This window comes from Sapajus apella, unplaced genomic scaffold (genome assembly GCF_009761245.1).
Source record: "Sapajus apella isolate SASKATOON/1434 unplaced genomic scaffold, GSC_monkey_1.0 scaffold36, whole genome shotgun sequence".
In the NCBI taxonomy this organism is placed as follows: domain Eukaryota; kingdom Metazoa; phylum Chordata; class Mammalia; order Primates; family Cebidae; genus Sapajus; species Sapajus apella.
In genome coordinates, this window is record NW_022436976.1 from 33,695,699 (window position 1) to 33,823,813 (window position 128,115).

Here is a 128,115-nt window from a genome sequence, read left to right on the forward strand (position 1 = left end):
CAAAAAAAAAAAAAAAAAAAAAAAAGATATAAATGTTCTCAAGCTCATTTTTATAAAAGGAAAAAGTCACACTTTCACAGTCATTTTTTAGTTATCTAGAGAAAAAACCTGTGATTTCTTTTATTTCTTGGTTATATTTTGCAAAAATTGCCAGGTACAGTGGTGTGCACCTGTGTCCCCATATAGCCCCATTACTTGGGAGGTGGAGCCCAGCAGTTCTGGGCTATAATGTGCTATGATAGCACCTGTGAATAGCCACTGCACTCCAGCCTGGGCAGCATAGTGATATCTGTCTCTAAAAAAAATAAGGAGAGGGCCGGGCGCGGTGGCTCAAGCCTGTAATCCCAGCACTTTGGGAGGCCGAGGCGGGTGGATCACGAGGTCAAGAGATCGAGACCATCCTGGTCAACATGGTGAAACCCCGTCTCTACTAAAAATACAAAACATTAGCTGGGCATGGTGGCGCATGCCTGTAATCCCAGCTACTCAGGAGGCTGAGGCAGGAGAATTGCCTGAACCCAGGAGGCGGAGGTTGCGGTGAGCCAAGATCGTGCCATTGCACTCCAGCCTGGGTAACAGGAGTAAAACTCCGTCTCAAAAACAAAAAAAAAATAAGGAGAGGAGGAGGGAGAAGGGAGAAAGGGAAGAGGAAGGAGAAGGAGAAGGGGAAGGGAAGGAGGAAGAAGAAGACATATTAAATCTAATATAAGGTATTCAGTCTGGAGAAATAGAAGCCTGACATCTAGAGACCAACGTTCCTCCCCCCGTCTGCCACCACCATATCCCACAGTGACATAACCTCATTATATATTATTGAATGAATGTCATGGCAAAAAGATAGGGTCTTACTCTGACACCCAGGCTACAGTGCAGTGGTGTGATCTTAGTCACTGAAACCACTGCCTCTAGGGTTCAGGTGATCCTTCCACCTCAGGAGGCAGAGGTTGTAGTGAGCTGAGACACTGTGTCACTGCACTCCAGCCTGGGCAACAGAGTGAGACTCTGTCTCAAAAAAAAAAAAAAAAAAGATATAAATGTTCTCTGGGCCGGGCGAGGTAGCCTCCTGAGTAGCTGGGACTACAGGTATGTGCCACCAAGTGTGGTTAATTTTTGTATTTTTTTTAATAGTAGAGACAGAGTCTGAAACTCCTGGCCTCAAGTGATCCGCCCACCTTGGCCTCCCAAAGTGCTGGGATTATAGGCATAAGCCACCGTGCCTGGCATAAGCCCATTTCTTTCTTTCTTTCTTTCTTTTTTTTTTTTTTTTCTGAGACGGAGTTTCGCTGTTGTTACCCAGACTGGAGTGCAATGGCACGATCTCGGCTCACCGCAACCTCTGCCTCCTGGGTTCAAGCAATTCTCCTGCCTCAGCCTCCCGAGTAGCTGGGACTACAGGCACGCACCACCACGCCCAGCTAATTTTTGTATTTTTAGTAGAGACGGGGTTTCACCTTGTTGACCAGGATGGTCTTGATCTCTTGACCTTGTGATCCACTCGCCTTGGCCTCCCAAAGTGCTGGGATTATAGGTGTTAGCCACCGCGCCCAGCCAGTCCATTTCTTTTTTACTTGGCCTTGATGTTATCATAAGTATTCCTTCCCGATCCCATGAAAATTACTCTCTGAGAGGAATAAATGCTAGCAAGTAAAATAGAAAGTTCTCATTTTTGTGCAAAGTTGAAGCACAGGTCCTCCATAAGTCTTAAATAACAATGGTGATAATCTATTAGTGGCATTTTACTTAGAATTTATAAAATCATACAGAATCCAAGGGGGTGGAAAACACCATTAAAATCATGAAGTCCAGGGATTTTCCATCATGTTTAGATAGTAAAGCTCCTAGAAGTCACAGTGCTCCTTTCAAAAAATCACAGATTACTGACACTGAATATCATTATATGAACTAGCAATGATTTCACCAGCAAACCCAGCATGATGTAATGGGAAAAGATCAGGCATTGAATTCTCACAGACATTGCTTTTCCATTCACTAACTTGCCTCCTTGAGTAAGTTAGTTAACTTTTTATACCTCTGATCCTTCATCTGAAAAATGGGGAAAGCAAATCCCTCTTGTAGTGTTGATTTACTTTTGATATATGTATACTTATATATATGTAATATTTGCATCTTAAAAAATGGTAGCAACAGGTCTATAATTCCATATCCAAACTTTTTGGAGCCAGCTTTGTTTCAAAATTAAGAATCTTTTTTACTTAAAAAATGTAATATCGGACATATGTCATCCACTAGCTGAGTTTGTGGCAGTACCCCATAATCTAACACTTTACATTTCTGTACAGTTTGCACCAAATTTATGAAAAATCTTCTTTGTTTTTTTTTTTTTTTTTTTTGGGACGGAGTTTCGCTCTTGTTACCCAGGCTGGAGTGCAATGGCGCGATCTCGGCTCACCGCAACCTCCGCCTCCTGTGCTCAGGCAATTCTCCTGCCTCAGCCTCCTGAGTAGCTGGGACCACAGGCACGCGCCACCATGCCCAGCTAATTTTTTGTAGTTTTAGTAGAGACGGGGTTTCACCATGTTGACCAGGATGGTCTCGATCTCTTGACCTCGTGATCCACCCGCCTCGGCCTCCCAAAGTGCTGGGATTACAGGCTTGAGCCACCGCGCCCGGCCTTGTTTTAAAGTTATTATGAATTTACTTGGTATTTTGGATTTGTGGACAAGGGATTCTAAATGTGTTATTATTTGAAGACAATATAACTGCTATGTTTCAGGTCTACACAGCTTAAGAAAATACAAGCCAAGCGCAGTGGCTCACACCTATAATCTTAGCACATTGGGCAGGAGAACCACTTGAGGCCAGGAGTTTGAGAACAGCCTGGGCAGCACAGCAAGACTCCCAACTCCACAAAAAAATATTTGTAATTGGCTGGGTGTAGTTATACTTCTGTAGTCCCAGCTACTTGAGAGGATAGCTTGAGCCCAAAAGATCAAGGCTGCAGTGAGCTATTATCACACCACTACACTCCAGCCTGAGCAACACAGCACGGGTCTGTCTCAGCTGATACAACTCACAGCTGTCCCCTTCTTGGAGACTTGCGCTCAACCAAACAGGAGCTTTCTCTCTTGGTGGGGAGGGGACCAGGGAGAACACTTGTCAGTTACTGTCTGACACAGTCCCTTGTTTCAGGGGACTAATTTTGGGGTACAGTTCTAGTTTCAGTTTCCCTGTGGGATTAGACCGGAGCGGGAATCGACACTCTTCCTTACCTTTACTCCATTGCTTCAATAAGTTACTTCAGTAAGTACTTGAACCAGAATCCTTATCTTAGGCTTTGCTTCTAGGGAACATAAGGTAAAACATTTGGTACCACAAATGGTCCTAAAAGGCAGACCTAAGGATGCAGTTCTGGAGTTGGATCACAAATGGACTGGATGGTAATGTGGTAGATGGAATGAGAATTCTCTGGCATGCCATATATGTAACTGTAAGACTTTCACCTGTAGTGAATTGGGGCGGAATATAGGGGGAAGGAAGGGAATATTCAGTCTAGCTGGTGCAATGTCTCAGGCATTTGAGAAATATATGGGAAATACCAACTATAAGGATTGTGGAAGTGGGAATCTATTGCCAAATGCCATTGATCAGCTGATGAAAGAAAATGAGCCAGATGTGGTGGCTCACGTGTATAATCCCAGCACTTGGGAGGCTGAGGCAGGAGGATCACTTGAGCTCAGGAGTTCAAGACCAGCCTGGGAAACATAGTGGGACCCTGTCTCTACAAAAAAAAATTCTTTTTAATTAGCTGGCTGTGTTGACTTATGCCTGTAGTCCCAGCTACTGAGGAGGCCAAGGTGGGAAGATTCCTTGAGCCCAGGAGTTCAAGGCTTCAGTGAGCCATGATCATGCCACTGCCCTCCGACCTGGGCAGCAGAGCAAGACTCTGTTTCTAAAGGAAAAAAAAAAAAGAAGAACAGAAAAGAAAGAAAGAAAATGACAGGGTTAGATATATTAATCAACAATTTAAAGCAAAAGAACGCACAGGTAGCATTTAAAGAGACTTTCATCCCTTGCAGCCAGTAAGAGATGTTTATCAGGCAGAATTGTGAGAGAAAGATTTGATTAAAGGCTGAATTCTCAGCATAGGCAAATCTCCTCACAAAAGCTGGGCCTTAATAGGGAAGAAGTAGGACCTGAGATTTGAAATGAGGCTATGTAGGTAGATGCATTTGAGAAGCTTGAATCTCAAGATTCCTTTGAAAACCATGGGCCTATTGAAGTGACCCACTGTCTCAAGTAGGAAGATAAAGCCCTGTTCCCTACTTCCTTTGTAGGTAACTTACAAGACAATGCAAGCCCTCCTTAGAATCTGTCCTGATCGCTCTTCCTGGCCACCAGTCCCATAAGTAGGATCAAATACCACAACTAGGTAAGTGCGGGGTATGCTAAGGGAAAAGGGAGATATATGCCAAACTGGCAATAAAATCTGGCTTACATGTGCTGGCAAGTACCAGAAGTGTATGCCTGAGGGAGGGGTAAATGGTGAAATGTAAAGCTGGATAGGAAGAGTTCATCAATATCAGGGCACTCTCCTGTGACACAGGATTTGAAATCCTACAAGGGCCCCAGGGGATGATTCTGTACACTGCTGGAATGGATCTTTGAAGTTTGAGAAAGGGACAGCCTACATTCACATTAAAGTAGAGATGCCAGAACTGCCATGGCAAACTATGGTAAAGGGAATAAAAAAACTCAGAGAGGACAGGGGCGGTGGCTCACATTTGTAATCCCAGCACTTTGGGAGGCCGAGGCAGGCGGATCACCTGAGGTCAGGAGCTCAAGACCAGTCTGCCCAACATGGTGAAATCCCATCTCTACTAAAAATTTTAGCCGAGCGTGGCAATAGATGCCTGTAATCCCAGCTACTCAGGAGGCTGAGGCAGGAGAATCACTTGAACCCAGGACGTGGAAGTTGCAGTGAGCTGAGACCACCCCATTGTACTCCAGCCTGGGCGACGACAGTAGACTCTGTTTCAAAAAGAAAAATAAAGACTCAGAGAAGGGGACCTGGTGGAATGGGTCTAAATAATACTGGAAAATCCACTAGTTTATCATGCTCCTTGGAAGGGCCTTGAGGACACGCCATTTTCCAAGGAAACAAGGAATGCACTAGTTTGGGGAGGTACCAGCATCACAAAGATTATGGCAACTGTCCTCTAAGTCAGATCTAATGATAGGAGTTGGGCTCCCAAGTAGCAATGGGAATAGATATCAGAATAGCAGAGGTCAAGTAGCAGCACTTAACCATTGGAAAAAGGGTGGACTTAAGGTTAGAATGGGTAGCCAGGAAGGTGTGGCCAGTAGAGATTTTGGAGGTGATTCAAAGAACGTGATGTTCTCAGGGACAAGATAGATGGATGCCCATTGTATTAAGTACAAGATTTCAAGAATGGATGAGAAGAAAAAAAGACAAATACTGTATTATTCCACTTATCTGAGATATAAAGTGGTCAAATTCGTAGAAACAAAATAGAATGGTGGTTTCCAGGGCCTGCGGGAGGGGAAAATGGTGAGTTTTTTAATAGATATAGAGTTTCAGTTTTACAAAATGAAAAAGTTCTGGGGATTTGTTGCCCAGCACCGTGAGTATACTTAACACCACAAACTATATTCTTAAAGATGGTTGAGATTTGTAAATTTTATATCGTATGTTTATCACAATTAAATTTTTTTTTTTTGAGACAGTTTCAGTCATCGCCAGGCGCCAGCCTGGAGTGTAGTGTTGTGATCTCAGCTCACTGCAACCTCCGCCCCCTGGGTTCAAGCAATTCTCCTGCCTCAGCCTCCCGAGTAGCTGGGACTACAGGCGCACGCCACCGCGCCCAGCTAATTTTTGTATTTTTAGTAGAGACGGGGTTTCACCATGTTGGCCAGGATAGTGTCGATCTCATGACCTCATGATCCGCCTGCCTCGGCTTCCCAAAGTGCTGGGTTACAGGTGTGAGCCACTACACCCAGCCACAATTAAATTTAAAAAAATTTTTAACTATTGTAAGGGGCAGGCATGGTGGCTCACTCTTATAATCCAGCATTTTGGGAAGGTGGGAGGATTGCTTGAGCACAGGAGTTTAGACCAGCTTGGGCAACAAAGTCAGACTCTGTCTCTACAAAAAATAAAAAACTTAGCCAGGTTTGGTGGCACATGCCTGTGATCTCAGCTACATAGGAGGCTGAGGCAGGAAGATCACTTGAGCCCAGGAAGTTGAGGCTACAGTGAGCCATGTTCATGCATTGTACTCCAGCCTGGTCAACAGAGTGAAACCTGCCTCAAAAAAAAAAAATTTGTGGGTATATAATAGATGTATACATTTGTGGGGTACATTTATCCTTTCTTTGTGTTACAAACAATCCAATTATGCTCTTTTAGTTTTTTATTTTTGGGATTTTTATATTTTTATTTTTGTTTTTTGAGACAGAGGCTCACTCCGTTGCCTAGGCTGGAGTACAGTGGCATGATCTTGGCTCATTGCAGCCTCCACCTCTTAGTTTCAAGTGATTCTCCTACCTCAGCCTCCCGAGTAGCTAGGACTACAGGCGCACACCACCACGCCTGGCTAATTTTTTTTTTTTTTTTTTGTATTTTAGTGGTGATGGAGTTTTGCCATGTTGGCCAGGCTGGTCTTGAGCTCCTGACTTCAGGTGATCCACCCACCTCAGCCTCCCAAAGTGCTGGGATTACAGGTGTGAGCCACTAGGCCCATCACTCTTTTAGATATTTTATTTTATTTTTTTTTATTTTATTTATTTATTTTTTTTGAGACGGAGTCTTACTCTGTCGCCAAGGCTGGAGTGCAGTGGCGCCATCTCAGCTCACAGCAACCTCTCCTCCTGGGTTCCAGGGATTCTCCTGCCTCAGCCTCCTGAGTAGCTGGGACTACAGGTGTGTGCCACCACGCCTGGCTTTTTTGTATTTTTAGTAGAGACAGGGTTTCACTGTGTTAGCCAGGATGGTTTTGATCTCCTGATCTGCCTGCCTAGGCCTCCCAAACTGCTGGGATTACAGGTGTGAGACATCGCACCCGGCCTCTTTTAGTAATTTTTAAATGTACAATAGGCTGTGTGCGATGGTTCATGCCTGTAATCCCAGCACTTTGGAAGGCTGAGGCAGGCAGATCACGAAGTCAGGTGTTCGAGATCGGCCTGGCCAATATGGAGAAACTCCATCTCTACTAAAAATACAAAAAGTAGCCAGGTGTGGTGGCGCATGCCTGTAATCCCAGCTACTTGGGAGGTTGAGGCAGGAGAATTGCTTGAATCTGGTAGGCGGAGGTTGCAGTGAGCCAAGATCCCACTATTGCACTCCAGCCTGGGCAATAAGAGCGAAGCTCTGTCTCAAAAAAAAAAGTACAATAAATTATTGTTGACTGTAGCCACTCTATTGTGCTATCAAATACTAGATCTTTTTTTTTTTTTTTTTGAGATGGAGTTTTGCTCTTGTTACCCAGGCTGGAGTGCAATGGCGCGATCTCGGCTCACCGCAACCTCTGCCTCCTGGGTTCAGGTAATTCTCCTGCCTCAGCCTCCTGAGTAGCTGGGATTACAGGCACGCGCCACCATGCCCAGCTGATATTTTGTATTTTTAGTAGAGATGGGGTTTCACCATGTTGACCAGGATGGTCTCGATTTCTTGACCTCGTGATCCACCCACCTCGGCCTCCCAAAGTGCTGGGATTACAGGCGTGAGCCACCGCGCCCGGCCAAATACTAGATCTTATTCATCCTACTATATTTTTGTACTGATTAACCATCCTCACTTCCCCCTACCCTTCCCAGCATCTGGTAACCATGATTCTACTCTCTATCTCCATGAGTTTAATTTTTAGTTCCCACGAATAAGTCAGAACATGTGGTTTGTCTTTCAGTGCCTGGCTTATTTCATTTAACATAATGACTTCCAGTTCCATCCATGTCATTGCAAATGGCTAAATGACTTCCAGTTCCATCCATGTCATTTTTCATGGCTAAATAGTGCTCCATTGAGTGTATGTGCCATATTTTCTTCATCTGTTGATCTGTTGATGGACACAGGTTGCTTCCAAATCTTCGCCCTTGTAGATAGTGCTGCAATAAACATGGGAGTACAGATATCTTTCAACATAGTGATACAATTTTAGACATTTTAAATTATGTTTTTATAAAAAGACTGAGGAGATGGCTGAGAGCAGCTGCACCAGAAAGTCATAAATCTTTGCCTGTTTTCAGACCTAGAAGCCATCAACTGAAGGAGAGACCAGGCCTCCATAAGGAAGGAGCCTACTAAGCCACAGCAAGTATATATAGTAGTGATTCCTCCAGTTCTTCTCCAAAGGGACCTATGGTCATTTATTCAGATAACCCGACACTAGAGTTAGGAAAATATCCAGATCTTTCAAGGGTTGCTGTATACTGGATCCAAGTTAACACTGATATCTGGGGACCTAAAGCATCAGCATGGTCCCCCTATTGCAGTAAGAGTATATATGGGTCAGGAAATAAATAGAGTCAGGCAGGAGAATTGCTTGAATCTGGGAGGCAGAGGTTGCAGTGAGCTGAGATCGTGCCATTGTACTCCAGCCTGGGCAACAAGAGCAAAACTCTGCCTCAAAAAAAAAAAAAAAAAAAAGAAAGAAAGAAATTGCAGAACCCTCACTGTAGATGAAGAACTACTGTAATAGTAAGAAAGGCCAAGTGGAAGCCCCTGAAACTGCTCCCTAATAATGGCTAATATAATAAATCAAAAACCTGTGACATTTTAGTGAAATGACCGAGTTTAGAGCCTCCCTCAAAACTTTGAAGAATGCAAGAATGGGCCAGGTGCGGTGACTCACACCTGTAATTCTCGCACTTTGGGAGGCTGAGGTGGGCAGATTGCCTGAACTCAGGAGTTTGAGACCAGCCTGGGCAACACAGTGAAACCCCATCTCTACTAAAAAATACAAAAAATTGACCAGGACGGCAGCATGTGCCTGTAATCCCAGCTATTTGGGAGGCTGAGTCAGGAGAATGGCCTGAACCCAGGAGGTAGAAGTTGCAGTGAGTCAAGATCACGCCAGCCTGGGAAACAGGGCAAGACTCCATCTCCAGAAAAACAAAAAACAAAAACAAAAAAGAATGATGATCCCTGTGATATTTCCATTTAACAGATTTAATAATTTTATTTTTTTCCTTAATTTTTCTTTTCTTTTTCTTCTTCTTCTCTTTTTTTTTTTTTTTTTTTTTTTTGAGACAGAGTCTAACTCTGTCTCCCAGGCTGGAGTGCAGTGGCATGATCTCAGCTCACTGCAACCTCCGTCTCCCAGGTTCAAGCGATTCTCCTGCCACCTCCTGAGTAGCTGGGATTACAGGCATGTACCACCACGCCCAGCTAATTTTTGTATTTTTAGTAGAGATGAGGTTTCACCATGTTGGCCAGGCTGATCTTGAACTCCTGACCTCAGGTGATCTGCCTACCTTGGCCTCCCAAAGTGCTGGGATTACAGGTGTGAGCCACTGCACCTGGCCTTTTTTCCTTAATTTTCTTAACCTCTGCCTCCTGGGTTCAAGTGATTCTTGTGCCTCAGCTTCCAGAGTAGCTGGGATTACAGGCGCACACCACCACACCTGGCTAATTTCTGTATTTTTAGTAGAGACGGGGTTTCACCATGTTGACCAGACTGGTCTCCAACTCCTGCCATCAAATAATCTGCCCACCTCGGCCTCCCAAAGTGCTGGGATTACAGGCATGAGCCATCACACTCGGCTTCAAATGTCCTTGCTCTAAGATCATTTGGTGGCAAGGAACAGTCTCTCAAGCTGGCTTAAACGCAGTGAGGGTGACAGAGGGAGATTTTTTTTTTTTTTTTGAGACGGAGTTTCACTCTTGTTACCCAGGCTGGGGTGGCAATGGTGCGATCTCAGCTCACCGCAACCTCCGTCTCCTGGGTTCAGGCAATTCTCCTGCCTCAGCCTCCTGAGTAGCTGGGATTACAGGCATGCGCCACCATGCTCAGCTAATTTTTTGTATTTTTAATAGAGATGGAGTTTCACCATATTGACCAGGATGGTCTCGATCTCTTGACCTCATGATTCACCCGCCTCGGCCTCCCAAAGTGCTGGGATTACAGGCATGAGCCACCGCACCCGGCTGGGAGATGTTTTTAAGAACACAAAAATCTCACTGACAAGTTAGCAACCTAGGGACAGAACAAGGACAGCTAGCCATCATGAGGACAGAATGTGTGAAATTATTTTCTGAGGCTGTTCTCTCTCTAGGGTCGTCTATTATTTCGGCTTCATTCTTACAGCTTCCACTGCTTATATCTGGCTCAACATGAGTGTTCTAGCTCCATCCTACAGGATCATTTAGTTCAAGGGTCCATTAGCATCTGATTGAGTCTTAGTACAAAATCCTTAGAAATAAATGGATTAGTTCTTGGGTCAGTGTTTTGCACTCGGTCTGATCATCTATTACTGGTGTGGGGTTACGCTCTGTAAACACGGCTATCTAGGCTTCTTGAGAAGGATATGTGGATGCAAAGTGATTCTAGAATCGTTGTTGGGCTAAATACACTGTGATAACAACCTTGGCCTAGCAAACATAAAGATGGGATGAGCATCCTTTTCTTCTGTGACACTTAGAGTCTGGGTAGCACTGACCTGGTCCTTGGTATGACCTTTTATTTTTTGATTGTATGCTCTTTTCTAACAACTGTAATACCGTGGAGGTAGGGATTATTTTCTCTGCTCAGAGCACCAACTCAAGGTTTCTCAAGACTGTGGGCCTGAGAATGACTTATTGCTGAGGTAAACTGCATTCATAATGTTTTTGATGGGCTATACTTACCTACAGTTGGCTGATCTTTTCTACATGGTGTTCCCAGAGGCATGTGACAGGTTTTTTTCTTTTTGTTACAGTAAAATATACATGAAGTTGACTCAGCACAGTGGCTCCTGCCTGTAATGCCAACACTTTGGGTGGCCAAGGCAGGCAGATTGCTTGAGCCCATGAGTTCAAGACCAACCTGGGCAACATGGCAAAACCCTGTATCTACCAAAAAAAAAAGTACAAAAATTAGCTATGCATGGTGGTACACACCTGTAGTCCTAGCTACTTGGAAAGCTGTGGCAGGAGGATCACTTGAGCTCAGGAGGCAGAGGCTGCAGCAAGCCAAGATCAAACCACTGTACTCCAGCCTCGGTGACAGAGCAAGACCCTGTCTAAAAAACAAAAACAAAACACACACACACACACACACACACACACACACACACACACAAATTATATATATAGTTTATCATTTTAACCAATTTTGAGTGTACAATTTAGTAGCATTAAATACATTCATATTGTGCAAACATCATGACTATCCATCTCCAGAACTTTTTCATCCATTCCAAACTCAAACTCTGTACTCATTAAACAATAACTCTCCATTCTGCACTCCCTTTCTAACCCCTAATAATTCTTTCTGTCTCTATAAATTTAATCATTCTAAGGCAGGGGTCCCCAACCCCCAGGCCATGACCCTTACTGATCCGTGGCCTGTGAGGAACCAGGCTGCACAGCAGGAGGTGAACAGAGGGTGAGTGAGCAAAGCTTCATCTGTATTTACAGCTTCTCCCCATTGCTCGCATTACTGCCTGAGCTCTGCCTCCTGTCAGATCAGTAGCACCATTAGATTCTCACAGAAGCATGGACCATATTGTGAACTGCACATGTGAGGGATCTAGGTTGTGTGTTCCTTATGAGAATCTAATGCCTGATAATCTGTCACTGTTTCATATCACCCCCAGAAGGGACAGTTTACTTGCAGGAAAACAACCTCAGGGCTCCTGATTCTACATTATGGTGGTTGTATAATTATTTCATTATATATTGCAATGTAATAATGACAAAGTGCACAATAAGTGTAATGCACTTGAACCATCCCCCAGCATGCCCCCACTGGTCTGTGGAAAAACTGTCTCCCATGAAACCAGTTCCTGGTGCCAAAAAAGTTGGGGACCACTATTCTAAGGTACCTCATACAAGTGGAATCATATAACCTTTGTTCTTTTATGTCTCATTTATTTCACTTAGCATAATGTTTTCAAGCTTCATCCATGTTGTAGGATGTGTCAAAATTTCCTTCCTTTTAAAGGCTGAAAAATATTCTGTTGCATGTACATACCATATTTTGTTTATCCATCCATTCATCCATGAATGGGCACTTGAGTTGCTGTTGTAAATAATGCTGCTATGAACATTGGTATACAAGTGTGTTTGAGTCCCTGCTGCTTTCTTTTTTCTTTTTTTTACAGCAAGTCTTTTTTTTTTTTTTCTTTTACTCGTTTTTTTGGAGACGGAGTTTTGCTCGTTACCCAGGCTGGAGTGCAATGGCGTGATCTTAGCTCACTGCAACCTCCACCTCCTGGGTTCAAGCAATTCTCCTGCCTCAGCCTCCCGAGTAGCTGGGACTACAGACATGCACCACCATGCCCAGCTAATTTTTGTATTTTTAGTAGAGATGGGGTTTCACCATGTTGACCAGGATGGTCTCGATCTCTTGACCTTGTGATCCACCCGCCTCAGCCTCCCAAAGTGCTGGGCTTATAGGCGTGAGCCACCGCACCCAGCCAAGTCTTTTCATTTTTATTATTCAAAAAAGTTTCATTTTTTATTTAGCTTTCTGACTCTGTGCTTGTGCCTTCAACACTTTCACAACAATTTTCTGCCCCTCGATAAGGAAGCATGCTTGATCCTGTCACGAACATATTTAGCACACATGGAACCACCATAGGCCCTGCTGACCTGTTTCTTTGTTTTGGACAATCTCATAAGAACTTTAGGTCTTACAGCACGAACCCCTTGAAGCCTGCCTGGGCACATGCCACATGCTGATTTTGGTGCTTTCCCAACCTTCTTGGTATAAAGGTAAACAATTCTATTACCAGGGGTCCGGGACAGCCTAGTTTTGTTAGAGGTTGTATTGCAGGAAAGCCTACATCAGTATGTAAAACACTGGACCATTTTGAGTGCCCATATGCCATCTCAAAAGACTGCTCCTGAGAGCTCTACGCTTCCTCAGCTCCTTGGATGGCAGCCAATTGTGGGCGAGTCCCTGCTTTCAATTCCTTTGGATATATACCTAGAGAGAATTGTTGGATCATATGGTAATTCTATATTTAATTTTTTTTTTTTTAATGGAGACAGGGTTTCACCATGTTGGTCGGGCTGCTCTTGAACTCTTGACTTCAGGTGATCTGTCCGCCTCGGCCTCCCAAAGTGCTGGAATTACAGGCGTGAGCCACCGCACCTGGCCTATATTTAATTTTTTGAGGACCCTCCACACTGTCTTCCAAAGTGGTTGTACCATTTTACATTCCCACCAGCAATGTACAAGGGTCCCAATTTCTCTACATCCTGACACTTATTTTTCATAATAACCTTTCTTATAAGTGTGAAGTGCTAGCTCATTGTGGTTTTCATTTGCATTTTCCTAATGATTAGTGATGCTGAGTATCTTTTCATGTGCCTGCTGGCTATCTGTATATCTTTGGAGAAATGTCTATTTAAGTCCTTTGCCAACCTGTTTTTTTTAACTTATTTTTGGAGACAGGGTTTACACTGTTGCCTAGGCTGGAGTACAGTGGTCTGATCATGGCTCACTGCAACCTTTGCCTCCTGGGATCAAGCAATCCTCCCATCTCAACCTCCCAAGTAGCTAGGACCACAGGTATGTACCACCACACCTAGCTAATTTTTAATTTTTTTGTAGGGATGAGGTTTCATTATATTGCCCAGGCTGGTCTCAAACTCCTCAGCTCAAGTGATCCTCCTACCTCAGCCTCCCAAAGTGCTGGGATTATAGGCATGAGCCACAATGTCCTGCCTTTGTGAACACTTTTTAATTGGGCTTTTATATTGAGTCATAGATGTTCTTTTTTTTTTTTTGAGACAGAGTTTTGCTCTTGTTGCTCAGCCAGGAGTGCAATGGTGCAATCTCAGCTCATTGCAACCTCTGCCTCCTGGGTTCAAGTGATTCTCCTGCCTCAGCCTCCCAAGTAGCTGGGACTACAGGCATGTGCCACCATGCCCAGCTAATTTTGTATTTTTAGTAGAGGTGGGGTTTCTCCATGTTTGTCAGGCTGGCCTTGAACTCCCCACTTCAGGTGATCTGCCTGCCTCAGCCTTCCAAAGTGCTGGGATTATAGGCTTGAGCCACCATGCCTGGCCTAGACATTCTTTATGTATTCTGAATATTAATTCCTCATCAGATACTTGATTTGCAAATATTTTCTCCCTTCCTATGGGTTGCTTTTCTAATTTGTTTTTAGAGAGAGGGTGTTACTCTGCCACCCAGGCTGGAGTGCAGTGATCACAGATCATCGTAGCCTCAAATTCCTTGGATTAAGAGATCTCCCCACCTCAGCCTTTGGAATAGCTGGGACCACAGGTACATATCACCATGTCTGCCTTTCTTTTTGTTTTACTTTTTTGTAGAGACAGGGTCTCACTATGTTGCCCAGGTTGGTCTCCAACTCTTGGCTTCCTGCCTCAGCTTTCCAAAGTGCTGGGGTGATTACAAGTATGAACCACTATGCCCAGCTGCTTTTCTCTTTCTAGTGTCCTTTGTACATTTTGAAGTAATACAATTTATCTACTTTTTCTTTCATTGCCTGTGCCTTTTGGTGTCATATTGAAGCAATCATTGCCAAACTTAGTTTCATGAAACTTCTCTAAGTTTTTTGTTTTTGTTTTGAGATGGAGTTTCACTGTTGTTGCCCAGGATGGAGTCTAATGGCATGACCTTGGCTCATTGTAACCTCCATCTCCCAGGTTCAAGAGATTCTCCTACCTCACCCTCCCAAGTAGCTGGGATTGCAGGCGTGCATCACCACGCCTGGGTAATTTTTTTGTATTTTCAGTAGAGACGGGGTTTCACCATGTTGGCCAGGCTGGTGTCGAACTCCAGACTTCAGGTGATCCGCCCACCTCGGCCTCCCAAAGTGCTGGGATTACAGGCGTGAGCCACTGCATCCAGGTTTTTTTTGTTTGAGACGGAGGTCTCACTCTGTGGCCCAGACTTGAGTGTAGAGGCACAATCACAGCTCACTGCAGCCTTGACCTCCCCAGGCTTAGGCGATCCTCCCACTTAAGCCTCCTGAGTAGCTGGGACTCTGAGACTACAGGCAGGCACCACCATGCTCAGCTAACTTTATTTTTTGTAAAGATGAGGTTTTGCCATGTTGCCCAGGATAGTCTTGAACTCCTCAGCTCAAGGGATCTTCCTTCCTCAGCCTCCCCAAGTACACAGATTACAAGCATGAGCCACCTTCCCCGGCCCTCTTTTAAGTTTTATATCTTAGATTTTGGTCTTTGATCATTTTGAGCTTCATTTTTTTCAGACGGAGGATTGTTCTGTTTCCCAGGCTGGAGTGCAGTGGTGCAATCTTGGCTCACTGCAACTTCTGACTCCTGGGTTCAAGCGATTCTCCTGCATCAGCCTCTGAAGTAGGTGGGATTACAGGTGCCTACCACCACGCCTGGCCAATTTTTGTATTTTTAGTAGAGACAGGGTTTCACCATGTTGGCCAGGCTGGTCTCCAACTCGTGATCTCAAGTGATCCGCCCGCATCAGCCTCCTTCCAAAGTGCTGGGATTATAGGTATGAGCCACCGCACCCAGCCTCATTTCAAGTTAACTTTTGTATATGGTGTAAAGTATCTGTCATTCTTTTGCATGTGCATACCCAGTTTTCCCAGTCCCATTTGTTGAAGACTGTTTTCCACGGAATGGTCTTGGCACCCTTCTTGAAAATCATTTGGCCCTACATGCGAGGGCTCATTTCTGGCCTCTATTTTTTTCCATTGGTCTATGTGTGTCTTTATGCCCAGTACCACATTGTTTTGATTGCTGTAGCTTTCAAGTAAATAAGCTTTCAAATCAGGAAGTGTAAGTCCTCCAACTTTGTTGTTCTTTTTCAAGTCTTTTGGCTATTTTGGGTCTCAAGATTCCATATGAATTCCTGGATGGGTTTTTCTATTTCTTCAAGAAACACCATTGGGATTTTGACAGGGATTGCATTGACTTTGCAGATCACCTTGAGTAGTGTTGACAGCCTAAGTCTTCCAATGTATGAACACAAGATGTCTAATTATTTGTCTTAATTTCTTTCAGTGATGTTTTGTAGTTTTCAGTGTACATATTGTCGCCGTACATCACTGGTTAAGTTTATTTCTAAGTATTTTATTCATATTGATGTTATTGTAAATGGAATTGTTTCCTTATTTCCTTTATGGATTATTCCTTGTAAGTGTATAGAAATGCAATTGAGGCTGGATGCGGTGGCTCACACTTACAATCCCAGCACTTTGGGAGGCGTAGGTGGGTGGATCATGAGGTCAAGAGATCAAGACCAGCCTGGCCAACATGGCAAAACCATGTTCCTACTGAAAATACAAAAAAGTTAGCCAGGTGTGGTGGCACATGCCTGTAATCCCAGTTTCTCAGGAGGCTAAGGCAGGAGAATTGCTTGAACCCGGGAGGCAGAGGTTGCAGTGAGCTGAGATTGCATCACTGCACTCCAGCCTGGGCCACAGAGTGAGGCTCCATCTCAGGAAAAAAAAAAAAAAAAAAAAAATGCAATTGATTTTTGTGTGTTGATTTTGCATCCTGCAAACTTGGCTGAATTCAATTATTAGCTTTTTAAAATTTTCTTTTTGAGACAGAGTTTTGTTCTTGTTGCCCAGCCTGGAGTGCAATGATGCGATCTCAACTCACTGCAACCTCCGCCTCCTGGGTTCAAGCGATTCTCCTGCCTCAGTCTCCTGAATAGCTGGGATTATAGGCACCCACCACCATGGCTGGCTAATTTTTGTACTTTTAGTAGAGACGGGGTTTCACCATGTTGGCCAGGCTGGTCTCAAGCTCCTAACCACAGATGATCCATCCACCTTGGCCTCCCAAAGTTCTGGGATTACAGGAGTGAGCCACTGTGCCCGTCTATTAGTTTTTTTTTTTTTTGATACAGAGCCTCATGATTACCCAGTGCAGTGGTGTGATCTCAGCTCACTGCAACCTCTGTACCCCAGGTTCAAGTGATTCTCATGCCTCAGCCTCCCAAGTAGCTGGGACTGCAGGTATCCACCACATCTGGCTAATTTTTTGTATTTTTGGTAGAAATGAGGTCTCACCATGTTGGCCTGAAACTTCTGACCTGAAGTGATCTGCCTGCCTCTGCCTCCCAAGTGCTGGGATTACAGGTATGAGCCACCACGCCCAGCCTCCATTATTAGTTCTAACAGTTTTTCTGTTGAATAGTTTGATTTTAAACACAGAAAAAGTATGGCTGCAAGGTAAATTCACTACCTTGTTCAAGTTTATATATATATATTTTTTGAGATGGAGTCTCACTCTGTTGCCCAGGCTGGAGTGCAGTGGCACGATCTTGGCTTACTGCAACCCCTACCTCCCGGGTTCAAGTTTGAGACTCCATCTCAAAATAAAAAGGTGACAAAATTTTAAGAAACACCAGTGTCAGCTGAGCACAGTGGCTCACGCCTGTAATCCCAGCACTTTGAGAGGCCAAGGTGGGTGGATCACCTAAGGTTGGCAGTTCGAGACCAGCCTGACAAACATGGAGAAACCCTATCTCTACTAAACATACAAAATTAACCGGGTGTGGTGGCACATGCCTGTAATCTCAGCTGCTCGGGAGGCTGAGGCAGGAGAATCGCTTGAACCCAGGAGGCAGAGGTTGTGATGAGCCAAAATGGTGCCATTGCATTCCATCCTGGACAAGAAGAGCGAAACTCTGTCTCAAGAACAAAACAAAACAAAACCAAAACACCAGTGTCAAAGAGATCAACATACACAACCCAAGAATTTTTGCCCAAATGCTATGAAACATCCGGAAGTGTGCAAAATATTTCATTATTAACTTTATAAAAGTCAACTCCTGAATTCATGCAAAAATTACAAACACTACTTATTTAAAAAAGAAAATCCTAACTTAGATCCTGAACAATCCTATGACAGGTTTGACTTTCAGGTTAATACTGAGTGATATTAATTGGTGAGAATATCTGACTGGAGAGACTTTGTAAACATAATTTTCACTTCGATAAATATTTGTCGAGTGGTATGGGGTGATGAGTTTAGACTCTGGGATTTGATAGCTTTTGATTAGAATCTGGGTTTCCTCACCAATTAGTTGTTTGGCCTTTTGGCAACTTCCCTAAACTATTTTTTTGTTCTTCTCTAAGATAGGGATTATAGACCCGGCACAGTGGCTCATGCCTTTAATCCCAGCACTTTGGGATGCTGAGGTGGGCATATCACTTTGAGGTCAGGAGTTCAAGACCAGCCTGGCCAACATGGTGAAACCCCATCTCTACTAAAAATACAAACATTAGCTGGGTGTGGTGGTGGGTGCCTGTAACCCCAGCTACTTGGGAGGCTGAGGCAAGAGAATGGCTTGAACCCGGGAGGCGGAGGTTGCAGTGAGCTGAGATTGTGCCACTGTACTCCAGCCTGGGTGACAGAGACTCCATCTCAAAAACAAAAAAAAAAAACCCAAAAGATAAGGATTATAATATCTGCCCCACCAGATTGAGAATTAAGTAACTCTGTATTCAATAGTAAGTAGTCAAAAAACATTAGATATGATGATGTTGAATAGACTACACATCAGGCACTATGAGAAAGAAAAAGAAAATCAAATAATCTTAATACTCTACTATGGCAAAAGAATAGTAGGTTGGAAGTAAATGTAAGGACGTGTTCAGATATAAAATTTAGGTAGCTGGCTCCTGTGTAGTGGGCTGGAGAGAATGAATCATAAACAAAACTATTAAGAAAGCTGTAATAATCTAGGCAAACTCTATGTTTTGCAATACAGGCTGAACTGGAGTGTTGTTCTACACAGGTTGAAATGCAGTGTAGAATTGGAGCCTTTCTGTGCCTAGAACCATGAGCTTTAGAAAATTTCCTAAGCCATAGCTTAGGAGATAATACAATCATCTTTCACCTTCACCTTAACCATTTAGGTGATTCTAAGAAATCATTTGACTCTTATAGGTACCATTTTACAGATAGAACTGAGGCTCAGAGAGCAAGACCATCATTTCATTATTAATGGGGGGCACTATTAACATTGTAGTCTATGAAAATGGCACCTTCTGGAACACAACAAAAATAAGTGATGGCTCCCGAAGTTGTGCACTGCAGCAGTCCTGTCAGAAAGGTTACAACATAATGGTACACAGCAGAATTGATCTCTATCTAAAAACTTGTGCTTTTCCCACTATACCATACCATCTCTTACCATGGTATCTTATTTATGGGTATGTAGCATACCTAGGGTTAAACACTGAATTAAAACAAGAAACCAACACATCTCAGATATGGGTTTTTCGTAAGAACTTCATAGGCTTATTAGAATGAATTTAGTGGAATCCTGTAAGCACCAGCTACTTAACAAATTAAGGTGCTTGATATATTCTTAAACCATTACTTAATAGGAAAAATAAGAGTAAAATTGATAGAAGAGCCCAGCCATTTACTTTAGACTTGCCCAAAACAGATGAGAAGCTTTACAAAAAAACCTCAAAGGACTAACAAAAATTAAGATCATACATCAATTTTTCTGTAGACATTTCTTTTTTTTTTTTAAAGACAGGGTTTCACCATGTTGGTCAGGCTGGTCATGAATTCCCAACCTCAGGTGATCTGTCCGCCTTAGCCTCCAAAGTGCTTGGATTACAGGTGTGAGCCACCATGCCCGGCCCAAGAAAAAATTTTACTTAAAAAAAAAAAAATTTAAAAATCTTTATTTTAAAGATGGGGTTTCACCATGTTGGTCAGGCTGGTCTTGAACTCCCAACCTCAGGTGATCCGCCCGCCTCGGCCTCCCAGAGTGCTGAGATTACAGGCGTGAGCCACCGCTTCCGGCCGACATTTCTTGAATCATCCCAAAACATTGTCAATTTCCCCCACAAAATGCTTTTATCATTGTTATCTTAGAAGCACATATTTAACAACTAGTTCTTTAAATATATATATATATATATATATATTTAATTCATATTTATGCCAAGAACACTACAATTAACAAAAGTTTCAACCAAACTCTTTTTTTTTTTGAGATGGAGTTTCACTCTTGTTACCCAGGCTGGAGTGCAATGGCGCGATCTCGGCTCACCGCAACCTCCGCCTCCTGGGTTTAGGCAATTCTCCTGCCTCAACTTCCTGAGTAGCTGGGATTACAGGAACGCGCCACCATGCCCAGCTAATGTTTTGTATTTTTAGTAGAGACGGGGTTGCACCACGTTGACCAGGATGGTCTCGATCTCTTGACCTCGTGATCCACCCGCCTTGGCCTCCCAAAGTGCTGGGATTACAGGCTTGAGCCACCGCGCCCGGCTCACCCAAACTCTCTTACCCTGTCTACCCACACTGGAGGGAGGAACATGTCTTTGTGGAGAGGATTTCTTTGAGACTCTATGCTTTGTTCAGGAAAGGGGAAGATACAAAAATATAGAACAAAAAAGAGTATTGGCTCATTATATGCAAAAGAGGCCAGCCACTAAGAATTGTTATCAATAAGATAAAAGGGAATACTGGCCAGAGATCCTTTAGATAAGTAGCTAAAATGTGGTCAAAAGCAGAAAAGGAAGATGCAAATACACAAACATTTTATGGGTATTAATAAAGACATCTCTGAACAAATAAAATCCCTTCCTTGAAAATTTTCAAATGAGATTCACAGAACTGCAGAAGCAGAAGAAACTTCTGACTTAGAAACATCTCATTTGGGCTGGGTGCTGTGGCTAGTGCCTGTAATCCTAGCACTTTGGGAGGCTGAGGTGGATGGATCACCTGAGGTTAGGAGTTCAAGACCAGCCTGGCCAATATGGTGAAGCCCCGCCCCAACTAAAAATATAAAAATTAGCTGGGTGTGGTGGCGGGTGCCTGTAGTCCCAGCTACTCTGGAGACTGAGACAGGAGAAGTGCTTGAACCTGGGAGGCAGAGGTTGCAGTGAGCTGAGACTGCAACATTGCACTCCAGTCTGGACAACAAGAGTGAAACTCTCTCAGAAACAACAACAAAAACAAACAAAACATCTCATTTGACTGATGATAAATTTCAGAGTAGTTAGATGACCTGTCCAGGATTGCATAATTAATGCCAGAATCTTGATTCGGATACAAGTCTCCTAGCTTCCAAGTGTGTGTTTTCGTTCATGTGCCGTACCACCCATTATTTATCTGTCCCTAACCACTTGAAGCAGTCTCCCTAACTCTCTCTGCCTCTACAAGGTGTCCCCTTTGGGACAATTAGAGAAATAATTCCGGACTATGTAGACCATGTAGAGCTACTGATCCAACAATGGATGAGACATTATTTCAAACAATTACTGCACTAATATTCATTTACAGGTGGAGAGTAGAGGAATTATATAAAAGGAAATTCTGTACACAACAAGAGAAGCACAAGAGGAAATATTCTCCTCTTTTGTATCTGTTATTTTATTACTGTTATTTTATTCTGTTAAGTCCATATATTGTATAAAACATAACAGGAAAAATGAACAAATGTATAAAATAAATTGAGGTGTTTGGATGAAAAAAATACAAGAGCTTTGCCTTCATGTCTATAGATCTCTTAATATATTGTTGGTCTTGCACGTTAGATATCAAAGATATCTAGCTTGACACAAAAGTTGGTAGCTGCAAGGTGAAGCTGTATTAGTGTGATGATGGGCCAGGAAATGATGTATTTTCTAAATTTTATCCTTAAATATTGGTTATAACAAATGCTGGTATAGCAAAACACAAGCTTTTATTAGACAGCAAAGGGAAACTTGAGTGAATGAATGCAACTTACCTCCAAGTCCTCTTAAAGGAGGTAAAAAAAAAAAAATAAATACCGTGTTTTACCAGTGCTCCCCCCAAAGCATTATTCTAAGCATGCAGGAGGGTATAGTAAGCAGCTACAATAAGATCCAACCCAGAGGTAGGTTCAAGGCCAAGAGTAGGAGAGTGGCTGAGGAAATCCTCCTCGGGCCAGTACCATTTCATAGAATGCCCATTTGTGCTGGGGGATGAGTCTATGGCCTATTTTCTTCTCATTCAAAAGGACATTCCCAATTTTGACCTTGCTGAAAAAGAGGCATTGTTGTAGCTGCTATTAAGAACAGCTAGTATATAGGATAAGGCTGGGATAAAATTATTTAGCAAGCACATGCTAGCTATTCTAGTTTGAAATCTACCAAACTGTAGGCCGGGTGCGGTGGCTGACACCTGTAATCCCAGCACTTTGGGAGGCCGAGGCAGGTGGATTACCTGAGGTCAGGAGTTCAAGAACAGCCTGACCAACATGGAGAAACACTAAAAATACAAAAATTAGCCAGGTGTGGTGGCACATGCCTGTAATCACAGCTACTCAGGAGGCTGAGGCAGGAGAATTGCTTGAACCCAGGAGGTGAAGGTTGCAGTGAACTGAGATTGCGCCATTGCACTCCAGCCTGGGCAACAAGAAAAAAGAAAAGAAAAGAAATCTACCAAACTGTAAAATCAGGGAGAAATAAAATGTTAAAGATGAAGCTGTTGTTCCTCAAGATGAGGGAACAAAATTTTACAAAAGGAGCGATTAGGCATTTGCTTAACTCTATATGGAGAACATCCTTCTCAAGCTAGTTGGAAGATGAGGAAGAATATTACCAAAGGCTGAACAGGCCATTTGGAGACCAAAAGGAGAGGGAAAAAAGGCATTCAGGAAGCAAGCTAGTAAAAGAAGTTATTCTAGGCCTGACTAGGTAAGTGAATCTAAGGCAACCATACCAAAGATATGTCACCCATTACTTCAGCATGAAGCCAGTGGCAAAATACCTCAAGACATTTTAATCCCAGAGAAGTGTATGAAAAATATGATAGTTAACCAAGCAAATTAAAATCAAACCACTAATGGTAAAAATCTCTTCAGATCTGAAATCCAAGATACTCATTTTCCATTAATTCTGTGTCTTATGGGAGAAAAAGAAAAGTAACAAATGTAAAGATTTTTTTTATTTCTGCTGGGGAGGGAGTAGGATAAATAGTACTGTTTTCCAATTTGCTCTCCACTGTGTACACACATACCCACACACATACATAAACATACATACACCAAAAATACCCCAAACAAACAAACAAAAAAAACAGGAATCAAAAACCAAAACACCCTCAAACTGCACCAATACTTCATATTTTGACCAAAAAAAAAATATCCTGGGAGGAAGTGCAAAATGCAAAATCAAATGACCAAAAATTGCTGAACAAACAGCATTATTAATATACAAAATATTTATATTACTGAACTAGTAACTAGTAACAGGTGATGTTCTCCGTGTCTGTGAAACTTTGGAACAACATAGCTGATTTGTTAAATCTAGTCCATGCCAGCTTCCAAAGACCAAAATTTTAGTTAGCTTCATTCTTTGATGCCTCATCAAAATTTTCTACAAGATCTGAAAAAGAAAAAAACATATGAATCAAAGAATACAAAAAAGGAAAAAGGTAAATGGAACTCCTAACTTCTAACCCCAATAAAAATAAAATTAGTACAACTAGAATCAGCCTGAAAACATAAGGAGGCAGAAATGAACTGGTGGCATTTTACTAATGATGATCTAATTATCTGCTTAGAACAGTAATCCTAAGGAAATGTTCATCTTTTTTTTTGTCTATGCAAACTGCTGAGGTGAATAGCATTTTCATATGTCAATTATATTTCACACAGAAATGTTATAACAATAGCTATGCAAATTTATAATCACAGTGATTTCAATTTAATAAATCCAGGCAGCAGAGTTTTGTGTGACAATTTCTGATTTTAAGTTCTAAGGTGGGGGCTTTCATTCTTTTTCATTAGATCCTATCCATTTTATTGTGAATCAATTTAAATTCATGAGCTTACAATCAACACAAACCTAAAAGTCATCTATGCAGTGACTAAAAGGAGATAAACAGGATGCTTAAATCTTAAGTCTAAGGAAATGCCACTTACCTGGAACATCATCATCCTCCTCATCAATGTCTTCTGGTTTTGGTGCTTTACTGTCTAAGACTACAAAAAGTTTATTTTAATATTAGTCATTGAGAATAAAGATCTTAAAGAACACTTACAATGTTTATCCCTTTTTTCCTGTATAAATCACACACAGTTGCTCAGAAAAAGCTAAATATTGTCCATCTAAAATGCCATTCATATTTTTTTGCTTGAGTAACACTAGAAATCAAACTTTAATTTAGATATACACTGATACAGCTGGCAATTTTAATGTGTGGCGAACACAAAATTTATTTTATTTATTTATTTAAGTTTTTGAGACAGGGTCTCACTCTGTTGCCCAGGCTGGAGTGTAGTGGTGCGATCTCGGCTCATTCTAGCCTCCGCTCCCTGGTTCAAGCAATTCTCCTGCCTCAGCCTCCCAAGTAGCTGAGACTATAGGTGTGCACCACCACACCCAGCTAATTTTTGTATTTTTAGTAGAGATGGGGTTTCACCATGTCGGCCAGGCTGGTTTCAAACTCCTGACCTCAAGTGATCTTCCTGCCTCAGCCTCCTGAGTGTTTAATACTACAGGCGTGCGCCACCACACCTGGCTAATTTTTGTATTTTTAGTACAGACAGTCTCACCATGTTGTCCAGGCTGGTCTTGAGCTCCTGGCCTCAAGCAATCCTCCATTCTCAGCATCACAGAGTGCTGAGATTGCAGGAGTGACCCACTGCGACCAGCCACACAACAGTATTTTCTGATTGTCATTAATTAGCAGTGAGTATCAAATTAACTATTTAAAATTATGGGCCAGGCATGGTGGCTCATGCCTGAAATCCTAGCACTTTGGGAGGCCAGGAAAGGTGGATCACTTGAGGCCAGGAGTTCAAGACCAGCCTGGCCAACATGGCGAAACTCTGTCTCTATGAAAAATACAAAAATTAACTGGGTGCGGTGGTGTGCACCTGTAGTCCCTGCTACTTGTGAGGCTGAGGCACAAAAATTGCTTGAACCCAGGAGGTGGAGGTTGCAGCGAGCTGAGATCGCACCACTGCACTTCAGCCTATAAGATAGAGTGAGACTCTGTCTCAAAAATAAGTAAAATAAAATAAAATTATGGCCTACAGATCCTGGCACTATCCTTTTGGGTAATTACCTCTCAACTTACTATATTACTACCAAAATGTTTTTGAATATTCTATGTGTCACACTACATAATCATTGAAGATACAAACTCAAAATTTTATGAAGCACAGAAATAACTTTATAGAAAGTAAATAATTACATACAGGCAAATCCAATTTAAGATGGGACATCTTTTAAATGATTAGGTTCTTGAAGTAAGGTGGGGAGAGAAAGATTTACTAAATTGAAATACCTACCTTGCCGTGGGAACTGTTCAGCTAACTTCCTAAGGCTTGTTAAGCTGTCAGCACCAAGCTGACTTAATATTCCAGGAAGCATTTCTGTGATTGGTTTCGCTTCTGCATGACCAGTAATTGCAAAGGTGTTAGCAGAAAGGGAAGCTTGGACTTTGGGATTGTTGAAATGAATAACTGTCCCATCATCTTTAATCATATTCACCTGTATGATCACAGAAGAAAAATATACTTCACATGATAGTTACTACTAAAACAATATAGTTTTAAAAAGCAATTCAGCCAATTATGCTTTTTATTTGGTAATTATATAACCTCAAGGTAGTAATTGGCAAAGCAGTGGACATTCATGGAAAAAGATCATAGTAATAAAGTAAAATGATGGTACAAATTACTAGGATGGTCAAGAAATATTCATTTCATTACAGAATCTAGATTTTAAATTCAAAGACTTCCAAGAGAAAGCAGCACATGCCCACGTTTTTTTAAAAAAATGGAAGTATCAGACACAAACCAGCTTCTTAATGAAATTACTGATTATCTTACTCAATTTATACTGTCAAACAAAATCAGTATAATTTCCACTTGGTAAGGTAGCATCTTACTTAGGGGACTGGTTATTAAGGGGAAATAGTACATGGTATAAATAACCACTGAAAATCCATAAAGAACACTCAGAAATTTAACCAGGTGTTTCATTCCTTCAAGCACTTAGTAAATTTATAAAAATTTCAACTTGTTCTCATCATGTCATTCTTTGTAGGAGATTTTATTAGTTCCTTTAATTCTTAAGGTTAGCTCCTTAACAATCTTTAATAACCCCTGTAGGCCAGGTGTGGTGGCTCACCCCTGTAATCCCAGCACTTTGGGAGGCCAAGGCAGGTGGATCACGAGGTCAGGAGTTCAAGACCAGACTGGCCAACATGGTAAAACCCTGTCTCTATAAAAAATTTTAAAAAATAAAAAAATAAAAAATAACGTCTGTAAAGGTCAAAAAAAAACTCTCCCACCCACTTGCCTAGTGACCTGAATATGCTTTATCAACAACTAGGAAACCTTTAAAAATCATCCTCACATTCTTTCTATAACTTTCACCAGTATGAATTGTTTCAGATGTGATTTCATCCACTGTCCAGGACTTACTGAAATGGAAAGTTTAACATGTGCTATTTAGATTGTTATTTTTTTTCTCTCACTCATGTACTTTTTTTTTGTAGAGTTGAATTTGCATAAGCTAAATGTGTAAATAATGTGATTCCACTATGTAGCTGATTCCCTGGGTAAGTTATCTTGGGGGTAACATGCTTACTATATAAAAAGGTTTGGAAGAGTTAACTCTTGGCTACTTTAGAAGCATTTCATGATCCATCCAAAATCTGCCCTGTCACAATCAAGCAGAGATGCTGAGTGTTCTCCATGGTCAGTGGGAAGTGGGCTTTTCTTCCTCAGAGGTGATCACCACTACTGACAGCACCAGAAAGGAAGGGGAAGAAAGGGGCTTCTAAATTTCAGGCAAGACCTAGAACACAGAGAAAATAAAGACAAATCCCTGGAAAACTGTAACTAAGCCCCACAAATAATTTCCCCATGTTTTTCTGACAAAAATCACTATATAAACTCTATGCCCTTCCCTCTCTCACTATTATAGTTAGGGTTCTATCAATTATATAACATACAAAAAGCATTCAACCAGCTGTTCTTTTTTTTTGGTCTAAGCACTGTGAGTTAACTTATATTAACTTTAGAAAAGATAAATTATATAGTTTTGAAGATAATTACAGTTTTGGTAGAAAAGTTAAATGTTAAAAGTGGGTGAAACCTGAGCTTGAGAAGGATGACAGTGGATGTGAAATGGGATGTTGCTCTGGATTTAGCCTAGAATCACATAATTTTAGAATGGGAAAATAATAAATATAAGATACGGTAGGATTGTATTTTCCAAATCAAGACCAAATCACATGGTTTAAAAAATGATTTCATACTGGGTGCAGTGGCTCACACTTGTAATCCTAGCACTTTGGGAGGCCAAGGCAGGGGCAGATCATGAGTTTGAAATCAGCCTTGCCAAGAGGGTGAAACCCCGTCACTACTAAAAATACAAAAATTACCCAGGCCTGGTGGCGAGTCCCTGTAATCCCAGCTACTTGGAGGCTGAGGCAGGAGTGGTTTGAATCCAGGAGTTGGAGGTTACAGTGAGCCATGATCATGCCACTGCACTTCAGCCTGGCAACAGAGCAAGACTCTGTCTCAAAAAAACAACCAACCAACAACAAAAAAAATGGCTGGGCACGTTGGCTCATGCCTGTAATCCCAATACTTTGAGGGGCAGATCGCCTAAGGTTGGGAGTTTGAGACCCGCCTGGCCAGCATGATGAAACCCTGTCTTTAGTAAAAATGAAAAAAATTAGCTAGGTGTGGTGGCAGGTGCCTGTCATCCCAGCTATTCAGGAGGCTGAGGCAGGAGAATCGCTTGAACTCAGGAGGCGGAGGTTGCAGTGAGCCAAGATTGTACCATTGTACTTTAGCCTGGGCAAAAAAAAAAAAAAAAAAAAAAAAAAAAAAAAAAAAAAAGTGGGGGGGATTTCTAAAATACCTCAAAGGTGCAGAGAGTCATAAATATTGGAATGTGAGACATTTTTTATTTACAGACATTAAAGTCACAAGAAATTTGAAATCAATATTGTTCAAAAAATTCAGGCTATGCATTTGTTGAACTTAGAAGTTTTCCAGTTCAAATCCCTTACGTTAAAGAAATAAACACTGAAGACAAAGCTCTTGGTTAGTAACATACTCAAGGACAAATAGCCTGTTAAGTGCAAACTGAGGACTTTAACCTGGGTTTCCCAACTTGTTCTTTAGTTTCCTTCCTACTAAATCATTGTCATACGTAAAACACTTATTTGCCTATAAAAATTCAATTTGGCTGGGCACGGTGGCTCATGCCTGTAATCCCAGCACTTTGGGAGGCCAAGGTGGGTGGATCACGAGGTCAGAAGTTTGAGACCAGCCTAACCAACATGGTGAAATCCCATCTCTCCAAAAATACAAAAATTAGCTGGGTGTGGTGGCACACACGTGTAGTGCCAGCTACTCGGTAGGCTGAGGCAGAACTGCTTGAACCCGGGAGGCAGAGGTTGCTGTGAGCCGAGATTGCACCATTGCATTCCAGCCTGGGCAATGAAGCAAGACTCCATCTCAAAAAAAAAAAAAAAAAAAAAAAAAAAATTCAATTCCATGGCCTCACGAGAGCTTGCCACAGGAATTATTTATCTCAGGATATAGGCCAACTCAAGAACACAAAAGAAAAACAGTACAGTTATATAGATAAGATGTATCTTATTGGCTACAAAGTAAGAGGCTAACATGGAGCCAAAATCGACAAACACATGGAGTTTTTCATTCTGTTCAAGTTTTTCTTCTATAGGCTAAATGTTGTTATATTTTACACCCTGATATAGGTCTTTATAGTTTGAAATATGCTTGAGTTTAGTCTGAGAAACAAGATGAATTCCATCTCAGATTGTGAAACATAAATTTATTCATGGCTGTTTTAAATGGAGTGCTCTAAAACATGCAGCTTCAGGAACAGAAAGGTCTAGAAAGGGATGGAGAGTTTTATTAATTTTAGAATACAGAGAAGGAAATACTAAAAAGTAAAACATCTAGAATATTTTATTTCTTTTTTTGAGACACAGTCTCGCTCCATTGCCCAGGCTGGAGTGCAGTGGCGCTATCTCAGTTCACTGCAACCTCCTCCACCTGGATTCAAGCCATTCTCCTGCCTCAGCCTCCCAAGTAGCTGGGATTACAGGTGTGCGCCACCATGCCTGGCTAATTCAGAATATTTTATTTCTATCTAACGTTCCTTCTTTCTGAGAAAATAACGTGGTCATATAAGGCTTCTGGACACAAGCTATTAGAAACTATGAAATGATGAACTGTTTGGCTGAACAACATCAGTTAGACACCTCCCTGCCATTTTGGGCAAAGGAAGGGATGAGGAACTTGTTAAAGTCAAAAAGCAAATTATATGCATTTCATATCGAGACTTCTTTCTTTCAGTGATTTTATACTGTGTGGTTAAGCAAGCCATATATGTACAATATAAGAACAAGGAGCAGCCAAGTAAAAAGGACTATTAAACTAGCAACTATACCAGCACTGAGATCTCTTTTTCAACCAGACATCCCCTTTATGTCAAAATTTGTTTTTTTCTACTTGAGGATAACTGAATGTAAAGGATGCTACTTGAGCTACAGAGAAAGAGGCACTTTGAGACCCCAGCCCAAACCACAGAATGCCCTTGCTCTCATTTTTTGCTCTAATAATACTGATGTGTCTAGCAGTTAGCAGTAAACTTTGTCCTCTCATGCCTAGTGTATTTACATACGCTGTTTTAACTGTTTAGAAGAACTATTTCCTACTTCTCCATCTTGCACATTCCCATTTATCCAAGACTCCGGTCAGATGCTTCTTTCTCTGTGAAAACTTAAGGTGATTTATGCACTTACTGCTATTATATAGAATTGTCCTGTATAATTGCATTTGTAAATCTTTGACCTTACTAGAAGGTGAATTTCTTGAGATCAGAAACCATTGCCTTATTAGACATTGTATTTCCCCCAATATCTAGCACACAATAATCACTCAAATCTGCTGAATGAACGGATACCTCCTACACAATTCATTCTAAAATCATGGTCGGGCATGGTGGCTCACGTATGTAATCCCAGCACTTAGGGAAACTGAGGCAGGAGGATCACCTGAGCCCAGGAGTTCAAGATGCCTGGACAACACAGTGAGAACCCCATCACTACCCACCCCCCCACGCCAAAAAAATAGCAAGCCAGGTGTGATGGTACACGCCTGTAGTCCTAGCTACTCAGGAGGCTGAGGTGGGAGGATCTCTTGAGCCTGGGAAATAGAGACTGTGATAACACATCACTGCCTTCCAACCTGGGTGACAGAGTGAGACCCTGTCTCAAAAAAGGAAAAAAAAAGATGTTGTCAGACTGCAGCTCCCCAAATGTTAGATGATGGGTCACATTAAGGATTAAATGTAGCATAGGCAGTGCCTCCAATGAAGATGCCCAGAACCTCCTGGGCTGTACCTTTAGCCTGACTTTTCCCATAGTTTTGACCTTTCAGAATTAGCCCAACCTACCCTCCAGATTTAGGGGCATTTTAAGTCACTCTTGGCAACTGCGGGGTAGCACTTTTATGCGCTATCAAACACCCTAACAGCCCCTACCTTTGTTGGCCTCTGCATAGGGTATGTATGTTAGTTATAGTAGTCTCCTACCTGGTAAATTTGATGCTCACTTTGTTCCTACACAGCAGTGAATTTTTGTGGCTAGAGGTGGCTCACAAAGTTATATTTGACTCCACAGCTCTCGCTAATAACTCCCTTCTCAGTTCATGGAGGCTTGAATTCTTCTTTGTGATTTTTTTTGTATCCAACTGAGAATGATAAGTGAGAATTAGCAGTTGTCTCTTTTTCTCTTTTTGAGACGGAGTCTCGCTCTGTCACCCAGGTTGGAGTGCAGTGGTGCAATCTCAGTTCACTGCAACCTCCACTTCCCAGGTTCAAGTGATTCTGCTCATCCTCCAAAGTAGCTGGGATCACAGGCATGTGACATCACGCTCAGCTAATTTTTCTATTTTTAGTAGAGTTGTGGTTTTGCCATGTTGGCCAGACTAATCTCAAACTACTGACCTCAGATGATCCTCCTGCCTTAGCCTCCCATAGTGCTGGGATTATAGGCGGGAGCCACCGCGCCCGGCCAGCAGTTGTCTTAAAATGAAGTTTCATTGCTATTCTTTCCTATATGTAATGGCAGTTAAATATTTACCAGGAAATTCATCTTTTACTGACTTCTTCCTATATTTTTTAAGACAGGGTCTCATTCTGTCTCCCAGGCTAGAGTGCAGCGACTTAATAATAGCTCACTGCAGGGCTGGGCGTGATAGCTCACATGTGTAATCCCAGCACTTTGGGAGGCTGAGGCGGGTGGATCACCTGAAGTCAGGAGTTCAAGACAAGCATGGCCAACATGGTGAAACCCTGTCTGTACTAAAAATATAAAATTAGCCGTGTGTGGTAGCACATGCCTGTAATCCCAGCTACTCGGGAGGCTGAGGCAGGAGAACTGCTTGAACCTGGAAGGCAGAAGTTGCAGTGAGCAGAGTTTGTGCCATTGCACTCTAGCCTGGACAATAAGAGCGAAACTCTGTCTCAAAAAATAAAATAAAATAAATAATAGCTCACTGCAGCCTCAAACTCCTGGGCTCAAGGAATCCTTCTACCTCAGCCTCCTAAGTAGCTGGGACTACACATATGTGCCACCATGCCTGGCTACTTTTTTGTTTTCTTTAGAGACAGGTTCTCAGGATTTTGCCCACACTGGTCTTGAACTCCTGGCCTTAACTGATCCTCCTGCCTTGGCCTCCCGAAGTGCTGAGATTACAAGCACAAGCCACCACACCCAGCCTCTTTTATAACTTAATATGGTGAAATAACAAACAGATTTCTTAAGAGTAAGGCACATAAGTGTCTGGGGTGTTGTAAAGCTGAAGAATGTGAGACTTCGGGGATTACGGGCTTTGCACAAACTCTTATAAGTCAGTATCCTTCACATTCAATTCTAGCTCAGCACCTGCTTATTTCTAATGGTTATTATTAAGCTAAAGCTTACAACTATCATTAGTCTATAACATGCTGGGATTACTTTCTCTTTGTATCTGCTGACAAGTCTGACAAGACAGGAATTCATTCTCCCTCTCTCTTTTTTAAGACAGAGTCTCACTCTGTTGCCCAAACTAGAGTGCAGTGGTGTGTTCTCGGCTCACTGCAACTTCTGCCTCCTGGATTCAAGCGATTCTCCTGCCTCAGCCTCCCGAGTAGCTGGGATTACAGGCACATGCCTTCAGAGCAGGCTAATATTTTATATTTTTAGTAGAGATGGGGTCTCACCATGTTGGCCAGGCTGGTCTCAAACTCCTGACCTCAAGTGATCCGCCCACCTTGGGCTCCAAAAGTGCTGGGATTACAGGTGTAAACTACTATGCCCAGCCAGGAATTCTCTTTATGCTGTAGCTAGTGTGAACTCTATATTCTTTCTGAAAAGCAAGTTGACAATATGCATGAAGAGTTCTAAAAATGTTCATTGCTCTTTCTGCCAGTAACTACACTTTCAAGAATCTACTGAGGCTGGGCGCTGTGGCTCATGCCTGTAATCCCTGCACTTTGGGAGGCCAAGGCGGGTAGACCACCTGAGGTCAGAAGCTCGAGACCAGCCTGGCCAACATGATGAAACGCTATCTCTACTAAAAATACAAAAAATTAGCTTGGTGTGGTGGCACGTGACTATAATCCCAGCCACTCAGGAGGCTGAAGTGGGAGAATTGCTTAAACCTGGGAGGCGGAGGGAAGCTGCAGTGTGAGCTGAGAATGCACCACTGTACTCCAGCCTGAGCAACAAAAGCAAAACTCCATCTCAAAAAAAAAAAAAAAAAAAAAAAAAGAATCTATTGAAGGAAATCAGAGGCATGATAGATAGATAGATAGATAGACAGATACATTTTTTGAGACATAATCTTACTCTGTCACCCAGGCTGCGTGTTCAAACATGCTACCATGACAGGCTAATTTTTGTATTTTTTTGTAGAGACAAGTTTTCATCATATTGGCCAGATTGGTCTGGGACTACTGACCCCGTGATCCGCCTGCCTCGGCTTCCCAAAATGCTGGGATTACAGGTGTGAGCCACTGTGCCCAGCCCAGAGAGATATATTTACGTATAGAAAAATTCAACACGATTCTTTTGTTATCAAAACATTATAATGAATAAATAATAAAGAAGTGTTAAATTATGGTACAGTATATCCATATACTAGAATGTATGTAGATACCTACACATGATTAAAAGGAGTTTAATGACATAAAACAATTTTTATAATATGCTATTTCAAAAAATGATAATTGGATGGGTGTGGTGGTGGCTCATGCCTATAATCCTAGCACTTTGAGAGGCAGAGGTGGGAGGACTGCTTGAGGCCAAGAGTTCAAGACCAGCCTGGGCAATGTAGGGAGACCTCATTTCTACAAATAATTTTAAAAAGTAGCCAGGCATGGTGATGGAGTCACTCAACCTGGGTGACGGAGTACGACCCTGTTTCAAAATAAAAACTGAAAAATTAAAAAAATAAAAATGATTCTTTTAAAACAAAAAGAAGCCAGGTGCAGTGGCTCACGCCTTTAATCTCAGCATTTTTGGAAGCTGAGGCGAGACCAAGCCTGGCCAACATGGTGAAACCTCGTCTCTACCAAAAATACAAAAATTAGCTAAGTGTGGTGGCACGCACCTGTAATCCCAGCTACTACTTGTGAGGGTGAGACATGAGAATCGCTAGAACCCAGGAAGCGGTGGTTGCAGTGAGCCAAGATTGTGACACTGCACTCCAGCCTGGGCATAGGGTGTGACTCTTTCTCAAAAAACAAAACAAACAAAACAAGGTCTTGCTCTGTCACCCAGCCTGGAAGTGCAGTGGTGAGATCATAGCTCACTGCAGACTAGCACTCCTAGACTCAAAGGATCCTCCCACCCCAGCCCTCCTGAGTAGCTGGACCATAGGCTGCACCATCATGTCCAGTCAATTAATTTTTTTTTTTTTTTGAGACAGTGTCTCACTTTGTTGCCCAGGCTGGAGTGTTGTGGCATAATCTCAGCTCACTGCAACCTTGGCCTTCAGGGTTCAAGCAATTCTCTGCTTCAGCCTCCTGAGTAGCTGGGATTACAGGCGCCTGCCACTATGCCTGGCTAATTTTTGTATTTTTAGTAGAGATGGGGTTTCACCATCTTGGCCAGGCTGGTCTCGAACTCCTGACCTCATGATCTACCTGCCTCTACCTCTCAAAGTGCTAGGATTACAGGTGTGAGCCTCTGCGTGTGCACGTGTGCATGCATGCGCGCGCGCGCACACACACACACACAGACACAAAGTACACATAAAGATGGGAAAGATTAAATACAAGGGAAAGATTAAATACAAGACTAATAGTAGTTTTCTCTGGGTGGTAAGATTATGTTTGATTTTTCCCTACATTCCTGATTTTCTAAAATGGCAATATCTATGTTATCTATATAGATATACATTTTTTTGAGATGGAGTTTCACTCTTGTTGCTCAGGCTGGAATGCAATGGCATGATCTCGGCTCACTGCAACCTCCACATCCTGGGTTCAAGTGATTCTTTTACCTCAGCCTCCTGAGTAGCTGGGATTACAGGTGCACGCCACCATGCCTGGCTGATTTTTGTATTTTTTTTTTTTGAGACGGAGTCTTGCCCTGTCGCCAAGCTGGAGTACAGTGGCACAATCTCGGTTCACTGCAACCTCTGCCTCCTGGATTCAAGCGATTCTCCTGCCTCAGTCTGCTGAGTATCTGGGACTACAGGTGCGCACCACCACACCCAGCTAATTTTTGTATTTGTATTTTTTTAATTTTAATTTTTATTTATTTATTTATTTATTTTAGACGGAGTTTCGCTCTTGTTACCCAGGCTGGAGTGCAATGGCATGATCTCGGCTCACTGCAATCTCCGCCTCCTGAGTTCAGGCAATTCTCCTGCCTCAGCCTCCTGGGTAGCTGGGATTACAGGCACGCGCCACCATGCCCAGCTAATTTTTTTTGTATTTTTATTAGAGATGGGGTTTCACCATGTTGACCAGGATGGTCTCGATCACTTGACCTCGTGATTCATCTGCCTCGGCTTCCCAAAGTGCTGGGATTACAGGCGTGAGCCACCGCGCCCCGCCGATTTTTGCATTTTTAATAGAGACAGGGTTTCACCTGTTGGCCAGGATGATCTTGATCTCCTGACCTCGTCATCCATCCACCTCAGCCTCCAAAAGTGCTGGGATTACAGGTGTGAGCCATGCGCCAGGCCAATTTTTGTATTTTTGTAGAGACAGGGTTTCACTCTGTCGGACATGCTTGTCTTGAACTCCTGACTTCATGATCCACCCGCCTCCCAAAGTGCTGGAATTACAGGGGTGAGTCACTGCGGCCCGCCAACCAATTTTGTATTTTTCGTAGAGATGGGGTTTTACCATGCTGATCAGGCTGGTCTGGAACTCCTGACCTCAGGTGATCCACCTGCCTCAGCCTCCCAAAGTGCCGGGATTATAGGCATGAGCCACTGCACCCGGCCGGCAATATATTTTTATACTGAGAGGAAGAAAGCTCATTTAAAAACAAAAGATGCCCATAAAAAGATGAATGGATAAAATGTGATATACGCATATAATGGAATATTATTCAGCTATAAAGCAGTAAAGTCCCGATACATGCTATGACAAGGTGAACCTTGAAAACACTATGCTTAAGTGAGGTACTCCAGGCCTCCAGGTACAAAAGAACAAATACTACATGATTCTATTTATGTGAGATATCTAGAATAGGCAATCCATAGAATAGAAAGTAGATTGGTGGTTACCAGGGGCTGAGGTAGAGGGGAATACAGAGCTATTGTTTTTTTTTTTTTTTTTTTTTTTTTTGAGACGCAGTTTCGCTCTTGTTACCCAGGCTGGAGTGCAATGGCGCGATCTCGGCTCACCGCAACCTCCGCCTCCTGGGTTCAGGCAATTCTGCTGCCTCAGCCTCCTGAGTAGCTGGGACTACAGGCACGCGCCACCATGCCCAGCTACTTTTTTGTATTTTTAGTAGAGACGGGGTTTCACCATGTTGACCAGGATGGTCTCGATCTCTTGACCTCGTGATCCACCCGCCTCGGCCTCCCAAAGTGCTGGGATTACAGGCTTGAGCCACCGCGCCCGGCATAGAGCTATTGTTTAATGGATACCAAGTTTCAGTTGAGGAAAGTGAAAAAAGTTCAAGAGATGAATAGGGTTGATGGTTGGCCAACACTGTGAATTTAATGAATGCCAATGAATTGTACTGTTAAAAACGGCCAAAATGGCAAATTTTGTGATACATATAGATGTATCCACACACACACACACACACACAGAGTAAAAAACAAAACAAAAGCCAAAAGAACAGGACCCTAAGAGAGAAAGGATACTGTGGAATGATAAGGTGAATAGGACACAGTGCTTCCCTTTTACTCTCCTGTACTCAGAGCTGTCTACTATGGGCATCTGAGGCTCTAGCTGGAGGAAGAAGGAACTGCAGGAAGAGCCAACCAGTAACTTTAGGTCCTCTTTCTGTACAACTGGTTCAGAAAAAAAAAAACAAGAACCAGGAAGAGGAAAATGTACAAAGTAAAACTTATGTGTACAATTACAAAATTTATATTCCCAGCCTTAAGCTTTCTCTAAGCCCTAGCTCCCTATAGCTAACTTCTTGCAGAACAATCCCATCTGGAATATAGTCAGTACCTCTTAAATTCAATAGGCTCTAAGCAAACTCATCATAGAGAATTGGCATGCTATAGATTACAAACAATGAATAAACATGTTCCCTGCTGTCAAGACTCTTTATAAGCTACTGAATACAGACTACTGGGTTAATATGTTACCATTATATACCACGATATGAGATAGCGAAAATGGTATTATAGAAGAGCAACTTAAGCTAATAGCAGTAAAAGTACAGAGAAAGGGTTGACTATAACTGGAAAGACAGGGAAGGGTTTCAAGGAGGCTGAATTATCCCTTAAGACAGAGGCTGTCATCTGCATATAATTGTAAAACTCTATGAAGCAACTTGGAACAATTAGGGCATCTGAATGGAAAGTGCTTTTTGGTTACACTTCTTACCAAATAAACTGGATAAAATCTATTGTTTTTGAGAAATAACACAGATCCTATTGTCAATGGATTCATGCAATTAGGGGAAGAAAAGGTGATAGCAAAGTCACTACATTCAATTAGATTACCAAATAACAAGCACATTCAAGTATTTTCAAATGTTACAGAACATAAAACATTTTCAGAAATTTGGTTCTGGATGATGCTCTGTAAGTTTGACTAAGAATTCCTTTGAAAAAGGTGGTTATTGGCCAGGTGCAGTGGCTCACGCCTGTAATCCCAGCACTTTGGGAGGCCAAGGCAGGCAGATCTTCTGAGGTCAGGAGTTTGAGTCCAGCTGGCCAACATGGTGAAACCCTGTCTCTACTAAAAATACAAAAATTAGCCAGACAGGGTGGTGCGCACCTGTAATTCCAACCACTTGGGAGGTTGAGGCAGGAGAACTGCTTGAAACTAAGAGGCGGAGGTTGCAGTGGCCGAGATTGTGTCACTGCACTCTAGCCTAAGTGACAGAGTGAACCCATCTCAAAAAAAAAAAAAAAAAAAAAAAAAAAAAAAAAAAAAAAAAAAAAAAGAACTGGTTATTTACTTGACCTTTGTATGAAACTGTCTCTGAAGCCCCCCATCTCTTACTTTTTAACAGCCTTTGATTTTTCTGTGTTTGTTAACATTAAAACAAAAACTATATATAATTTATTATACCAAATCAATGAACTAATGAATACAGAAAAGATTGGAGAAGCTTGTCTTATTCCCAACAGTCTTTTAGTTTAGTGGCCGTTTTTTTTTTTTTTTTTTTGAGACAGAGTCTTGCTCTGTTAACCAGTCTGGAGTGCAGTGTCACGATCTCGGCTCACTGCAACCTCCACCTCCTGGGTTCAAGCGAATCTCCTGCCTCAGCTTTCCAAGTAGCTGGGATTACAGGCACCTACCACCATGCCCAGCTAATTTTCATATTTTTAGTAAAGATGGGGTTTCACCACGTTGGCCAGGCTGGTCCCGAACTTCTGACTGCATGATCTGCCCACCTTGATCTCCCAAAGTACTGGGATTACAGATGTAAGCCACCGTGCCTGGCCTTTTTTTTTTTTTTTTTTTTTTTTGAGACAGTCTTGCTCTGTTGCCCAGGCTAGACTGCAACGGCACAATCTCTTCTCACTGCAACCTCAGCCTCCCAGGTTCAAGTGATTCTCCTAACTCAGCCTCCCAGTAGCTAGGATTACAGGCATGCACCACCACACCCAGCTAATTTTTGTATTTTTCATAGAGACAGGGTTTCACTATGTTGGCAAGGCTGGTCTTGGACTCCTGACCCTCAGTTAATCTACCTGCCTCAGCCTCCAAAAGTGCTGGGATTATAGGCGTGAGCCACCATACCGGCCTTAGGTTTTAAAGTTTCTGAAGAGGATACCAATTAAGCTTCGGAAGGGGAAAAAAAAAAATCACAAATACTGATAGCCTGTATAGTACTGTTAGTGACATCCAGTACTTACAGTAGAAAATTAGGGATATGTAGAAAATATAAAGATTAGAACTTTATTTGGCCTAAGTGCATTCAGTGAATTTTTGAGATCCACCACTGCTCTCCCTGCTCCTCACTCCCTAAACTGAGCACTTTCTACTTGTTTCATGTTCTGAAGGTCTAAGCACAGAATACTATAATTTCGTTTCACAACAATGGCAAAAGTGTCTTCTCTTTTCAAAAGTTTGTATATGCTTTAAACTGCCCACACCGAAAAAGGCAGTATATTCCTGAGTTCACACTTTGTAACAAGTTTTAAACATCCCAAAGTAAAAGTAACAAAATTTTAATCAATGAGTTTCCTATTCTAAGACATGTATGTGTATATATATATTCATATCTGAGTGTTTCTGAAAATCATACCCATATTTTCATGCATACATTTAATGCAATAGCTTCTTTTTTCCTTCTCAAGAAGCTGTTTTTAACCCAAATCTATGAGCAAGCCAGGTTATATATAGTATACTAGATGTTCCCAAAGAGAAATACTTCAGATTTGTTAAGGGTTATGTAAAGTACAAATATCTTGGTTCTCAAAAAGTCAAATTTAGAAAGAGGGAAAGAAGAACAAAAAGTAAAACTCATTTCTATCTTAGGTTCGAATATTCAGAAATTTTATGGTTGCTACCTTGTATTATTGCTTTATGTATGCTTTCCCTGTACAACTACCTGTGAGGGTTAGAAGACAAGGAACACCAGGATGGGGGTGGGGGGCAGAGAAGCTGCTACAGTGTATACACATGCCACATATCTATTATGTGCATTAATTCTCTGTGTCATGTTTTGGAGTGTATAATTCCTCAAAAAGTTAGAATTGCAGTGGCAGGCTGGGTGCAGTGGCTCACGCCTGTAATTCCTTTGGGAGCCAAGGTGCGCAGATCATGAGGTCAGGAGTTTGAAACCAGCCTGACCAACATGGTGAAACCCCATCTCTACTAAAAACACAAAAATTAGCCAGGCATGGTGGTGTGCACTTGTAATCTCAGCTACTTGGGAGGCTGAGGCAGGAGAGTCACTTGAACCCAGGAGGCAGAGGTTGTAGTCAGCTGAGATTGTGCCACAGCACTCTAGCCTGGGCAACAGAGTGAGACTCTGTCTCAAAAAAAAAAAAAAAAAAAGAATTGCTGTGGCAATATTAACAAAAAAGAATTCACTGGCCGGGCGCGGTGGCTCAAGCCTGTAATCCCAGCACTGTGGGAGGCCGAGGCGGGTGGATCACAAGGTCAAGAGATCGAGACCATCCTGGTCAACATGGTGAAACCCCGTCTCTACTAAAACTACAAAAAAAATTAGCTGGGCATGGTGGCGCGTGCCTGTAATCCCAGCGACTCAGGAGGCTGGGGGAGGAGAATTGCCTGAACCCGGGAGGCGGAGGTTGCGGTGAGCCGAGATCGCGCCATTGCACTCCAGCCTGGGTAACAAGAGTGAAACTCTGTCTCAAAAAAAAAAAAAAAAAAAAGAATTCACAATAAGTGCCATAATAAAAAGTAGATACAGAGCATTGTGGAGGCACACAGGAAAGGCACCTAACCCTTTTCAGCACAAATGCTGTATAGGTGCTACCAGGAAGGCTTCTGGGAGGAAATAATGCCTATATTAAGACTTGGAAAAAAGGAGAAACAGCAATGTGCTTGGAAATACTGACAGGGATTTCTTTTCTACAATGGTGTAAATAAAAAATTCTGCACGGTAGGTGCTCAGTACCTATATAAGGATATTAGGGAGGTAAATCTCTTATTACTTTCCCTTTTTTTTGGTGGGGGAGGAGGGATGGGAGGAAATGAAAAGGTCAAGAATGAGTATAATCAAGTATAAATGAAAAGAGTAAATGCAGGATAAATGAATGAATAGTATAAACTCTGGTTTTGACACACCTTAGTTGAAACCTGGAATTCTAGCACTTACTAGGCTATGTGATCTTAGGTAGGCACCCAATTCTCTAATCCTCAGCTCTCTCATCTGTAACCGATGAAAACCAACTAAAAGGGATATTTGTGAAGCTGAAATGGGATATAATATATATTGATTTGTCGACTTGTCTAATTAGTATCCCCACCAGATCGTAAGCTACAAAAGACAGAGGCCATGCAAAATATCTTATACCATTGTCTAGTAAATCCTTGGCAAAATGCTTGGCACACTGTTGTCAATAAATGTTGACTATCATTAAGTACTTTGTTATGATTTCAATTACAGCAGCACCATGCCCTCAGCACAGTAGTATATGTTTGATTATATTCTGAAGAGATCAAAAATTACTAACTGGTTCCTTATTTCAATGTAAAACATTTATAAAATTAATGCTGCCCCTATACTAAAAGTTTTACTAATAATGAGAGTCATAAAGTCTTCTAAATCTGAACAAAAAGTTTAGAAAAACATGTCCTTGGAGATGTTACACAGTTAAATCTATACTGCAAGAAAGGTATAATTTTTTTTCTTCTCTAAAGAAGTGTTTCTCAACTAAGGGTGCTTTTGCCTGCAAGGTACATATGGCAATATCTAGAGATATTTTTGATTGTCACAAATAGGTGTGTAGGAGTGTTACTGGCATGTAGTGAGTGAAGGCCAGGTATGCTGCTAAATATCCTATAATGCACGGGACAGCTCTCACAGCAACGAATTTTCTAGTTCAAAATGTCAATACTGGTGAGGTTGGGGGGCAGAGGAATTGAAGGGTAGAAGGGTAGGCAAAGATATAAAACTGCATTAACATTTACAAGTAAGTTAGGTTTAATATTATCAGAACTCATGTGTATTACTGCAACTTATTCATTTTTACCAAGTTTTAGATTTTTAAAAAGAGGTTTGAAGGGATTTAGATTTTTTTCGTAATATTAATCTACAATTAAGAGAATGGTCTCTCTAAAAACATTTCAGGTCCATGAAAATATATAAAAGTTTTCAATAACTCAGAAAAAAAATGTATAATTTCAGGTCTTACAAATGAAGCTCTAATCTGTATCTCAGAGTAAGAAGGTACAGTCACATCAAGCTGAAAGGAAAAAGACGCATCTGGCTTATATTTTCTACTATTTTATCAGTACACTGATTTTCAACGCACAAAGCAGATTTAAATGATGTGTTAATTTTATTCATTCATATATGGAAGGTGGAAGGAACATGCGGCACTGTGCCATTCTACTACCTCTTCTTTGCCCATTTAACTCTGCTATTTCTTTATTAATGATCCCCACCCCTACCTCCACATTCTTTCTTTCTTTTTTTGAGACAGAGTCCCATGTGATCTCTGCTTACTGCAACCTCTGCCTCCTGGGTTCAAGCAATTCTCCTGCCTCAGCCTCCCAAATAGCTGGGATTACAGGCACGTGCCACCATGTCTGGCTAATTTTTGTAATTTTAGTAGAGATGGGGTCTCACCATGTTGGCCAGGCTGGTCTCAAACTCCTGACCCTAGAAGATCCACCTGCTTTGGCGTCTCAATGTGCTGGGATTAAAGGTGTGAGCCACTGCACCCGGCCCCTACCTCCACATTATTTCTGATACATGCTTAACAGCACATGCACACTAATTATTATTTAAAATTGTGAGGTGATACCACACACAGTAATTATATGATGAAATTTAAATTATGGCAGTGAAAATGTAAACTCTAGTTACTATCACAAATGGAATTGGCCAGGCACAGTGGCTCACACCTGTAATCTCAGCACTTTGGGAGGCCAAGGCGGGTGGATCACTTGAGGTCAGGAGTTCAAGACCAGCCTGGCCAACATGATGAAACACTGTCTCTACTAAAAATACAAAAAAAAAAATTAGCTGGGTATGATTGTGGGCACCTGTAATCCCAGCTACTCAGGAGACTGAGGCAGGAAAATCGCTTGAGCCCAGTAGACAGAGGTTGCAGTGAGCGGAGATCATGCCGCTGTACTCCAGCTTGGGCAATAGAGTGAGACTATGTCTTAAAAAACAAACAAACAAAAAAACAAATGGAATCATTAGGCAGAGGTGAATCTAGGTGGTAACATCACAAGTAGTTGGTGCTGTTATTTATCAAATATCTTTTGGAATAACATCAATCTTTGGTTTCATATTTGAGAAAAACTGTGTCATAAAAATACAATAAACCGACTTACAATTGGTTTTTTTTTTTTTTGAGACCGAGTCTCATTCGGTCACCCAGGCTGGAGTGCAATGGCGCAAACTGGCTCACTGCAACCTCTATCTCCTGGGTCCAAGTGATTCTCTTGCCTCAGCCTCCTGAGTAGTTGGGATTATAGGCATGTGCCACCATACCTGGCTAATTTTTGCATTTTTAGTAGAGATAGGGTTTCACCATGTTGGCTAGGCTGGTCTTGAACTCCTGACCTCAGGTGATCCACCCGCCTCAGCCTCCCAAAGTGCTGGGATTACAGGCATGTGCCACTGTGCCCGGCTGACTTACACATTTTACACAATAATTTTTGAAACAGTTTTAATAAGAGATCTAACCCATGGAAAGCTATTGCTACAGCCTTTTGGCTGATGTAAACATGAGGCTCTGTAGAATATAAAGGTGCATTAGAGTAAAATGTACCTCTATTGAGGCACAAGTCCAAAAACTTAAATAATAAAAAAAGTCTGTCTCATTTGAAGAAATGTTGGGGTTTATTTCCATATTATTAGAGACATATATCATATTAATATTCAAGAGCAGTTATAAAATTTTGTCATATATGCAAATATATTGAGCCTGAAAAGATGAAAGTCCTTAACTGTCTACTAAAATTATTTTTTTGACCATCATTTAATTTCATAGAAAAATCAAAGTGCCACAATCCTCCAAAGACATCAATGACAGTATCAAAGATTCTTCTGAACTAATATTTTACATCTGAAAGGTCTAGGCAACTCTTTGTGCATGTACCCACATAATTCAACAACTTGCAAAGTGATCATACCTCTTCAATACCAGCTATATTATTCACAGCCAGTTTTTTTAGAGAACTCTGAAGCTTTTTGTCATCAGCTGTAGCTGTTCTATGTACCACCTTCTTCTTTCTGCGAGCTGTACCCTGAAAAATAACCAAACAGAAGTGTTAGCATGCCTGCTATCTGGCAACTCCAATCATATCTTATCTATTACGACATTTAACTAAAACCCACATTAAAAAATGGACAAAATAATAATGATTAATATTATAAGACTGCTCAGAGGTTGTGACTGTCAGCCGAATGCAGATTTTTAAAGGTTTTGTTTTCCTTATCAGCTTTCTCAGGTTGAATTATTATTATTTTTTAAAAAATTTTTTTTAAAGGCGGGATTTTACCATGTTGGCCAGGCTGGTCTAGAACTCCTGACCTGGTGATCCACCCGCCTCAGCCTCCCAAAGTATTGGGATTACAGGTGTGAGCCACCACGCCCAGCCTGAATTATTCTTATCTAATATCCAGCCTTCATCATTTCAACACAAGATACTGTTTGCTAACAAAACATCATTGATAACTTCAAGACAATTTAAGTACATTATAACAATTTTAAAACATTATCTTTTCTTATAGTAACTACCACTCCTTGCCAATAGTCTAAAGACATTCTGAAATTTTGGGAATTATGACATAACTGAAAATTAAAAGCCTATATTACAGGAGGAAAAAAACCAATAAATACATAAACAAATTAGATAACTTCAAATGGGATTAAGTACTATTAAGAAAAAAACAAAACTAGAGCATAGAAAGAATGACTAAGTAGGAGTAAAGCACTACTCTATTAGAAGGTCCAGGAAAGCCCCCTCTGAAGAGGTGGCATATGAATTGAGACCCATAACTAGGGGAAGAATGATCTAAGCAGAATGAAGCAAGGTTGAACTTGTCCTTTCTAGAGAGAGAAAATGGGCCGTATGGCTAGAGCAGAGTGAACAATGGGAAATAAGGAATATGAAATCAGAAAGATAGGCAAGGACCAGATTATACAGCCTAGAATGCCATGGACAGGAGGTAGATTTTATTCTGATTGCAATGGGAAACCATTGAAAGGTTTTACGCATGGGAATGACTTGATCTGGTTATTTATGACCGAGGTTGCTATGTGGAAAATGGATTATAATGAGACCAGTCAGGAGGCTCCTGCAGCTGTACTGGCAAGAGATGAGGGATATGGCGGTGAAGATGGTGAGGGGTCAGATTCTCACAAGAGACCACATGACTGCTGATGGATTATATATGGGATATGAGAAAAAGAGGAAGTTTGGATGATGCTTAGAATCTTGGCCTGAGCAAATAGGTTAAAATTATACTAGTTACTGAGAAAGTTCATTTCTAAATTGATACTTTGAAACTAAATATATTTTCCCACTGAAATACTATTTAAAATAATGGATTAAATTCCTGGATCAGTTTATTAAGTCTTAAGGGTTAACTCTGTCTAAAACTGGCTTAAGAGTAAAGTGAAAGGAATAGTGGTTTCAATCTCTGGTTAGCTCCTATACTTAGTACTCAGGGAATCAGCCTTGTAGAGAGGAGGCAGGCGCTTCAGTCTCAGCAATTCTGGTGGGAGTGAAGGAGAGATCTGACAGCAGAGGATGCCTTGAAATCCAGTTGCTGAAGGACTGACTATTTACATAGGCACTCACTTGTGAAGCAGTCCTGACTTAAGGACAGCTCAATTGCTTGCTGAATACCTCAACTCAAATGATCCTCAGACACCTCAAATTCAGCATGTCTTAAAGCTTAACAGTCTGGCAATCTACTCTTTCTGTATTTCCTAACTTTTGTAGCTAGTGGTACCACCAAATACTCAGTCTCTAAAATCATGAACCTGAGGGTTATCCCAGACTCTTCTGCATGCCCTTCACCCCGCATATCCCATCAGTCACTAAATAGTGTCAATTTCAACTCCTAAATTTGTACCCATGTAAGAGGTCCCCAGCCCCTGGGCCACTGACCAGTACCAGTCTGTGGCCTGTTAGGAACACGGCAGCACAGCAGGAGGTAGGGTGGGGGGGCATGATCGAGCATTACTGCTTGAGCTCCACTACCAATCACATCATCAGATCAGCGGCAGCATTAGATTCTCATAGGAGTGAGAACCCTATTGTGAACTGCGTATGAGAGGGATCTAGGTTGTGTACTCCTTATGAGAATATAACTAATGCCTGATGATCTGAGGTGGAACAGCTTTATTGCAAAACCATCATCCCCCGAATCTGTGGAAAAACTGTCTTCCATGAAACTAGTCCCTGGTGCCAGAAAGGTTGAGGACTGCTGCCTTACACTATAGCAATAGTCTCTCAATTGTTCTCCTCTGTGCCATACTTCCATTTGGTTCCATTTTCCACAGTGCCAGCAGTTGCCTTTCTAAAATGGCAGTCATTTCCTTCTTAAAATCCTTTAATAGTTCCCCATTGCCTATAGGATAAACTCCAAGCTCCTTAGTATGGCATATGTAAGTATGATGGAATTCCAAACTACTTGGTCATTTCATTTCCTACCATTCTGTATCCATTAGGTACTCTAAAGATAGCTGTACTGGCCGGGCGCAGTGGCTCACACCGGTAATCCCAGCACTTTGGGAGGTCAAGGTGGGCGGATCATGAGATCAGGAGTCCAAGACCAGCCTGATCAACATGGTGAAATCCATCTCTAATAAAAATACAAAAATTAGGCTAGGCATGGTGGCTTGCACCTATAATCCTGGCACTTTGGGAAGCCGAGGCAGGTGGATCACTTGAGGTCAGGAGTTTGAGACTAGTCTGACCAACATAGAGAAACCCCATCTCTAAGAAAAACAAAAAAACAAAAAACAAAAAATTAGGCCAGGTGTAATAGCTCACACCTGTAATTCCAGCACTTTCGGAGGCCAAGGTAGGTGGATCAAGAGGTCAGGAGCTCGAGACCAGCCTGGCCAATATGGTAAAACCCCATCTCTACTAAAAATACAAGAAACTAGCTAGGCATGGTGGCACACACCTGTAGTCCCAGCTGCTCGGGAGACTGAGGCAGGAGAATTGCTTGAGCCCAGGAGGTGGAGGTTGCAGTGAGCTGAGATTGTGCCACCGCACTCCAGCCTCGGTGACGGAGCAAGATTCCGTTGCAAAAAAAAAAAAAATTAGCTGGATGTGGTAGCACACCCCTGTAATCCCAGCTACTCAGGGGGCTTAGGCAGGAGAGCTGCTTGAACCTGGGAGGCAGAGGTTGCAATGAGCTGAGATTGCACCACTGCCTGGGCAACAGAGCAAAGCTCCGTTGCAAAAAAAAAAAAAAAAAAAAAAAAAAAGAATAGCTGTACCAAATTAAAGCAAGCCATTCCATTAAGTACTGTGTTATCTCAGCACCATATGTGCCTTTGCAAGTGTAGAAATGACAACCTGTTTCACTCCACCTCCACGAACCCTCATCGTTTTGTTTGAGACAGTATCTTGTTCTGTCACCCAGGCTGGAGTGCAGTGGCGCGATCTCAGCTTACCGCAACCTCTGCCTCCCAGATTCAAGTGATTCTCCTGCTTCAGCCGCGCGAGTAGCTGGCACTACAGATGCATGTTACCACACCCAGCTTATTTTTGTATTTGTAGTTGAGACGCGGTTTTACCATATTGTCTAGGTTGGTCTCGAACTCCTGACCTCATGATCCACCTGCCTTGACCTCCCAAAGTGCTGGGATTATAGGCATGAGCCACTGCACTGGGCTTTTGTGTTTTGTTTTTTTGAGACAGAGTCTTGCTCTGTTGCCCAGGCTGGAGTGCAGTGGCATGATCTCGGCTCACTACAACTTCCATTTCCCAGGTTCAAGTGATTCTCCTGCCTCAGTCTCCCAAGTAGCTTGGACTACAGTTGTGGGCCACCACACCAGGCTAATTTTTGTACTTTTAGTGGAGACGGGGTTTCACCATGTTGGCTAGGCCAGTCTTCAACTCCTGACCTCAAGTGATCCACCTGCCTCAGCCTCCCAAAGTGCTGGGATTACAGGCGTGAGCCACCACACCTGGCTACTGGCTTTCTGCCTAGTGATAAATTCTTGTTTATCCTTTTTAAGTAAGATCTCAGTGATAACTTCCTTGTCTCCTAGAGGCAAGAGCAGCTTGTATTTCATTATAACACTCACTATTCTGCATTACAATTGTGAGCATGTCTCTCTTCCAAACAGAGCTGTGATCTCGTTTATCTTCTATATGCCTGGCACACAGTAGGTGCTCAATATACAATAGCTAAATTGAATGCAGCAACCACTGTTTTAAAATACGTAATGATGATGTGCTACATCAAGCTCTTCTAGGTATATTCTATGGTTCTTGACTATCCCTAGTTTTTGCATTGGTACATTGCATCACACTTGATGCTACAATGAGACTACTGTGGTTACATGGGTGTTAATCTAACTCCCGACTCATATAACTGTATCACTATGGAAGAATGAGGAAGTACTGGCTCTTCTTCCCTTCCTTCCCCTTGTGCTCATCCCCAGGAGCTATGGTTATCATCATTGTAAAAGACACAGTGGGACTTGCTACAGAAAGTAGTGTCCTACCTACCACTTCCTCAGGTCTGAGGTAAAAACTGTTCTTTCTTTCATTTTTGCAAAGATTGTATTGGGCAAGACATGGGTAGAATATTCTCTTTGAGCCTGGAGCCACACCTGAAGGGAATCAAAGCCTTTGGTGTTCACAACTAGCTCTTCCTTAAGCTTTAAAAAATACACGGAATTAGAAAGCTCATATTCATATTCACCAACATGGAAGAATAAGTAAGAATTTGTAAGGAAAACCTGGCAATGAAAAAAATATATAATCAACTTAAGTGTCTGCAGCTAAACCTCTGTACAAGTAGGTATATCCAGTTAAGAGGCAATAACCGTAATATCTGGTATGCCCTGCAGGTGAGTCTAACTATAATAATAGCTATCATCTATTAAGCATCTACTCTGTGCCAGACACCATGTTAGGTGGTTTAAAAATATTACCCTAATCTTTAAACACCTTATGTAGGATTATTTCTATTTTGCAGATAAAAAAGTGGAAGCTTAACAAGGTTGGATAACTTGTTCACATCATACAACTAGCAGATGTTAAGAGTTAGGATTCAAACAAATGTGGCTATTTCCATTGCACTTTCAGAGAGACAGTGTTCTAGTTACCTATTTTAGGTCTAGACAAGTTATTTTCAAATTGGAATGTGGTTTGATCTTGATTATCGAAAAGATTTTAGATTTTCAATGACCACAAATCTGAAATAATAACACTATCTGGTAATCATACATTCTCCTATCAATTTTTCTTATGCCACACTCACCTTGCCCCCTATCCGGACCTGAGCCTGAAGTTTGGCTAACTTTTCTTGATTCATGCTGTTGGTAAATCTAGGGGGGAAAAATAGATTTGTTAAAGTCACTCTTTTACCAAAATTAAAAAACTGTTTATGCAACAGTACCTTCTGGTTCACTCATCTTGTAGTATGCATCAACACCATGACTATATGAATACTGTCTATATTCTTAATAACTTGTTCTAGCTTCATAAACCAGATATTTTTACAAATCAAAGTTAAATTACCATGAGGGAATCAAACATACAAACAGAAAATAGAATGGGATTCAAACCCATCTATTCAAAGATCCCTCCTTAAAACATGATTCAGTCCTTTGGCATTCAGTTAAACCTAACCAATCATGAAATCTCTGTAGGGAAGCCAGTTTTTTCTTCCAAAGATTTTTTTCAGCAAAGAGCTGTTACCAAATGTTATTAGCAAAATCTTCAAGTAGATTTTTTTTCCTCTCAAATCACACTTTGTATTTCTTATAAATCATAAAGATGACAAAAAGAAAAAAAACCTGAACAAAGAAGAAATTCAACAAAAGGCTGTCTGGCTGTCAAGATATCAAGTAGTCACATCCTCTATTCAAGGTCAGATGATGTTAATAATGGGGAAAGAGAACCAAGTTTTCAGACATTTCTTCAGAGTTCATTCAATACCCTGCACTGATACAGTATGTTATACTTGTCAAGATATTCTTGCATACAGGGTAAAATGCTTCATTATACAATTTAACAAAAACATGTCTTTGCTACAGTAATAAATGTGGGGGCAGGGAGAGAGGAGACTCCTAAAATAAGCTTTTTAAAGCTAATCTTGATTTTGAAGATTCTAACATTATAGTTATGAATCTGGTCTGGTCAGTGATATTCACACTAAGGAAAAAACATTCTTAAGTTTATAATGGGTCATAACATTCCACACTACATAAACAAATAAAAGCCAAATTAAGGCCTGGCATGGTGGCTCACACCTATAATCGCAGTATTTTGGGAGGCCAAGGTGGGCAGATCACCTGAGGTTGGGAGTTCAAGACCAGCCTGACCAACATGGAGAAACCCCATCTCTACTTAAAATAGAAAATTAGCTGGGTGTGGTGGCACATCCCTGTAATCCCAGCTAGTCAGGAGACTGAGGCAGGAGAATCGCTTGAACATGGGAGGTGAAGGTTGTGGTCGGCTGAGATTGTGCCACTGCACTCCAGGCTGGGCAACAAGAGCAAAAAAACTCTGTCTCAAGGGGGAAAAAAACCTGGCCAGGCTCAGAGGCCCATGCCTGTAATCCCAGCATTTTGGGAGGCCGAAGTGGGCAGATCATGAGGTGGAGACCATCCTGGCTAACATGGTGAAACCCTGTCTTTACTACAACCACAAATAGTAGCCAGGCATGGTAGCATGTGCCTGTAGTCCCAGCTACTAGGGAGGCTGAGGCAGGAGAATTGCTTGAACCTGGGAGGCAGAGATTGCAGTGAGCCGAGATCCTGCCACTGCACTCCAGCCTGGGCAACAGAGTGAGAATTCGTCTAAAACAAACAAATGAAAACAAACAACAACAACAAAAAAACCCAAAAAATTAAGTCTTGTTTTACTCATTCTGTGGATCAACAAATCATTACTGAGATGTGAGGGAGGGAATAAAGGACTAGGCTGTTATCAAACCTTCTTTGGCCAATTCTCTAACCCTTTTATAGTCATTATTCACATGAAAAGATACTGTTTGCTTCATTTGAGAGATTAAAAAAAGGAGCATCAGATTATACAATTACTAGCTGTTCTATACTTTGACACTCTACTTAGGCACTAACCTGTATATATGTCTTCCTTAAGGCTAATGTCCAGTTCCCAAATATTTAGAATGTATGATTCTGCACTCTGCTCAGCACTGTATTACAGTGCTCAGGCAGCTAAAAACACTCTTCTATAGGAGGAATTATGTTTAGAGTCCAAAACAAGAAGTCTTAAGTGTGTGCCAATCTTAGCTCTGCCATAGACTTAAATCCCAATCCCTATACTCAAATATCCACAGAAAAGGACCAACATTCATATTTCTCAAAGGAATGTGGCTATGAGAGTGTAGTGAACTAACAAAGAGCCTAAGGAATTTATTGCAAAAAAAAAGGGAGGGGCTAAGGAAAAACATTCGGTGGAGATACAGGGTACTCTTTGGGATTCTTCTGCATTTTGAAGTAACAATTCCCAAGAGAAGAGACAGAGGTTGGGATGCCAAGACAAAGTCTTGACTTGTTTGAAACAAAAGCAAGAACAAAATGAACTCTTTAAATCAAGGCATAGATGAAAGAACCATCCCAGGTGGTCAGGACTACAGAATTGAGAAATCTTGTTTCTAAGGAGTATCTCAGAGAAAAAGGATTTTAGGGAGACTGGGAGCTCAAGGCAGTAGGGGAGGAAGAAGAGTGGTCTTTTGTTTCTTACTTAGCAAGCTGTGGAGTGTAGAATTCAAGTAGGACTGAGACTGGACTCAGTCTATGAGATATCAAGCTCAGAATCTGGGGTAGACCTCTAAGATCACCTGGTTTCTCTCTTTTCAATCAACCTTTACTTTATTGCACCCATCATTCCTGGGATGCCATCTCAACACCAGTTAGCAGTGGCAAATTACAAACAAAACAATTCTCTCCCTCCCAATTTAACAGATTAGGAAATGAGGGCCCAGAAGGGAGAAGTCCTTTCTTAGGTCCAAAAGGAAGAAGAAACTTCCTAAAGCCACATGATTAATGAGTTCTTCCTTGGGGATCCCAGGATCTCTTATCACTGTTCTCAAGGACTCAAGAAAGAGTGTAAACAGTGAGGTTTATCTATATTTATTAAGTGCCTGAGTTAGAAGCATTGTGGTAGGCACTTTCACATACACCATGTTTACACAGAGATAAAAAATAATTGCAACTTTGAGTCCTGACTTTTTATTATGCAGGGTTTCTCTAAGAGAAGTGCAGGCTTTGGAATTAGAAAGACCAAGCTTCTACCACTTGGGAAATGTATTTTACTTCTCTGAACTTGTATTTCTCCTGCATTTGGAAAGGTATATAACACCACGTACTTCACAAGGTTGTTTTGAGGGTTAAAAGATTATCAAGCACAGGGAAGGGTTCACAGAAGATACACAGTTACTGGTAACTATTGTTACCACTCCCGAAGGGGACAACAAAGGTAAACAGCAACAATGTGGGAACGGAAGTTGAAACCGCCATTCACTAGCCGTGCAACATTGAGTCTGTCGGTCAGGCAGTGGGAGGGGGTTATAAAGACGCCGACTTGTAAACAAACACTGGCATTACAAGGTGAAGAGCGCTGCAACTGAGTTCGGTTCCCTGGACTTGGGGGCGGGAAGTGGTAACCTCAGCTTCCCTATCTGTATACTGGGAATATCAAATGAAATGACAACAGAGAGCCTTTCTTTATAAAGCCCACAGCGCACAACACTGCTGTTGTGAACGAGGAGTAATGGGACAGAGGAGAGGCGTCCACCGCCTCCGGGGACTGGATCTGGGCTGCAACAGCGCGGGCCCGCTCGCTCCCACAGGGGGCGGTGGTGCTGGGGACCTTCCCTCAGGTGCCGACCCCCAGCCGCGCCGCCGGTAACCGACAGGCCAAGCCAGCCGCCTCCGCCCCCGCTCGCCGCGCCACGGCGGAAGTGGCAGCCTGAGCGGTTGGCGGGTGTCGGAAGGAGAGGGCGGGGGGAGACCGTGCGCAGCGGCCTATGGCCGTGGAGTGGCGGGACCGCCGGGGGTCTCACCTGAAGCAGGGAGGGTCCTCCAACACCAGCACGCGGCAAGAGCAAGATGGCTACCTCAGCGGAGACAGAGAAAGACGAAGGCGGCGGCGGCGGCGGCGGGAGCGGGTCCACGTGACAAAGTCGGTCCCGCCTCTCCCTCTCCGGGGCAGCCTATCCCGGGAGCGCACATCTGAACTGCAAAGCCCGGCCTGCTCTGCGAATCCCTCCACTGCTAGTGGCGGCAGGTGCAAGTGCCCGCGCGGCATCCTGGGGCTTGCAGTCTCCCGAGCGTTCCATTGTGTCCCTGCCTACAATTTTAGGGAACCTAACAGAAAGGCGGTCGGTATGTTTCTCTTTGGGTGTATACTTTAGTTAGGTTGTTTTTTGGCTATGCATTAAGTACGCACTTTAGGACTCAACTAGTACCAGGAAGAAAGACCGGACATTTTCACCTGTTATACAGCGGAGGGGAAAAATTGGGAAGAAATCCTCAAGCTACAAGAAAAATAACCAGAAGCTTTACACTTTAAATGCCTGCAGTGACTTCTGTCCTGGTGTGCTAAGTCCACCCAAGCCCCAAGTTTGGTTTTCTCGGAGCTTTTATCAGTTGGTTGCATCATCCCTGAGTAGAAGATTTGCGGTTGCAAGGAAAAATAAGGTACAGAGCTCCAGCGGGAAAGGGCATGCCTGCGCGGCACGAGCCCACGCACCGCCGGAGAGGGTTGCAAGGTCTCCTCGGAGACCTGGGCAGGACTCTAACAATGAAATCCAGTCGTCCAGTCTTTATTTGTGGAGAGGGAAGGAGAATCCGAGGCCATTGGGCAACCCGCCCACTGTTGGGAGAGACTGACCTCACCAATCAATAATTTGCGTTTGACTAGGAAGTGCAGCGGTTCTTGGGGGGAGGGGCTGGACTGGGTGGCGGACGCAAGCAGCAACCGTTCTCCTCCTGAACCTCTCACCCGCATTCTTGGCCCACATTTTCCCGCTCCGTCCCAGGACTTGGACACCCAGAATCTAGGAAAAGTAACTCGCGCTTGAGAACAGCTCTTGCACCCATCTACGTGATCTGCACCTTTAAACTCACTCTGTGCCGAACCGGACCCCGGAGGCACCACCCACATCCGTCTAACATCACTTCCTTCAGAGTTTGAAAAAAAAAAAATCTGGGAAGGCGAGGGGTTGTGCTGAGCCGCTCTCGGCTAGCGGTGTGGACCTTCTGCTGGGACTGCGGCCCTGCGTCCGCTCAGCCCCGTGGCTCCGCGCACCTACTGCCATGGAGACGCGGCCTCGTCTCGGGGCCACCTGTTTGCTGGGCTTCAGTCTCCTGCTCCTCGTCATCTCTTCTGATGGACATAATGGGCTTGGAAAGGGTCAGACCGCGTTCTTATCTTACTCTTTACTGATCCTGGGCCACAGCCCAGTATAACCTCTTCTTGCCCTAACACGTTCCCCTCACGTTCTATCTCTCAGGCCACGCCAAATTTCTTTTTATCTTCCCCAGCCACTCCTGGAGTTTGACGATTTCTTGGCTACCCCAAGAAAGAGTAGCGGGCCTGGGGAATGGAGAAGTTGTACTTGAGGCCTCGCTGAATTTTTGGGTTGGGGGAAAGAATGGCCCGTAAATTAAGAAAAGCATGTTTAAGAGCCCGGCATAGTGCCTAGCGCTTGGGAGGTCCTGAGGAACGGTCACTTCTCACCTGGGAGAAATAGAGCCGTTGGGGACCTGCGTATGCAGAGAACCCTGTCCTGGGTCTGAAGATTCTGCTCCTTACCTCTTCCGTGAAGACCTAGGTTACTGCCACTTCCTTGCCTTTGGGATATAGCACCTGCATCCCAGGTTGCCATATCTAGTGCATAAGAAGGGCCAGGTGAAGGGTAGAAGGTGCTCTTTTAAGAGTTCCCAACAATTGTCCTTGCTGTGTTTCAGCGAGTGTGTCTTAAGACATTGAGTTTTCAGTGAGTGAGCGATCAGTGGTTAGGTGTGGCTCCTACTCCATTCATTACCTACATCTCCATTCTATGTTTTAACACCTTTCACCTCATCAGCCCTTACTTAGTTGAAAGTTGGATTGACAGTCTGTGAACTCAGGGTTTATACTTTTCTAAATAGATGAATCGTAGCATGGATCCCAACCCCTCTTCCATTTTTTTTTTCACCGACCTTGTTGTATGGAATGATTCTGCTGCAGTCCTGCTGTTTTTGTTTTCTCTTATTATTTCACATCTATTGGTGGGTAGTAAGATTGGGTGGGCATTCATTTTTCCTAAATGCAGTCATTCCTTCATTCCAAAAATAATTTTGATCACCTTCTGTATTTTCTGTATTTCAGGCACTGTTCTAGGCTTTAGGGATATAGCTGTAAACAGGACAGAGAAGGTTCCTACTCTCGTGGAGCTTATTATATTCAAGTCAGAGAGACAGAGTAGACTCATGAACAAATTAATAAACAAGACAGTTTCAGCTAGGAATAAGTGCTGGGAAAACAACAAGACTGTGATGGAATAGGAAGTAGGAAGGCTGGGGAGGTTGGGGGAGCTGGTGCATCACTTGAGTTATGAAGATCAGGGAAAGCTTTTTGGAGAAGGTGATACGTGGGTTTCCATCTCAGTGATGAAACTGCATGACAAATCCTGTTAGGCCAGAATGTTTTAAATACTGACAATCCCATTTTAAAACAGACTACTGTATATTTAAAGTAAAATTGTAAGTACTGAGGGTAACAGAAGAGTATAGTGTTAGGAACATGGGTTTAGATCTGAGCTTTTTTCTTAGGCTTTGTTTGTTTGTTTTTGTCTTGAGATGGAGTCTTGCTCTGCCGCCCAGGCTGGAGTGCAGTGGTGCGATCTCGGCTCACTGCAACCGTCTCTGGGGTTCAAGTGATTCTCCTGCCTCAGCTTCCCGAGTAGCAGGGACTACAGGGGTGCAGCACTACATCCATCTAATTTTTTTTTTTTTTTTTGTATTTTTAGTTGAAATGGAATTTCACCATGTTGACCAGGCTGGTCTCGAACTCTTGACCTCAGGTGATCCTCCCTCCTTGGCCTCCCAAAGTGTTAGGATTATAGGCATGAGCCACTGTGCGTGGCCTAGATCTGAGTTTTAATTTGTTCTGCCACTCACCAGCTAAGTAGGCTTGGGCAAGTTTCTTAACTCTCAAAGCCTCAGTTCCTCATCTGCAAAGGGGCATCATAACTACCTCAGACACTCAACAAATAATTTACTCTGTTCCAGTTACTGTGTTAGGTGTAGGTAATACCTTGAAGTCAGGTATTTTGTATCTTTATTCCTTGTTAGATATTAAGCTTTGTGTGGTTGTTCTAGTTACCATTGTTGTGTAATAAATCACTCCAAAATTTAGTGGGCATGAAGAAATCGTTTTATTATGCTCACAATTCTGTGAGTAAGGAATTCAAACAAGGTACATTGGGGAAGGCTTGTCCCTAGTCTATGATGTCTGGGGCCTCAGCTAAGCTGGTAACCTCTCCATGTGATCTTTCTGCATGAGCTGCTATGGGTTTCCTCACAGTAGCCTTATGGAAGGCTCGATTCCAAGAGTGAGTGCCATAAGAGAACAACGTGGAAATGCATGGCATTTTTGTCATCTAGCCTTACAAAGCACATAGCATCACTTCCACTGTACTCTGTAGGTACAGATTTAAGGGAATGGGACATGGAGGTTGCAGCAAGCTGAGATTGTGCCACTGCACTCCAGCCTGAGCAACAGAGTGAGACTCTGTCTCAAAAAAAAAAAAAGGAAATTAGGGGGCCAGGATTTTAATCCTTGTCAGGCCATTTAGTTCTGGTCCTACCTGGTAACCAATTAATCATTGAGAGAGTTGGACTAGAAGTAGTGCTTCCTAAGATCCCTTCCAGCTGTAACATTCTATAGTGTTCCAAAATAATTACATTGTTCTCCATGGACTGAAAATTTAGACTACGTCACCTACAGGAAGTAGTGACCAATATTACTGTACATTTACTATCTTCCAGATGCTGTTTTGTGTGCACTTTTCATGTATTTACTAAACCTATAATAACCCTATGAGATGGATAATGTTTTTATCATTATCTCCACTTCACAGATGAAAAAACCTCAAATGAGGCACAGGAGTCTGGTGGACTAGCTGGAATACAAATCCCAGCGCCACTGCCCTTAACCAGCACACCACTCCATTCTCTCAGTGCAGAAACTGCTCTGAAGTTTAAAGGAGAAACTAGATAAACTAGAAAGCTATCACTGGGAGTGGTTCTTGTGCTCTTCTGCCTGAAACAAAAATGAATGACTTTGTCAAGTCTCTGGAATAAAAATTTGGCACTTACACATATGAAGTGTGTTTACCTTCCACACGATGTTTTACTCACATTCACAGCAGCCTATGGGGTACATATTTTTGTTAGCCATATTTGCATTTATTAAAACAGTCAGTGGCTGAACAAGAATTCTAATGCAGAGCTGTTTGACTGAGACATTTAGCCACTATGTTCTATGTCTCAGGTACAGTGTTCCCTTTTTGAGAGGCTTGGCTGCCAGCTCTGATGCTTGATCTTTTGTTATTTAGGTTTCATGAGCTAGGAGGGGGTGGATAATACTTTTCAGATGTACTTAGCTTACATTCATTTAAAACAATTTTTGGATGAAGGGATTGGAAATTCTGATTAAATACTGTGTTTAGAAATGGTTGCTTTTCTTTCTTTCTTTTTTTTTTTTTTAATGTTACAGGGTAAGAGCTGCTTACCCTGGGAGACTTTACATAACAGGTAACTGGCATAAATTAAGTGGCTGTACAGGTGACACTTTAGGAAATTGGACTGCCTTCAGATGTTCCATGTTGGCACGGGTGTGAGTGTGAGTAGTGCTGGGGAGTGGACAATTTTAGTAACAAGGTAAACATTGTACCTTTTAAACTTATTTTTGAGGGGTAAACAAAAAAAATCCCAATTTTTCTAGATCTGAATTTGGTGTTCTCATTTTGCTTTGGTGAAGCTGCATTCATTTGTTCATTTAATCTGTGCTAGAGAGGCAGTAAAATGTAGTGAATGGTTGTTAACTACAGACCCTGGAACTCAACCACCTAGATTCTAATCCCAGCTCTGCCGCTTACTGGCAATGTAACCTTGGGCAAGCTGTTTCAGTTCAGCTTCCTTATTTATAAAGGGGTAGTTAGAGTTTCTACCTCATAAAGTTATTGTGCGGATTAAATAATATATATAAAAGCATTTAAGTGCCTGGCACATGATAAATTACATATGTGTTAGTCATTATTAATATTGTTATTATAATTTTTTTTTTTTTTTTCGAGACAGAGTTTCCCTCTTGTTACCCAGGCTGGAGTGCAATGGCGTGATCTCGGCTCACTGCAACCTCCGCCTCCTGGGTTCAGGCAATTCTCCTGCCTCAGCCTCCTGAGTAGCTGGGATTACAGGCACGTGCCACCATGCCCAGCTAATTTTTTGTATTTTTAGTAGAGACGGGGTTTCACCATGTTGACCAGGATGGTGTCGATCTCTTGACCTCGTGATCCACCTGCCTCGGCCTCCCAAAGTGCTGGGATTACAGGCGTGAGCCACCGTGCCCGGCCCATTATAATTATTACATATAATAATCACTTAGGCTGGGTGCAGTGCCTCATTCCTATAATCCTAGCACTTTGGGAGGCCGAGGTGGGATTGCTTGAGGCCAGAAGTTCAAAACCAGCCTAGGCAACATAGCAAGATCCTATCTCTACCAAAAAAAAGTAATTGCTAATAAGTGATGGTGGTAATTATTAGTATTATAAAAAACTCCAGTGTAACTTGTAATCTGAATTCTCAAGGAAATTTTGTACATGCAGTGGACTATGTTCATATTACACCTCTAGACTTACTCTTAGGGATATTGCAGTAGAACAGCTTGGGAAGTACTGGGGTACTAGAAAAGCATGCTAATTAGGAGTCAGGAGACTTAAATTTTGATTTTGGTCTACCTTGAAACGTTGGATAGCTTCTTTTCTAGGCCTCAATAAAATGAGAGGGTTGGACGAAATTAATCTCTAGGGTTGTGACTCTTTAAATTTAAATTTATTAAAGTAAAAGTAAAATTAAAAATTGAGCTCAGCTGGATTGGCTACATTTCAATTGTTCTGTAGCCACATGTGGGTAGCGCCTACCATATTGAACAGCTCACTGCAGTAAGTTCTACTTTATAATGCTGCTGTAGGGTCTCTATTAGTAATAACCTTATATGATTGTAAGGTTTGACACCTAGCTTCTCAGTGGCCTAGGTACCAGGAGAATTTATTTATTTATTTATTTATTTGAGACAGAGTCTCACTCTGTCACTCAGGCTGGAGGGCAGTGGCGTGATTTTGGCTCACTGCAACCACTGCCTCCTGGATTTAAGTGATTCTCCTCAGCCTCCCAGGTAGCTTGGATTACAGGCGCATACCACCATACCCAGCTAATTTTTAAATTTTTAGTAGAGATGGGTTTTCACCATGTTGGCCAGGCCAGGCTTGAACTTCTCAGCTCAAGTGATCTTCCTGCCTTGGTCTCCCAAAGTACTGGGATTACAGGCATGAACCACTCCGCCCTGCTGAGAAATTCTATTTAACCTAATATTAATATAACTTCCTTAACTTTCTTTTGTTTGGCATTGGACTTCTACAGGTCCTTCTGTTTTAGGTGCGTGTGTGTTATTTTTCTTTTAAAGAAAGGAAACAGGTGTCACTTTCTGTTGCCAAAACTAGAGTGTAGTGGTACCATTATAGCTCACTGCATTCTCGGACTCTTGGCCTCAAGCAGTCCTCTGACATCAGCTTTCTGAGTAGTTGAGACTATAGTTGCATGCCACTGCAACCAGCTAATTTTTAAATTTTTTTGTAGAGATGAGATTTCACTATGTTGCCCAGGCTTGCCTCAAACTCCTGGCCTCAAGTGATCCTCCTGTCTTGGCCTTGCAAAGTGCTGGGATTATAGGTGTGAACCACCACAACTGGTTAGGTATGCTTTTATAAGCATCACGGAGGTATTTTTTTTCGTAAACCAAGACTGACAATTTTTGTCTTTTCACTTTAATTGGCAAGTTTAGTCCATTTATGTTTGTTGTGATTAATGACAGAGCTGTTCTTGTTTCTCTTATCTAGTTTCTATCTCTACTGCTTTTTTTTTTTCTGTGCTTTTTTCTCTTCTTTTCTTTTTGTCATTTCTTTGGGGATTGAATATTTATTTGCTTGTTCTTATTTTATCTCCTTTATTAGTTTGGAAATTGGCATTCTCGTTTTCTTTCAGTGTTAACTCTTGAGATTTTACTTGCATGCTTAATAAAATCCAACACTATTATACCCTCAATGGTAAGAAGGACTTTAAAATATTTAACTTCAGTCACTCCCTCTTTACTTATAAGGAGTTGTTACATATTTAGTTCTAATTAAAAATTTTTTTTCTAAACATTTATTTTTTAGAGATAGATTCTCATCCTGTTTCCCAGATTGACCTCAGACTCCTGGGCTCAAGCGATCCTCCTGCCTAACCTGCAGAGTAGCTGGGACTACAGATGCACATTGTGCTGGGTTTAGTTCTCTCTCACTTTTTTTTTTAACTCTACAAATTGGGCATTATAAATTGCTATACAGACAATATTTACAGATTTATTTACATGTTTGCTGGTTTATTTGCATCTAAGCCTTCTTCTGGGATCATTTCCCGCCTGAAATGTGTCCTTTTACTATCCTGTTGGTTCTTTCTCGTTCTCTCCTAGGGGACTATTTCATACTTATTCCTGTCTTTTCAAATCTCCAATACTTCTTCCATAGTCCTTGCTCTCAGTTAGTCACGATGGTCCCTCTTGAACAGAAGACAGAAGGAATCGAAGAGGCCTTTCAAAAATTCTCACTACTGCATTTACCCACTAGTGTCCATATATGCGCCTTCCCTGTTGTTACTTAATAAACCATTGTTATTCCTAGCAAGGGCTAATCCCTTTGCTTGCATGCTAAACCTCGTCTCCTCTCACCGACTCACTGACATTTTACCAGTGACTCTCCCTTCTCACATTGTATTACCCCTTTTTCCTATCTTTATTGTATTATTTCTATCAGCTTTCAATTGTCCCTGGTATAGCAAAATTCTTTTTTTTTTTTAGACAAAGTCTCACTCTGTCACCCAGGCTGTAGTGCAGTGGCATGATCTTGGCTTACTGCAACCTTCACCTCCCAAGTTCAAGCAATTCTCATGCCTCAGCCTCCTGAGTAGCTGGAATTACTGGTTCGTGCCGCCATATCCAGCTAATTGTTGTATTTTTAGTAGAGATGATAGGGTTTTACCATGTTAGGTTAGACCAGGCTGGTCTCAAACTCCTGACCTCAAGTGATCTGCCTGCTTTGGGCTCCCAAAGTGCTGGGATTACAGGTGTGAGCCACCACACTCAGTCAAAAATTTTTTGAAAGAGTTATATGTACTCGATCTAATTTTTCTCCTTGGACTGTCTTGGTCATGCTCTAATCATGCTTTCATTCTCACTGTAAATGGCAGCTTCATCCTTCTACATGCCCAGGCCAAAAACCTTAGAGTGATTCTTGACTTCTCTTTTTGCTCTCATACCCCATATCCATAGCAAAACCTGCTAACTTTGCCTTTGAAATAAATCCGGAACTCATTGGTATCTTATTCCCTCCACCACCACAGCTGGTCCAATCCACTGTCATCTCTTTATTAGTCTCCTTGCTTTTGTCTTGCTCACCTGTATTAGTTTGCTAAGGCTACAGTAACAAAGTACCACAAACTGTCTTTCTTCCCGCCCCTCCCATCCTCTCCCCTTCTCTTTCTCTCCCCCTTTCTTTCCCTCCCTCCTTCCTTTCTTTTCCTTCCTTCCTTCCTCTCTCTCTCTCTCCTTTCTTCCTCCTTCCCTCCCTCCCTCCCTCCCTCTCTTCCTTCCTTCTTTCCTTCCTTCCTCTCTTTCTCTCTTTCTTCTTGCTCTGTCACCCAGACTGGAGTGCAGTGGGGTGATCATAGCTCTCTACAGCCTAGACCTCTCAGGCTCAATCAAGCTTCCTGCCTCTGCTTCCCAAGTAGCTGGGACTACAGGCATGTACCACCACACCTGGTTAATTTTTCTATTTTTTATAGTGATGGGGTTCTCATTATGTTGCCCAGGCTGGTCTCGAACTCCTGGGCTCAAGTGATCCTCTCACTTCGGCCTCCCCAGAGTGCTGGCATTGCAGGCACGAGCTACCATGCCCAGCCCAAACTGTGTCTTTTTTTTTTTTTTTTAAGATACAGTGTTTTACCGTATTGGTCAGGCTGGTCTCGAACTCCAAACCTCAGATGATACGCCTGCCTCGGCCTCCCAAAGTGCTGGGATTACAGGTGTGAGCCACTGCGCCTGGGCCCCAAACTGTGTCTTAAACAACAGAAATTTATTGTTTCACAGTTCTGGAGACTAGGAGTCTAAAATCAGGGTGTCAACAGGATTGTTTTTTCTAAGGGCTGTGAAGGAAGGATGGAAAAATCTCTCAGCTTATCTAAAAATGTCTATTTTGCTCTTATTTTTGAAAGATAGTTTTACTAGGTACAAAATTGTAGGTTTAGAGTTATTTTCTTTCAGTATTTCAAAGATGATATTCTGCTATCTTCTGATTTCTGTTGTTGTCAGTCTAGTCATCGATCTTTTGTAGGAAATATGTCATTTCTCAGCCAGGCGCCATAGCTCACACCTGTAATCCCAGCACTTTGGGAGATTGAGGCAGGTGGATCACCTGAAGTCAGGAGTTCGCGACCAGCCTGGCCAACATGGCAAAACCTTGTCTCTACTGAAATACAAAAATTGGCTGGGCATGGTGGCCGGTGCCTATAATTGCAGCTACTCGGGAGGCTGAGGCAGGAAAATTGCTTGAACCCAGGAGGTCGAGGTTGGGATGAGCCGAGATCAGGCTACCCACACTCCAGCCTGGGTAACAGGGCCAGACTTCGTCTCAAAAAAAAAAAAAAAAAAATTAATTAATTTAAATAAAAAGTCACTTCTCTTTGAATGCTTTTAAGATCTTCCCAGTGTTTTTGTTGCTCTGCAGTTTCACCATTTAAGTGTTTGTTTTTATAATTTATCCCAGTTAATACATATTATGAAGAAATCTGCAGATTCATGGTTGTATTTTGTTTATTTTTGAGACAGGATCTCCCTGCACCTCCAAGGAGTACAGTGGCACAATCATTACTCACTGCAGCTTCAAACTCCTGGGCTTAAACAATTCTCCCACCTCAGCCTCCCAGGTAGTTGGCATGCACCTGGCTTTTAATTTTTTGTAGAAACAAAATCTCTCTGTGTTGGCCAGGCTGGTCTCGAACTCCTGGCCTCAAGTGATCCATCTGCCTCAGCCTCTCAAAGTGCTGGGATTACAGGCATAAGCCACCATGCCCTGCCTTCATATATGTCTTTTTCCTTTATTCTTTCATTCTGAGACTCCAATTTTATGTGTATTAGACTTTCACAATCTATGCTATATCTCTTGGCCTCTCCTTCATAAATTTCATCTCCTTGTCTCTTTGGGTTGCACCCTGGATAACTTTTTCTGATCTATGCCTGCACCGCCTCTAATTTGCTGTTTTAACCTATCCACCGTATTTTAAAAAACTGATACTTTATTTTTGGAGCAGCTTTAGGTCTACAGAAAAATTGAGCAGAAAATACAGGGTTCTCCTATATTCCCTTCCCTCTCTCCCTCCCTCCCCCAACTTCTGCTAGTAACATCTTGCATTAATGTGGTACATTTGTTACAATTGATGAACCAATATCGATACATTATTATTTTGAAACAGAGCTTCACTGTTGTTACCCAGGCTGGAGTGCAATGGCATTATCTGGGCTCTCCACAACCTTCACCTCCTGGGTTCAAGCAATTCTCCCGCCTCAGTCTCCCGAGTAGCTGGGACTACAGGTGTACGCCACCATGCCCAGCTAATTTTTGTATTTTTAGTAGAGACAGGGTTTCACCGTGTTGACCCATTTGGTCTCAATCTCTGGACCTTGTGATCCACCTGCCTCAGCCTCCTAAAGTGCTGGGATTATGGGCATGAGCCACCGCCCCGGCCTGATACATTATTATTAACTAAAGTTCTTAGTTTACATTAGGGTTCATTCTTGGAGTTGTACATTTTATATGTTTTGACAAACATAACATGTGTGTGTTTTTTAGGACTGCCATAACAAATGTTTAAGCCAGACTAACTGGCTTAAACAACAGAAGTTTATTTTCTCATGATTCTGGAGGCTAGATGTCCAAGATGAAGGCCTTGGCAGGGTTGGTTTCTTCTTGTAGATGGCTGTCTTCTATGTCTTCACATGATCTTCCCTTTAAATTTGTCTATGTCTTAATCTCCTCTTCTCAGAAGGATTAGGACCCACCCCAATGATCTCATTTTACCTCGGCTTTAAAGACCCTTTCTTCAAATATAGTCTGAAGTACTAGGGGTTAGGACTACAACATATGAACTTTGGAGTGGGGTAGGGAATGCAATTCAGGCCGTAACAATTTGACTCCACCATTACAGTTTCATATAGAATAGTTTCACTGTTGTAAAAATATCCTGGGCTCCATGTATTCATCTCTCTCCCCCAGAATCCCTGTTAACCACAGATCTGTTTACTATCTCCATAATTTTGCCTTTTCCAATGTCATGTCATTGGAATTATGTAGTATAAAGCCTTTTCAAACTGCGTTTTCCACTTAGTATATATTTAAGGTTCTCCACGTCTTTTCATGGCTTGATCACTCATTTCCTTTTGTCACTGCATATTCATTCACTTTGAATTTCAACAATTGTATTTTTAATTTCTAGAAGTTCTGTTTGATGCTTTCACGGATTTTACTTTTTTTTTTAGGTCTACAGTTTTTTTTTTTTTTTTTTTTAATTTGAGACAGAGTCTCACTCTGTCACCCAGGATGGAGTGTGGTGGCGTGATCTCAGCTCACTGTAAACTCTACCTCCCGGGTTCAAGAGATTTTTCCTACTCCAGCCTCCCAAGTAGCTGGGACTATAGGCTTCCACCACCACACCTGGCTAATTTTTTGTATTGTAGTAGAGATGGGATTTTACCATGTTGCCCAGGATGGTCTCGAACTCCTCAGCTCAGGCAATCCGTCCACCTTAGCCTCCCAAAGTGCTAGGATTACAGGCGTGAGCCACCACACCTGGCCAGATTTGACTTTTTATTTTGCATGTTGCATGCCTGATTTTGTGATTCCATGTGTTATTTCTTTAAACATTTCATGCATAGTTACTTCTGTATTCTGTGGCTGACAATTCTAATATCTGAAGTCCTCAAGGATCAAAATCTGTTTGTTGCTTCTGTTCTTACTTGTGGTGACTTCTTTTCTTAGATTTTTGGTGATCCATGACTGTGAGCTCATAATGGTTGTTCTTCATCATTGGCTGTCCTGGAAGCCTAAAGTGGAGAATGCTTTCCTCCAGAAAGTTTTGGCATTTGATTAATCTGAAAACCAGGGGGTACCACTGACGTGGAATCATTTTAGTCTCTTCTGAGGGTTGTGTTAATGTGGGAGTTTCAGATTCATCTCCATTTTGCCACATCATAATGGACGCTTGCTTTCAGGGCAGCCTCACTTGCTTCTTGCTTATTGGTTTTAGCTTGCTTTGTGTTTCTGGAGGATTTGTGTCATTACTATGAGTCTAGTGAGCACATTCTGAGAGTCCATTTTATCTAGGATTTCATTGTTTTGTAGGTGTATATCCCTTCAGACTGTCTAGTTGGGCATCTTGCCAAAGCAGGATTCAGTTGCCTGAGTTTAGGTATTGACCAATAGAATGATCGTGATCATGTTAGATACCTTCCAGTTCTCTTGGGCATCCTCTCAATTTCATTCTCAGTCATTCACTCTTCAGAATCAAACTTTGAGCCTTAGGTAAGTGACAGCATCCCATGCTGTTGGGAATGAAAAGTGACGATGGTTAGTTTCAGTACTGCCTGCATGTGCTCATCTGGATGACCTTTTGTTTCCCTGTGGTAGCACTGATGAAAATTAGATTTGAATTTATTTCTGAGAAAGAAAAATCTGAAAGATGAGTGTAGTAACCAAAATGGCACATGATTGCAATTTAAATCTCAAATTGGCCATTTAGCAGTTATGTGATCAGTACAGATGATGTAACTTCTTGAGCCTCAGAATTCTCAATCGTATAGAATGACAAAACCTACTACTTACTGATCATTTACAGTATGCTAAGCACTATGCTAAATTTTTTTGCATATATTTCTTATTTAATATTCAGTAACAACTTTATGAGATATAATTATTATGCCTCTTTTTTTTTTTCTTTTTGAGATGGAGTCTTGCTCCTGTTGCGCAGGCTGGAGTGCTTTGGTGCCATCTCAGCTCACTGCAACCTTCACCTCTTGGGTTCAGGCAATTCTTCCTCAGCCTCCAGAGTAGCTGGGATTATAGGCGTGCACCACCATGCCTGGCTAACTTTTGTATTTTTAGTAGAGATGGGGTTTTGCCATGTTGGCCAGAATGGTCTCAATCTCTTGACTCATGATCCGCCCAGTTAATTTTTGTATTTTAATAGAGATGGGGTTTTGCCGTGTTGGCCAGGCTGATCTTGAATGCCTGACCTCAGGTGATCCACCCACCTTGGCCTCCCAAAGTGCTAGGATTATAGGCATGAGCCACCGTGCCTGGCCTATTATGCCTCTGTAAAGATGAGAAAACTGAAGCATAGAGAGATTAAGTAAAAATGGGTTGTTAATAAGGCCAAATTTAAATGTGATAACACATGTGGTATGCCAGGCACATATGAGGTGGTCAGTAAATAGCAGCTAGCATTATGATCACTAATAATTTTTGAATATAAAATTCTCTTATGTGATATGATCTAAATAAGATTAACTTGCTAAACAAATATTTTATGGAGCACTTACTGTGACCATGTGTACTGCTAAATGGTAAGGAAAGAGAACGGAATAAGACAGATACGGTCCATAGATGGACACATAAACATTTACAAGTCAGCCTGGGGAGTGCTGTGATGGAGCAAGAACAGGGTGCTTTTGGAGTCAGGGAAGATATACCAGAAGAAATGCCCTGTAGGCTTATATCTGAAGCGTTGGAGGTGAGGGACAGAGGAATTGCATAGGTGGCAGTGATTATGAAAGCCTAGAGGGGAGAAGGTGCTTTACTTTCATTTAAAGAAGTGAAAGGGCTGGATGTGCTGGCTGATGCCTGTAATCCCAGCACTTTGGGAGGCTGAGGAGGCTGGTGGATCACCTGAGCTCAGGAGCTCAAGACCAGTCTGGCCAACATAGCGAAACCCTGTCTCTACTAAAAATACGAAAATTATAGGCTGGGCACGGTGGCTTACGCCTGTAATCCCAGCAGTTTGGGAGGCCGAGGTGGGCGGATCACGTGAGGTCAGGAGTTTGAGACCAGACTTACCAATATGGAAAAACCCTGTCTTTACTAAAAATACAAAATTAGCTGGGCGTGGTGGTGCATGCCTGTAATCCCAGCTACTCAGGAGGATGAGGCAGGAGAATCACTTGAACCTGGGAGGTGGAGGTTGCATGAGCCGAGATCGCCTCATTGCACTCCAGCCCTGGCAACAAGAGTGAAACTCCGTCTCAAAAAAAAAAAAAAAAAAATGATATTTTGATGTGCTAAACAAAGCTTTGGAGGTTAATTATCAGTATGACTAATTTAGTCATTGCTGCCAGTCACCTTCAAACAAGTAAAAAAAAAAAAAAAAAATTAGCCAGGCATGGTGGCAGGCATCTGTAATCCCAACTGCTTGGGAGGCTGAGACAGGAGAATCACTTGAACCTGGGAATGGAGGTTGCAGTGAGCTGAGATCACACCACTACACTCCAGCCTGGGTGACAGTGAGATTCTATCTCAAAAAAAAAAAAAAGTCAAAATATAGGGTGTGTGTATAAGATTTTAGGAAAAGTGTGGAAAGAGGCTGGAGAGGTGGGCAGATGCCATATTCTGAAAGGCTTTGTAAACCCTGCTGCAAGAGTTGGACCTATATTGAAGGGCATTGGAAAACCTTTGAAAGTTTTTTTTGTTTTTTACCAGGAGTGACATGATTTAGAAAGACCATTCTGTGCTATTCTACAAAATATGCTCAGGAGTTTAAAAAAATAAAATAGAGGCCAGGCATGGTGGCTCAAATCTGTAATCCCAGCACTTTGGGAAGCCAAGGTGGGCGGATCACCTGAGGTCAGGAGTTCAAGACCATCCTGAACAACATAGTGAAACCCTGTCTCTACTAAAAATACAAAAAGTAGCTGGGCATGGTGGCAGGTGCCTGTAATCCCAGCTACTCTGGTGGCTGAGGCAAGAGAATCACTTGAATCTGAGAGGCAGAGGTTGCATTGAGCCGAGGTCGTGCCACTGCACTCCAGTCTGGGTGACAGAGGGACACTCCCTCTCAACATAAATAAAATACAAAGATTACTCTGGCTGAATTTTGGGAATAATAATAACAATAGCTTTAAATACTTCATTTACTCCTTATACTAACACTTGGAGGGAGGTCTTATTATCTTGTTTTTACAGATGAAGGGAAAAAACAAATTGGTACTCAGAGAGCTTACTTCACTCACAAAAATTCACACACTTGATAGGAAGTGGAGTCGTGGACCCAGGTCTTTCTGAATCTAAAGCAGTATTCCTGAATCACCTTCAATTAGTTATGACCTACTTTATGTTTACTCTGTGGGAAATTCTCATTCATTCTTTTAGTATTGTTGGCATATTCCGTGACAGTTTACAAAGTACTTACCATCATTTTTAAATTTAAACTCCTTTGAAACTGTGAATTAGGTGGTGGTATCTCCATTTTGCAGGTATGAAAACTGAGGCTTGAGATATGGTCCCATACACCTAGAAGGTGGTGGAGCTGGGACTTGAACACCAAGCTCTTGACAGAAGAAAACCTTCTTAGTGGGTATCTTGTGAACATGCACACTTCCTTCTTGGGTTTGTGCCCTTTGTTCATTGTGTGAATGCTTATAAAGTTCTTTCCTTCCAGGTTTTGGAGATCATATTCATTGGAGGACACTGGAAGATGGGAAGAAAGAAGCAGCTGCCAGGTACAAGACATGGTTTTAGGTCATTTATGGTGGTATAACACTTTTCAGATATCAACTTTTTTTTGTTTGTTTTTAGAGACAGGTTTCTCCATATTGGTCAGGCTGGTCTCAAACTCCTGACCTCAGGCGATCTACCCATCTTGGCTTCCCAAAATGCTGGGATTACAGGCATGAGCCACCATGCCTGGCCTCAGATATCAACTTAACATTAATTTCAGGTGAAGGGCTATACCAAGGCAGAGCAAGAACTGAATAGTTGCCTAATTACAACAACAGCAATAATATTGGTGAACATTTATAGTTGAGCCTTGAACAACGTAGTTTTTTGTTTTTTGGCAAGAGCCTTGCTCTGTCACCTGGAGTGCAGTGATGTGATCTTGGTTCATTGCAACCTCCACCTCCCAGATTCAAGCGATTCTTGTGCCTTAGCCTCCCAGGTAACTGAGATTACAGGCATGCGCCATCATTCCTGGCTGAATTTTGTAGTTTTTAGTAGAGACAGGGTTTTACCTAGTCTTGAGCTCCCGACCTCAGGTGATCCACCTGCCTCAGCCTCCCAAAGTGCTGGGATTACAAGTGTGAACCACCACGCCTAGCTGAACAACATGGGTTTGAACTATACAGGTCCACTTATATGTGGATTTTTTTCAATAATAAATGTATTGGAAAATGTTTTGTAGATTTCAAGCAATTTGAGAAAACTTGGAGATGAATGGCATAGCCTAGAAATCTCAAAAGACTTAAGAAAAAGATATGTTACAAGTACATAAAATTTATGTAGATACTAGTCTATATTATCATTTACTACCATAAAACATACAGAAATCTACTATAAAAAGCTAAAATTTATCAAAACTTCCGCACACAGGCCGAGTTCAGTGGCTCATATCTGTAATCACAGCACTTTGGTAGGCTGAGACAGGCAGATCACTTGAGCCCAGGAGTTTGAGACCAGTCTGGGCAACACGGTGAAACCCCTCCTCTACAAAAAATACCAACTACTTGGGGGGCTGAGGCAGGAGAATCGCTTGAACCCGGGAGGTGGAGGTTGCACTGAGCCGAGATTGCACCACTGTACTCCAGCCTGGGCAACAGAGCGAGACTCTGTCTCAAAATAAATAAATAATAAAAAGTAAAAAAAATAAAAAATGAAAAACTTCTTCATATGTTTATATAACATACATGGTGCTATTTGCAGAAGGAAAAAATGTAAACAAATGTAAAGATGCCATATTAAATCATAACTGCAGGCCAGGTGTGGTGGCTCACACCTGTAATCCTAGCACTTTGGGAGGCTGAGGTGGGCAGATCACGAGGTTAGGAGATTGAGACCAACCTGGCTAACACAGTGAAATCCCATCTCTACTAAAAATACAAAAAATTAGCCGGGCATGGTGGCTCACATGTGTAATCCCAGGTATTCGGGAGGCTGAGACAGAATAATTGCTTGAACCCAGGAGGCGGAGGTTGCAGTGAGCCAAGATTGTGCCATTGCACTCCAGCCTGGATGACAGAGTGAGACTCCATCTCAAAAAATAAATAAATAAATAAAAACAAAACAAAACAAAACAAAAAAATATAACTACATAAAAATTAACTGTATTATATAATTTATGACTGTAATAATTTTATAGCCACCTCCTGTTGCTATGGAGGTGAGCTTCAAGTATTGTGAGTATCCGCTTAAAATGCTGTGCAACATTAATCATCTTCAGTGAGCAGTTCGTCTCTCCAGCGTACTGCATATGGCTCTATAGTCTCTTGGCCTGGCATGGTGGCTCACGTCTGTAATCCCAGCACTTTAGGAGGCCAAGGGAGAAGGATCATTTGAGGTCAGGAGTTCGAGACCAGCCTGGCCACCATGGTGAAACCCTGTCTCTACTAAAAATACTAAAAAATTAGCTGGGTGTGGTGGGCACATGCCTGTAATCCCAGCTACTTGGGAGGCTGAGGCAGGAGAATCCCTTGAATCTGGGAGACAGAGGTTGCACTGAGCTAAGATCACGCCACTGCACTCCAGCCTGGGTAACAGAGCGAGACTTGGTATCAAAAAGAAAAAGGAATCTCCACAGTTCTTGGATATTTTTCATGGTATTTGGTGCAATATCATAAACCTAGAATAACACCATGAAACCCATAGAAAGTGCCATAGGTGATGCTGGAAGTGTTTCCAAGAAGCAGAGAAAACTCATAACATTACAAGAAAACATTGAATTGCTTGATATGTACCGTAGACTGAGGTCTGCAGAGGTAGTTGCTTGCCATTTCAAAATAAATGAATGCATTTTGAGAGTCTGAGGCAGGAGGATTGCTTGAGCCCAGGAGATCGAGACCAGCCTGGGCAACAGAGTAAGACCCTGTCTCTACAAAAAAATTTTAAAAAAAGATAAATCCAGTATTAGGACCAATTGTGTAAAAAAAAAAAAAAAAAAAAAAAAAAAAGGAAATTCATGAAGTTATCACTGTAGCTATGCCAACAGGTGCAAAAATCTTACAGTTTTTGCCAAATGCCTTTTTATGTGCATAATATGTAGCTTTTGTGTGGGTACGATAAGCAAAGAGTATCCATTGACTCTAATATGATTTGAGAAAAAGCAGTCATTATATGGCAACTTAAAGCAAAAAGGTGAAGTATCTAAAGCTGGAGTATTTAATGCCAACAAATGATGGTTTGCTGATTTTAGAAAGAGGTTTGTCTTAAAAAATGTCAAGATAGGTTGGGCGCAGTGACTCACACCTGTAATACTAGCACTTTGGGAGTCTAAGGCAGGTGGATCATTTGAGGTCAAGAGTTCATGACCATCCTGGCCAACATGGTGAAACTCCATCTCTACAAAAAATACAAAAATTAGCCAGGCAGTAGTGTCCTGTGCTTGTAATCTCATCTACTCGGGGCTGAGGCAGGAGAATCACTTGGGCCTGGAAGGCAGAGGTTTCGGTGAGCCAAGATCGCGCCACTGTACTCCAGTGTGGGTGACAGAGTGAGACTCTCAAAAAAATTCAAGATACCGGAGAAGCAGCTTGTGCTGACCAAGAGGCAGCAAATGAATTCTTGGACACTGTTAAGAAAATCATTGAAGAGAAAGGATATCTGCCTGAACAGGTGTTTAATGTAGATTAAGGTACCCTGTTCTGGAAAAAAAATGGCAAAAAGGACATTAATAGTAAGGAAGACCAACCTCTACAAAAAATACAAAAATTAGCTGGGTGTGGTGGTACGGGCCTGTTCTTCCCACTACTCAGGAGTCTGAGATAGGAGGATTGCTTGAGCCTGGAAGATTGAGGCTACAGTGAGCCCTGATCGCACACCACTGAACTGTAGCCTGGGCAACAAAACAAGACCCTATTTCAGTTTTTGAAAAGAAAAAAAAATAGTAAGGAAGAGAAGCAAGTACCAAGATTGAAGGCAAGAAGAGATAGGCTAACTCCACAAAAACAAACCCCAGCACTTTGGGAGGCAGAGGTGGGACGATTATCAGAGCCCAGGAGTTTGAGTCAGGTTTGTCATTAGAACTGCCCTTGTCCATAAAGCTGCTAACCCCAGTCTTGAAGAGCAAAGACAAACACCAGCTGCCAGTGTTTAGGTTGTGCAATAAGAAGGCCTAGACAACAAGAACCGTTTTTCTGGACTGGTTCCATTGATGCTTTGTTCCTGAAGTCAGTAAGTAGACTTGCCAGTAAGAGACTGCCTTTTAAAGTTCTTTTGATATTGGACAATACTCTGGCCACCCAAAGCTCCATGAGTTCAACACCAAAGGCATAAAAGTGGTCTATTTGCCTCCAAACACAATATTTAAATCAGCTACTACGTCAGGGAGTGATAAGGACCTTTAAGGCTCATTACACACAGTACTCTATGGAAAAAAGATTGTGAAAGATATGGAAGAAAACCCCAGTACAGAGAACATACCATTGTTGTAGAAATAGCTGTGAAGGCCATCAAGCCTGAAACAATAAATTCCTGGGGGATAAAACTGTGTCCAGGTGTGCACAAGACTTCTCAGGGTTTATGACAGACAATTAAAATTATGAAAGAGATTGTGGATATGGCAAAAAAAAAAAAAAAGGATGAGGGGTTAAGGGTTTTAAGATATGATCTTGGATTAAATTCAAGAGCTAATAGACACCACACCAGAGGAATGAACAGCAGATAACTTGCTAGAGATGAGTGCCAGATGATGAGGAAGAACATGCAGAAGAAGCAGTGCCAGGAAACAGATCTGGCAGAAGGTCCTAATTATTTAGGACTGCTTTTGACTTATTTTACAATATGGATTCTTCTAAGGTATGTACCCTGAAAGTAAAGCAAAGAAAAAGGATTGGTATGGTATGGAAACATTTTTAGAGAAATCAGTCTCCCTCCCACTCCCTGTCCCCCTCTAAAAAATAAAAATAAAAAAGAGAGAAATGAAAAAGCAAAAAAGTCGGAAATTATAATGTATTTCCATAAAGTTACAACAAGTGTGCCTGCCTGTTCTGCCTCCCTTTCCACCCTCCTCTGCCTCTGCCATCTTGAGACAGCAAGACCAACCCCTCTTCTTCCTCCTCCTCCTCAGCCCACTCAGCATGGAGACAAGGATGAAGACCTTTATGATTATCCACTTCCACTTAATGAATACTAAATATATTTTTGCTTCTTTTTGATTTTATTTTCTTCTTTTTTTCCCCCCTGCTTCCTGGAAACATTTTCTTTTCTTTAGTTTTCTTTATTGTAAGAATACATATGACATTCAAAATATGTGTTAACTGAATATATTATTAGTAAGGCTTCCAGTCAACAGTAGGCTATTAGTAGTTAAGTTTTAGGGAGTCAAAAGTTATATGCAGATTTTTGGCTGCATTGGGGGGTCAGTGCCCCTCATCCTGGGGTTGTTCAAGGGTCAGCTGTACTAAGTGCTACTTAGGCATTAAATTATGCAAATCAACTCATTTAATTCTCACAACAACTTTTTGAGGTGGTGGTATTGTTATCTTAATTTTAGAGAAGAAAAAAGTAAAGCACAGTTTTTCTAAGTTTATCAAGGTAACTTGCCCAAGATCACACAGCTAGCAAGTGGCAGACCTAAGCACTCTGGCTTCAGAGCCTGCTCTTTAAACTTGTATACCACACTGCCTACTAGAGTCAAGTTGAATAGTCTAAAGTCTCAAGTAGGTTTAGTTTATGCACAGACAATTCAGTGCATGAGGAGGGAAAGGCAGGGCATGAGAGGGAAAGCTAAGCACTGGTCTGTGTTTACTTTTTTTTGTTTTTTTTGAGATGGAGTTTCACTCTTGTTGTCCAGGCTGGAATGCAATGGTGGCACGGTCTCAACTCACTGCAATCTCCACCTCCCGGGTTCAAGCAATTCTCCTGCCTCAGCCTCTCGAGTAGCTGGGATTACAGGCTCATGCCACACCTGGCTAATTTTTTAAAATATATTTTTTGTAGAGACAGGGTTTCACCATGTCGGCCAGAGTGGTCTCAAACTCCTGACCTCAGGTGATCCACCCTCCTTGGTCTCCCAAAGTGCTGGGATTACAGGCATGAGCCACCGTGCTGGGGCTGTGTTTACATTTATTTAACCCTCACAACAGCGTACTAAGTTGGTACACCTGTGAAATAACTGTTGTTATTTTATAGAAGGGGAAATTGAAGTACAGAAAAGTTACATAATTTGCCAATAATTGCAATGCTAGTAAATGGCACAGCCAAGACTTGAATCTTTGTTACTATACAGTACCAGAGAGATGCAGAGACCCCAGTATATGTGCACCTACAGTATACACACATACACAGGCACACTCATATCTCTGCACCTACCATTCTATAGTGCTTGCTGTTTATAGAAGAGATCCAACAGTTCCATAGCCCTGGGTCTCAAACCTTCTGCTAGAATAGAGTTGCCAAATTGAGCAAATAAAAATAAAGGATGACCAGGCACTGTGACTCATGCCTTTAATCTCAGCACTTTGGGAGGCCGAGGCTGGTGGATCACCTGAGGTCAGGAGTTCAAAACCAGCCTGGTCAACATGGCAAAACCCCTTCTCTATAAAAGTATATAAAGTAGCCGGGTGTGGCGGCAGACACTTGTAGTCCCAGCTACTTGGCTGAAACAGGAGAATCACTTGAACCTGGAGGCAGAGGTTGCAGTGAGTTGAGATCATGCCACTGCACGCCAGGCTGGGCAACAGAGTGAGACTGTCTCAAAAAAAAAAAAATAATAATAACAAAGGATGCAGGCCAGGCATTTTGGCTCACATACCTGTAATCCTAGCACTTTGGGAGGCAGAGGTGGTACAATTACTTGAGCCCAAGAGTTTGAGACCAGCCTGAGCAACATACTGACACTTCATCTCTAAAAAAGTAAATTAATAATAAAAAATTAAAGATGACCAGTTAAATTTGAAATTTAGATAAATTTAAATATATCCATGCAATATGAGATACACTTAAGCTTAAAAATGTTGTTGGTGTTTATCTGAAATTTAAACTTAAATGGGCATTCTGTATTTTATCTGGCAACCCTACTAAGGAGAAAAATTCCCATTTGTCTTTCAAGTTCTAAGTCAAATGAATATTCCTATATTAAGTCTTCAATGATTTCTCTGGGTAGTTTGTTTTTCCCTTCTGTTCTTTTATAACCTCACCTGCATCTATCCATTATAGTATTTATTACTCTGATTGTAGGTGCCTGATCCTTCCCATTCAGACCCTTTATCTTTTTTTTTTTTTTTTTTGAGACAGAGTCTTGTTCTGTCACCAGGCACCAGGCTGGAGTGCAGTGGCGCGATCTCCGCTCACTGCAACCTCCGCCTCCTGCAGACCCTTTATCTTTTGTGGGGAAACAGTTTTATGTTTATCTTTGAATTCCCAACCATGAAGATGTTGAATGCTTGAAATGGTAATTGAATAAACATTTACTGAGAGCCAGTAGGTGTAAGAGGAGGAATGAAGGAGAACCAGCATTTATGAATTGGCTTCTATATGCTAAATATAGTGCTGATTGCTTATAATATTTAATGCCCCTGAGGCCTTATTAATAAATGGACGGGCAGGCTTTGGCTGCAGGGAGATCACATTCTCCCGAGGCCTGTAACACTTGGCATAAATAACTGATGCCATTCTAGTCTCTGCATCTTTCTAAGAGCTTTCTTCTAGTTGGCATAGAACTCCTGTTTCCATAGAAACAAGGTCTGTAAAAGTCAAGGGATAGGAAGAGCAGTTTGCACTTCCGGCGTACGTCGGGACGCGGACAACCCGGAAGTTGACGCGGCGCGGTGGCATATGGTCGCTCTCTGAGAGGATGCCGCTCGTGGTGTTTTGCGGGCTGCCGTACAGCGGCAAGAGCCGGCGTGCTGAAGAGTTGCGCGTGGCCCTGGCGGCCGAGGGCCGCGGGGTGTACGTGGTGGACGACGCGGCTGTGCTGGGCGCAGAGGACCCAACCGTGTACGGCGATTCTGCTCGTGAGAAGGCACTGCGTGGAGCTCTGCGAGCCTCTGTTGAGCGGCACCTGAGTCGTCACGACGTGGTTATCCTGGACTCGCTTAACTACATCAAAGGCTTCCGTTACGAGCTCTACTGCCTGGCGCGCGCAGCGCGCACCCCGCTGTGCCTGGTTTACTGCGTACGTCCCGGCGGCCCGAGCGCTGGACCTCAGGTGGCGGGCGCGAACGACAAACCGGGCCTGAACGTCAGTGTGAGTTGGCAGCCACGCGCTGAGAAGGACGGGGGACCCCTGGCGGCCGGCAGCAGTGTCCTCAGGGAACTACATACTGCGGGCACCGTAGTAAATGGAAGTGCCCAGGCCGACGTACCTAAGGAACTGGAGCTAGAAGAAACCGGGGCTGCAGAGTCACCAGCTCTCGTGACTCCGGAATCAGAGAAATCTGCAAAGCATGTGTCCAGTGCCTTTTACCCTCCCGAACTCCTGGAGGCCCTAACGCTGCGCTTTGAGGCTCCCGATTCTCGGAATCGCTGGGACCGGCCTTTATTCACTTTGCTGGGCTTAGAGGAGCCGTTACCCCTGGCGGAGATCCGCTCTGCCCTGTTTGAGAACCGGGCCCCACCGCCCCATCAGTCTACCCAGTCCCAGCCCCTCGCCTCCGGCAGCTTTCTGCACCAGTTGGACCAGGTCACGAGTCAAGTATTGGCCGGACTGATGGAAGCGCAGAAGAGCGCTGTCCCTGGGGACTTGCTCATGCTTCCTGGTACCACAGAGCACTTGCGGTTTACCCGGCCCTTTACCATGGCGGAACTGAGTCGCCTTCGTCGCCAGTTTATTTCGTACACTAAAATGCATCCCAACAATGAGAACTTGCCTCAACTGGCCAACATGTTTCTTCAGTATCTGAGCCAGAGCCTGCACTAACCAGAGGAGGTGGGGGGCCGGGGGAAAGCCATGGCTTCTTACTTACACTGCACATTATTTTTCTGGCAAGAATAAGCTGAAGGTCTTCAGAGCATATCAATGCAATACTGTACTAGAGCTGTTGTGACTGATTCACTCGAACTTTCCTGCCTGTCTCTGTGTCAGGCCTTGGGTTTACAGCATAAGTTGAGACTAAAGAGAATGGAGAACTATCGTGGCGCATCCTGGGAAATTCCTCCAGAGAACAGACCTCAGGTGGATAGGATTGCTTAGATTGGATCCTACTTGGGATATTACAGAGCATTGACAATTGACTTTCCTCATCTGAGGTGTGGGAGAACAGACTGGATGGATGAGAATTGTTTTAAGCAATTGTGAACAGAAACCAAAGATGGCACAGTTCTACATCTGTACCTGCCCTTTTTTCATGCCACAAAAGTATTTTTTGAGTACTGTACTGACTTTGTTAGTCTTTATTCTGAGACTGAGTTCACAGATAAATCCATTGGTTTCTGTGCTTGGGAAGCTTTGTTTTTGTGGAAGTAGGACAGCTATCTCCTAGATTATTTCCTCTAATAAAATCTTTTAAAATAGGGAGTCTCCTGGAATCCCTTTCACTTAATGTAACTTAATGTTCCCTATGTAACTCCATGTAATATTTTGGGTACATTTGTCATTGGTCTGCCCTTAAGTAGTATTTTGATAGTGCTGAGAATATAAATTTTGATCTAATCTAGAGAAATTATAACAATATCCTTAACTGTTGTGCTTCATTCTGTATTTCAAGGCAAATATTGTAAGCTTGGCTTTCATTCTTCATTGATTTCATTGAACAAATGCTAGGTACCTACTTTAACAGTGCCTGTGATTGTCAAAGACTAATTAGATGCAGTATTTTTGCTCTTGAGATATGTGGTGAGAGGCCAGGTGTGATGGCTCATGCTTGTAGTCCCAGCACTTCGGGAGTCCAAAATTGAGGTCAGGAGTTCGAGATTAGCCTGGCCGACATAGTGAAACCCTGTCTCTGCTAAATACACAATAGTCAAGCATGATGGTGTGCCTGTAATCCCAGCTATTCTGGAGGCTGAGGCACGAGAATCCCTGGAACCTGGGAGGCAGAGGTTGCAGTGAGCTGAGATCGCATCACTGCACTCCAGCCTGGGTGACAGAGTGAAAGTGCGTCTCGAAAAACAAAAAGAGATGTGGTGAGAAGTACAAGTAAAAGATAGGATGATGTCAAAATGCTTTGAAACTGGTGAAAAGGACTAACTAGCTGCTAGGAAAGGTGGTTTTGGAAAGGCTTTATAGAGGAGTTAACATTTGAACCACGACTGTAGAATAATGTCAGCAAAGGACCAAATAGTAAATGTTTTTAGGCTTTGTAGACCATCAGATACTGTTGCTACTTATAGATGGCAAGTAAACAAATGAGCATGAGTGTATTTTAATAAAACTACAGATACTGAAATGTGAATTACATTTAATTTTAACATATCACAAACGAGTCTTTAGATTTGCTTTGCAAACATTGAAAAATGTGGAAAAAAATATTTGCATATCATGGGCCCTATGGAAGCAGGAGGTGGGCTGGATTTGGCCTGCAGACCCTAGTTTGCCAACCCTTGCTCTAGAAGAATAAATAGATGTTTGCCATGGAGAAAAGAGAAAGCAAGACATTCTAAAACATGCATGGTCTGAAACTATGGAGCTGTTCAAAGGTGAGATAGATGGGCTGCCTTGATGGCATATTCCTTGCTCATCAGGTAATCGATACCACCTTTTGTTTCTGGTAAGAGGATTCATGTGTGAAATGGAGGTTTGGATGAGGCGAACTCAAAAGGCCTTTTCCAATCTTCATTCAGTTGGTTATTGATTGAATAGGGTTTAACCATGGATTTTGGATTGCCATTCTAAATTGAAGTAGACTGTAATAGAAAGAACATTGGTCCTGGAGTCAGACTTCTGAGTTAGCTAGTAAGCAGCAGGACATAGGTTTTTGTTTTGGGTTTTGTTTTGTTTTTTGAGACAAGATCAGGCTGTTTCCCAGGCTGAAGTGCAATGGTGTGAGTAGCTGGGACTACAGGCGTGCACCCCATGCCTGGCTAAGTTTTGTATTTTTTTGTAGAGACAGGTTTTCACCATGTTGCTCTGGCTGGTCTTGAACTTTCAGCTTAAGTGATCTTCCTGCCTCGGCCTCCCAAAGTGCTGAGATTACAGATGTGAGCCACTGAGCCCAGCCTAGAATCTAGATTTTATGTGGCCAAATATTTACTCTATTGAGCATCTCAGTTTTCTCATTTCTGTTGTGAGACTGTTAATAGTATCTACCTTAGCGTTATTTTGAGGATTTAAATGAGATAATCCATATACAACACAATGTTGTATAATAAACATTAAGCACATTTTAGCTATTATGGTTATCTGTATCCTACTGGCCACCTAAACTTGTCCTGCTCATTTGGTTTACAAGCTTTTACAAGTATTGGAGGCGAAAGTCCATCCAGATGTGAGATAGGTCTAAAGTGAGGTAGCTGAATAATTCATTTGACACTTAATGAATGAGTTAATTTATGTGTATTTACAATAGTGCCTGGCATATGATAAATGTATATACGTGTTTGCTATCAATGATATATGTGTCAGAGATAAGGGACATAGAGGCAGCTAAGAGTGCCTTGTCTTAGGAATCCCCAGGTCCAGTGGAGGGAGATGGGTAAATAATAAATGCAGATCAATATGTTAAGTATATGGTAGCTTTTATACAGTGTATGTTGTTATGGTGACATGGGGTTGTGTGATGGAGAAAGCTAATGGCTACCTACCTACATGGGGTCTTCCTACTAGTTGTCATTTGAGCCTTGAGAGCTTAAGAGCTTCCTCTAGCCAGCCTGGTTCAGGTGGATTGCATTGCTCATTGTGAACACTTTCCTCCCTGATAATAAAAATTATATTGTAGGAAAATCGTGAAATACAAATGTACTATAGGAAAACATCTACAATCCCATCATCCACAGAAAACTGCTATTATGTTTTGGTACATTTTCTTTTAGGCTCTTTTCTCTGTACATATTTTATAATTAAAATCAGACTATAGGTATGTTTGTATCCTAGTTTTTTATATAAGCTACCAATGAAAAATTATTATTTTCAATGATTATATAACAATAATCATTTAGAAATGCTGTAACATTTTGTTTGTTTGAGACAGAGTCTTCTGTTGCCCAGGCTGGAGTGTAATGGCGTGATCTTGGCTCTCTGCAACCTCTGCCTCCCAGGCTCAAGCAGTTCTCATGCTTCAGCCACCCCAATAGCTGGGACTACAGACACATGCCACCACGTCCAGCCAATTGTTGTATTTTTAGCAGAGACAGGGTTTTGTTTTGTTGGCCAGGCTGGTCTTGAACCCCTGGCCTCAAGTGATCCACCCACATCTGCCTCCCAAAGTTCTGAGATTACAGGCATAAGCCACCATGTCCTCCCTAACTTTAAAGCCCAAATTTCCAGAATTTACAGAAATGTTAGAATTTATCAATAATTTTGTTACAGCAATTATCTATTGTTATTGAACATTTAATTTATCTAAAGATTTTCCCAATTGAAATAATACTACAGAAATATATTCATATATTAATCTTTATCACATTTTTTTTTTGGTGCTGTGACTTGGATATGAATCTTTAACACATTTTATTAGATTTCAAGAAGTGGAATTACTAGATTATAATTTCTTTGTTTTGCTTTTAAGTGGACTGCCCCTGATGGTGATTATTCATAAATCATGGTGTGGAGCTTGCAAAGGTAGGTGCCAAGTGCTCAATCTAAATTCAAAACTCAGATGTGTTGTCACATATTAACATTTAGCAAATATTGGCACTGACTCTGGCCCAGTACTACTCACTATTTAAGGGATACTAAAGAAATATATGACATTGGCTGGGCGCAGTGGCTTACGCCTGTAATCCCAGTACTTTGGGAGGCTGAGGTGGGCCGATTACTTGAGGCCAGGAGTTGACCAGCCTGACCAACATAGTGAAACCCCACCTCTACTAAAAATACAAAAAAATTAGTCGAGTGTGGTGGCATGTCCCTATAATCTCAGCTACTCAGGAGGTTGAGAATCACTTGAGCCTGAGAGGCGGAGGTTGCAGTGAGCTGAGATCATGCCACTGCACTCCAGTCTGCGCGACAGAGTGAGACTCTGTATCAAAAATGATAATAATTGGAATGTATGCATATATACAACATATATACACACATATGTATACACATATATATACATATGTGTGGCAGACTGTCACTCTATTGTCTTTCACTTCAATAGTTTTTGAAATGTAACTATAAAAAGCAAATAATGCTTTTCCCCCTATTCATATGCCATTATCCTTGTTTTATAAATGAGGTAACAGCTTCAGAGAAACAAAATAAGTCACTCAAGGTGACGTAGCTATGCAGGTTCAGAATCCAGGTGGCCTAATTCTTTATTTTTAGAGTATAAAAAAAAAAGTTTGTTATATGAATCAATTCAAGAAATGCCTAAACTACCAAAGAGAAATAGTGGTGCTTATGCTTTTTAAGGTTTGAATATGACAATGATGTTTTTTCTTCTATTCCAAAATCTTTTCCCCCATAGCGCTAAAGCCCAAATTTGCAGAATCTACAGAAATTTCAGAACTCTCCCATAATTTTGTTATGGTAAATCTTGAGGTAAGATTTTGAGAATTTCTTCTTTCTGCTATGATTTTAAGACTTTTAAAATTAACATCACTTGTGCATATTTATTATAGCTTCATTAATGGTATAAAATCAAATTTATGTAAGTGTTTTTCTCTTGATCTGTTATACTAAGGCCTGCATCAGATGTGTTAGAAAGCCATCTAGGCTGGGTGCGGTGGCTCACACCTGTAATCCCAGCACTTTGTGGGGCCGAGGCGGGTGGATCACGAGGTCAAGAGATCAAGACCATCCTGGCCAACATGGTGAAATCCTGTCTCTACTAAAAAATACAAAAATTAGCTGGGAGTGGAATTGCTTGAACCCGGGAGGTGGAAGTTGCAGTGAGCTGAGATCACACCACTGCACTACAGCCTGGCAACAGAGTGAGACTCCGTCTCAAAAAAAAAAAAAAAAAAAAAAATAGCCATCTAACATCTATTTCTGGGAGGAACTAGGAGAGGAGAGATTGAATAAGATGACTAAATTTTTTTTTGACACAGAGTCTTGCTCTGTCACCCAGGCTGGAGTGCAGTGGTGCAATCCTGGCCCACTACAACCTCCTCCTCTCGGGTTAAATCAGTTCTTCTGCCTCTGCCTCCCAAGTGGCTAGAATTGCAGGGAGGTGCCATCATGCCCAGATAATTTTTGTATTTTTATTTATAAAAATTTTTTAAATTATTATTATTTTTTGAGACAGAGTCTCACTGTCGCCCAGGCTGGGGGTGCAGTGGTATAGTCTCAGCTCACTGCAACCTCCTCCTCTGGGGTTAAAGTGATTCTTCTGCCTCAGCCTCCCCGAGTAGCTGGGAATACAGGCATGTGCCACCACACCAGGCTAACTTTTGTATTTTTAGCAGAGATGGAGTTTTGCCATGTTGGCCAGGCTGGTCTCGAACTCCTGACCTCAGGTGATCCACCCACCTCAGCCTCCCAAAGTGCTGGGATTACATGTGTGTGCTACCATGCCTGGCCAATTTTTGTATTTTTAGTAGAGATGGGATTTCACCATGTTGGCCAGGCTGGCCTCAAGCTCCTGACCTTAAGTGATCCACCCGCCTTGGCCTCCCAAATTGCTAGGATTACAGGCATGAGCCAGCACGCCTGACCTTAAGATGACTAAATGTTAAGGTCCTTTTATCTTTATGATTATGACTTGTTTTACATCTTTGTAAAGCTAGGCTAAAGGTATAGTCATATGTGCAGACCACAACTTTCTGCAAAATGTGATTCTATTATAACCAAGTGAGTTGAATGGAAAGCGCCACACTCTGAGTTCAAATCACAAGTCCTTTATTGCCAGCGACCGAGAGTCAGCTCACACTCAAATCTCTCAGCCCCAAGGAAGGGATGTGATTTCCTTTTATATGTTGCTCAGGGTAAGGGGGCAAAGCAGAATTTTACAGAAGCAGAATAAGCGAGTTAGGGGAGGAAACTGGTAACCAGGGGAGGTGGAATTTGTCATGATTGTTAGTTACTGAGGAGTTGATCACAATGAGCAAGGGACTTGCCAAGCAGGATGTGATTACAATGGTTGCAAGATTGTGGGTAGAGCGTGACCTGGTGGTGCACAGCATGACCTAGTTGTGCACCTGGGGGAAACATGGCAGGGAGAGAAGCTAAGATGGAGTCAGTTAGGCCTATATCTAAGATGAAGTTTGGTTTATCTCAATTCAATTGAGCGCTTAATCTGTGCTGGTCTTATATGTGCAACCTGCTTATTTCCTTATGAAAATAGCTTTTATGTACCTCATATAGGTTACAGGCCTTGGAATCCTAAGTCATAGAATGTCAGATCTTAGAGTTGGAAGAGATTTTTAGGCTATTGGTACTGTCCTCATTTTACAGGAAAAACATTTTAAGCCTGAAGCAAGTATGTGATTTGTCAAAATCATAGAGCCTCATAAGTGATAAGAATAGGTACTCTGACCTAGCCGTGCTCTGTTTTAGGCCATACTTTCACATATGGGGTACTCAGATGCTCTTGGTATCCTGCTAGCTGTAAGTTTCTGTAAAGATAATATTTACTTGGGCCAGGCACAGTGGTTTATTCCTATAATCTCAGCACTATGGGAAGCTGAGGTGGGCAGATCACAAGTCAAGAGATTGAGACCATTCTGGCCAACATGGTGAAATCCCATCTCTACTAAAAATACAAAAATTAGCTGAGCATGGTTCTGCACACCTGTAGTCCCAGCTACTTGAGAGGTTGAGGCAGGAGAATCACTTGAACCCAGGAGGCAGAGGTTGCAATGAGCTGAAATCTCGCCACTGTACTCCAGCCTGGTAACAGAGCAAGACTCTGTCTCAAAAAAAATAAATAAATAAAAAATAAAAAATAAAGATGATGTTTACTTAAGCATAAGTCTGAGAATCTTGTGAACACATGAACAGTTAACAGTGAGGCAGCTAAGGGGTTGCTTATGTAGCTAGTGGATAGACTGAATGCTGATTCACCTCACCATATTGAAGTTATATTCAAAGAAATGACCCCAGTTAACCCCTGAAATGGGAACCACATCATAAATTGTAAAACTATTGATTGCCTTTGCACATGAATTCCTCACCACTTTCTGTGGTGAATTGGGATTCTTAGTCTTTTTTTTTTTTTTTTTTTTTTTTGAGACAGAGTCTTACTCTGTTGCCCAAGCTGGAGTGCAGTGGTGTGATCTTGGCTCACTGCAACCTCTGCCTCCTGGGTGCAAGCAATTCTCCTGCCTCAGACTCCCGAGTAGCTGGGACTATAGGCGCCCACCACCACACCCAGCTAATTTTTTTGTATTTTTAGTAGAGATGGGGTTTCACCATATTGGCCAGGCTGGTCTCGAACTCCTGACCTTGTGATCACCTGCCATGGCCTCCCAAAGTGCTGGGATTACAGGCGTGAGCCACCGCACCTGGCCAGGATTCTTACTCTAAGGAGACAGTAATAACATCTTCAGAGAGGATTCTTCAACTTTGGAAATTTCTTAAAAAGAAAACTGATTGTGTAGGTTTTTAATCTCCTGGGAGGACTATGAGTCCACAACTGTAACTAAAATGCCAGTCTTATTATTCATGCACTAAAGAAATACTGTGTGCAAGGCAGTGATGTAGGTACTAGGAATATAGCAGTGAACAAAACAGACAAAATTTTCTCATTGAAATAACATTCTAGTGTGGGAAGACAGACAAATAAGTACTTTAGAATATGTCAGATGGTGGTAAATGCTATGGCTAAAAAAGTAAGATGGAAGGGATGACTGCAGTTTTAAATAGATGGTTCAAAAATAAAGGGACATTTGAGCAAAGGTCTAAAACAGAAAAGGGAGTGAGCCATGTGAATAATAATGGGGGAAGTGTGTCCAGGCAGAGAGTAAGAGCAAGTCCAAAAGCCTGAGTTAGGATTATGCCTGGCTTTTTTAATGACAGCAACAGCAGGAGGTCAGTGTGGCTGAAGAGGACTTAACAAGGAGTAGGACATGAAGTTAGAGAAGTGCCTTGGTGACAGATCATGTAGGGCCTTACAGGCCACTGCAAAGACTTGGGGTTTTGCCCTGACAAGTGAGGAAGCCACTGAATGGTTTTGAGGAGAGAGAGGACATTATCTTACTTAAGGTTTACATTTAATCCTAATAGGATGAAGAGGAACCCAAAGATGAAGATTTCAGCCCTGATGGAGGTTATATTCCACGTATCCTTTTCCTGGGTAAAGCACATGATCTTAATCTGGGAATCTGTGATATGGATGGAGAGAGGAATGAATCAAAGCACTGACTCCATCCTAAAACTATACAGTACCAGGATGACCACAAACAAACAAAAACCAGTTTCAAGAGAGATTAGGGGAGTTCTGAATGCTGGAACTACAAATCTGATGGAAAACTTTTTCCCATTAACTAATTGCTTTTGTGAGCAATGATAAGAGTTTAACCATGCACAGTGACTCATGCCTGTAATCTCAGCACTTTGGGAGGCCAAGGCGGGTGAATTGCTTGAGTCCAATTTAAGACCAGCCTGGGCAACATGGTGAAAGCTCATCTCTACAAAAAATAGAAAAATTAGCCAGGTGTGGTGGCATGCACCTCTAGTCCCAGCTATTCAGGAGGCTGAGGCGGGAAGATTGATTGAGCCTGGGAGTTCAAGGCTGTAGTGAGCCATAATCGTGCCACTGGCCTTGAGCCTGAATGACAGAAGAAGCCTCAATGACACTATCTCAAAAGAAAAAAAGGGTTTGATCATCCATTTATTCACTCAGTAGCCATTTGAGCACCAGCATATGTTGAGTACTGTATTAGGCACAACAGAGACAGAGATAAGCCAGAATTCCCACCCTTGACCCTATAGTGCAACTAAGGCAATAGATTAATATAACCAGACAAATGTCTTTCCACAAACAGCTTTATCAGAGATATGTAATGACCACCTAATCTTTGCTCAGCATAAATTCTGCTAGATTTTATGGGGATATAAATAAAAATCATCAGGTAGAAAAGGAAGCACCAATGTAGGAGGCATTATGGTCAGGTAACGGACTGCAAATATGGGCAGATCTTACTTTCCAGAGGGCCTAGTGTACCGTGTAGTGTTTGAAGTACCTGTCTATTGTAATTGCTGCAAAACCCTGTGCCATTTTGTCTATAACAGATCCCAGTGGCAAGGTGCATCCTGAAATCATCAATGAGAATGGAAACCCCAGCTACAAGTATTTCTACGTCAGTGCTGAGCAAGGTATAGTTATGCTGAAGGGAGGGAGGATTACTGCTAGATTTAACTAGGATGAACCACATGCAAGGTCTGTGATAGGAAAGTAAATTCAGCATGTTAGCTGAGCGTCTCCTGCATGTCTAGCTTTTGGCTAGACCTGTGTAGGATATAGGAGAAAGATGAGACTGAGTCCTTTCCCTTGGGAGAGCTGACTGACCCACAGGCAGCTGTGAAGAACAGAGGCACACAAATGACTGAGATAGTCACTTGCCCATAGTTTCATACTTAATAAGTAGCAGAGCCAGGATTTGAGTCCAGAACTTAGTTTTTTCCTTCTGAGCTAATACTGTTCTTCCTATGAAAATTCAGAGGAAGAGGAATAGTGTTAGGTGAACAAGTCTGAGGTTTCATAGATATTAAACTTAAATTGGTTGGGCGCAGTGGCCTGCATCTGTAATCTCAGCACTTTGGGAGGCTGAGGTGGGTGGATTACTTGAGGTCAGGAGTTCAAGACCGGCCTGGCCAACATGGCAAAACCCTGTCTCTACTAAAAATGCAAAAAATAACTGAGAGGAATGGTGGGTGCCTGTAATCCAAGCTACTTGGGAAGCTGAGGTAGGAGAATTGCTTGAGGCTGGGAGGCGGAGGTTGCAGTGAGCCAAAATCGTGCCATTGCACTCCAGCCTGGGTGACAGAGCGAGACTCTATCTCAAAAAAAACTTAAATGGACCTAGAAGGATAAAAATTTTATCTATGGACAGATATGAGGAGGACATTTCAAGCTATGGAAGTAAAGTGGAGGGGAGATGTAGCCCAGCATAGTTTGTAAGGTTTGCTAGAGGAAATAATGACGGAATTAAATCTTAGAGAATGAGACCTTGTTGGTAGCAGAATGGGAAAAGCATGTTCCAGGAGAGAAGAGCACGAGCACAAACAAGTGAAGGAAGTTTGGAATCATTAGCCAGTCACACTGTTTTGTTCTCTAATCTTTGAGCACAGTCATTCTGGAGGCAGGGGTTGGAGTTCATGCCATGTATTCTTGCTGTTTTCCTTTCTTTTCCCCTCATCTATGAAAGGGAGTTGTGTGCTAAGTTGCCATGTGTCCCTATTGCCATGCTGCCAGGTTGTTAATCACTTTGATTTGAGTCTTTGGAACTCTTATTCTCAGATTAGGGGTGGGGAAGAGATCTGTAGATGCTATTACATTCTCCTGGCTAAGGAGAATGTCATGTTTCTTAACCAAATACAGATCACTGGAGATTGGTATCAAAGGAAAATTTTCTACATGGAGAAGGGCAGCTGGGTTTTAGGTCCCTAATTCTTGTGTCTTGAGATTCACCTTCCCTTCAGAAACTCATCCAAGTTACCACTGATGTCTTCACACTGACATAGTCCAGATGTGAACACGAGACCCTTCCCTAAATCCCCCATCTCTCAGCCTACATGAAACTGGAACATTCAAACCTGGCTTTACCAAAGGCATAGGCAAAACAAAAGAGAAATAACAAACTATGTTATCTGACTCTTATGAGCTTCCTGGTTGGCTTTGCAGGATTCATAGACTCTGGCTCAACCCAACTCCTGGCCTGCCATTATATAGGGGTACCGTTGTAGAACTACCACTCAGGAGCCTATACTGAAATAACTGTCCTCCTCGATTCTAAATCTATAAGCAGGATGCCCCAAGATAGACAAGAAGTTTCATCTCGAGCCTACTTAAAGCCTTCCTTCCAGGTTTCTCTATCCCTCTCTCTTTTTTTTTTTTTTTTTTTTTGGCCTGAGAACTTGTTTTCATCCATGTATAGTTGATACTGGAAATGATGACCCCCTTCAGTAGAAGAAACACCCCCGCCCCAGTACACACACTCAGTGTAATCTGTAACCTCCACAGGAAGTAAAATAAGTGCAACATTCATCCAAAAAATACGGTGGGGACGGTAAGAAGGTGTTTCCTCTTCCCTTGGGGTCAAGTGAACATCTACAGTCTAGGACAGGGGATCAGCTCTAATCCTAGAGGGTAAGCCAAAATCACTGCTAAGATTTTTATAGGACTTCATAGTTGATAAAACACTTTTATTATCTGTTCTCCCATTTAATTCTTTTTAATCCAGTTTCTGTGGAATCTCCCATTTAATTTTTCTAATCCTGTGTGAAGTGAGTAACATTATTTCATTTTATAAATGAGGAAACAAGTTCGAAGAGATAAAGAACAGCTGGGCGCAATCCCAGCACTTTGGGAGGCCGAGGCAAGCAGATCATGAGGTCAGGAGGTCAAGACCATCCTGGCTAACACAGTGAAACCCTATCTCTACAAAAAATACAAAAAATTAGCCAGATGTGGTGCTGTGCGCCTGTAGTCCTGGCTACTCAGGAGGCTGAGGCAGGAGAATCACTTGAACCCTGGAGGCGGAGGTTGCAGTGAGTCGAGATTGTACCACTGCACTCCAGCCTGGGCAACAGAGCAAGAAAAAAGAAAAAGAGTTAAATGACTTGCCTGGGCCCAAATCCAGAGCTAGATCTTGAGTCCAGATCTTGTACACCTCTCATATATCTTCTGAAACATTTAAAAATGTACATTGGTTGTCAAATGTCACATATGACTTACTTTCTACTTTTTTCCTCCAATCTTAATTTCACAGTTGTTCAGGGGATGAAGGAAGCTCAGGAAAGGCTGACAGGTGATGCCTTCAGAGAGAAACATCTTGAAGATGAGTTGTAACATGAATGTGCCCCTTCTTTCATCAGAGTTAGTGTTCTGTAAGGAAAGCAGCAAGGGAAGGAATACTGAGGAATCATCCAGAACAATTAAGCCGACCAGGAAACCTCATTCCTACCTACACTGGAAGGAGCTTTCTCACTGTGGAAGAGATCTGCTAACAGAAGCTGGTCTGCATGTTTGTAGATCCAGCAGAGAGTGGCAGACTTTCTTCTCCTTCTCCCTCTCATGTAAACGTCAATTTGTCATTGAATGTAAAGAATAAAATCTTCTGACACAAAACTTAAGCCACTTGGAGGTTTACTCTTTGCACTGAGGTATTTGAGTCTTTTCCCATTTCCTCCCACTGTACTCACCTTAGTGGTGAAAGGAGACTAGTAGCATCTTTTCTACAATGTTAAAATTGCAGAAATAGCTTATCATTAAAAAACAACAATAAATCCTAAGTGTAAATCAGTAACTCTACCCCCTCCCAAGGATATTAGCCTGTTTTTTCCCTTTTTTCTCCTGGGAGTAATTGGGGGCTTCTTCCCAAATTTCTACAACCCCTTTCCTCTTCTTGTGCTTGAGCTTCCCTGTTTGCACGCATGTGTGTGCAGGACTGGCTGTGTGCTTTGACTCGGCTCTGGGTGGAACCATGCTTTTCCTTGTTACTGTTGGAGAAACTCAAACCTTCAAGCTGTAGGTGTAGCCATTTTGTCAAGTCATCAACTGTATTTTTGTACTGGCATTAACAAAAAGATAAAATATTGTTCCATAAAACTTTAATAAAACTTTAAAAGGAAATGTGCTGTGATGGCCTTTTTGTTATTGGTGAATGGAGGGAGGGATGGAGATCACCTAAGGTCCTGGAGGACCTGAGGTTGGGAGTTTGAGACCAGCCTGACCAACATGGAGAAACCCCGTCTCTACTAAAAATACAAAATTAGCCAGGCATGGTGGCGCATGCCTGTGATCCCAGCTACTCAGGAGGCTGAGGCAGAAGAATCGCTTGAACCTAGGAGGCGGAGGTTGTAGTGAGCCAAAATCACGCCATTGCACTCCAGCCTGGGCAACAAGAGCAAAACACATGTCTAAAATAAAATTTAAAAAAACCTTTCCTGGGGGCCTTAGTTCTCTTTCCCATCTTGCAAGATGGCGGGTGAAAAAGTTGAGAAGCCGGATACTAAAAAGAAGAAACCTGAAGCCAAGAAGGCTGATGCTGGTAGCAAAGTGAAAAAGGGTAACCCCAAGGCTAAAAAGCCCAAGAAGGGGAAGCCGTATTGCAGCCGCAATCCTGTTCTTGTCAGAGGAATTGGCAGGTATTCCCGATCTGCCATGTATTCCAGAAAGGCCATGTACAAGAGGAAGTACTCAGCGGCTAAATCCAAGGTTGAAAAGAAACAGAAGGAGAAGGTTCTTGCAACTGTTACAAAACCAGTTGGTGGTGACAAAAACGGCGGTACCTGGGTGGTTAAACTTCGCAAAATGCCTAGGTATTATCCTACTGAAGATGTGCCTCGAAAGCTGTTGAGCCACGGCAAAAAACCCTTCAGTCAGCACGTGAGAAAACTGCGAGCCAGCATCACCCCCAGGACCATTCTGATCATCCTCACTGAACGCCACAGGGGCAAAAGGGTGGTTTTCCTGAAGCAGCTGACTAGTGGCTTATTACTTGTGACTGGACCTCTGGTCCTCAATCGAGTTCCTCTGCGAAGAACGCACCAGAAATTTGTCATTGCCACCTCAACCAAAATTGATATCAGCAATGTAAAAATCCCAAAACATCTTACTGATGCTTACTTCAAGAAGAAGAAGCTGCGAAAGCCCAGACACCAGGAAGGTGAGATCTTTGACACAGAAAAAGAGAAATACAAGATTACAGAACAGCGCAAGATTGATCAGAAAGCTGTGGACTCACAAATTTTGCCAAAAATCAAAGCTATTCCTCAGCTCCAGGGCTACCTGCGATCTGTGTTTGCCCTGACAAATGGAATTTATCCTCACAAATTGGTATTTTAAATGTCCTGATGATCTAATTAAATAACTGATTACCGTTAAAAAAAAAAAAAAAAACCTTTCCTGCCACCTCTCAGATAATAGTATTAATGGTAGGAAATACTGGAAACTCAGTCTTTGCTAAGTGCTCTTCTAAGTGCTTTATATGTGTTATTCCATTTAGTTGCACTTTGGTACTCCTCCTTACAGTCCTGTGAGACAGGTGCTACTGTAATCCCAGAGTACAGAGGAAGAATTTGAAACATGAGGAAGCCAGGACACAGGATAAAGTCAAGATCTTTCCATGGCCTTTTAAAAAGCTGCCTTCTTCAACCTCATTTATTCCCATTCATGTCTTTGCATTATGTGTTGTTGTGACACCAAATCCTTTGAGTTTTCCTGACAACATGCTGTTTTATGCTTTTCTATCTTTGTTCATCTTGTTTCCTCAGCCTAAAATATGTTCTCTTTCTGTTCTTCCTTCACACCCATTTTGAGCCACCTCTTCCAGAGAGTCTTTCCTGATCTTTCTCATGAGGATAAAATGTCTTTTCCCCAATTCATGTATCATAGCCCTGGACCATTTTATTTTATTTTATTTTTTATTTTTATTTTTATTTTTTTTAAAGATGGGGTTTCACCATGACAGCCAGGTTGGTCTTAAACTCCTGACCTCAGGTGATCCACCCACCTCAGCCTCCTAAAGTGCTAGGATTACAGGCGTGAGCCTCCGCGCCCGGCCCTACCCTGGACCATTTTATATTGAAGTAACCCAATTGCACATCTGGGGCTGTCATCAGGTGGCCATTTGCCTCCAGGGCAGAAGCTAGTCCTCTATCCTGTGTACAAAGGTCCTAAAACTTTTGAGTGACTTGCCAAGGTCTGTGGTAGGTTCTCTTCATCCATTCTCTAAACACCATTGGTGGTCCTGTGGAATAGGTATTAGTAGCCTCATTTTATCTTAAAAAATTTTTTGAGACAGAATTTCACTCTTGTTGCCCAGGCTGGAGTGCAATGGTGCAATCCCAGCTCACTGCAACCTCCGCCTCTTGGGTTCAAGTGATTCTCCTGCCTCAGCCTCCTGAGTAGCTGGGATTACAGGCATGCACCACCATGCCCAGCTAATTTTTTGTATTTTTAGTAGAGGCAGGGTTTCTTCATGTTGGTCAGGCTGATCTCGAACACCCGACCTCAGGTGATCTGCCTGCCTTGGCCTCCCAAAGTGCTGAGATTACAGATGTGAGCCACTGTGCCCGGCCACTAGCCTCATTTTAGTGGGAACTTTAGAGAAGGCAAAGACTAGCCTTCAGGTTTTGTTTTGTTTTGTTTTTGAGATGGAGTTTTGCTCTTGTTGCCCAGGCTGGAATGCAATGGTGAGGTCTTAGCTCACTGCAGCCTCCACCTACCGGGTTCAAGCAATTCTGCCTCAGCCTCCCAAGTCACTGGGATTACAGGCACCCACAACCATGCCCAACTAATTTTTGTATTTTTAGTAGAGATGGGGTTTCACCATGTTGGCCAGGCTGGTGTCAAACTCCTGACCTCAGTGATCCACCCACCTCGGCCTCCCAAAGTGCTGGGATTTCAGGCATGAATCACCAAGCTTGGCAGCCTTCAGGTTCTAAACTAAATAAATACTGGATTCTAACCAGCACTGTCTGATTCCAAATTTATGCTTTTCCAACCACATTACTTCCTTTACGTTCTGAGGTATCTCATTGGAACTGGAGATTTTTTTCTTTTTTCTTTTTTTTTTCTTTCTTTTTTTTTTTTTTTGAGAGAGTCCTGCTCTGTTGCTCAGGCTGCAGTGCAGTGGTGTGATCTTAGCTCACTGCAACCTCTGACTCCTGGGTTCAAACCACTCCTGCCTAAACCTCTAAGTAGCTGGGATTACAGGTGTGTGCCACCACACCTGGCTAATTTTTGTATTTTTTGTAGGAATAGAGTTTTACTATGTTGACCAGGCTGATCTTGAACTTCTGACCTCAAGTGATCTGCCAACTTTGGCGTCCTAAAGTGCTGGGATTATGGGTGTTTGTCACCATGCCCAGCCTTTTTTTTTTTTTTTTTTTTTTGAGACAGTGTCTTGCTCTGTTGCCCAGGCTGGAGGGCAGGGGTAGAATCTTGGCTCACTGCAACCTCCACCTCCCAAGCTCAAGTGATCCTCCCACCCGAATAGCTGGGCCCACAGATACCAGCCTTCACACATAGCTAATTTTTCAATTTTTTGTAGACATGAGGTTTCACCACATTGCCCAGGCTGGGGAACAGGAGCCTTTCTTTTCTTTTCTTTTCTTTCTTTTTTCTTTTCTTTTTTCTTTTCTTCTCTTCTCTCTTCTCTTCTCTTCTTCTCTTCTCTTTTTTCTTTTCTTTTCTTTTCCTTCCTTCCTTCCTTTCTTTTTCTTTCTTTCTTCTCTCTCTCTCTCTCTCTTTCTTTCTTCTTTTTTTTTTGTTTGAGATGAAGTCTCATTCTCTTGCCCAGGCTGGAGTGTAATGGCAAGATATCAGCTCACTGCAGCCTCTGCCTCCTGGGTTAAAGCAATTTTCCTGCCTCCAAGGGATTCTCCTGCCTCAACCTGCTGAGTAGCTGGGATTATAGGCGGGTGCCACTATGCCTGGCTAATTTTTGTATTTTTATTTTATTATTTTTTTCTTCTTTTTTTTTTTTTTTTTACATTTTGTTTCTTTTTAAATTTTGTATTTTTAGTAGAGATAGGGTTTTGCCATGTTGGCCAGGCTAGTCTTGAATTCCTGAACTCAGGAGATCCACCCACCTTTGCCTCACAAAGTGCTGGGATTACAGATGTGAACCATCATACCTGGCCCAGGAGTTTTCAATCTGGGATATGTAAAGACTTTACAAGGAATACTTGGGCACAGAAACGTTAGTGAATTTTTTTCTAGATCTTCATCTTCCTAAAAGTGATTTCCTAGGAGTCCTCAAAAAATTAAAATTACCGGCTGGGTGCAATGGCTCACACTTGTAATCCCAGCACTTTGGGAGGCCGAGGTGGGTGGATCATGAGGTCAGGAGTTTTGAGTCCAGCATGACTAACATGGTGAAACCCCTGTCTCTACTAAAAATATAAAAATTAGCTGTGTGTGGTGGCACACGCCTGTAATCCCAGCTACTCAGGAGGCTGAGGCAGGTGAATTGCTTGAACTCGGGAGGCAGAGGTTGCAGTGAGCCAAGATCACGCCACTGCACTCCAGCCTGGGTGACAGAGTGAGACTCTATGTCAAAAAAAAAAAAAAAAAAGAAACAATTAAAATTACCATGTGATCCAGCAATATCCCCTTTAGGTATATACCCAGAACAACATGGATGAATCTCAGAAACATACTGAGTGAAAAGATATGCAAAAAAAAAAATGGTATATTTATATAAAGTTTTGGAAGAGGCAAAACTTAACTATAGCAGGAGAAAGCAGATCGGTGGTTACATGGCATTCGGGATGGGGGTGAGAAGGGTTTGACCGCAAAGGCACCAGTAGGAACATTCTGTGGTGATGGAAATGTTGATTGCAGTGGTTACACAGGTGTCAAAACTCACTGAGTCATAAGCTAGACATGAACATTTTACTGCGTGTAATTTATGCCTCCATACGTTTGGTTTTTTTTTTTGTTTGTTTGTTTTTGAGATAGGGTCTTGCTTTGTGGCCCAGACTGGAGTGTAGTGACACAATTATGGTTCACTAGAGTCTCAACTTCCTAGGCTCTAGTGATCCTCATACCTCAGTCTCCAGAGTAGCTTGGATTCCAGGTGTGAGTGAGCCACTATACTTGACTAATTGTTTTTTTTTTTTGAGAGACAGGGGTTCATCATGATGCCCAGGCTGGTCTTGTGGACTCAGGCAATCCTCTAGCCCCAGCCTCCCAAAGTGCTGGGATCACAAGCATAAACCACTGTGCCTGATTTTACATTTGATTTTAAAACAAGTGTTCCAATTTTCTCCAAAATGAATTATTTCTGAAATAAAGTCTTATTTAGAAACTGATCAATTTGGCTGGGCAGGGTGGCTCATTCCTGTAATCCCAGCACTTTGGGAGACCAAGGTAGGTGGATAACTTAAGGTCGGGAGTTCGAGACCAGCCTGGCCAACATGGTGAAACCCTGTCTCTTATAAAGATACAAAAATTATCTGGGTGTGGTGATGTATACCTGTAGTCCCAGCTACTCAGGAGGCTGAAAATTGCTTGAACTTGGGAGGTTGCAGTGAGCCGAGATTGTGCTGCTGCACTACACCTGGGAGACAAAGTGAGGCCTTATCTCAAAGGTTTTTTTTGATATTAGATCACTGTGATCTTTGGGCATATAACTCAGAAAGAGTTCAAATAATTTAATGCCATTGCAATAAAGAAACTCCTTCTATTCCCATGTGCTTATTTTTAGATACAGCATCTCACTCTGCTGCCTAGGCTGAAGTACAGTTGATACAGGAGTTAAGAACAAATGACTTGGGCAGATAGTAAGGGAATGGGAGTCCTCAGTAAGGCTTTTTTTTTCTTTTGAGACTCGCTCGCTCCACTGCCCAGGCTGGGTGCAGTGGCACAATCTCTGCTCACCGCAACCTCCGCCTGCTGGGTTCAAGCAGTAAGGCTTTTCTTTTCAATGAAAAGCAGCCCCAAATCATTTTCTAACAAAGAGCAGCCTGTGAAATCCAGCCACAGACATAGACAAGCAAGCCGGGAGCTTGCACAGATGAATGCTGGCAGGAACTAGGGACTAGATGTGTTCAAGATGGCTGCTCCATCTTCCCATTTTATGCCAGCCACGGTACGGTAAGAAGCAGACAAGATGGTGCAGATCAACCGGAAAGTCCGTTTGCATAGTAAGATTGGGTTTGGACAACCAGCCTTCCCTGCATGCTAAGTAAAAATCATACCTGATGGAACCAAGCTGTGAGGCCTGTGTAAATCAGTACACCACTTCCTCAAACCTGACTATAAAATTTGGTGCATCCAGGAGGGCACGGTTCACACCTGTAATCCCAGCACTTTGGGAGGCTGAGGTGGGTGGATCACTTGAGGTCAGGAGATCAAGATCAGCCTGAACAATATAGTGTTCTCTACTAAAAATACAAAAATTAGCCAGGCGTAGTGGCAGGCGCGTGTAGTCCCAGCTACTCTGGAGGCTGCAGCTTGAACCTGGAAGACGGAGGTTTCAGTCAGCTGAGATCTCGCCACTGCACTCCAGCCTGGGTGACAGACCGAGCTCTTCCTCAAAAAAGAAAAAAAAAAATTGGTGCATCCACCACCCCGGGTCTTTTCTGCTCGGAGACCCCTTCCTTTGTAGAGGAAGCTGTTTCCCTTTCTCTTCTTTTCCACCTATTAAACCTCCACACCTAAACTCCTCGTGCACGTCTGTGGGTAACCCCCCATATAGGCACCGAGAAATGAGAGCTAAGCAGAGCCCTGGCACAGTTAGGGCTTGAGGAATATCTCACTTTATAGTGTTACTACTCAGCTATTTCCTTCTATATATCCTTTACATAATCATATATTAGTTTATAGAAATAGGGCTTGAAGGCTCCCTTTATATAATCCTCTATATATAATCATATAATAGTTGATAGTATGAGTGCCTAAAGAATATTTCCCTACATATATATCTATAATTATATCTTAGTTCATAATCAGAGGAATGCCTAGAGTGGACACAGTACAGAGCATGAATTAAGGAATAAGCAGCTTATAATTGGAGGAATGCCTAGAGCAGACACAGTGCAGAGCATGAATTAAGGGAAAAACAGTTATACCAGGACAAGAATCCATGGCCCAGGCAGCAGCGTTCGGTATCGAAGAGATACCCGCTGTATGGCAGGCTTGGGGCAGGAGCCTGCATGGGAAACACAATAGTGGGGAATAATTCAACAGCCTGTGCCCCTGTCATTGCCCATATGGCCCAGGTAAACTCATCTGGGACTGGAAATACAGGAGGTATTTCTCCTACTACAGTGGGGAATTCTCCAATGGCATCAGATGTTAGTACTATGATGCCCCAAGCTTCCCTGGGCTCAGGACAAACTTGGCAATCCCCGGTCATGGTACACCCCCCTATTCAGGGAACTCAGGTATTGCCAATGGCTGATAATCAGGCCTTGACAATTCTCCTTTTCTCTCTACAGAAGAAGTTGAAAAGGTTTTAAGCTGCCTTTCAGCTGAATTACCAGCACTTCAAACTGTTTCTCAGCCGCCTTCTGATTCTACTACTACTGACACTATCAGTCAGCTGCCTCCTCCCTTTTCTGAGCTTATCACTCAACTTCATCACCCTCCTGAATGGTCTGCTCCAGTTCTTGTGGAAGGCTGCCCTCAGAATGGCAATCCACTTTGGTGACTGTGAACTTTATCAGCTCTTGCTACTGTGCTGCTTGAAAAGCATCTTCCCATAGAATCCATTGGAAGCTGCCAGAAGGTGGTGGTAACCTTGACAGCTCTGTCACTGCTATGTGACTTAAAGCATCCTCCCATAAATCTTCTTAGAAGTAGTTTCCCATAGATAGAAGTATTGCACACTGCACCCTCTTCACTTCGCACGGTGCACGTTCAAGCCTCAGTGACCTAATGGGGGTGGACCCCTTACTGCACACGGCCCTTGCCTTTGTGGGAACGGGGCCCTTGCCTTCGTGGGAACAGGTCCCTTGCTGCGTGCTGTCCACCTCCTGGCCTAGGTGACCTAATGGGGGTGGACCCTATGTTTTATTGCTCACGACCCTATCACTATCCTTAAAGATGATTTCACTCACTGCCCTACCCCCTAACTTATACGCGATAAATACTCATGCTTCTGGACATTCGGGGGTCTCGCCAGCCACTCGCCAGCCTTGCCTCGCTGGCCTCGCCGGCCTTGCCTGACTCCGCTTATAGGTGGCATGACCCCCCGAGCCCAGCTGCATTTTCTTTGTACTTCTGTGTCCTGTCTCTTTATTTCTCGGATCCTGCTCCTCAGCACAGCATAAGGCTCACCCCACGACCCTGTGGGGCACTCAGCCCTACATCTGGCTCCCAACGTGCCCTACACACGTCCCTGTCCGAAATTTTCCTGGCGCATGACAATGAACTCCAGGGTATATACCCCAGACAACGAAGCTGCTTCACAGTGACCTGATTTTAGCTCACTGTAACCCTGAACTCCTGGCTTCAAGCAATCCTACCACCTCATCCTCCTGAGTAGCTAGGACTACAGGCTTGTGCCACCATACCTGGCTACTATTTTTTTTTTCCTTTGGTAGAGGTAGGGTCTCTATATTGTCCAGGCTGGTCTTGAACACCTGGGCTCAAGCAATCCTCTTGCTTCCCAAAGTGCTGGGATTACAGGTGGGAGCCACCATGCCCAGCCTCTCCTGTACTTTTTATGTGAACATTATTTCTCAGCAATAATATCTCTAGAAGTAATAACTACTGTTAAGAAAAAGTGTTCAAAACTTTGTTGTTTTGTTTTTTGAGACAGGGTCTCACTCAGTCTCTCGCCCAGGCTTGAATGCAGTGGCTCTATCACAGCTCACTGTAGCCTGTGATCAACCTCATGGGCTCAAGCGATCCTCTCACCTCAGCCTCCCAAGGAGCTGGGACTACAGGTGCATGCCACCAACCCGGCTAATTTTTGTATTTTTTTGTAGAGATAGGGTTTCATCATGTTGCCCACAATGGTCTTGAACTCCTGAGCTCAAGCAACCCACTCGCTTCGGCCTCCCAAAGTGCTGGGATTATAGGTGTGAACCACCTTGCACAGCAGTTCAAAACTTTTAATGTAATTATAAAGCATTGTTGTAACAAGCCTGTCTACAGTTACCTGACTTTCCAAGAGAATATAAAGTTTTTATTTACTATTAAGATCCAAACATTTTATAACTTTGTGGAGTTGAATTTTAATTTATACAACACTAATTAGATGTGAATGATTTCTTTCCTAAGGAGATTACCTCAAATGTTATGGTTTTATTGCCTGTAAGTCATTAACCAGTGTTATCTCTGGTTTAGCAATCTGATTTAGTATTCCTTCCTTTTTGTCACTGACAATATGTATGTATGCAAGTTTTTGTATCCTATGAATTGGTTTGTTGTCTTGCTGGTCTTTGAGAATTAATTAATTAAAACATTGACATATGTTCAGAATCTGTTTGAGAATGAAGTTTTTAAATTTTTTTTTTTTTTTTTTTTTTTAGACGGGGTTTCTCTCGTTGCCCCGGCTGGAGTGCAATGGCATGATCTCAGCTCACTCCTGACCTCAGGTGATCCACCCACCTTGGCCTCCCAAAGTGCTGGAATTATAAGCATAAGCGCCCATGGCTGGCCAAGTTTTTTTGAAACATTTTTGAAACTGCCATTGCAGAATTGTAACTGAGACAGTGAAAGAAATCTGACCTAACCAACTGCCTCTTGCCTCTAACTTACAAGTTGTTCTTGTTCATTCCTGGGTGTATGCCCTAACTAACTTTGGGAGGAACTTAGTTTATAGTTTAACTTTGAAACAAAGATGATAACAGCCCTTTCCCAAAACAAACCCCCTCTTCCCTGGGGACTAGACTGCCTTTGTAGGACTAAAAAAATAGCCAAAGGATTAGAAATTATGGTTTAGGTGGGGTCATCCAGATGGAGGCTACAAGATTCTGACCCTCCCCAAATTGCCCCTGGGGATAACATCTTTATTATAAAACCTCAGATCAGTGCTTGAGATATTTTGTAGACCCTATACTTGATGGATCAGCTGGATTGATAAACTGGCTTATCTGGTCTTGTGGTCACCACTCAGGAACTGACTCAGCTCAGGAAGATAGCTTCTACTCCCTATGATTTCATCTTCTACCCAATCAATCAGCATTCCCAACTCACTGGCCTCCCCCACCCACCAAATTATCCTTAAATCTCTGATCCTAGGCCAGGTGCAGTGGCTCAGGCTTGTAATCCCAGCACTTTGGAGGCCAAGATGGGTGGATCACGAGGTCAGGAGTTCAAGACCAGCCTGGCCAAGATGGTGAAACCCTGTCTCTACTAAAAATACAAAAATTAGCTGGGTGTGGTGGCACGTGCTTGTAATCCCAGCTACTTGGGAGGCTGAGGCAGAGAATTGCTTAAACTCGGGAGGCAGAGGTTGCAGTGAACAGAGATGGCACCACTGCACTCCAGCCTGGGCAACAGAGCGAGACTCCCTCTACAAACAAACAGACACTCTGATCCCAGAATGCTCAGGGAGACTGAGTTGAGTAATAATAAAACTCCCATCTCCTGTATACATGGCTCTGCATGAATTACTCTTTCTCTACTGCAATTCCCCTTTCTTGATAAATCAGCTCTATCTAGGCAGCGGGCAAGGTGAACCCATTGGGCGGTTACAAATAGGGCGCAGGAAGATTGTGTATTATGTGAGGTATCTGCATAGGAGGGCTATGTGTCCTGGACCACAAAGAAAGGCAGACTTGGAACTTATCTGCCTTCTCTTTTTGCCTTTCCCTTCTCCTTCGAGCGTGACCTCTTTTCCTTAATTAGGACTCCATAATTAGGTTAAGATTCTGTGGGTGGAGTGAAAGAAATACAAGTTCAAAGGGAAACAAAATGATGTAAAATTTTCAACTATTAACAAGGGCTTGTGCATGTATTAGTTTTAAGTGGATAATCTGGGTACCAAATTTCTGTGGTACTTAGAGTGTAGTGTATAAATATTGAAAAGCGATGTAACAGCCTGGGCTCAGTAGCTCATGCCTGTAATCTCAGCACTTTGGGAGGCCTAGGAAGGCGGATCCTTTGAGCCCAGGAGTTCAAGACCAGCCTGTGCAACATGATGAAGCCCTATCTCTACATAAATGCAAAAATTAACAGGGCATGGTGGTGCAGACATGTAAAATCCAGCTACTCAGGAGGCTGAGGTGGGAGGCTCAACTGAGCCCTGGAGGTGGAGGCTCCAGTGAGCTGTGATCACACCACTGTACTCCAGCCTGGGTAACAGAGTGAGACACTGTCTGAAAAAAAAAAAAAAAAAAAGATGTAACAGTTTTTTATTTTATTTTTTGAGACAGAGTCTTTGTCTGTCTCCCAGGCTGTAGTGCAGTGTCATGATCTTGGCTCACTGCAACCTCCACTTCCTTGGGCTGAGGTTGTTAGAAGTAGAATTTTCAATGCTGCAAAAGAAGTAGCACTTGGCTGGATGTGGTGGCATGTGCCTGTAGTCCCAGCTACTCGGGAGGCTGAGGCTGAGGATCTCTTGAGTCCAGGAGTTCTGGGCTGTAGTGCACTATGCTGATTGGGTGTCCGCACTAAGTTTGGCATCAATATGGTGGCCTCCCGGGAGCGGGGGACCACCAGGTTGCCTAAGGAGGGGTGAACCGGCCCAGGTTGGAAATGGAGCAGGTCAGAACTCCCATGCTGATCAGTAGTGGGATCGTGCCTGTGAATAGCCACTGCACTCCAGCCTGGGCAACATAGCGAGACCTGTCTCTAAAAAAATAAAACAAAATAAAAAAGAAGTAGCACTCAAATATAAATTTCCTCAGCAAGGCAATTTACATTTATAGATGGGTGTGGCTCACAGAAGGAACAATGGAGAGCACACACCTGGACAAGGAGGGGAAGGGGTACTTATGCCCTGACAGAGGTTGCCCCTATTGCTGTGTTGTTTCCCTATTGGCCAGGGTTAGACTGCACAGTTTAGTCTAATTTCGATTGTCTATTTTAAAGGGAGCAGGGGTATGAGCTGGAGTGGTGGCGTGGGTAGTTTGGCAGGAAGGACAGTTATGGGCAGGTCAGAGCAGGTAAGCAGGGGTCAAAGCAGGTGACCAGGATGAGTCAGGATGGGGGAGGGGACTGGGGGAACAGATGTGAACTACTGATTAGAATTGGTGGAAAAGGTTGTTTACTGAAACTACGAGGAAATTAAACTTTAAAATAGAGAACTGAAGAATAAGAGAGCTGAACACACTGACATACTGATTCTTTGAAGAGAAACTTGGGGTTCACTATATCTAACAAGGTGATCCTCTCATGTCAGCCTCATGTCAATCCCTCCTAGCTGGGACTACAGGCATGCACCACCACTGTCAGCTAATTTTTTGTATTTTTTGTTAACAACAGGGTCTTGCCATGTTTCCTAGGCTGGTCTCAAACTCCTGAGCCCAAGAGATCAGTCCACTTTAGTCTTCTAAAGTTCTGGGATTACAGGTCTGAGCCACCTCGCCCAGCCCTGTTTTATTTTAAATGTTAATATTTGCAGTGTGCCAGAAAGTACACTCTTTGCAACTATTTAGATGATGAAACTTTGAGGTATCAACTTAAAAGTATGTGAAGGGGTATATTGTTTTCCAAAAGTCTTTCAGGGATCATGCAAGCAAAGGAGTTTCAAGGCTACTGATTTCAAACATTCCTCACGCAAACATTTATGTAGCATTTTGTGCCAGGAACTGTTGTAAACACTCCACTTACATCAATCCTAACAAAAACATGAATGAATTTGGTTCTATTACCTTCATCATCATCTCTGCTTTATAGACAGGAAAACTAAGGCACACAGCAATTAAGTTATTTATCTAAGCTAGCAAGTATCAGAGCTGGGATTTGAATGAAGGCGGTTTGGTTTCTGAATTCATGCTTTTAACCACTATATCATGCTATGCAATTTGTATTCAAGTCAACCAACTCAAGAATAGCTTTAATGTCCTATGCTGAATAATAGGAATACATTTTCTTTTTCTATTTCTTTTTTGAGACAGAGTCTTGCTCTGTTGCCAGGCTGGAGTGCAGCGGCACAATCTCAGCTCACTGCAACCTCTGCCTCTGGGTTAAAATAATTCTACTGCCTCAGGCTCCCAAGTAGCTGGGACTACAGGCGCATGCCACCACACCCAGCTAATTTTTGTATTTTTAGCAGAGACAGGGTTTCACCATGTTGGCCAGGATGGTCTCGATCTCTTGACCTTGTGATCTGCCCACCTCAGCTGCCCAAAGTGCTGGGATCACAAGCAGGAGCCACCACGCCTGGCCAACACCTTCTTTTTTTTCTTTTCTTTTCTTTTTTTTTTTTTTTTGAGGCAGCGTTTCACTCTCGTCACCCAGGCTGCAGTGCAATGGCACGATCTTGGCTCACTGCAACCTCCGCCTCCCAGTTTCAAACGATTCTTCTGCCTCAGCCTCCCAAATAGCTGGGATTATAGGCATCCGCCACCACGCCCAGCTAATTTTTGCATTTTTAGTAGAAACAGGGTTTCATCATGTTGGCCAGGCTGATGTGCCTTCAACATTGAATATATTGAATGTGATGAAGATATTGTAAAAGAGGCCGGGCATGGTGACTCCCACCTGTGATCCTAGCACTTTGGGAGGCTGAGGCGGGTGGATCAACCGAGGTCAGGTCAGGAGTTCGAGACCAGCCTGGTGTACATGAAAAAACCCTGTCTCTACTAAAATTACAAAATTTAGCTGGGCATGGCGGTGTGTGCCTATAATCCCAGCTACTCGAGAGGCTGAAGCGGGAGAATCACTTGAACTGGGAAGTCAGAGCGGTTGCAGTGAACCAAGATTGTGTCACTGCACTCCAGCCTGGGTGACAGGGCAAAACTCTGTCTTAAAAAAAAAAAAAAAGATATTGTTAAAAAAAAAGAAAAAACCTACCTGGCTTGTGTGTATGTGTGTGTGTGTGTGTGTGTGTGTGTGTATGTGTGTGTATTATATATATGTGAGATATATATATATATATATATAGCCATCCCACAAGTATTCATTTGAATATATATGTGTGTATATAATAATGTCTGAGGTCCAAATGTACTACAAAGGAAGGGGTGATTAAATTTTCTCCACCTAAGATGGATGGGATGGCAGGATGAGTAGGAAGGAATTTTCTAGATCAGGGAGGGGTATTAAGAAGTCACCTAAGAAAGAGATAAAGGCTTGGGCAAAAATGCTGATTTTTTTTTTTTCAAGACAGAATTTCATTCTTGTTGCCCAGGCTTAAGTACAATGGCAAAATCTCAGCTTACTGCAACCCCCACCTCCCGGGTTCAAGTGATTCTCCTGCCTCAGCCTCCCCAGTAGCTGGGATTACAGGCGTGCCCTGATAATTTTGTATTTTTAGTGAAGATGGGGTTTCCCCATGTTGGTTAGGCCAGTCTCGAACTCCCAACCTCAGGCGATCTGCCCTCCTCGGCCTTCCAAAGTGCTGGGGTTACAGGTGTGGGCCACCCTGCCCGGCCAAAAATGCTGAGATTTAAAGCAATTTCTGAGAACCCTAAGTCGTTCTGTGTGGCCAGAGCACAAGGACCAAGGGGGTTAGGTGGTTGAAAATACAGTTGAAGATAAAAGAATCTAATCATATTTGCTAAGGAGGTTGGATTTTATCCCATAGTACAATCAATATCACTGATTTTTTCCAGTTTTTCCCTTTAGGTCTGTTTTATATCTTATTATCCATGAAAACCTGGAGAAGTCATTTAAGCTTGCGAGTTTCAGTTTTCTCTTCTGTTGAATGGTTGATGAGACATGAACTTATCTGCCTACAATACATGGAAGATACCTCAGAAGCGTCCCAAAACATAGCAGGTGCTTAACAAACCTTAATTCCCTGCCATTCAGCCACTATACCCAGGTTGATTTCAGCACCATGGCTACCGGTTAGTCCAGAGAGAGTACAGTTCCAATTTTGGACACAAGAGGGAGTATGAGACTTACCTTTGCCAAAGGTCGCAGCCTCGCCTAACAGCCTTCCTTGCTTAGCAAGCCCTCCAGGAAAGACCGACCAATAGCAGACAGTCTTCCAAAATTAGAAAGGCATCTGTCTTGTTTTTATTTTTCTTCTGAGAAACAAGAGTGTTTTTTTTTGAGAAACAGAGTGTCTTACTCTGTTGCCCAGGCTGGAGTGCAATGGTGCAATCACTCCTCAATCTCCCTGGGCTCAGGTGATCCTCCCACTGCAGCCTTCTAAGTAGCTTGGGCTACAGGTGTGCACCACCACATCCAGCTAACTTTTGTATTTTATAGAGATGGGGTTTTGCCATTTGCCCAGAATGGTCTCAAACTCTTGGGCTCAAGCAATCTCCCTGCCTCGGCCTCCCAAAGTGCAGGGATTACAGCCACGAGCTACTGCACTGAGCTTACACTGACTTGTTTTATAGATTCTAAGCCATTGGTAACTGTTCTTCATTCTCTGGACACATATTTGAAGGAGAACTCACTGGCAAGCATAATGTACTTAGTTATCATGCTGAAAGTAGCCGATGTTATTAAATTGTCTGGTATACACCACCTATTTTACATACATTATTACCTTTAATTTAACTCTCTCAAAGAGCCAGTGAAATAATCCTCATCCTCATTTTACAGATAAGCAACTATGGTCTAGAGAAATTCAATCACATAATTAGTGAATGGTGAAAGTTAGATTTGAACCCAGAACTGCCTGATTCCAAAACATAAATATATTACATTATATTAATTAATTTACTTATGTATTTGTTTATTTGAGATAGGGTCTCGCTCTGTTGCCCAGGTTGCAGTGAAGTGGCACAATCAAGGCTCACTGCAGGCTTGACCTCCTGGGTTTAAGTTATCCTCCCACCTCAGCCTCCTGAGTAGCTGGGACCACAGGTATATGCCACCACGCCTGGCTAATTTTTTGTATTTTTAGTAGAAATGATCTTTTTAGCAGTCTTGCCATGTTGTCCAGACTGGTCTTGAACTCCTGGACTCAAGCAATTTGCCCACCTTGACCTCCCAAAGTGCTGGGATTACAGGTGGAAACCCCCAAGCCCTGGTGGTTATACTTATTTTAATTCAATTCCCTCGTTTAACAGAGGTGGTCCAGAAAGGGATCTGGTCTGTGGTGGATGATAACTTATGAGATCAAGGAAGAACTTTGTGCCTAGGGTGAGCAAAATTTTTCTCTCTCTCTGTCACTCAGGCTGGAGTGCAGTGGCACGATCTAGGTTTACTGCAACCTCTGCCTCCTGGGTTCAAGTGATTCTCGTGCCTCAGCCTCCCAAGTAGCTGGGACTACAGGTGCACGCTACCATGCCCGGCTAATTTTTGTATTATTGGTAGGGATAGGTTTTGCCTTGTTGTTCTGGCTGGTCTCGAACTCGTGAACTCAAGTGATCCTGCCACCTTGGCTAGTTACGCATTGTCTTGCCCTGGGAAAACTACCTGTTCTCTCTGCATCTTAATTCCTAAATCATCTCTGAAATGGGTTGATTCTTTCTTATCCAACAGGTCTCAACTCAAATGTCACTTCCTTAGAAAGGCTGTCCCTGTTTAATCATCCTAAGATAATCATCTTTTTGGAATATTTCTTTAAATATAGGTATCACCATCTGAAATTATCATAGATACTTTGTGTACTGTTTGTCTCCTCTCTGTGGATTCCTAACGTCTGTGTGAACAGGGGTTCTGCCTGTTTAGTTCATGTTTGTGTACTCTGTGCTTAGAACAATGCTTGGCACATACTAAGTGATCAACACATCTTTGGGCAATGAATGAATGAATAATGTAATGATGAAGAACTAGGACCAGAGTGTGGAAGCTACAAACAGGCAGATTTCAGCAGAGGACTTTACTAACAATAAGTGTTATCCCAAGGCAAAGTGATCTTCCCTAGAGAAGGTGGTCTCCCCATCCTTGGAAGTGAGCAGGTTAGGGCTATAGAGGGGGCCCTCAAGTTCATTAGGTGGAGGAATGCTGATTTGAGTTTCCTCTGGCTCCTCAGTGAAACCTTAATTATGTTTTGAACTAATACCCCGATAACAGGATGCTATCCATCAATGTGTTAAGTTATGGAATGGGGTATTCTCTCTGTTTAAGAACTGGGGGAAAAAAGAGGCCTAGAGGGTCAGGGAAGCAAAGACTGGGGACTGACAGTGCTAGATTCTGCTTCTGGTCTTTGTGGGAGAGACCTGACTGAGACACTAATGGGCTTGATTAAATTTAAATATAATAAATAAAGTATGAATAATTATTTCCAGAGCAGTTGCTGCTTTTACCACCATTCCCCTTCTTCTGGCCCCTCTGTCTCTTTTGTTCGCTTTCTCACAGCGAATGACACCATCCAAGTTAGAAAGCTCTCCTGGGCTGGGCTTGGTGGCTCACACCTATAATCCTAGCACTTTGGGAGGCCAAAGCGGGTGGATCACAAGGTCAAGAGATCGAGACCATCCTGGTCAACATGGTGAAACCGCGTCTCTACTAAAAATACAAAAATTAGCTGGGCATGGTGGCACATGTCTGTAGTCCCAGCTACTCAGGAGGCTGAGGCAGGGGAATTGCTTGAACCCAGGAGGTGGAGGTTGCGGTGAGCCAAGATCGCGCCATTGCACTCCAGCCTGGGTAACAAGAACAAAACTCTGACTCAAAAAAAAAAAAAAAAAGAAAAGAAAGCTCTCCTGGTTGCCTCAATTTTCTTTTGCCTCATCTACATCCTATATCAGTAACCAAATCTTGTTTCCTTCATGTCCCAGTGCATTTCCCAGCTCAGGTCTTATAATGTCTCCCGCCATCTTTTGTTGTTATTGTTGTTGAGATAGGGTCTCGCTATGTTACCTAGGCTGGTCTCAAACTCCTGGGCTCAAGCAATCCTCTGTCCTCTGTGTCCTAATCAGTGCGACTATAGGCGCATGCCACTGTGTCTAGTTATTTTGCTTTGTTTTGTTTTTGGAGGCAGAGTCTTGCTCTGTTGCTCAGGCTGGAGTGCACGATCCTGGCTCACTGCAACCTCTGCCTCTCAGGTTCAATACTCCCAGATTCTCTTGCCTTAGCCTCCCAAGTAGCTGGGACTACAGGCTCATGCTACCATGCTTGGCTAATTTTTTGCATTTTTAGTAGAGACGGGGGGTGGGTCTTACCATGTTGTCCAGGCTGGTCTTGAACTCCTGAGGTCAGGCAATCTGCTCACCTTGGCCTCCCAAAGTGCTAGGATCACAGACATGAACCACTGGACTCTGCCAGCCTAGCTATTTTGAAGTCACTCCACCAGCATTTTCTCTGATCTCTCTACTTCCAGTATCTTGGAACCTGCAATCCAATCCCTATTGTGCAGGCTATAAGATCTTTTTTTTGAGATGGAGTTTTGCTCTTTTGCCCAGGCTGGGTCAGCTCACTATAACCTCCATCTTCCAGTTTTAAGTGATTCTCCTGCCTCAGCCTCCCCAGGAGCTGGGATTACAGCACTCACCACCATGCCCAGCTAATTTTTGTATTTTTAGCAGAGACGGGATTTCACCATGTTGGCCAGACTGGTCTCAAACTCCTGACCTCACGATCCGCCTGCCTTGGCCTCCCAAAGTGCTGGGATTACAGGCGTGAGCCACTGTGCCAGGCCATAAGATCTATATAAAACATAACTTTTGCCAAGTCTTCCCCTTGGATAAAGGCCAGTATCAGCTCTGCACTGCCCTGATCATGGAGTCCATTGTCCTTAGCATGGCCACCCAGGCCTTGCCTGACCTCTGACTCCAACTTAGCTCCCCTGCCTCACTCATCGCCTGCTACTCTGCCCATTATGCCTATGCTTCTAGAGGCTCCAAGTTCTCTGAAGACTTCACATCATTTCACACCTTTGGGCTTTTGTTCTTGCTGGCCCATCTGCCTAGGTGACTTCTCCACGCATTTAACTACTACTTTTCCTTGATAGCTCAGCTTAATTCTCAAGTCTACATCCCAGGACCTAGCATGGGGCCAGGCCTAACATCCCAGGTTCCTCCCTGCTGACCTGTCCCACTGTGAGAAAACAGTCACGCCTCACCAAATCTCTTATTGTGGCTCATTTGAGTCCTGGCTTTCCTTACTTTCAGTAGCTAAGAAACCATGGGCCAGTTACTACTTGCTCACATCTAAGATGGCACAAATCAGTCCCAACTTCACAGGTTCATTGTGAAAGTTAAATGAGATGGTAGATATGAGAAACCCTTTGTTAATACTTATATACTTATTTATCCAGAAATAAAGTATATAAATATGAAACATAAGTATTTCATATTTATATGCTTATCCCTGAGCTCTTCTAAGAATGGGTTAGGAGGCCTTGTGTTGGATAGTAGTATGGCCTTTCCTCTGTGGAGTTCAGATTAGTGGATCTTATATTCTACTGTCCTGTATCAGACACACTGAGTTCCTTGGGTCAGACACATTGAGTTCCTTCCCTCCCTCCCTCCCTCCCTCCCTCCCTCCCTTCCTTCCTTCCTTTTATTTCTTTTCTTTTTTTCTTGTCGAAGTCTTGTTCTATATCAAGGCTGGAGTGCAGTGGCGCGATCTCGGCTCACTGCAACAACCTCTGCCTCCTGGGTTCAAGCGATTCTCCTGCCTCAGCCTCCCGAGTAGCTGGGACTGCAGGTGCCCACCACCACGCCTGGCTAATTTTTGCATTTTTAGTAGAGACAGTGTTCACCATATTGGCTAGGCTGGTCTCAAGCTCCTGACCTTGTGATCTGCCCGCTTCAGCCTCCCAAAGTGCTGGGATTACAGGTGTGAGGCACTGCGCCTGGCCAGGCAGAGCTGTCTTTCTTACAAGCATATGTAACCATGTTATTCCATTGCCTAAAACCTTTTTGTTTGTAAGGTAAAGTCCCAAATCCCTAATATGATGAACAATGTCTTGGACCATCTGGCCTCTGCCTCTCTTTCCTGCCCCAACTTCCGCCCCTCCTCTCATTGAATCCTATATTTGTGACCTATTTTACAGGTACATGCTTTAGCTACCTCATTGCATGAAGCAGTCTATTGAAGGAGTTGGATGAAAATGTCTGACCTGTCAACACATCTGAGTTCCTAAGCTGGCCGTGAGGGACTAACACGAAGGTAAAGATTCACCTTGTGAAAATTTGAACATTCCAAATGACATCCTCTTGTGCCACTACATTTTCTGAGCCACTGATTTTCATTCAATAAAAGCTCACACCTGTGATCCTAGCTTCTTGGAAGGCTGAGGTGGGGGGATTGTTTGAGGCCAGGAGTTCAAGACCAGCCTGCGTAATATAGCAAGACCCTGTCTCTAATAACAACAACCAGAGGGCATCAGTTTTATACTTCATGTAAAACTACACGATGGAGAAGGCTGATTACCCTGGCAACTACGAAAGGCAGTTTCACTGTAGGACTCTATTATTTATTTATTTATTTCTCTGTTGTTTTGAGATGGAGTCTCACTCTGTCACCCAGGCTGGAGTACAGTGGTGTGATCTCGGCTCACTGCAACCTCCACCTCCCAGGTTCAAGTGATTCTTCTGTCTCAGCCTCCCAAGTAGCTGGAATTACAGGTGCCCGCCACCACACTGGATAATTTTTTTTGTATTTTTAGTAGAGACAGCGTTTCACCGTGTTGGCCAGGCTGGTCTCAAACTCCTGACCTCAGATGATCCACCCACCTTGGCCTCCTAAAGTGCTGGGATTACAGGTGTAAGCCGCCATGTCTGGCCACCTCCCTGCCTCTTTAAGATCCAAACGCAATGGGCTTGAACCTCAATATTCACATTTCCCAACTCATGTAAGTGCAAACTCCTACACAAGTTTTTGCAAGTTCCACAAGGGCTTGTGCTGTCACAGTTACCACTGCTTCCAGTCTCCTTTTTCAATTGAGACCTAACAAAGCACATTGCTCAACTCCCTGTTCATGCACTCTCACAATTCTCCTCTCTTAAAAAGGATTCCTAGGTGTAATAACCTTTCCTGAAGTCTTGACAGTCACATAGGATGGCCACGTCCTGTGTGTAACAAATCACTAAAATGGGATCGTTTAGGCATTCCACTGCTGAAACACTCTTTTGCCAACCTACCATGGGAGAGTTTCTTCTTACTCTTTACCTTTGTAGCATCTATCCTTATATTGATTTTTTTTTTTTTTTTGAGATGGAGTTTCGCTCTTGTGACCCAGGCTGGAGTGCAATGGCGCGATCTTGGCTCACCGCAACCTCCGCCTCCCGGGTTCAGGCAATTCTCCTGCCTCAGCCTCCTGAGCAGCTGGGACTACAGACACGCGCCACCATGCCCAGCTAATTTTTTGTATTTTTAGTAGAGACGGGGTTTCACCATGTTGACCAGGATGGTCTCGATCTCTTGACCTCGTGATCCACCCGCCTTGGCCTCCCAAAGTGCTGGGATTACAGGCGTGAGCCACTGCACCCGGCCCCGTATTGATTTTCTTACTCATGTTTTTCCTTTTCTCCTCCCATCTCTGTCTATTAACTTGCCCTCCCATTTTGTCAAGTGAATTCCAAATTCTCCTCCCCTCCAACCCCCCATCCCTTATTTTCTTGAGATGGAGTCTCACTCTGTTGCCCAGGCTGGAGTGCAGTGGCACAATCGCAGCTCACTGCAACCTCTGCCTCCCAGGTTCAAGTGATTCTCCTGTCTCAGCCTCCTGAGTAGGTGGGAGTACAGGTGCCCGCCACCACACCTGGCTAATTTTTGTATTTTTAGTGGAGACAGAGTTCTTGAACTCTTGCCCTCAGGTGATGTTGGCCAGGCTGATCTCGAACTCTTGGCCTCAGGTGATCCCAAAGTGCTGGGATTGCCAGTGTGAGCCATCACACCCGCCTAGTCCACCCCTTTTTAAAACATAAACAGCAATTTGATTTTTCTTCTTTTCCCAAACTTACATGCTCACACTTATCAACTGAGGTCCAAGCAGGACAAAAGGACCTTCTGTGCATTGGGATCTGTCGTTCCTGGAAGGCAGTTGTGGTTAAAAATAGCATTTTTTTTTCTGTTACAAGAACCACAGTGTTTCCTATTTATTGAATGCTTACCCTGTGCCTAGGACTCTATCAAGTGCTCTCCAGTAGCTTGTGTTCTCATTTGATCTTCCCAACAACTCTGAGAAGGAGCTCTCATTATTGCTCTTTCTACAAACGAGGAAGGGATGTGCGTGCGAGAGAAATGAGGTAATTGGCATAAGACCACACAGCAAGCAAGGACTGCAGGTCAGCTGTGCCTGGCCCCTAGCCCGTGTGTGCCCTTTCTAATTTACTACACTGCCTTTCAGGGGAGGGAGAAGGAGAAAGCAACCAGAAGAACTGAGGCTACATAAAAGCAATACCATCTGTTCTTATATTGTCTCACAACTTTAAAAGGGTGGCTCTATACGCTAACTCATTATTCCTGGGAAGAAAGAATAATCATTATCATCTCATCTATTTTGAAATGAGGAAACTAGGGCCTTGTGGGGGAAAGGGAGTGAGGGAGGAGTTCAGCATAGCATGTTTGTTTGTTTTTTTTCCATTTAACTCGTTTTAATGTTTCTTCATAAATGGTGAAAAATACTAACGTACAGACAAGGAATAATCATAATGTTGTGGCCAACATTATAAATATGGAATTATAAATTTAAAACATTTTCTGGTTTAAAAAATAAATCTGGTCGTCAGTGCAGCTCTGCAGGGTCTCTGCATCTAATAGGGCCGATCTCTGTGCTCCTGACGGTGCTAGCCTTTATCCATTTTTCCAGGTCCTCCATGTCCTCCTCTTCTTCCTCCCATCTGTTCCATCAAAGGTCCAGGGGGCCCCTCAGGGCCACCTCATCTTCCTCCACCAAAGCCACCTTGGTCCATGCCCCGGCCACCACGGAAGCCACCTCTGTCTCCACCACAGCCACCTCTGAACATTCCACCGGGACCACTGCAATCCATGAGGCCACCTCTTCCTCCCCAAATGCCACCAGGGCCACCTCTGCCACGATCACCACCCAGGGGCAGGAAGGGTGGTGGGAGGAAGCCTTCAGGCTTTGGGGCCTTTCAGTGGTTACACTCTGTTCTCCAGGTGAAGTTCTGGTTTCCACAACCCGGATTGGGACACTGCCAGTCTCCAGCTCAGTGCTGGATGTTTCCTCCTCCGGAGGGGTTCCCTTGGGAACCGTGAGGTCCTCTGGGAGGGAAGCCTCCTCTATCTCCTCCACGGTCTCCCATGCGAACCATGGGTCCCCCAGGACCTCCTGGGCCTCCTGGACCTCCAAGGAGTGGTGGTGGCATCCCTCTGCCCTCACAGGGTGGCATACCACCCTGCATACTGTTAATTGGAGGCTTCTTCTGAGCAAGAGAGACTTTAAGTTTGCTCCCTTGAAAGTCTTTACTGTCAAACCACTCCACGGCAGCCTTGGCAGTAGGTGGGTCTTCATAGGACACTGTGGCATCGCCTTTGGGCTTTCCTGTTTCCTTGTCCGGGTAGATGTGGATCATGGGTTGCCCAGTTCTCTTGTTCATCTTAACAACCCCACACTGCTTAAAGAAGTCTGCCAGATAATCTAGAGTCACATTATCATTTAATCCTTGTACATAAATTGCACTGTTGTCAGAATCTTCATCTGGATCTACAGGTGGGCCTAGATTTGGTCCTTTGTCCATGGGTCTGCCAGGCTTATTGAAGCCACCTCACTCTCCAGCGCTGCCCATTCCACCGTGTCCTCCTCCCCACCCACCTCTGCTTATGCCTCCACGATCAAATCCCCCTCTCCCTCTGTCCCGGTTATCAGGCCACTCATGCTCCTATTCTCTCCTGATCCGGAAAATCCTCCAGACTCCTGCCCATAAACACCCATGCTACTGGGGTGGTCCTGTCGGAATGAACTCTGCTGCCCATAGCTGCTGCTCTGTTGGCTGTATTGACCTGGACCCTGGCTGTAGGATCCAGTTTGGGGTGGGTAACTAGTGGGAGGCTGCTGCCCATAGCTGCTTTGTTGACCATAGCTACTCTGCTGTCCATAGCTGCTCGGTTGCCCATAGGTGTTCTGCTGGGAGTAACTGCTTTGATCATAACTAGTCGGCTGTGTAGAGGAATAGCTGGTAGGAGGGTAGGATGGAGGTGCGGTGACTGGCTACATAGGGTAGCTCCCAGGTACCTGGGGATAACTGTAGTTACTCTGTCCATATCCTAGGCTGGGCTGGTTGTAACCTCCTGTGCTAGATTGAGGTTGACTAGTCTCAGTGGGCTTGTTACCATCCTGCAGTCTTGTAGGTGCAGTGGCTGTTGGCTGCTGCCCATAGGCTGGATAAGCAGGCTGAGTGCCATATGCAGACTGAGCTGTGTAGGAGGCCTGAGTGGTGGTGACTGTGGCAGTGGTGGTATCATAAGCACCAGTGCCATACCCCTGGACAGGCTGGCTGTATGCCTGGGGGGCAGTTGGAGTAGTATAACCAGTGGGAGGCTGTCCATAAGAAGTTGCATAGGCGGTCTGCCTGTAAGTTGCAGCGGTCTGAGCCCGGGGATAGCTAACATCAGTGGGCTGTCCATAGATTCCATAGCTTGGTTGCCCATATGCCTGGGTGGTCTGTGCATATCCTTGAGTGGGCTGGGCGGTGTAAGCACTGTAGCCCTGCTGCGCTGCAGCTTGGCTATAGGTTCTGTAATCCATGGATGCCATTTTCTCTCCTTCCTTCTCATTCTCAGCATGTTTGATTTTGCTGTTACAGGGGTACCAGCAGTGGGTGATTAAGAGCTCAAGAGTGATCATGGGAGCTGGTGGCCAAGGTGATGTGGAGGCCAAGAACTGAGGGACCAGGAAATCCCATAGCTACTGAAGTCACTAGGAGGATGGCAGGACAGGGTCTAGTGAGGATGACCATGAGCAGGGGCTCAATCTTTAATGCATAAGGAGCAATTGGGGGTCAGTGATGAGGAGGGGTGGAGGGTGGTATGGCTGAAGAGCACAGGAGAAAGAATTTTTGTACAAGGGTCAAAATGGCCATGCCAACCCCACATCCTGGTTTTATAGTATACAGGGAGTGGAGGAATAAGAGGGCTTCAAATGAGGCAGTACCTGGAGGAGGCTCAGGCAAAGAAGTCACCTGAGTACTCTGAAGAAGCAGGGGATATAGGAGAGTTTGTTGACAAAAGAAAAGGATTCTAGAAGGCACAGAGGAAAGGCCTGACAGTGTGGTGGGAAGTGGGAAAGTGAGCGAAAGGGCTGGGCAAGAAGCTCAGAAGAGTAAGTGTATGAGGCAGAGGCCACGTAAGCAGAGGGGCTGTCAGTTTGGGTGGTTCCTAGGCTGGAGATGCACACTGTAGACCGGGTCATAATGGAACTTGGGGGGAAAAATGGTTTTGGTATTTGACTCAGACCTCTAAGATTTGAGATAGGGGAGAATTGTGGGGAAAGATAATTATTCTAGATCAAGCTGTCAGCTGGCGCCTGTGACCTCAGGAAGACTGGAAGTCCATGTCAGGATTTGAGGGTGGGTGTTAACTGCCTCCTGTATCTGCCTTCTCTGGTAGAACTGGGACTTCCTAGGGCCACGCAAGAACATTTTCCCACTCCTGTTGATAGCCTCCTGGTAATGGGAAATGGTTGAGAGTTTTTGTTTGTTTGCTTTTTTTTGAGACAGAGTCTTGCTCTGTTGGCCAGGCTGGAGTGCACTGCTGGAGTGCAGTGATCTCAGCTCACTGCAACCTCTGCCTCCCGGGTTCAAGCAATTCTGCCTCAGCCTCCTGAGTAGCCGAGACTACAGGCATGCGCTACCATGCCTGGCTAACTTTTGTATTTTTAGTAGAGACAGGGTTTCACCATGTTGGCCAGGTTGGTCTCGAACTCCTGACCTCAAGCGATCTGCCTGCCTTGGCCTCCCAAAGTGCTGAGATTACAGGTGTGAGCCACTGCACCCAGCTGAGAGTTTTTTAAAACAAGGTTGATGATAACATGATGACATTTTATTTATTTTTTATTTTTATTTATTTATTTATTTTGAGGCAGAGTCTCACTCTGTCACCCAGCCTGGAGTGCAGTGGCGTGATCTTGGCTCACTGCCACCTCCACCTCCTGGGTGCAAGTGATTCTCCTGCCTCAGCCTTCTGAGTAGCTGGGATTACAGGCACATGCCACCACACCCAGCTATTTTCTTTTGTATTTTCAGTAGAGACGGGGTTTCACTATGTTGGTCAGCCTGGTCATGAACTCCTGATCTAGTGATCCACCTGCCTCGCCTGCCTCGGCCTCCCAAAGTGCTGGGATTATAGGCATGAGCCACTGCACGGAGCCATGATGACATTTGAAAGAGTTGCTTGGGTTTGTATAAAAATGGTTTTGGTATCTCACTCAGAATGAATGGGCCCAGGAAATCCCATAGCTATTGAAGCACCAGGAGGATGGCAGGACAGAGGCTAGTGAGAATGACCATGAGCCAGGGGCTGTAATCTTTAATGTGTAAGTAGCAACTGGGTGTCAGTAATGAGGAGGGGTGGTGGGTGGTATGACTGGAGAGCCCAGGAGAAAGAATTTTTGTGCAAGGGTGGAAATAGCCATGCTAACCCACCTCCTGGTTTTATAGGATGAATTAGAGATTGAAGGCAGGAATTAGGAAGCTGTTGTATTAGTACAAGCAAGAAGTGATGATGCTGGAGTTAGAATAAGGGCAATGGAGACACGGAAGGGCAGGGATATGTTAAGGTGGTGGGATGTGGGGTGTGAAGGAAGCACAGATACGGTAGAAGACAGCGTCCAGGTTTCTGGCTTCGTTTCCGCTTGTAGTCAGCCTCCCTCCCTGGGCTTTTGTGAAGGTAGAATGATAGAACGGACCAGAAAGCAGTGTGGAAATGGCAAAACTGCTACCCATCATCAGCTACATTATAATCAAAGCTCTCTGATCACCCTAGTAAGTTCAGTCAATGGAACGAGGCATGACAATTAAGATAAATCAGTATAATCAGCTAGATATGAGGGATCTGGGGGTCCTGAGTCACCTCGGATTCCTTACACCTGCTAGGAGTTGAGGGCCAGGGCGGGGCCAACGCAGACTCCGCCCCTAGGCGGGGCCTGGATGCGGCCGGAGCCGAGCAGCTCTGGAGCCCCAGCCTCAGCCCTCAGGCGCCACTGTGCGGACTGGACCCGACCTGCCCGCAGCCCCCCGCGGCGCCCTGCCCAGGTCCCCCCCGCGCCCTCCCGGCCGTCAGATCCTGCCGTCCGGCCGACCGTCCGAGGGCGAACCCGTCGTCCCGCACTCGGAGTCCGCGGTAAGGGGCGCGGCCCCGGCAGCCAGCCCGCGGAGGGAAAGGGACCGATTATCGGCGCTGGGCGCTGGGCACCGGGCACCGAGAGCGGGCGCTGAGAAGGAGCGCGGGGCAGCGGAGGGGAGCTGGGGGAGGCGCGAGGGAGGGGCTCCGCGGCGGCTGAGGTGGAGGCTCGCCTCGGGAGGGAGAGCCGAGGGGGTCTCCCGGACCGTGGGGGCAGCTGGAGAAGCTCCAAGGGCGGGAGGGGAGCGAGAAAGACCGCGCTGGGGCTGAGGGGAAAGATGAGGAGCCACTGGAGGGCAGTGAGGGATCGCGGGGGGAAACGGAGGCGTGGGAGCTGCGAGGAGGGCGTAGAGGGGCTGTGCGGAAAGGGGGTACCGAGCAGCCGAGGGGCAGCAAAGGGGGCGATGAAGGGAGAGGATTGAGGGGAGCTAGAGCGGGGGGGGAGTGGTGGGGTGTTGGGGAGGCGTGGAGGTGAGGAGCTGAGGGGAGGGGACTGGCTCTGCGGGGGTCGTTTGGAGCTGGTGGGAACTGAGGTGCCGAATAGAAGGGGCGCTGGGCAGCTGGGGAGTGTCTGGTCGGTAGAGGGTCATTTATGGGGGATGTGGGTATAGATAGCTGGGGTCGGAGCTGGAGCCCAGGGGTCCGACGACGGGGTAACCGTAAATGGAGGGCGAGGGGTGGGGCTTGGGAGAATAAAAGAGTGAGAGGCCAGGCTGGGTCTACCCGGCTGCAGAGGAAGGGGGCGGTGAGCCGGTGGAGAAAGAGGACAGTGGCTTTGGAAATGGACACAGGGGCCTATTTTCTGGTCAGGACTGGGGAGGAGACTGGACTAGAGTAGGGTCTGGTGACTGCAAGTGGAGGAATCGTGAGAGAACTTGAAGAGTTCAGGGTGGAGGGGCACTGGGTCAGGCTAGGGAAGAGGCCAGGTGTGGGTTGTGGTGTAAGGGTGGAAAGATAATGGAGGCTTGAGTGGAGCCCAGGCACTAGCGGTGTCTTGGCCACTTAGGAGTCTGACAAGGGGACACAGGCACTGGACCTTGTTACATTGGCACCCGGGATCACAGAGAAGAAAAGAATTTTGGACAGAAAAACTCATCCACAGGCCAACTCTGTTCTGGAGTCCAAGCATGGAAGGAACTTTGGGGAGGGCAGGGCAGCAGCCTCTGGAAGCTGAGAGAGACGTGGAGGGGGTGGGAGAAAAATGGGCCCTCTTCCCTCAGCTTCCTGGAATCCAGAGGGAAAGGGGTGGGAGACAGTAAAAGGAGAGGGTGTGTGTGTGTGTGGGCGGGGGCACAGGTGGGTGCCCACCTGTTCTGTTCCTATAAACAGAGGAAGACAATGGAAGCCATAAAAGGCCCTATCTATAGAAGTGGAAAACCCTGATGCTGTGGGAGCCAGAGAAGAGGCATTGTGGGAGAGGTGGGTGGGTCTGGGAAGGCTTCCTGGTCATGAAGGATTTAGCTAGTAGTGGAGGAAAGTGTGTTCCTATCAGAGGAAACCGTATGGGAAAAGGCAAAAATCTAAAAGCATCTCCAGCCCAAGAAATAAACCTTCAGTTTCTTAAAGATTATGACATGAAGGGAGGCATCAGTAACCTATAGAAAATCTTTAAATGGGTTTCCCCTCTAAGCTTGAAGTCCTTAGGGTTTCTCTCCATCTCCCCAAAGTATAGCACAGGGTCTGGTGCATAGTAGGTGCTTGGTGAATGTTGATTTAATGAATAATTGAGCTATGGTGGTGTTCCTGCCTCAATTTCTTCATCCACTCCCAAGAGTTGTTGTGAGAATCAAATAGGATAATGTGGGTGAAAAGAACTTTGTAAACGGTAAAACACTGTACAAAGAGAGAGCCCATTGATGTTATTCTGCAGGTGTGCCCCCGTTCTGTCAGTGGACACACCCACGGCTATCTCATTCAAATCTGGAGGAGGAAGGAAATGAATATCAAGCATCTGTTGTGTGCAAGATGGAATGCATTGAAAGCACCATGTAGAATGCTTGACATTTAGTAGGTGCTCAATAAATGGTAGCTATTATGATACTGTTTCTGTAGCTCTAAGAGACCTGGGAAAACAGTGAAGGTGGTGATGGGTCAGCAGTGGGGAATGGTCTTAAGACAGATTGAATTAGAAAAGTAGAGTATGGCTTTAGGTAGGAAGGTGAGGTCCACATTTGCCCAACTTTCTCCTTATCCTTGCTGAAATGCTCCAAGTAGGAAGACAGAGAATTACATTTATTGAGCTCCTGCTCTATTGCATATACAGTTGACCTTTGAACAGCATGGGTTTGAACTGTGCAGGTCCACTTATATCCCAATTTTTTTCTTATTTTATTTTTTTCTTCCTGCAGAACGTTTGTGAACTTGATCTTCCCAATTTTTTTTCAACCAAACACTGATTAAAAAATACCATGGTGGCCGGGCATGTTGGCACATGCCTGTAGTCCCAGCTATTTGGGAGGCTGAGGTGGGAGGATCACTTGAGCCCACTGAATTCTGGGCTGTAGTGTGCTATGCCGATCAGGTGTCCACACTAAGTTCGGCATCAATGTGGTGACCTCCCAGGAGCGGGGGACCACCAGGTTGCCTAAGGAGGGGTGAACCAGCCCAGATCAGAAATGGAGCAGGTCAAAATTCCAATGCTGATCAGTAGTGGGATTGCGCCTGTGAATAGCCACTGCACTCCAGCCTGGGCAACATAGCAAGACCCCCATCTCTAAAAAAAAAAAAAAAAAAAAAATTAAGAAAAAAATACCTTGCTGGGTCAAGCACAGTGGCTCGAACCTGTAATCCCAGCTACTTGGGAGGCTGAGGTAGAATAATTGCTTGAGCCCAGGAATTTGAATCTACAATGAGTTATGATCAGGCCACTGTACTCCATCTTGGGAGACAGAGTGACATCCATCTCTTAAAAAAGAAGAAAAAGAAAAGAAAATACAGTAGCGAAGGGAGGTGAAGTCTGTATATTCAGAGGGCCAACTTTTAGTCTAGGTGGGTTCCACTGGGCCAACTGTGGTTCTTGAGTAGACGTGGATTTCTGTATATGTGGGAGTCCTGGAACCAATCCCTTGCCTATACCAATAAATTACTGTACTATTCTAGATGTATTGCCCACATTACCTATAATTTTCCCAACAATGCTTGTTTTATGAATGAGGAAACTTTCTTAATCATGTAAAATTTCTTGCCAAGGTCTCATAGGTAATGAATGATAGAGCTGGTAACTGAATCTAGTTTGTTTGATTTGGAACCCCAAACTAGTTCCACTACTCAGGATGACTTGCTAGAAGAAACCAGTAAGCACCGAGACAAAAAAAAAAAACAACAAAACAAAAAATAAGGGGTTTATAAAGCACCTTCCCATATACTGGTTTTAATTCTTGCAACAGTTTTGCCAGGAAGCTATTTTATGAACTCCTACAGATGAGGAAACTGAGGCTCAGAGTGTGATTTGCGTAAGTTTACAGAACCACTGAAAGAGCCAGGGCTTGTCTTTCAAATGCCAGGTCTCTTGGACTCAGTCTCGTGTTCTTTCCAATACAAGGGCAAAAGGGAAGTTCTTTCATTTATTTCTTCACTCCATTTATTGAGCTGATCTCTTCTCTCTGGATTTTAGGGCTCTCTCCTCCTCCTCCCCCATGTTTCCTGGCTGAAGTTGGCTTCTTCCTTAAGTGCTTACTTTTGCTGCCTATCAGACTGAAAGGGTTATTTGTTTTTAACAGCCACACTTTGAGGAGCCATTTCTTTCTTTCCCCCAGCCTGGGACAGGGATGACTTCCCAGATGGTCCCTGGGCCTTCATCTGTATTGCTTGCCATGGAGACAGCTCTATCATTTTATATGACTGTCACAAAATAGAGGAAAGATTTGATTGATGCTTATCTTACAAATGCGATTCTGCACGCGCCACTGTGCAAGTGACCTGTCTGCTTAGATCTGTCTCAAGCAGCTGCCTGCTGAGATGCTTTCTGCCTGTCTTCCAGATGTCTGAGTAGCTCCTGGCCACACCCTCCTAACATGATCCCCTTGGAGGCTTCCATCTGAATGAGCCTTCCAATTGAATGAGACTTCCAACTGAACTCAGCTCTCTGCCTCTTCTGGTTCTCACACCACCTACTGGGAAAGCCATGCTGTGTGTGGATAAGCAGATGTTGACAGTATGGTATGGCAAGTACAATATGGTAGCAAGACACTCAGGATGTTGGGGATGCTTCTTTTTTTAATTTAAATTTTTTTTTTTTTTTTTTGAGACGGAGTTTCACTCATGTTACCCAGGCTGGAGTGCAATGGCGCGATCTCGGCTCACCGCAACCTCCGCCTCCTGGGTTCAGGCAATTCTCCTGCCTCAGCCTCCTGAGTAGCTGGGATTACAGGCACGCACCACCATGCCCAGCTAATTTTTTGTATTTTTAGTAGAGACGGGGTTTCACCATGTTGACCAGGATGGTCTCGATCTCTTGACCTCGTGATCCACCCGCCTCGGCCTCCCAAAGTGCTGGGATTACAGGCTTGAGCCACCGCGCCCGGCCTTAATTTAAATTTTTAGAGACAGGGTCTCATTCTGTCACGTAGGCTAGGGTACAGTGGTGTATTCATAGCTCCCTGTAACCTCGAACCTCTGGACTCAAGTGATTTTCTTGTCTCAGCCTCCAGAGTACCGAGGACTACAGGTGCACACTACCACATTTGGCTAATTAAAAAAAATTTTTTTTTTTTTGTAGAAATGGGGTCTCACTATGTTTCCCAGGCTGGTCTTGAACTCCTGGCCTCAAGTGATCTTCCCACTTTGGCCTCCCAAAGTACTGGTATTATAGGTGTGAGCCACCATGCCCAGCCAGGATGCTTCTTTATTCACCCTAAAATTGTTATGATTTTCATTTTCCTTAATCCCAGTCAAACCTGGAAGCCATTAGGTAACAGAAGTTCCATTCATTACCCTTAATCTGACTTGCTGAGTTTGGACAAATCAATTCTCTTTGCAGAGCCTCAATTTTTTTTTTTTTTTTTTCAAACCTATAAGATAAACGGAGGTAGATCAGGGACTGAAACAATTTTTTCTTTTTTCCCTTACTTGAAAAAAACCCTTGAAGTTATGAAACAATTTTTAACTCTTGTCATTACTCCCCAGTCTCATATCTGTGGGAGTCATAGCTAGTAAAGGCAGGCAAATTTCTTGCTGATTCTACACAAGGATACATGTATTTTTCTCAGCACAGTGTATGAAACATATACATTCTCTTATTTAAAATTCACAGCACCTTAAAGTAGGTATTATTGTTAGATGAGGACACTGAGGCATAGAATTTAAGTAACTTGGCCAAGTTTACAAATTGAGTTACTGGGAAAGGTGGGCCCAGTAGCCAGGCTTTTTGTTACAATAAAGCTGCTACTCCAAAGTCCCTTCTAGTTCTAGCAGTTTAAGAGTGTGAAGCTGGGCTACATCAGAAAAATGAGGACCAATAATCTGACATTTACACTGATAATCTGGCACATGAAAAATGCTCTATATGCGTTTCTTGAAAGACATAACACCCTGCTATAGGTCTAGTGTTGACGAGATATAAGGATGGATAAAGCCCCCTTGAATCCAGAAGGGAAAGCAAACAGTTAATTGTAAAACAGACCCATGTAATGGAACCATGATCAGGGAAAGGGCAGTTAAACAAGATTTGCCTGCAGGAGTGAATTAAAGGGGCCAGTGAAATAATATATATTCAGTACCTCCATGGGTCAAGAAACTGTGCCAAATTGTTTACATATATATATGCTACTCATTCTATTTGTACCAAGCTCTGTGAAGTAGGTGATATTTTCTCTATTTTAAGATAAAAGTGTTGTGGCTTAGATAGGCAATATGACTTATCTAAGAATTCATCTGAGGGGTAGAGCATTGATTTTAAACTTTTTCATAACACTGAAGGGTACTAAGTCTAGTCTCAGCTGTTAGCTGTGAGATTTGGGCAAATTGTTTTAATTTCTCACCTTCCATTTCCTTCTTGATCAAATGGAAATAATAATCCCTGTCGGCCGGGCGCGGTGGCTCAAGCCTGTAATCCCAGCACTGTGGGAGGCCGAGGCGGGTGGATCACGAGGTCAAGAGATCGAGACCATCCCGATTAACATGGTGAAACCCTGTCTCTACTAAAAATACAAAAAATTAGCTGGGCATGGTGGTGCGTGCCTGTAATCCCAGCAACTCAGGAGGCTGAGGCAGGAGAATTGCCTGAACCCGGGAGGCGGAGGTTGCGGTGAGCCGAGATCGTGCCATTGCACTCCAGCCTGGGTAACAAGAGTGAAACTCTGTCTCAAAAAAAAAAAAAAAAAAAAAAAAAAAATCCCTGTCTTTCCAACTTTATTTCCCAGGTTTATTTCGAGGATAAAATATGATAAAGGATATGGAATTGTGGTAAAGATCAAATCTATGTTTTAGTAAAGTGACTCTTTGACCAGCAATTCCACTTCAAGAAATCTCTCTCAAGGAAATAATTAGGAAAATGAAAAATTTATGTAAAGAAATGTTCACTGCAGTTTAATTTATAACAATTAAGAGTAGAAAAACAACGTAAAAAGAACTTCTTAAAGAGAATGAAAACATTAAAGAATTCATCTGGCTGGGCCAACATGGAAAAGCCCCATCTCTACTAAAAATACAAAAATTAGCTGGGCATGGTAGTGGGCACCTGTAGTTCCAGCTACTTGGGAGGCTGAGGCAGGAGAATCTCTTGACCTCTGGAGGCGGAGGTTGCAGTGAGCCAAGATTTCGCCATTGCATTGTAGTCTGGGGGGACAGAGCAAGACTCCTTCTCAAAAAAAAAAAAAAGAATTGATCTTATGACACATGTATATAGGATGGAATATAATGTAGTCAACTGAAATGATATTTTTTAAGAGTTTTTAAAGTCTCATACTTCTTTTTTTTTCTTTTTATTTTGAGACAGTGTCTTTTTTTTTTCTTTTGAGACAGAGTCTTACTCTGTCACCCAGGCTGGAGTGCAATGGCGCGATATTGGCTCACTGCAACCTCCGCCTCCCAGGTTCAAGTGATTCTCCTGCCTCAGCCTCCTGAGTAGCTGGGGTTATAGGTGTGTGCCACCATACCCAGCTAATTTTTATATTTTTAGTAGAGACGGGGTTTCAACATTTTGGCCAGGCTGGTCTCGAACTCCTGACCTTGTGATCCACCTGCCTCAGCCTCCCAAAGTGCTGGGATTACAGGCATGAGCCACCGTGCCTGGCTGAGACAGTGTCTTGCTCTGTCACCCAGGCTGGAATGCAGTAGCATGATCTTGACACTGCAGCCTCTGCCTTCCAGGTTCAAGCAATTCTTGTGCTTCAGCCTCCTGAATAGCTGGCATTATAGGCGTGCGCCACCATGCCCAGCTAATTTTTGTATTTTTAGTAGAGATGGGGTTTCACCATGTTGACCAGGCTGGTCTCGAACTCCTGACCTCAAATGATCTGTCTGCCTCAGACTCCCAAAGTGCTGGGATTACAGGCCTAGGCTATTGTGCCTGGCCTCAAAATCTCATACTTTTGTAGTGCTTTTGGAATTTAGTAGTCATGCATTGCCAATTACAAAGCTATGTTCTGAGAATCTGTCGTTAGGCAATTTCATAGTTGTATGAACATCATAGAGTATACTTACACAACCTATATGGTATTTGACATAGCTTTCTATACACATAATCTATATGGAGTAGATAGCCTATTGCTCCTAGGCTACAAACCTGTGCTGCGTGTGACTATATTGAATATAGCAGGCAATTGTAACACAGTGGCAAGTATTTGTGTATCTAAACACATCTAAACATAGAAAAGGTACAGTAAAAATATGTTTTTTGTTTTTGAGATTGAGTCTGGATCTATCACCCAAGCTGGAGTTCAGTGGTGCAGTCTCTACTCACCTCAACCTCAGCCTCACAAGTAGCTGGGATTGCAGGCACCTGCTACCACGCCTGGCCAATTTTTTGTATTTTTAGTAGAGGTGGAGTTTCATCATGTTGGCCAGGCTGGTCTCGAACTCCTGACCTCAAGTGATCCACCTGCCTCAACCTCCCAAAGTGCTGGGATTATAGGTGTGAGCCACCACACCCAGCCATAGTATGGGATAAGAGATGAAAAATGGTACACCTCTGTAGGACACTTACCATGAATGGAGCTTGCAGGGCTGTAAGTTGCTCTGGGGGAGTCAGTAAGTTAGTGGTGAGTGAATGTGAAAGCCTAGGACATTACCGTGCACTACAGGAGGCTTTATAAACATTGTACACTTAGGCTACACTAAATTTATTTAAAAATATTTTTCTTCAATAATAAATTAACTTTGGCTTACTATAACTTTTAAACTTTATAAACTTAAAAAAAATTAAAAACCTTTTAGGCTTTTTTTTTTTAATTAATTTTTTTTTTTTTTTTTTTTTTTGAGATTGAGTCTTACTCTGTCACTCAGGCTGGAGTGTAGTGGCACGATCTCTGCTCACTGCAACCTCTGCCTCCTGGGTTCAAACAATTCTTGTGCATCAGCCTCCTGAGTAACAGGGATTACATGCGCGTGCCACCATGCCTGGCTAATTTTTGTATTTTTAGTAGAGATGGGGTTTCACTATGTTGGCCAGGCTGGTCTTGAACTCCTGACCTCAAGTGATCCACCTGCCTTGGCCTCCCAAAGTCTAGGATTACAGGCCTGAGCCACCATGCCCAGCCATAGACTCTTTTATAAAAATAACACTTAGCTTAAAGCACAAATACATTGTATGGCCTTTTTTAAGATGAAGGCTCACCGTGTCAGCTGGGTTGAAATGCAGTGGTGCAATCATGGTTCACTGCATCCTTGAATTCCTTGGCTGGAGTGATCCTCCCGCCGTGGCCTCCCAAAGTGTTGGGATTACGCTCAGCATAAGCCACTGAGCCTGGCCTTTTCTTTATTTTCTTCCTTGTTTTTAAAATTTATGTTTACAATTTTTTTATTGAAAAGAAAGACACAAATACACACATGAGCCTAGGGCTACACAGGATCAAGGAGCATCAATATCACTGCCTTCCATTTCCACATCTTGTCCCACTGGAAGGTCCTAAGGGGCAATAATAGGCTTGGAGCTGTCATCTCTTACGGCAATATCTTCCTCTGAAATACCTTGTGAAGGACCTGCCTGAGGCTGTTTTACTGTTAATTAAAAAAAAAATTAAGTAGAAAAAATACACTCTAAAATAACAATAAAAAGTATAGTAAGTAAATGCAGAAACCAGTAACATAGTCATATTATCAATATCAAATATGTGTTACACATAATCATATGTGTTATACTTTGATACAACTGGCAGTGTAATAGGTTTGTTTACACCAGCATCAACACAAACAAGTGAGCAATTGTTGTGCTACAACGTTACCATGGCTACTATGTCACTAGGCAATAGGAGTTTTTCAGCTTCATTATAATCTTATGGGACCACAGTTGTACATGTGGTCCATCACTGACTGAAACATTGTTATACAGCACATGATTGTGCTTTTAAAATTTAAGTGCTTTTGCTAAATGGTTACATACCATATATTCTAGTCTATATCTTCTGTGCATATGATGTCAGCTATTACAATATGCATAGAAGGTATAGGCTAGAATTCATGGTGTGTTATTTATACATAAATAAAAATTATAAATAGATCTCTTTGCTTATAAATGCAAAGGCTATCTCCGAAGGATATATGAATTGATAACATGTATGTTTCTGGGGAGGGGAACTAGATTAGGAATCAGAGATGGAAGCAAGACTTACTTTTCAGTGTAAACCTTTAGGTTTCATATTACTTGTATTTTATGCTAGGGATTAAGAAAATAATGCAGCTGGGTATGGTGGCTCTCACCTATAATCCTAGCACTTTGGGAGGCCAACAAGGGCAGATCACTTGATCCTGGTTTGAGACCAGCCTGGACAACATGGTGAAACCCCATCTCTACAAAAAATACAAAAATTAGCTGGGCATGATGGCACATGCCTTTAGTCCCAGCTACTTGGGAGGATGAAGCAGGAGAATCACTTGAGCCCGGGAAGTCAAGACTGCAGTGAGCCGAGATAGCGCCACTGCACTCCAACCTGGGTGACAGAGTGAGACCCTATCTCAAAAAAAAAAATATATATATATATATATATATATATATTATACATATATATGTATGTATAATAATAATAATGCAAAGTAATACTGGCAAATAGTATATACTTGAATTATTTTCCATAAGTATGTATTATCTTTTAAATTAACAAATAAAATATATTAAAATAGATGGTACTTTTTTTTTGGTAGAGACAGTCTTGCTCTGTTGCACAAGCTGGGGTGCAGTGGCACAATCATGGCTCACTGCAGCTTCAAATTTCTGGGCTCAAATAATCCTCCTGCTTCAGCCTCCTAAACAGCTGGGATTATAGATGTGTGCCACCACACCTGGCTAATTTTTTACTTTTTGTAGAAAGGGTGGTCTCCCTGTGTTGCCCAGGCTGGTCTTGAACTCCTGGCCTCAAGCCATCCTCCCACTTTGGCCTCCCAAAGTGCTGGGACTACAGGTGTCAGCCACTGCACCTGGCCTTAGGTGGCACTCTTTTGTATGAAAAAATATTGGAGAAAATACACTAAAATGTTAACATTCATAGTTTCTGAGTGGGCAGGATGTCAGTTAATTTTAAATTCTCTTTTTTATACTTTTGTATAATATAATTTTCAAATTTTTTATAATGAATACATTCATAGAAGAAATTTTTTCTTGTAAACAAAGAAAGATGACTGGCAGCAGAGTGGAGGATGGTGTGAAGTGGTTGCTTTCTTTGTTTTAATGTAGAAAAAGCATAATGTGGGCCGGGCGCGGTGGCTCAAGCCTGTAATCCCAGCACTTTGGGAGGCTGAGGCGGGTGGATCATGAGGTCAAGAGATCAAGACCATCCTGGTCAACATGGTGAAACCCCATCTCTACTAAAAATACAAAAATTTAGCTGGGCATGGTGGCGTGTGCCTGTAATCCCAGCTACTCAGGAGGCTGAGGCAGGAGAATTG

General features: G+C 43.1%; 4 protein-coding genes, 1 long non-coding RNA gene and 3 pseudogenes across 7 annotated transcripts in view; 5 read left to right on the forward strand and 3 right to left on the reverse strand.

Annotated features, from left to right (window-relative positions):
* Window positions 1-12,591: 12,591 nt before the first annotated feature.
* LOC116564049 lies at window positions 12,592-12,988 on the reverse strand (annotated as a pseudogene).
* Window positions 12,989-23,011: 10,023 nt separating this feature from the next.
* On the reverse strand, window positions 23,012-52,929 carry BTF3L4 (basic transcription factor 3 like 4). Its single transcript, XM_032297024.1, has 6 exons — window positions 52,676-52,929; window positions 48,902-48,968; window positions 43,576-43,689; window positions 25,383-25,584; window positions 24,009-24,068; window positions 23,012-23,469 (listed from the first exon to the last, which is right to left on the reverse strand). Exons 2-6 carry the CDS (start codon window positions 48,953-48,955, stop codon window positions 23,423-23,425), a joined length of 477 nt encoding a protein of 158 aa, XP_032152915.1. The 5' UTR covers window positions 48,956-48,968; window positions 52,676-52,929; the 3' UTR covers window positions 23,012-23,422.
* On the forward strand, window positions 52,885-89,985 carry TXNDC12 (thioredoxin domain containing 12). Of its 2 annotated transcripts, XM_032297022.1 has the most exons (7): window positions 52,885-54,027; window positions 68,679-68,739; window positions 80,833-80,885; window positions 81,718-81,791; window positions 85,416-85,485; window positions 86,424-86,507; window positions 89,123-89,985. In XM_032297022.1, the coding sequence occupies exons 1-7, from the start codon at window positions 53,931-53,933 to the stop codon at window positions 89,200-89,202; spliced, it is 519 nt and encodes a 172-aa protein (XP_032152913.1). In that variant the 5' UTR covers window positions 52,885-53,930; the 3' UTR covers window positions 89,203-89,985. The 2 variants fall into 2 exon arrangements, with proteins under 2 accessions (XP_032152913.1, XP_032152914.1); XM_032297023.1 differs by lacking the exon at window positions 86,424-86,507 and having other exon boundaries at window positions 53,559-54,027.
* Window positions 75,093-77,714, forward strand: KTI12 (KTI12 chromatin associated homolog). Its single transcript, XM_032297021.1, has one exon. It carries the CDS (start codon window positions 76,023-76,025, stop codon window positions 77,085-77,087), a length of 1,065 nt encoding a protein of 354 aa, XP_032152912.1. The 5' UTR covers window positions 75,093-76,022; the 3' UTR covers window positions 77,088-77,714.
* Window positions 89,986-90,303: 318 nt separating the features above from the next.
* On the forward strand, window positions 90,304-91,227 carry LOC116564053 (annotated as a pseudogene). The gene has a single exon (XR_004274700.1). The product of XR_004274700.1 is annotated as a 60S ribosomal protein L6 pseudogene (transcript).
* Window positions 91,228-104,551: 13,324 nt separating this feature from the next.
* Window positions 104,552-110,048, forward strand: LOC116564054. The gene is made up of 2 exons (XR_004274701.1): window positions 104,552-104,703; window positions 109,829-110,048. It is a non-coding gene; the product is annotated as an uncharacterized LOC116564054 (long non-coding RNA).
* A 2,484-nt stretch (window positions 110,049-112,532) lies between these two features.
* LOC116564055 lies at window positions 112,533-114,536 on the reverse strand (annotated as a pseudogene).
* Window positions 114,537-116,859: 2,323 nt separating this feature from the next.
* Window positions 116,860-128,115, forward strand: part of RAB3B (RAB3B, member RAS oncogene family) — an 83,310-nt gene continuing 72,054 nt past the window's right edge. The window contains exon 1 of the mRNA XM_032297026.1: window positions 116,860-117,078. The gene's annotated coding sequence lies outside the window, so the exon portion shown is untranslated. The remainder of the gene's footprint in view (window positions 117,079-128,115) is intronic.

Coding starts and splice junctions, on each gene's coding strand:
- BTF3L4 (XM_032297024.1), bottom strand. CDS start 48,955: ATGAATCAAGAAAAGTTAGCCAAACTTCAGGCTCAGGTCCGGATAGGG. Junction 43,690..48,901: donor AGGTCCGGATAGGGGGCAAG/GTGAGTGTGGCA, acceptor GTTATTTTTCAG/GGTACAGCTCGCAGAAAGAA. Junction 25,585..43,575: donor ATATAGCTGGTATTGAAGAG/GTATGATCACTT, acceptor GTGATCATACAG/GTGAATATGATTAAAGATGA.
- TXNDC12 (XM_032297022.1), top strand. CDS start 53,931: ATGGAGACGCGGCCTCGTCTCGGGGCCACCTGTTTGCTGGGCTTCAGT. Junction 81,792..85,415: donor TTGTTATGGTAAATCTTGAG/GTAAGATTTTGA, acceptor TAATCCTAATAG/GATGAAGAGGAACCCAAAGA. Junction 85,486..86,423: donor TCCACGTATCCTTTTCCTGG/GTAAAGCACATG, acceptor TGTCTATAACAG/ATCCCAGTGGCAAGGTGCAT.
- KTI12 (XM_032297021.1), top strand. CDS start 76,023: ATGCCGCTCGTGGTGTTTTGCGGGCTGCCGTACAGCGGCAAGAGCCGG.